At 43.5% G+C, this 144,179-nt stretch overlaps 1 protein-coding gene, 1 long non-coding RNA gene and 2 other non-coding genes across 10 annotated transcripts; 2 read left to right on the forward strand and 2 right to left on the reverse strand.

Annotated features, from left to right (window-relative positions):
* Positions 1-33,400: 33,400 nt before the first annotated feature.
* Positions 33,401-51,039, forward strand: LOC131587253 (uncharacterized). The gene is made up of 3 exons (XR_009279328.1): positions 33,401-33,520; positions 44,650-44,751; positions 50,113-51,039. It is a non-coding gene; the product is annotated as an uncharacterized LOC131587253 (long non-coding RNA).
* Positions 51,040-51,117: 78 nt separating this feature from the next.
* Positions 51,118-79,094, reverse strand: WNT11 (Wnt family member 11). Of its 7 annotated transcripts, none has more exons than XM_058829748.1 (8): positions 78,667-78,759; positions 76,152-76,238; positions 75,379-75,600; positions 66,014-66,249; positions 65,327-65,440; positions 65,163-65,242; positions 63,406-63,698; positions 51,118-53,122 (listed from the first exon to the last, which is right to left on the reverse strand). In XM_058829748.1, exons 3-8 carry the CDS (start codon positions 75,459-75,461, stop codon positions 52,948-52,950), a joined length of 981 nt encoding a protein of 326 aa, XP_058685731.1. In that variant the 5' UTR covers positions 75,462-75,600; positions 76,152-76,238; positions 78,667-78,759; the 3' UTR covers positions 51,118-52,947. The 7 variants fall into 7 exon arrangements, with proteins under 7 accessions (XP_058685731.1, XP_058685727.1, XP_058685724.1 ...); XM_058829747.1 differs by adding an exon at positions 55,096-55,217 and having other exon boundaries at positions 52,944-53,122; positions 65,163-65,440; positions 78,667-78,768; XM_058829744.1 differs by having other exon boundaries at positions 65,163-65,440; positions 78,748-79,094.
* A 21,162-nt stretch (positions 79,095-100,256) lies between these two features.
* Positions 100,257-100,328, forward strand: TRNAP-AGG (transfer RNA proline (anticodon AGG)). The gene has a single exon. It is a non-coding gene; the product is annotated as a tRNA-Pro (tRNA).
* A 238-nt stretch (positions 100,329-100,566) lies between these two features.
* TRNAP-UGG (transfer RNA proline (anticodon UGG)) lies at positions 100,567-100,638 on the reverse strand. The gene has a single exon. It is a non-coding gene; the product is annotated as a tRNA-Pro (tRNA).
* Between the last annotated feature and the right edge of the window lie 43,541 nt (positions 100,639-144,179).

The raw sequence follows: 144,179 nt of genomic DNA on the forward strand, positions 1-144,179 counted from the left end.
ATAACTTATTGTAGCTGGTTTGCAGGGATAATAGCAAAAAGAAATTCAACTCTTTTATATCCTTTTGCAGCATGAGGTCCCGTGCCAGACCTTTGCAAAGCACTTTTCTCAAGCTGTAGTGAGGATTTCACCTGGGGTGATGTGCAGGAGTCAGCTGGAGGGAAAACGGCAAAAAGTACCACTGTGGAGCTGTAATGTGGCATCTCAGGAGTTCACAGTCCATTCCTTCAGCACGTCCTGCTTGTGAAACTTCTGTTTATCATCCCATGTTAGTCCCAAATTGGTAATGCTCAGCTAGAGGCATTTTTGGCTGCTCCTTGACTTGTAGTAGAGGGGTCACTGGCTTGTTGTACTGCTATCTGGAGCTGGGACAGGGGACATCTCAGACCATCTCACCTTCTCTCTACCATGGAATGTAGCCCATAGGGCTAGCAGAACTTTAATCACTTGGGTCCTCCTGAACCTGAATGCCTTTAGGTTATCATTTAGGTCCCAGACCTACTCCACCTGAAAATAACCTGCCCGAGCATTACCTCCTTGTCTTTGGTCCTCAAGGACACAGTAGTGCCCGCCTTCTCTCCTGGCTAGATGCATGGTTGTGCTGACTTTGCTATTCATCAGTGTTAATTTATATCTCTAGCACTAAATCCTGGCAATTAACAATGAAAGTTCTTCCAACTGATTTGAGTGAAGAAATAAATAGAAGAAAAATATAGAGAAATAAGGGCTACCAAGAAACCACTTAGAGTTTGACAGAGTAGTTCTCAAGGACTGATGAGGCCACATCTTGAATCTCCTCTTCACTTTTGGATCCCTCACAACAAGAAAGACACTGGGTGCTGGAGGGTGTCCAGGGAAGGAAATGGAGCTGGGGAAGGCTCTGAGCACAAATCTGATGATGAGTAGCTGGGGGAGGTCTCAGCCTGGAGAAAAGGAGGCTCAGGGGGAACCTTCTCATTCTTTACAACTCCCTGACAGAAGGGTGCAGCCCGGTGGGTATTGGTCTGTTCTCCCAGGTAACAAGTGTTTTGAAAAGAGGAAATGGTTTCAAGTTGTGCCAGAAGAGATTTGAATTGACTATTAGGAAATATTTCTTCACTGAAAGCGTTATCTAGCCCTGGCACAGTTTGCTCACAGTGGTGGATTCCCATCCCTGGCAAGATTTAAAAGCAGTGTAGATCTAGCACTTGGGGATATGAGTTCATGTGCCACTTGGTTTGTTTGGACCCAATGATCTTAGAGGGCTTTTCCAAACTAAAATAATCTATGTTTCTATGATAAAAGTTTATTTAACTTTCAAAACTAAACAAAACTAGTCCAAAATTATTCACAGTCCAAGGTGTGCTGGTAGAAAGGGACTTCTGCAGGTCTCCCATACAAACAAAAAGCAGCATAATCTATTGCCTGTTTTATTTGCCCCTACAGAAAATTGTTAGGCTTTACCCATCCCTCTAGCTATTCCTTCAGAAGCTGGAGGTTGCTTTTAAATATTCTCCTTAAGGAAGCACAACACCTAGGCTCATCTTGTAGGTCTTGCAAGTGCCTGACCACCTTGTTAACTTCACAGAGCTTAGTGGTTTTTAATCTCACCTGGAAGGATGGTGGGCCAAGAGAGGGGCAATGCAAGGAAACCAGGAAGAGTCTTCCCTCACAGGAATGCTAGTCCAGCTTTGGGGCCTCAAGGAATTTGCACATCTCTGAAAATATGTTGGTAAGTGCAAGACCAGATTTACTGGGTAGACTGAGAAAATCCATCATCTTTTACTTCTTAGCACTGCTCCATCTATCACATACAAAATACTACAAGATGAGGAGCCAGACTGCTGCCGTATTTTATATTACAGCTCCCCAAAGCCCTGAAGCACTTGAGTCCAAACTGGGAGGTATCTCAGGCTGTTCTTTGGCAATGGAATGTAACATACACCATGCAGTTTGTTCTGCCTTTCCATTACAAGCCTCTTTTAAGTTCCCAGTGACTTAGCCACACTTCAGCAGTTCAGCTTGACATTTACTATGCCTTGGGATGTTTTTGTGGTGTGAAATTTTCACAAAACCATGGCTAGTGAACCTTAAGTGGCTTTGGCAATGTTTTTTGGTTTGTTTTTTTATTTTTTTTAAAATTCACACGGTCAGATTCTCGGCTGATGTCTGCAGTTCACAACTGCTATGTACCCAGCCAGCTGCTGCTGCTATGTAGGCAAATTGCAAACTCTGCAGAAGCCATTATGTTTTCATGATACTACTAATTCTCATTTAGGCATAAGCCCTTTTCCTTCTTTCTGAGTTAAGGTTTTCCTGGGCCATGGCTGCAGGGAGCTCAGGTCCATGGAGTGTGATGCAAAGCCTGAGAGCCAAGAAGCATGATTGCACCAGTGTCTGACACAAGTGTGACACAAATAGTGCCAAGATACTGCTGACACTTGGAGGTTTCTTCCTGATGCTCCACAGATGTTTCAGTGGTAGTGAGGTGTTTCATCAGAATGACTTCTGCACAAGTGCATCAAGTGCTTTACTTTTAGTGCATTGTTTTCCAATTTTCATTTATACTGTCTTCCTTTTTCTCCACAAATTTTGTACCATCTTTACCCTAGGCATAGTTTCTCAGTTCAGGTGCCATGAATTTCCTAGCTCATTGCAAGGCAAGATCTGACAACACATCCCAACAGCACCATGATGCATGGTGTGGCTGGCATGTTGGAAGGAAGGGATGCCTTCCAGAGGGGCTTTGACAGGCTGGAGAGGTGGGCCTGTCCAAACCTCATGATACTCAAAAATGCCAAGTGAAAGGTCCTGCACAGAGGCTGGGGCAATCCCAAGCACAAGTTTAGGCTGGACAGAGAATGGATCAACAATAGTTGTTGGAGACAACTCCTGTGGAGAAAGACTTGGGGGTGTTTATGTATGAAAAGCTCAATGTGACTCAGAAAAGCACACTCGCAGCCCAGAAAGCCAACCACATCCTCAGCTACTTCAAAAGAGGTGTGACCAGTGGGCCAAGGGAGGTGTATCTGTGCTGTGACTCTGCTCTTCGGTGACTTTATGATGCTTGTATCTCCCAGCTGGAACACTGTGTGCAGCTTGGGGCACCCAGCATGTGAAAGATGTGAATCTGTTTGAACAAGTCCAGAGAATGGTCACTCAGTGATCACAGAACTGGAGCACCTCTCCTATGAAGACAGGCTGGGAGAGTTGGAACTTTTCAGTCTGGAGAAGAGACTGTAGAGACCCTGCCAGTGCCTAAAGGAGGCTTACAAGAAGGGTGGAGAGGGACTTTTCACAAAGTCATGTAATGATGAGACTAGGGAGAATGGCATTAAGATTAAGGAGGATAAGTTTAAATTCAATATAGGGAAGAAATTCTTCCTATGACAGTGCTGAGGCCCTGGCACAGGTTGCCCAAAGAAGCTGTGGCTGCCCCACCCCTGGAAGTGTTCAATAGCAGGCTGGATGGAGTTCTGATCAACCCGGGCTAGTGGAAGGTGTGCCTGCCCACGGCATAGGATTGAAACAAGATGTTTTTTAAGGTCACTTCCAGCCCAAACCATTCTATGATTTTATGATTCTGTGAGCTGGCTCATTAGCAAGACCCCAGACTTCCACACAGCTCCCCTGATGCTAGGATTAGGACCTGGGCAAAAGAAATGTCTAAATTACGGTGTCAGCTAACTTCCCAGTTTGCCTTTCTCAGGCAGCCTTTTCTTTACTTTTGTTCCCCCCCATCACACCAAATGAGATATTTCCCCTGTGGTTTGTGCAGCCAAAAAAACATTTATCTTCTTTTCAAATAGCTGTATGTCATCTGTTAAAAATAATCATGTCAAGGCCTGTGGAAGGCTTGAAAAATGTGCTAATATTAAGCTGACTTCCATACTAAAATCTCCATATCCCATGAAAGGTCAGTCAGTTCAGTTCATGTGCTACAGGAAAGATAACAGCATTAATGACTGGATCTGGTAAAGAATTAACTGCAGTCAATTAAGTTTCTGAGGCAGCCATGGGGTCAGGGTTGTAATATGTTAATTACTCACGTAAGGTAATCATCCAGCTAAACCCTCCTCACTGAGTGGTTATATCAGTGTGGTGTATGTCATAGAACTGTGAACTCAAAAGTAATCACATTTCTGTTGCCTTTGGTGGCTTCTTGTTTTTCACAACTCACCCTAAGGCTGAGCAAGTTGGGCTGGGGAATTCTGTCTGTTGGGGGTATTTTTGGAATAAGTTAGTGATGAAGCAGTGATTGAGAGATCTCAACTGATGTCCCTCATGGAGGGGCTGAGCTCTTCTTATGTTCATGAAGGTGACTCATTTTTGTCTCCTAAGTGTTCTGGTTGCAACTTGGGATATGGCCAGATATAATTTAGGAAATTTTTACATATTCATAGTTTGCCCATGCAGGTCTCTCTTGGTGCCTCTGTGTCCTAACAGCTTTTTCCATCTCTTACCTGCTTGTGGGGTCTCTGGGGCTGCCTCTTGCATTGTGTTAGAGTCTCAGAGTCCCAGCTGCAGGCAACTGTTCCTATGGGTCCTGCTCATGGAGGAAATGCTCTGGAAGAGTCTGAGTAACAGGGAACCTCTCCTCATCCCATCTGCATTACAAAGCAGAGACTTGCAATCTCTCCCAGCTTCCCCTCTGTCCTGGGGTGACTTTATGATGCTTGTATCCCCAAATGCCTTGTTTATGTTACATATTAAGTTCTTCACCTTTAAGACTGGCTCTGAGGGTGAAGGGCAGGAAGAAGAAGCCGCAGTTTGTGTTGAGAAAGAGCCCTCACTGCCCCACATCCTGCTCCTGGACTGTGGTGTCTGCAGCACAGACAGACACTGGGACAGAGTTCTCCTTTGCTTTTAGTTAGTTTTTAGCTAGCTGAGGCAGAGGAGTTCCCTGGACTTTTTTTTTCCCCCTTTCCTTGGATCTGTTCAAGCCTGCTCTGGACTGAACACCCAGCCAAACCCCGGGAGCTCAGGCCTGTGGCCCACCGGGGCCTGGGCCTTGGCACTTTCCAGCACTGGAGGGACTGATAAAAACCTGAGCGAGCCGAGCTACACCACATGAAAAGGACTTTTTCTGGATTTGCCATCTCATTGAACAGCTCATTGAATAAAACAGAGAGGTTTTATTGTTTAATATTATTCAATTTCTGTTAAATAAACAGTTTTTTCCACTTTTCTCCAAGGAAATCCTTTTTCCTGAGCCAGTTGGGGGAGGGGGCACTTGAATTTGCTTTCCTGGGGGGACCCCCATTTGGAGGTTCTCTCCCAAATTTGTCCTAAACCAGGACACCCTCCTTTCTCTTTTATGTCAGAGGAATCCACCATTCATCCCCCTATGCAGTGACCCAAAGAGAGATGAACCAGCTTCCCCTGTTTTCAGGTTGCCCGGTGCTTTCTGGGATCAGTGACCATACAAACACATCCCTGCCTCTGGAGATGGCTTGGGCACCTGGCCCTGCTGCTGGCAGCACCATACAAGCCATCATTGTGAGTGCTTGTTACTGATGCTCAGGGCTGTCAAGATAAGGTTCAGCCATCCGAAGGACTGTCTGCTTCAAGTACCAGACCCACCTGAAAAGTCTCCCCAAGATTTTGGAGGATTTACAGTGGAACACATAGATGCATTCATTGGCTTAGAAAATGAAGCTGTGCCATGGCCAGAGCATTCTCTAGTTTTGATCCTGGCTTAGATGTTGTTATACTGCTTCAGTGTGCAATTTTACTGGTGACTCAATATTAAAACTTTTTCCAATAGCAAAGTGCATCAGTATGTCAGGCATTGGGAGACCTGACACCTCCATCATCACATGATGCCAAATCAAGTAATTCAGATAATGTTTGAAAGGTCTTCAAGAGCTCTCTCAGCTTTCTCTTTGGTCTTCACGTTGCCTCAAAGTGATTTTTGTTTGAGGGTTTGGCTGTGGTGTTTGTGTCTGCTAAATGCAGAAGAGCTCTTCTAGAGGGTGACTATCCACTGTGGACACCTCCAGGTCTGAGAGATAAGTGGAGAGGGCCACAGAACACCACTAGCCAAAAGTAACTAAATGCTCAAAACATAAACTCTCAGGGCGGAAAAATGAAGGGATCTTTCATTATCTCAGACTACCTTCAGGCAGCTCTATTTCTATGCACCTGCTTTTCTAGCCCCTTTTCCAAATGTCCTAGTTTGAAAGAGGCTTTTAAAAGCAGGATATATTTTCTACCTGTACAAAACACTGAGCAGACCCATCAAACAGATAATTGCTAAAGGAAAGGGGTAACTTTTCAATGAGTAGAAGAGGGCCTGTTGATAAGTATGAAGGATGGGCACACTGATTTGCACTTGTAATCTTGCAGTGTGCCCTGAGTTTGCTCATCTGCCTGTTGTCCTCTCAGTGTCTGGTCTCAAAAACAGGTACCATAGTTTCTGTGGTGAGTATGTGCTTGCATGACAAGCCTCTGCTACCTGCAGCAAGAACCTGAGTTGTTTTATTCCAGAAGTTTGCTCAGTACTGCCATTATGAGGCTTAAAGTTTTCAGTCGCTCATATCGTAGGAATTGAATTGCACTGAATTATCTGTTGCATGTCCTGGCTGCACTGGATATTTCAGGGCCAGTCTCAAACTCTCCTATAATCTTCTAAAGCAAAATCCAGCCTGGCCAATCATCCTTTCCATGCAGCAGTCTCTGGGCTGCAGCTAGACCCTTGTGCAACATTCACCCCCCTGGCTTTGGGAGGAGGAGCTGCCTGTGCATCTCTGTAGTTCTTGTGGACCATGCCTCCTGGAGGAGGTGCCCATATCTATTCCAGTCCCTCTGAGCAGTTAGTAGTGCAATGGGCTTTGGTGTATGTCATGTTGGCAGCTTGACTACAGGTCCTTGCTCTGGAGTTCATTAAACTGCAAGGATGAGAAAGAAAAACTGCTTGGAGAAGGCAAGAGATACAAATGTGTGTCTCATCCTCAAATTCCTGCTAAATAAAACTCCGAAACAATACAGAGTTTTGTGGTTTCTATCAAAAAATCCATAATCATAGATACCACAAGAAAGGGATTTAGTCCTTTTGGAATTCATATTTTTTTCCCCTAGCAACATCTAGATACTTCAAAGTCAGATGCTTACTAGTGATCACAGCACCCATCTATTTAATAAATATTTCTAGAAAGGTATTTAGTCTTGATTTAGGATTCAACACATCTATAAATAAGCCATCCAAAGAGTTCTTTATGCTTCTTGTGAAAAGATAAACATGTCTTACCACCCTTCTTGACTTACCTGGTCTCTGGTTCCTGTTATGACATCTGGTAGCACTTCTGATGGTTTTGCAACCTCCACTGAAACCTAATGAGGACACAAAGGTATTTGCTGGTTCTTATAATTCACTGAACGCAGAAGAAACATAGAAGAATAAGTGATTTGGGGTTCTTCTTTACACTGAAACTTTATCCAGCCTGATTGGAAGCTGGAATTGCACCTAAAATGTGCAACCCAGACCATGGTTGGACTAGAGAGCTATGAAGTCCTGCAGTGGGCCAGACTGGGTGAAAGTTTATTTGAAAACAGTTCTTTTCCAGGATGGTCAGAAGGGGACCTGTGGTCCTGGCAGGTTGTGATCCTGCAGCAGGAGATGCTAAGCATCAATCCCTTTATTTTAAAAGAACAACTCAGTGCTTCATGTGGGCATGAGCCCTGCAATACTATTGTTTTACAGAGACTCCATTACTTGACACTGTTTTGGGCTATTGAAATCCAGGTTGATTGTTGGAGCTTGGTGAGACCTCTCAGATTGTTTATTCTCCACTGCACACAGCTGTGGTGGATGGACTGTGTTGAGGGGAAGCACTGTGAGATTTCCTCCACTTCTGTCTTCCATGCACTGCAAGTTGGGGCACCCAAGTCCTGCCTGCCCTAAAGCACAATCACAAGCATGGCTGATGGTGCAGAGAGGGACTTTTCTAGATCTCCAGCTCTTGGATTTTGGTCGTGGGGAGGAGAAATATCTTGCTATTGTCCTACCTGCATCAGGGTTTCATCTCTGGTCACTGAGCTACAAAGTAGGTGCCAAATTGGTGTCTCCAGAAGTGGTGCCTTCTGAGCCCATGACATCCTGATCTAGATCTGAGTTCATGTGTACATGGATCACATCCCTGCAGTTAAGACTCCCAAAGTTATTTTTGCTGATTAGCACTCAAGACACATGAAACCTTTTATAAACTCTCTGGACACATGCAACCACTTATAAACACTGATAAGTAGGGGGAAAAACCAAAACAAAATTGCAACTTAAAGAGTAATGAGAAAAGCTGTGCTCTGAGTTTGATGGAGTTTAGTTCTTTTTAGAGGAGTGGGCAAATGTGCCCATGTCTAGTCAGCAAGAAAACGTAAAAAACCAGCACAAGTAAACATGTAGCAGGTTAATTAATCTGCTGTGGGTTAACCACCACAGAAGAAGGTAACCATGTCACCAGAGAGGCTATTGCAAGATTGCTGTGCAGTAATGCTCTCCTTTATTCCCCCAGACTCTGCTTCTCCTCCCTGGGGATTCATGCTATGGAGAGACTCCGGGATCTACCTGGAAACCTGCTAAATCCCTCTCAGAGGAGCCTGACTGCTTGCAGGCCCTTTCTGCCTGAGCTAGACATTTAACACTAACCAGAGAAGTGCTCTTGATACTTGGTGGGACACAGCTTTTACACTCTCTCACTTCTGATCTACAGCGGCGCATTTGTCCTCACTGTGGGAACATTTGTTGCCATCAAAATTCCTCTATCAGTGCAGAAAGGGCTGGAAGCATCTCTATTGCACATGCACAATGCCGCAGAAACCAGCTGATGTTGCATTTTCTGCCAAGCTCATAATCCATTGCAGCTAATTTGAGTTGAAGGGAATTAGTGATGCAGAGTCAGGCACGTCACGCTGCAGTTGGGAAGGCTCTCTGTCTTTCTTGGAAAAATGTAGCATACAGAAAATCACACTCTGAAAAACCAGTGTCCATAAAGGAGACAGAGGAGTCCTGCAACTTTATTCAAATAAAGTGAGCAAGTCCAGCGGGGCACATGCCCGTGGGGTTTTCTCTCTCCAGGTTTCAGAGGTCACATCCTCCTTTTATACTGAACTCCCGGTCGCATCTTACCCTCTTTCTTTCCCCATTGGCTGAGGTACTAAGAAGGTACAGACTTCCCAAACCATCTACCACATATCTCCCCCATCCTTGAACCTTTTATTTTACCCCAAAGTTCAGAAAGTCAGGCTTGGGTAGACCCCCTTGTCAGTATCGGGAACTAAGTCTGAAAAAAACCTGCTGCTTAAAGTTAGTAAAACCCATTTCAAAGATGTTAACACCCATACCCTCACCCATGGAGCTGTTCATAAAGATATTATCACATATCTTTGCTCCCATGAGGATCATGGATCACTGAATACTTTGGGTTAGTAGGGACATTTAAAGGCCATCTAGTCACACCTGCCTGAGAAGGACCAATCTGATTTTTATTTATGCGTCAATGTGTATTACACCTGAGGTGAAAAATTACTATAGGGGCTGTACACATGCTGGGAGCCCTGTCCCTGGCGAGACTTTGCCTGGCAACCAGTTAGGTGAAAGAAAATATTCACGATTGGTCTGCAAGCGACCCCCTCTCCTAAACCACTCCTCCTTACCAGTGGGACATAACCCCGGATGCCCAGGAAAAAATTCCCGGGAAATCAGTCTATGGGAGGAGCTTTAGCACATAAAAGCAATTAACCCCTTAACCGCTCCACAAACCCCGGGCATTTTACTTTGGATTTCTTGCAGGGAGCGGGGACTTGCCTTGAGTCACCTTGGCCCCTCTTCCCCCCCTGCCTTTTTCTCCCTGCACTCCTGTTTCCCTGTCCGCCTGTCTGTCTGTCCTGTCTCGCTGCTTCCCCAGGCAGCTCCACCCCACGGCAGCCCAGTGCTCCACTGTTTCCCCTGCCCTGGCAGCCTGCAGCAGCTCCACGAGTGCTCCCAGTGCCACAGCAGCCTGTTCCTCGGCACCGGGAGAGACTCGCAGCCGCTGCTGTTCGCAAATTGCGCCCAGCTCTGCACGGCAGCCCCGCAGGCTCATCGCAGTTTGCAGCACACACTCTCCATCTGCCGGGCTGGTGCTAGCAGGGAGCCCGGGGAACAGCGGCAGCGATCTGTCCCGGCTTTCTCTTTCTCTCTCTGCCTCTCTTTTCCCCTCTTTGCTCCCTTTTCTCTCTTCCCTTCAGTAGGAACACTTATCTTTTTTTATCGATAAGCAGTCCTCAGATATAACAAGTCGTACCTGTGCTTTATTTTCTTCCGAAAAAGCTACCAAAAAGAATCCCCCCTGACTTCCATTTACAGCGGGATGGGGCAACCCCCATTGATGAGCAGGGATAACCAGGTTGCTCCAAGCCCCATACAAACTGGCCTTGAACACCTCCAGGGATGGGGTATCCACAGCTTCCCTGGGTGATCTGTGCCAGGGCAGGGATGGGGGGGGTATCCACAGCTTCCCTGGGTGATCTGTGCCAGGACCTCACGACCCTCACACTAAAGAACTTTTTCCTAATATCCAGTCTAAACCTATTCTTTCATTGTGAACCCATTCCCCCTTGTTCTGACATAGAGGCTTTTGTAAAGAGTTTTGCCTTGTCTTTCCTGTAAGTTCCTGTCGTGGTTTGACACTGGCCCAATGCCACACACCCATGAAAGTTGCTTGCAAAGCTACTGATTCTCTTGGCAATACAGCAGTGTGAACTTGCTGCCCCTGCTTTAATTCTATTCCCAGAAAATTTATTTGTATTTTTCATTAGTAAATCTCTGTCAGGTCTTTCCTGGGTTCCCTGTAGTGCATCTAACAGCAGCACTGCAATTCAGCATCCAGTTTGTGCTAAAAGAAAACTTAGTAAAAACTTTGTCCGACAAAAAAAACCCCGAATAAACTTCTTCCACCTCATCTTGCCAGAACTGAAAGTCTCCTAATACTTCTTTAGGCACGAGAAATCTGGTATATAATATTTGAATCTCACCTACTGGAAAGGAGGAGGCAGGGAGGCACATTAGCTTTGACATTGTTTCTTGTCCACGTTTTTGCTTTTATTCTGCAGAGAACTCCCTGTGGGCAGAAGGACCCACCCAGCCCCCACACTCTGGCAGCAAATTATTAGAAGAATTAAGTGTAATGAAAACTGTTGTAAACTGTTTGCTGACGATTACACCATGATGGAGGTTGTGCCTTCTCCCCAAAGGAGTATGATGAGATATCTGACATGCAGTCTTGTTTGTCCTGTTCAGTCAGGAACAGATCTGAGGGCAGCTAATAAATTTTTCTGCATCAGATTAAATTGCCAAACCTGTCCTCTCCCTGCTCCCTGCCCTCACTCCCTCCCCAGATCAGTTAGGTACATCAAGCTAAATAAATGCATGGCAAAGTTATTTTGAATGATTGACAATCAAGATGGAACAGCATCTTTTTCATCAATGTTCTCCCAGGAAATAAAGATTAATTCCCCCACTTCATATTTTAACTTAGCTTATCATAGTGTCTTGGTTTGAAAGACAGGAGTCTGCTAAGGAAGGCATAAGCCTCCCTTGAAATGGAAAATGTAAACCCTCTCCATCTGAATTATTATAATTTTGAAATTAAGGGGCTCTCAGAAAAAAGATACGGGAATAGGAATAAGAGTTCTTTACTAGGAAAATGAAAATAAAAATCCAGTAGTACCAAAAAACCACTGACAGAGTCAGAATACAACCTGACACCCTGTTGATCAGGATGTTGGCAGCAGTCAATTAAATGGTGGCTGCAGTTCTCCTGGAGTGACAGATGTGGTTCTGTTGAAGCAATGATCCTGTAGAAAGGTGTAGTTTTCCTCTGAAGGCCCATTGGTGGTGTAGCTGGGTCTGGTCTCTCTGGGAATCCAGTGGAGAAAGGCTGCCTCTGGTGTTCTGAGTCTCAGATTATATCCAGGTAGGAATGCTTGGCTCCTCCCCCTGGGTGGAGCATCTCACAATGGGATGATGTAATTTTATCAGTCATGCAGTGAGACTCAATGGCCCGCTAAGAAATATCTCCCTGCAGAGAGGGTGGGTCGTGGAAGATATAAAGAACACTGCCCCACTTGGTTTTAATCCACGGTAATAGAATACTGACTTTTGGTTGTATCTTGCATTGCAACCTAAGACATAATCACTTGTAATAGCAATCAAATGTTTTTCATTTGTTGGATTTTAGAGGCAACTGGGGGAACAGTTTCTGGATTGAAGGCTCATCAAGTCTAATTTTAAATTTGTGTCGGGGGTAATTTCCGTTTTATGTTGCATTTCTGATGAGCAGTTGTATTGGTTTTGCATGGCCTGGTTTTTGGTAGTGGGGGCTGTCCACAGAGATATCTTCTGTGAGAAGCTGCTAGAAGCTTCCACCATGTCTGGCAGAGCCAAGCCCTGAGGCTCTGAAGATGGACATGCTGCTGGCCAAGCCGGGGCCAATTAGAGATGATTGGTAATGCCTCTGTGATGACATATTTAAGAAGAAAATCAAAACAAAGGGGGGCACACCTAGTTTTTTCTTCTAGTCAGAGAAGAGAAGGAGGTGAGAATATGTGAGGAAAAACAACATGGAGACACCAAAGTCAATGGAGAAGGAGGGAGAGGAGGTGCTCCAGGCACTGGAGCCTGACACAATTTGATAGGAAAATTACAATAAAGGTGATAGTACAGAAATACTGTCCTAAACTGTTGGTCAGGGGTGGTGGTCACAGTCCGATTAAGCAGTGGTTGCAGTGCTGTTGAAATGATGGTTGTGGTTTTCTTGAAAGTGGTGGTCCTGTGGAAATTCAGGTTCCCCTTTGGATGTCCAGTGATAGTGGTGTCCCAAGTCCCTCAAGATTATATGTGGTCAGGTTCAGGTGTTATGTCCTCCAGTGCAGGGAGTTGCATAGTGGAATGGTGTAATTCTATGAATAATAGAATATTTTTGGCGTCCTTGAAGCTGTGAGTTTGTGATAGCTCATTAGCAGGGACAACTTCCTTCAGAATGGGTGTAACTGTTGGTATCACAGCTGGGTCATTGTGAGGATGAGGAAACACTGCCTTGCAGGGTTTGGATGTGCAGCTGGGTTGCTGCTGCAAATGACCCACCATTAACAGTTCGCCAGGAATAAATAGTTTGGTTATACCCATACTGGCACTCTTTCTCCTAAATTTTTAACAAAAAAAATTATCACTGCAGAGTGGGCTAAAGTCAGGGAGGAGGCTGACCTGTCAGACTCCAACCCATAAATTTCAGTAGTTCTTAATTTAATTGTCATAACAATAAAAAAGGGTTTGGAGCAGAATGTCTCTCAACTGCAACAACATCTGGCATGTTTGTGTCCTGGTGGAGGATTGGCAGCCATACCCCATACAGGACAAGTAAGATCATGGCTGAACATAGGAGGGGAGTTTTTTTCTTAAGGCCTGAGCAGAGAATGTTGAATGGTAGCATAATCCAGTGATAAGTTTCCACTACCTTACCCTCTGGCAAGTCACACATGGTACTAAAGACAGCTGAGGGGAGAATAATCAAATCTCAGGAATGCATCTGGAGGGCCACAGAGGAGCCTAAATGCCTTAATGAAAATTTAAGCTTGAAACTTTTTTTTCCAAGACTTGTGTTTTGAAGTTTTTGGGGAAGCTGAGTAATGATAGTGAAGTGCCCCTGGGTTCTCTGCTTTCAGTGTAGGCTCAGAGAAGACACCAGGATAAATGCAGGAATAATCTTTTCTAGTTAGTGGAGGGGATTTTGGACCTAAGCTATTGCAAAACTACAGGTACAAGAGTTACATGGCTCCAGTGAAATACCCTTCATGAAGCAGAGGGGTTTTCTGGGCAAGATCATTCCTGCACACTTCAAGCAGGAAAAAAAGGTTTGGCATTGCACTGGAGTGGATTATGAATACGTACGGTGAGAAGGACAGGTGGAAAGGAAAAGCTGAGACTAGGAGCATCTTTATCTGTCACAGCTGTTTTAGATGATCTATTCATGTCCACTGTTCTTACTGAAGCTGGAGTTTTCCTGGGGCATTTTGGACACTGAAAGTCAGAAAAGAAAAGGGGCATTGTCTATGTAAAATCTCAAAGAACAGGACCTCAACTTTTTTATCTACTCCAAAAAAATAACACTGCTAAGGCTGTAGCAGAGCAGTTCTCCCTGGGAGCTGATGTCATCACTTCACTGTTGTACTTGTGTATTTGTTCAAGGAAAAAACACTCCCTATTGTAACACTTTTTGTATTTTTTTGACATCCAAACAAGCTCAATGGGGGTTCACCCTTCTGACTTTGGAGTAGGAAGCATCAGCTAAAGGTAAGCCATCAAAAAACCTCACTGCTATAGACAGCAAACAAGCAATCCCCCCACCACTTGCTTTTCACTTGCTAGATACGATTTACTGGAAATCTTGCTGTGCTGTATGGAGTTTGTTGCAGGATGGACAATGTGTTAAATAACAAAAAATCCACAAATCATAAAGAGGTGCCGGATAATCTGTATTTTTTTAAGCAGCAGATTTATGGAAAGTGCTCCTTGTCCTGGTACCCAGACCCTGCTGTTGCAGACAGCAGCATTACCAAGGGCTTGGAGAGCTGAAGTGTGAGCAGACTCTCAACAGGGGATGGGACATTTCAGGTATTTATTGGCCAAACTTGCATGGCCAAATTCACAAAGATGTTTCTGTGTCTGACTTCTTGTTTAGGCACCTTATTTCTTGCTCATTTCAATATCAAGTACAGCACTGAAACAAAAGCTCTGCATTGACACCTGTAAATCTGGGAGCTGCTGACTGCGGCAGAGAAGTGAGGAGTTTTATAGTGGAGCTAACAAGCTGGGCAGAGACCAGCCACCACACTGCAACTCTGTGGCTCTCCATGACCATCGATTTATAGTTAATTTCCCTACCTGCTGTGGTGCTGAAATGATAAGGACTGAACAAATCACCAGGCAGATATGGGTAAAGATGGATTGTGCTGACAGAGGACTCCATTCTGCTGTCCTCTTTCTCCAGCAATGTGATATAGTACATGTGCTGTTGCATCCACTTGAAGCCAGATCTGTTAATATAACATTGCAAGGGTAAGCTTGCACCTCATGACATGGTGTTCCTGGTGTTTGGCTAATTGCCTCCAGTTTCAGGTTGACAGTGACCAAACTCCTACAGAACTCCAAGTGTTGCTGTGGGTCTGAGCTCACCTCTACCATATCTGAGCTATGCATCAGAGTAAACCCCTGGATGACCACAAGCCTTTTTCCAACCTCGCTTGTCCCAGAATCACAGCTTTCTAATGGCCTTAGGCCAAGCTCTCAGCTGGGTCAAATGGGTACAGCCTTGACCTACAAAGGGCTGTGGCTCTCCCAGCAGCAGGGGTTGTGTGATCATTGCTGATTTAAACAAAATTCAGTTGCAAAGATGCAGCAGTGTAAAACAGATGCAAAGAAGTAAATGAATTTTACAGATGAAATTTGTAAAATACAAGACAAAACAAAACAAAAATAAAAAAAAACACAAAACAACAAACCCAAACCTGCGTGAAAAGCATTGAGCTATATGATGTCCTCATATGCAAAAAAATACCTTGTAATACACAACTCGGTGTGTGCAAAAATAACTTAAAGCCAGTTATACCTATAGGTCTGCACCTCTTTTTAGGCAGTTTTACTTCATATTTTTGCTATACAGCACCCATACCTCCACATGGTGCAACCAAATAACATATTTTTCACTTTTCTTTCTGTGACATGGCATATGATATATCCTTCTTCTGTGGACAAGGAGGTAAAAGGATACCCAAAGAACATTGCTGGCTAAAGAAAGAAGCCCAGCACAGCAACCTGCTATTGTTATTATTCAAACAGTTCCATACCACCTAAAGAAAGCACTGCATGAAGCAAGAAACCTGAAATGGTTCCAGCCAGCCCAAGCAGAGCAAGCATTTGATTCCCTCCCCAACCCTGACAGAACACATACACCAAATTGACAGTGATCCTCCCAGTCCAGCTTTGGGTTGATGACTGGGGAGAGCCTTGCATGCACTCCATGTTGAACCAGAAGGATTTTGCTTTGGGCAAACAGGAAGAGAAGTACAAATTCACCAAGCTGGAAAGAAGAAGTGAATACATGGATTTATGGGTGGAGATAATTTGTTAGGAAGAGAAGTGGTGGAGGGAATTTCAGGGGGATGAGAAGCTAGACACTGCTGGAAAGGTTTTAATGGCTAGTTTTTGAGTTATGATCTTAAGCAGCAGACAACACAGACTCTGCCCTGTTTTCTGAGCTTCTAAGATACCATGCAGGGTGAACAGAGGCTGGTTGTGTCCATCTCCAGAGGTAATCTCACTCTGCTTCCCAGAAACTGCAACCCTCATGTTGCATGTGATAACCCAAAGACACCATATAAAGCAGAATTTTCATGATAAACTGAGGAAACCTCAACCTTTTGAGATCTGTCTGGGACTTGCCATCACCACCAGACCTCAGGGAAGTCACACATCGGACACATCCATCTCTCAGCTGTGATTCTGAGTGATTAGTCTTTGCAACAGAGAACTAATTCAGTCCTCATGCTAGAGGAGGCCCTGTTTCAGTGAGTAGAAAGACACGGCAGCAATGACAAGTACCTTTGAATCCTAGCCTATCATTCTTGGATACTGAGCTCAGAGCAGCTGTCCTGTCATTCTGCAGCAAGACCTTGAACCAGAGCCATGCAGGCCAGAGAAAATAAGAGAACAAGAGAGCGGAAAATGTTTCAGTCTTTCAGTCACTGAAGCCTCAGGAGCAATATCTATCCCAATCTTCATCATGGGGGTTGATGATGAATGGTTTTATTACCAATGATAATTTAAACCATGTGCAAGGTTTATCATGTTTGTCTGCTTGACCTCATCTGTGGGAGTTCTGCTTTAAGGATGCTTTCACCATTCACCTCCAGAGTTGGGATGAGTGAAGCAGTACATGACAGAGGACTTTTCTTGTTCTCTTTCTGAAGAGCTCTCATGGATTTGGGGTACATTTCTCTCCCCTTAATTTGGCTTTATTTTTCTTCTCTTGCTTCTTAAGAAGCTGCCAGACATCTTAAACACATTTAAAAATACATGTTCTCCACTGTAATCCATTATCTAAAGTTCCCTTGTGGGCTCCACCATCAGAGACTGACAGATTGATAGGATGGTTTGCATGGGGCCCCAAGGATGGGATGGGCTGGAAACAGAATTAGTACACATCCTTTGTATTCCTACTTTTATTGAAAAGCCAGAATGGGCTGTGTCAGGTAAAGGACGTGAGCAAGATATGAAGCAATGACCTAGTTACATGGGATCAACAGATGGTGACCAGTGAGGTGAAAATTAAGGAGGGGTATAGAGGTTACTCCAAAAGAGCTTGCTGGTGGTTTTGGGCTGTTTGTGTGCAACTGGAGAATTCTGGTTTATTGAAAAGGATTCATGTTCAAGATAGGTGCAATCTGAAAGCTGAATTTTCACACAGCTTGGAGGGATTTTAATTTAGACCTGTATGCAAACCACATCTTGCATATCCAGGAGCTTAGAACAGAGAAAGGTGGTGTGTCAAGAGGTAAATGACGAAGATTCATAAAGGCAAGTTGTACTACTCGTTACCATCAGTCAGTGAAATCAAGGGGGTTCTTCCTTTACTGGGATGATTAACAGCATGGGTTTCTGGAGGAAATACACATGTACAAGTGTAAAGTATGTGTTCTATCCATGGTCTTGAGTTAAACATTTTAGTGCACAATGTGCTGTGCCTGTAAAGCTGCCGAGGGAAATGGCTATGGCTGTGTTCAGCAATGACTCACAGAGAATTTGCAAAATATCCTAAGTAACCAGACACAGCATCATCAAACCATCAAATGACTATTTTGCAGGCTGGTTCTTATAGGGGACTGCATGGTTAAGGTATGCACTTCTTTCAGAACCTTGAGTGAATATTAGTGCTTGTCTGGTGCTGGTCTTAAAATCCTGGAACAGCTTGGGTTGAAAGGGACCTTTAAAGGTCATCTAGTCCAAAAACCCTGCCATGGCAGGGACACCTTCCACTTGCTCAGACTGCTCAAAACCCCCTCCAACCTGGTCTGTTTCTGGGTAGGCTACTACCACTCTGGCCAACCTGTGCCAGTGTTTTACCACTCTCATTGTAACAAATTTCCTCCTTATATCCAGTCTGAACCTCCACTCTTTTACTTTAAAAAAATCATGCCTTGTCTTATCACAACAGTCCCTACCAAAGAGTCTGTTACCATCTTTCTTGTAAGCCCCCTTTAAGTATTGAAAGGCTGCAGTAAGGTCTCCCTGAAGCCTTCTCTTCTCCTGGCTGAATAACCCTGAATAACTCTCTCAGTCTGTCTCCATAGTAGAGGTGCTCCAGCCCTCTGATAATCTTTGTGTCCTCCTCTGGACCCTCTAACCTGTACTGAGGACCTGTTCCCTCATAATTTTTCAGTCCCCAAGGAAATGAAAAAACTCACTTCTCATCTAGACAATCTGCATATTGGGTTCCTGCAAGTCTAATTGGCACAGCAGGGAAGCAGCAGTGCTGTATCTGGGGCAGTTTAGCTCTCAGTTTCTAGCAGGAGATTGCATTTTACCCACATCATCACAGAAAAGCTTTTATTCCTGACTGCATTAGTCAAGCTCATGCTGAAGTAGCTCAGCACAGCCTCTGTGCAAGACCTGCAACCCCAGCTGAGGTGTAGAGAGCATATCTTGCAAGCCACCTCCAGCTAATAGCAAGCAGATGGAAGTCCACTGAGACCCAAACCATCAGAGCCACTTGCCTTTGGTCTGGTTTTCTAGCAGAACAGAGTGATGCTCATTCCATTTAAATCTCTCAGGTTTTGTCCAAGCAGTGAAATGTGGGAAGGAGAAGCCCACCAAAGCACTGAAGCGGGATGCTTGAGGACCTTGGTACATCTCTTGCCCAAAGTACAGGCTGCTTTTGTGACCTGAGGTAATCATTAAGTGTAGGAAGTTCCCCCATCAGTGCTCTGCACTGCCACAGTAGCTGCTGTTTCCTTACTGCACTGTGTCATTAGCAGCAGTTAGTGACTGTACAGAAGCAGCACATGGAGCAGAGCCCAAAGCAGGGTGAAGGGCAAAGAGAGAGCTATACAGAATTTTGTCTCTTCCTACTAAGTAACCATCTCTGTTGGTTTCAGCTGGGGTAGACTTAATTTTCCCAGTGGCTGCTATGGGGCTGTGCTTTGGATTTGTGCTGAACACAGAGTTGATAATATAGACATGTTTTTATTATTGCTGAGTGTAGCTTACACAGACCCAAGGCCTTTTCTCTTTTGGTGATGCTACACTGGAGAGGAGGCTGGGGTTGTGTGGGAGGGTGGGAGGAGACACAGTTGGGACAGGTAACCCAAACTGACCGATGCAGTATTCCAGACCACATGGCATAATGCTCAGAATATAAAATGGGGGGAAGAAGAAGAAGAAGAAGAAAGGGGGGGACGTTTTCAGTGATAGTGGTTATCTTCCCAACTAACTGTTATGTGTGATGGGGCCCTGCTCTCCTGTTTGCCCATGGGAAGTGGTGACTTGATGCTTTGCTTGTGTGCACATTCTTTGCTTTCCCTAATGAACAGTCTTTATTTCAACCCATAAGTTCTCTACCCTTTCAGTTTTCTACCTGATCCTGCTGATGGAGGAGTGAGTGAGTGGCTGCCTGGTGCTTAGCTGCTGGCTGGGGTGAAACCACAACAGCATCTCACAAGAGGGAAAGCTGTCATGAGAGACGGTCACATCAATAGTTTCTGCAATTCATTGTCCATCAATTTCACATATGCCTAAAAAAGAAGTTTGTCGTTCCCAGTATTCTTCAGTGCATGTTTTATAGCCTCAAGGGGTGACTGGTGGCTTTAGAGCTGAGGTGTGTGACAGCTGTGTGGCAAGCATCATTTATTTATCTTGCTGGATGTGTGCTGGGTCCATATGGGGTCAGGTTACTGCACCAAGTTCTCAGCTTCAGAGCATCTGATGTCCTTCCATGTCTCCTCAAGTTCTGAGTTCAGGGAGATGAGGGTACTTCTGTTGAGGCAGGAAGGAAGATTAGTCAGGCTTCCTTATTTTTAAGCAAGCTGAGACTGCAGGGAATTTGCTCCAAGATCCCAAGGCCCTACATGTAACCAAGCACATTTGGCTACCCCTAATGGTTCACTTATGAATTTCATAATGAGACTCTTGGGGAAAAAAAAACAAACAACAAACTAATGAAGTATGATCCCAGATAAAGAAATACTGCAATGAGAACGGGATTCAAGCCCAATGCAAGCTGTTGATCAGAGCTTTGAAGACGATGAGGTCCACAAACACAGTCCTGGGCACTGGCTAAAGATTTCTCCTATTTCCTTCATACTTAAGCATTATTTGGAAATAGAGAACATGGGCCTTTCATGCACTGCACACACACATAGTGAGAGATAATCTCTAAATGGAAAAGACATACTACAGTTGGGGGTGGGGGGGAAGGAAGAAGAGGTTTTCTTGCTCTCATCTTTGGTTACTGCCTTACATCAAGCAGTAAGTTAAGTTCTCTGGGGTCCATTAAAGTGACCTACTCAATCTCATGGCCTCTACTTTCTGGTAGAGGGCTAGACAGAGGGTTTTGATTGCATTTCCTCATCACCTCCAAAGAGCAACAAGCTGATCTAGAGATTGACTTTGCAGCCAGAGCCCAGATCTGTTCCCTGGGAAATCTCTCGTGGGTTATTTCCAACCTCTTCAACACACTCTTAGCCCTCAAGAGTCACTGCAATCCCTGCTGTGCTCAGGGGAGTAGTGATGTCAGGATGTAGGAAGGCCAGGCAAGAAAAAAATCACTTCTGGAGGGTTACAGTGCGTGTTTTTCCCCATGGGGCTATTGCAGCACACTTACATTCAGAAACATCTGAGTATGCAGGCAGCTCTGCCTGAGGGAAGTATTTCATGAGACTGGCCTGTGTTTGAGGCAGGAGGAATAAAATAAGATTGTATCAGTGTTTGGCCTTGCTGCTTCTTTACTTAGATTATGACTGTGATCCTAAGAGCAAATCCAGAAAATTTAAAGTGGGAAAAGAATAGAGAAATCATATTCCTAGCGCTAAATTATAGCCCTGGCCCCCAACAAACCCTGCCTAGCACCTTGATTTTCTTTGCCCTGGCATTGCAATGGTTAAAAAATACAGCTAAATACAAACTGCTGAAACACTACCTCTATTAGGCAGTGGCTCTCACGTGCTCAGCCCTCATCTGGATTCATCCACAACTCACCAGAGGACCCAAATAAAAGTTTATTGTCCAAAATCACTGTCAGCACACAGCACACATCACACAGAAAGTGTTGTGCATGAAATATTTGTGACACAGTTCAAAAATCTGGAGAAATGATGGGTCAAACCACTGCCAAATGACACAAAATCTGTAATAAGAATGAAAGACGTAGGAGTATGAAATAAAAGGCTCAGGTTACTTACCAACAATCAGGTTTTCCTCTGGTTGGTTCAAATTTTAGTATTGGTCCCCAGCAGGTAAAATTTGTAAAGAGGAGAGGTTCTGAATTATGAAAAAAAGGTAAAGAAGCTGAGAATGGTGTCCCAGAGACAACTGAAAGAAGTTACACTGCCCACTGCATCAAGGGCCAGGCTGTCTGACACACATTGAAGCACAGGGACTGGGCTTGTCCTCTGTGATGCTCAGCACAGAAGCAAAGTTCATACATAGGAGCACATCTCTGGAGAGGCCCTTTTGTGGTTCATGGAAAGAAAGAGGACTTTTCAGAAGGAGTGGGCTGAGATGCCCTCTGGCATTGTCTTTGTTGGGTCAAGGGTGCTCCTGACTTTAGTTAGCTATTGAGCTTGTGAAAAATTAAATTGAAAATCCACATCTAAATTGAGAGACTAAAGGAGAAGTCTAGGTAGAGCAGAGGAGATGGAAATGGTCACTGAGTGGCTGGAGGAGGACAGGGTCCTAAGTGGAATGATAGAACAGAATTCAAGGCAGGAAAAGAATGTGGCTGGGGAGTGAAGGAGACAGGAGGCAATGCTCCTTTAGTGAATTCCTGGATAAAGAGGAGAACAGTTCTTCACAGCCATCTCCAGCTGCCCAAATCTCTAGACTGTGAACCCTTGTGCTCCCATGAGAACTCTACCTAGAGCTGTGAGAGTAGGAAAAGTTTCTAGAACAGATAGAAACCGTTCTAGAGCAGATAGAAAATTTACCAGATACCAACAGGACGTCAACAAAAACATTGAAAAAAAACCAGACAGAGAGATGCTACTAGCTGGAAATACAGAAATTGGCTAGTTGCATGGGACAGAGGGCTCAGGCAGAAATGCTGCTGAATCCCAGCACCCAGATTTTTGGGAACACATGTGCTCTCAAGAACACACCAGAAAGTTAAGAGGCACCTCTTGCTGGCCAAATGCAATCAAGGATATTTGAAGTCTGGTGAGCAGATGTTATTACACAAGCAAGGAAATGATGGCCAAGCAACAAACAGAGGCAACCAGAATATACAGCATCCCCAGGAGATTTTTGAAGGAACCAGGAAAGGACCTTTTCATAACAAGCCACACAAACTATTACATCATTGCAGACAAGTGTCCAGACGGCAAGGTGGTAGGTGAACCGTCAGATGAAACACAAGAAAGCAAAGGAACATTTCAGCAGGCACCTTGTTCGACTTAAAGTAAATTTGCATGACTTACCCAAGAAGAGAAATCCTGTCCCAGCATGTTGCCCTCCAAGCATGGCCAAAGAGCAAAGCTGAACCAGTGGTTTTATTTGCTAAGTTTGTGCTGAAGAAGGCAAAGACAGAGCATGGTGAGTCATTCTCTGGGGAAAAATACTCTTATTGAGGGGCAGCATGACTCCAATCCAAGCATCAGAGTCCAAATACTTGCACAGCTTGAAGGTACCAAAGAGAGTGAAGGAAAGTACAAGATGGGAAGGAAGAGAGCCAAAACCCAGAGTTTACCTTTCTTGCAAGCCAGAGACCTTGTAGAATATAATTTTGGGATCTTTTCCAGGACCAGACTAGTTTCTTGGAACAAAACATGAATGTGTAAGAGACTTCCATATACTGACATGTAAAAGGCATATAAGAAAGCAGTTCTTTGAAGAGCAAGTATATTTGCATGTTGCACATATAAGCTTCAGATACAGATATAAGAGATTACAGAACTGCTGAGACTTGACCAGAGGGGCAGAGAAGGAAAGATGGGCCATGAGCTAGCAGCAGAAAAATAAATGTATGGAAAACATGCCCACAAGAAAGATGTTCTGGAGAGTTTCCTGTTCTAGAAGCAAAGGTCAGTCCCAGCTCACTTTAAGAAATTCATGAAAATAGTCAAGGTCTTTGCATCAAAGGGTGAAATTTCTGGTCTAGCTCACTGCTAGACCTTACCTTTCTTTTCATACTCTGTGAGCAAACTATGGGCCCTACATTACCTATACATTCAATAGCTAAACTACAGACTAGGCAGAGACAGAGAAACCTCTCTGACCTTGACATTTAGTCATGTAATACTTCAAAAGTAGTAAATATTTGGCTGATCTTCCTCCAAAAGTTGTTGCTGTAAACAGTGTATTACATAAAAAGAGATGATAAAGGGAGCATGGTGAAATGTGATGTATGAAGCTTATTACTATCATGTATTTGTTTTTTCCTGTTTTCCTCTTGACAAAAATAAAACAAAACAAAACAAAAAACCTCCAAACCTAAAACCACATGGAAAAGGAGACTTAACCAAAGGTAACATCTGCCCAGGGGAATGTAACATGATAGCATACTTCAAGCAGTTTTGGGAATGGAGGGACCTCTAATTGTTGGAAATGGTCAAATAGGAAGGATGGCAATGGAAAATGAAAGGATTAGGTCTGACTATTGAAACTCCTTGTTTATACTTGAACTCTGACATCTGGTATAGCAGATTTGCTGGAGGGTAAGTGAAGAGGGTTATGGTACAAAAGAAGAGGAAAAATGTATAGGCTGGGAGTAATTTATTGCTTGTGTTTTAAGATTAAGGAGATTTGACAGATTCCTTCCTTGTTCCAAGTGCAGGATTTTTGGAGGCTGGTGTAGAAAAATAATCCAACTCTCTGTCTGTTTTTTGTGTATGCATCTATTTTCCTGACTGTCAGTCATGGTCTTTAGATCTAAATACCATTTCCTTATTCAGCTGGAGGATGAGGTGCACAGGAAAGCGATCATCTGCAAGGCACTGAAAGCTGCATGGCACTGAAAAAAAAATCCCTTTCCCTTCCAATCTATTAGACTGATGGGCCAGAAGGGATATTAAATCCATCATCCTGGCTGTGTGTGTTTAGTGGTAATGGAACATGAAACACATTTGGGTCCCATCTGTTGGGAAATTCAGATGAAAGTTTCCCTTCAGGATGTCTCATTTTCACAAACACCAAAAGCCTGCATGGAGAGAGGACTAGAAGGAACTGTGCTGTTACTTGGTGTGAGGATCACACAGCTAGAATTTGGCTCCATTAATAAACACTGTGTTCAGAAAATCCTCCTCTATAGGACTGTGTATACTCTACCAGGAAAGTGAAGAAGCAAAGGTCTGCAAACCCATGAATGATGATTTTTCACGCTCATTTAAGATGCTTTGGTTTTCACAGGGTACAAAGTGTAAGTTTCAAGCTCTGAAATTTGATGCACCTTCAATCAGCAATGTTTTTTTCTCTCCAGTTTGGCTCTACTCATTTAATTAAGTCCACATAATGCAGACATCTTGAACCTAAAACCAGTCTTCTGAAAATAACCTTCTTATTTCAGACAGACAATATATGCCAAAGGGCAGCAGCACTGATGAAGCCCTGGTCACACAGCAAATAGTTGCAACACCTGTTTTGACTTCAGTGAACAAGGAATGAAACTGTTTCCTACCTGGTGCTAATTTACTAATTCCAGGCAAACCTGTATTCCTTAGTCATCTTGCTCTCCTTGTTGTTTTTATCTAGCTGGACTTTACAAAGCAGGGCTTCCTGTGATGCTTTTTAGGCATTGCTCATTCTTGACAGGTAGGAGGGACTGTCCCTGCCAGTCCTGTGCACAGTAGTCCCCAAATCATCTTGAACAACAACGATGTGACATTTCAACACTTACTTTGTGCAACTCCATTGAGAGAAATATTCTGAAACATTATCTGGTACAAAAGATCCATTCAGTTCTGGTTTTGATAAAACTCGTGGGCTTTAGCCCATAAATTTCATGTTTTCCAAAGCCAGGGGTCCTCCAAGAGGACATGGGAAATGCACATAATGCCCAACGTTAACTTACACACAATGCTGACATGGGCAAAAATTAAGTTACTCCTTTGTTGTCCATTTCTGTCCCTGTTAATATTTAAAACAATACCTCTAGGAGCTCCTAGCTGGGAGAAGTTTGTGGTGGTCACATGCAGAGGTCTGCAGATGGTCTGTAGTCCCAGCCGATATGAAGCAGAGAGGTTGAATTGCTGCCTGTGGAGCTACACCCTGATCTAGTTCTGCTTGAACAGTTTCTGCTATCACCTCTGGACAGTTTTCTTCCAGTCTCAGGCATAAAAATCATATTTCATAACAGGCATTTTGTAAAAGCCTATTTAAAACTTTTATTTTTAAGCACCTTGGCTAGGAGCTGCCAGAAAGGCAGTCACTGGAAAGCAAACTCATCATACACTGTATTTGTCCATTGTCTGGACAGAACATCACCACTAAAATAGAGTTGTTTCCATCTCCTTATCATCTAGGATGGTGTCAAGACCAGCTTGGTATTCCAAAGATTCCGGCTCAACATCTCATCTTCTCACTCACTTCAAGGGTGACCTTGGCCAAAGTGCTTCATCTCCACTCCCTTTCTGGGACCATAATAGTAAAATCAAGAGCTGATGTTACAAAGTACTCAACATCTTGAGTGAATATCTCAGACATGCATCTGCTAGAGTGAGTTCAAAGGAGGCTGAAGAAATGGTCTGAGAGCTGGGACCTTTCTGCTCTGGAGACAGGCTGGGAGAGCTGGGGGTGTTCATCCTGGAGAAGACAAACCTCCAGGGAGACACTAGAGTCCCTGTCAGTGCCTGAAGGAGCTCCAGGAGAGCTGGAGAGAGACTTTGAACAGGGACTTGGAGGGACAGGACAATGAGTAACAGCTGGTGACATTCTGAGTGTTTCTGGAGCTGGGACAGGGATTAAACTGATGCCTGCACTTAAGGTTGAGACCTAAATTCTACCCTGCCAGTTGCTGTTGGCCTCTTTTTTGGTCATTTCCTTGATCTGCAAGGTTTCCCTTCCCTTACTTGAAAGAAAAGAAATAACTACAGTGTGGAAAAATACAAAGGGTCTGAGGAGCACCCTTCCCAGAGCCAGTGTGATGCCAGCACTGCTGCATCTGCTGACATGACTCTATTTGCTTGAATGTTCATGCTGGACTCTGTGGCTCCTCTCCCTTCATTTCTAAAAAAGTCCTGGCTTGTCCAGAGCTGTTGGTGAAAGCATTAACTGTAACCATATTAGGACAGGGGTCTGACTGAAGCCAGCAATGACACAGCTGGGTGATGACACCCTGTCTTCTGTGACAAAAGCTCCTTCCCTCATTTCAGGTAACAATGGTGGGGTTTTTATTTATGAATAAGCAAGTTTCCAGAGGACAAGGAGAAATGAAATCAGCTTAGGCTCAGCTCTTTGGGGACACAGAAATTCATGCTAAATGGGATCCATTCCACAACTGTTAGTGTAAATTTAACAGTTTCTGGTTTAAGGGCCTGGAGATGTATATGCTTGTCAAATACTAATAATTTTAAGTCATGACCCTTGTGTAACTTGGGTAAGCCTAGTCCAAACCCTTAAATGTTTCAGAATCATTCAAGGCTTGATCTGACATCCACTAATTGGAGTGGCCTTTCTGGCAGACTAAATATTAGCAGATTCCCTTTCCCTGATAGTGCAGGCAAGTGCTGGAGTCTCAGCACTGACATTATCCTGGCACAGTGTCCTGGGTATTACCCCCAGGGAAGGTGATACTGGATTTGGGCATTATCTGGATTAGATTACCATCAGATGTTCTGGCATCTGTCCCATTCTTCCTTTCTGCTATTCCATTTTCCCATTATCCTTAAGTTTTTTCAAACAAAAGGAATATTTTTTAGCAGCATCAGGTTTTGAGGGAGACTGAGCTTGTCAGGAGTAACAAATTTTTCAAGGCAATGCTGTGCTTGTTAACCTTTTCAGGGCTACTGCTTTTCCCAGAGAGAGGTCATTGTGACTTAACTGTGGCAAAGACTCCAGGGTGACACAGCTGCCAGCCACAGCTTTGGGTTGAGGTGGACAACTCCATGAGAAGGTGCTGCTGGAATCACAGAGATGTAGTTAGACTCAAAATAATTGCTTAATTCCCCATTTTGCTATAGCTTGCCTTTATAGATTCCACTGTCTCAGCTCCCTGGATGAAAACCAGAATGAATCCATCCTTTTCCCCCCTTTTCATCTACACTTCTTACTGCATATCTATGAGTTTTTCCCTAAGTAATAACATAGGAAAGGCTGCACTGGGTTATCCTCTCCTGTCTCTGAGAAGATGTAGGAACTCATGGCAAAAATGATAAAGCGTGAATATAGCAAAAACTTCAGTGTTGCCCTCATTTTGTTCCAGGACCTTAAAAGACAATTTTCTATCCTCCTTCCATTGCTGGAATTTTTTACTGAGGCAGTAGACTCAACATCTGAGGAAATGGCAGTGACACATGGTGTGACTTTCAGGTTATCCTTGCAGAGCCAGCAGTTGGACTTCAATGATCCTTGTGAGTCCCAGCTCAGGGAGATTCTATGACTGTATTCTGGGTGCTCCTGTAAGAAGTGTAATGGAGAATCCCAAAGGTACCTTCATGTCAGCAGCCAGATGGGTCGATTGCTTTCACCTCCTTTCAAGCCAGACATACATCATAGCTGGTTGTGGATCTCTTTCTCACCACTCCAGTATTTTCCAAAACTGTGTCTGAGCTATTTCATGGGTTGCTGCAGGCAAAATACAAATGTACAGTATTACTGACAATCCCAGAAACAATGTGAGATGACTTGATTTCCATTTTCTCTATCAGCTTAAGAAGTGCACTTCTGCTTCTGGCATTTATTCAGAGACATTAAGAGTGGCAGAAACTGTGGAACTCCTAATTTGAACTCGAGCATACTGCAGAACAGATGCTTTCACCACAAAACTGGACTGAGCCCAGTGATGTGGCTTTGCTTAAAGTATTTTTTCCTGACGGCACCCTAATGATTGCCCAACACTTTAACCATTCCTAAATTAACAGATTGCCCTAGGCTGTCAACCTCTCCCTTCAATTTACAAGGCTCACTTGCTCATAACCAATGGTTTTTTGGCTTCAGCTCCTAGCTGTTGGCTCTTGCCTTTTTTTTTTTTTTTTTTTTTAAAGAGTAAAGCTCTTTATTATCCCCTTGTGTTGGGCTAATATGTGTAGCTCTTGCCGGAAATGTGGAAGCAGTTTTGTCCTCTGAACTTACGACAGATCTTACCCCATATCATGCTCAATTAAGAGTTCCATAATCAGAAAAATGGGGTAGGCTTGAACCAGCACAGCCCAGAATTTGTGAGAAGAGATTGGTTTTTTTCCCCAAAGCTCTTACCTGTCGCCCTGAAAATTAAACCTTCTGATTTTGTTTTCATAGTTTCTAGCCACTTTCCCAGGAAAGTAACTATAAACATAGATGTTTATACATTCTTTCTAAGAAATGTCTTTTGATGGATGTTTCTCACAACCAGTGTGATTGGGAAAGTGGTAACCTAACTATCCAATCCCTGGTCATTGTCGAGAATCTATAAATACTGGAGTCACAAAAATAAAAGTCTTCTTTTTCCCTATCATACATTGAACCGTGTCTGTGTGAATCATTCCGTGTCCTACAGCAACACTTACCCAGCAATGAACTCAGTCAGTTTCTTCTTTCAGTTTCCTTCTTTCTCAGGAGTCAATAGTAAAAATTCAGGATTTCTGCTCATGAACATATTACAACATGTACCTAAGGAAGACTCTTAAGTGTTTTATCAGAACAATGGGTGCTTAAGCAAGTCTTCAAGTACTCTCTTCTGAAGGCAGTAAGACTGAGGCAAGGTTAAATCCCTTCTGTATCAGACTAATGCTACCCTTTACACACTAAACACTGCAGTGAGAGAAAACAAGCCTATAGCTTCTCTGCTGTGAGGTCATAGAATCATTGAATGATTTGGGTTGGCAGAGACCTTAAAGATCACCTTGCCATGGGTAGAGACACTTTCCACCAGATTACTTCAAGCCCTGTCTAACCTGGCCTTGACTATTTCCAGGGGTGGGGCATACACAGCTTCTCTCGGCAACCTGTCCCAGGGCCTCACCACCCTCACAGGGGGAAGAATTTCTTCCCAATATCCTATCTTACCCTGCCCTCTGTCAATTTGAAGCCATGCCTCCTTGTCATGTCGCTGCTTGTCCTTGTAAAAAGTCCCTCTCCAGCTCTCTTGTAGCTCCCTTTTGGGTCTCAATTCTTCTCCTCACTCTGTGCTTTAATGACATTCCAGATAACCTGGCAGTTTTGTCAATGGCCAAACAGGGGTAGGAGATGTTTACAATTGGGTTTCTGAGCACCAAAAGCCCCACAGCTCCACCTCACATATTGTTTGGCATCCTTGTAGTGGGGATACTTCTGCTATCCTTTTAACCATCCTCCCTCTCAGATGAACCTCCAGTGTTGTCCAAAGTCTACTGAAGTGAAACATGTTTTTTTATCAACTTCAACAGGCTTCAGCTCAGGCTTCCAGTATATGTGTCTCTCACTTCCAAACACAGCTACCCCAAACACAGTTCAGAGACAGTGTGTCTGAAAGCTTCTGGCACCCATGTCCTGCAGCAAAAGCTCTTTGGCTCTGAGCCATGTAGCCAAGGACTTAATATCCTGAGTACAGGTCATCATCTGGCTGAATGAGTGTCTTAATCCAAACTGCCAGCATCAGCACCTTGTCTGTATGCAGCTTTAACCCTGGTCAGTGCAGCAATGTGGCTGTGCTGGTCGGGACTGATGCTGCAATGGGGATGAGTTTTCTGGGGTGTCAACCTACAGCTCTGCACCCCCTTCTCTCCTGTCATACACACACAGAAACACATATGTGTATGCAGAGCCATGTGCATTTCCTGGCTTTGTTTCAACAAGCAGAAAATAAAAAGTGGGAACCTCTGGTATAATCTGCAGGGAGAGGATTCCTGACTTAATAAGTCTACAATATCTAATTCACCTCCCTGTACTCAGCAGCAAGCATGATTCCCTCATTGCCTCTAAAAAAAAGCAATAAAAAGAAAAAAAAATTGAAATAGAAAATTCCTGAACCATTTTTTTAATTGTAACTTTTTCATTTTTCTTCTAACATCTGTAAGTGGGGATACTTCTACACTTTTAAAATTAAAACAATCCAGACAAACAATATGTTGAGCTCTGTCCTGCTTCCTGCTGTGATTATTCCTAATGTTTGGTCTCAGATCAGAGGCAGCAGCAATCTCTATAAATATGACAGCAAAACAGAGAGCTCTTTCCAACAGAAATGCCTCCTGAATCATGTCAGGAATTTATGAGGCTGAGTACAAGCCAAGACTTAAATATGTTCTGGATCAAATGGCATTGCATAGGTGGCTCTGATCAACTTTGCAGTGGTGGGATGAAGATGGAATCCTCCAGATGGAGGACTGGAAGGATATTTATTTATTTAAAAAAAATAATAAATTAAAGCTGAGAGTGACAAGAAAAGGCATTGGTATTTTAAAACTCAGGCTCTGCCAGACAGAGCCAGCAAGTAAAAAGCTTTAACAAGCCTAGATTTTACTGCATCTTGTGTGTGTGTGAGTGCATGTGTACTATTCTTACTGCTAAACCTCTCTAGACCACTTCATGCCTGGCAGATAGGAAGAAGCAATACCCATACTGCAACATTTTCCCCTCCAAATTGCATTGTCCTGGGGATATGTTTGCCAGTCTGGTGTCTGCTGTCATTACAGACCGTTTGGACAAAGTTTCCTCCAGTGGGTTTTGTTTAGTGTCTGCCTCCCATCGAGTGTTAAGTAAAATATTTTGCCCATCTGAGACCACATCAGGTTAGAGAGAATTCTCAGGGCCACATCAGCTCTCTACACCTCAATAAACAAAATGAGGGAAGGAGAACTGTGAGGAAGTGGGCTGGCATGTGGTCTCCACTCACCAGCTCAGAAGGTGCAGCACTGAGAAATACTGGAAGTTGCAAAAGACACAACAACTGTATTTTCTTTTACTGCACTTGCATTTTCCTGAATCATGAGATAATCAGTGCTGCGTGTCACAGATCTCACTTGTGCACCAGTCCAGACAGACCAAAGCTTTCTTTAATAAGCAAATTGAATACAGAGTGATTGCACAGTCATAGATAAGGATTTTCCAGGGGTGAACTCTTGATTCAGATTTTTTGGGCAGGGACACCTGTGCTGAGTTTGCCTGGGGCTGAGTTAATTTTCATCACAGTAGCACGAACTATGCTTTAGATTTGTCCTGCAAACAGTCCTGATAACACAGGGATGTTTTCATTATTGCCAAGAAGGATTTAGACAGAATCAAGGCCTTTTCTTCTCACTCCACCACTGAGAAGACTGGGGGTGCACAGGGAACTGGGAGGGGACATAGCCTGGACAGCTGACCCTAACTGACCCATATGTCCCAGACCATATGGCATCATCCTCAGGGTATAAAGCTGGGGGAAGAAAAAGGAAATGGCAGAAGTGCCACAAAAATTATCAGGGGGGTAAAACACCTCTCCTATGGAGACAGGCTGAGGGAGGGTCGAGGGGAGAGGAGAAGGAAGGAGAGGAGGGAGTGGGAGAGGGAAGGCAAGGTGAGGCAAGGTGAGGCAGCTCCAGGGAGACCTGAGAGCCTCTGCCAGTGCCTAAAGGGGCTCTGAGAGCTGGAGCCTCAGCTCCAGCTCAGCTTTGGACAAAGGCCTGGAGTGACAGGACAAGGGGGAATGGCTTCCCACTGACAGAGGGCAGGGTTAGAAGGGATATTATTATCTCAATCCATTCGTTTCCTCACTTTTACCTTTACATTTCAATCTCCTATCCCACTGGCTCTGTGGTGCTTGCTTGCTGAGTGACACTAAACCACAACACAAGTTTTGGAGCCAGACTCCATGACCTTTGAAGGGCCTGTGACATTCCCAAAGGCCCTGTTTAACATTTGGTAAAGACACCACTCTGAGATGTCAAACCCAAAAGGGAAATATCTTATGTTGATCAAGGCACCACCTTTGCATGCACAGGGAGTACAGGGGTCATGGAAAACCCATGTCCTCTGTGAATTCTTGGAACAATTTAATGATTGTCATGACAAACTAGCATGTGGTGCAGCACCAACTAAGCTGTGTCTACAGCCAATGGAAGGAGAGGGCAATTGCAAGAGGACAGTTTATCCACCATGGACAAATAGAGAAGATGAGGTATTAGGCGAACGTGGAGAACATTTTGTCTATATGCCAGTGCTTAGAAGCAATGCCTGTCTTTGGCTTCTCACTTATATGCCATCTCAGGGATGTGATATAAACTATTTTTCACACTGTCCATGCTGTTTATAATACATATGATGAGGTGAACTTGAAAGAAAAAAGAAGATATCTCTTAATAAATAAATGAGGATATCCTACAGAGCCACAAGGAAGTACATGTTTAACAGAGGGAGATAAGCAGCAAAATAACCAACCAACCAACCAAAAAAACCCACAAAATAACCAACAACGACAAAAAAACAACAACAAAAAAGGGAATATTTATTAAAATAGCTCTTATCCTAAGGCTAAAATTTCCTTCAGCTTCATCAGGAATTCCAGAGAATGAAATGTAGATCTGGTAATTTTATATTTGAATACAATAGAACTGTACCCTAGACTTGCCTGTGTCAGAAACCAGGATGATATTTCAAAGGAAAGAGTCCTTGCTTTTTAAAATACTTTTCAAACAATTGTTTCTGACAATAGCTGGGTAGGACACAAACTGTGTGTATAGGGTCTAATTTAGTCGGTTTTTGATCATTACTTTTGTAAGGACGAGGTTCTGAGTAAAGTGACTCCCCCCACCTTGTGCAGATTTAATTTCATTCTCCTGCAAAGGCAGATGAAGTCAGTTTAAGGGCAAGATGTTGGCCCAGCTCACACCTACACAGCCTGCAGGGCTGTGCCATATGCTCACATTTTCTCCATCCCCTCTGCATATCAGGGGCTGCCAATATTTAGACTTGGCTCTCCTTCACTGATTTGTAAGTGAAACCCTCATCTGTGTGACCCCTGACTTTTGCCTCAAACCTTACAACTTGTATATCATTACTGAGTTCCGGTCCCATCATTCCTGGGCCTCCTTTGGACTTTTCTGTCAGCTTCACTGGAAGTGGAGTTCCCATCTTTTTCCAATATTCTTCCACCCAGCTCTGTAATTCCTGGAACCAGTCCATAACACATAATATTCCTCTTCATGCTTCTGCCAGGTAAGCCTTTATTAGTTTTGGTCTGCGAGTCAGATCATTGTCTGGATTGTTGTGTGACTAAGCCCCGGACAATAACAAGATCCTGTGCACTCAAAATTTGGCTTCAAATGTTGCAGCTTAAATGCAACAGCTTTTGTCACCTTTGACAGCTTTTTATTGCTGTTTCCTTCAATGCTGGTTAATATTAGCATAATAAAGTTTTTTTGATGCTCGAATGCAGTCTTGTCTTTGGAAACAAGTCCTGGGACTATTGAGAATGCCTCTTAATATGAAAGAAATACCTGAATTTCCTTAATTTGTGCAGGAATTTCCCTTTCGGTAGCCTGGCTGGCCTTGATTGAAAAATAGCTAAAAGAAACTCTCTGCCCTGTTTTTTGCTCTTTTCTCTTCATGCTTCAGAGGTCAAGATTGTATAAGCTGCAGGTCTGCTAAAATGGAGGAAAATCTGATAATCACTGTAAAGGCACAATAGAAGATGCAGCTGGATTTTTGTAGGGGAAGCAGCTGTGGGATCTGTTTTGAATGGGTAAGATTTGGGGAAATTCCTAAAGGCTGGGAATATGAGTGGCATTTCTCATGTGCAACATACCTGGCAGATAGAGCATGCACTTCAATATTTGTTATAGTAATAACACATGGCCTCCAAGAGCAGAACACTGTACAGAAAGCAGACATTCAGGGGCTCGTAAGCCTGCTGGCATACATTTTGGATGCTAGTTCAAATCCAGCCTGGTTTGTCAGCAGTGAAAACCTGCCATCAACTCACTACCTAGAGTCAGTAAGGAGACATGTCCATTTTATAAAAGCCAGAGTTGCCCTGTGGGTTCTCCCTGTCAGTAGAGAGATGGGGGCTGAAGGAGCTGCTTTCTTCAGGCTCACTGCAAGAGAGGCTTTTCCTCTTTCACATTATTTCTGAAGACATAGAAAGTCTCACATATTGTTTGACTGACACACGCCAGTCTGACCCTTGCAGATGAACTCAGCTGGGAAGCAGCCTTGTTTTCCCTGTCTCACCAGGGATCTCCAGAGACACCTCCTGCAAGGATGTGTGAAGATAAAACATAGGTGCAGCTGTCCTCTTTGAGGTGGACCAGATGCAAGTTTTAGGAGTCTTGTACCAACACTTGCAGAAATGGGACAGCAGTGTCCTTGTAATCCCAGGGGTGAAAAGAAGAGGTTCATGAAGCAGAACTGGAGATGACTGGGAGATGAGTTGTTAGCTTTCACATCTCCACAGGCTGGCTCTTCCAGGCAAGAGCATTACATCAAAAGATGCAAATTGATCAAGTCATTGATCAGTCATTGATCAGCCTGGATTGCTTTTCCAGTAGTAAGTTTTCAGTCGTTAGCTCCTTGTAGCAGGCAGAGCCTAAAGTGTATCCATTGCCTGAGGCTCCTACCACCTGCCTCTTGCTTCACAGTCAAGTCACTCATCTTCCTGTAGACTACATCCAGGCTGTTGAACTGATTTAGATAACAAGCACTGTGGCAGAAGGTCCATTCACATATATAATAGGATATCCGTGCTCATGCTGCATGGGGCCTAGAGGTTTGCTATAAAACCTGCAGCAATGTCAAGCTATACCTAGAATGTGAAACTTGTGCATTCTGGTTTAAAGACAAGCCAGGTTTCCTTTCTTGAAGAGCAGTCCACATCTACTGCCCCTTTGTGGAGGCGAAACTCACCATTTGTGAATAGTTTGATGCTGGGGTTCAAAGTCACCACCCAATTGTGGGAGCCTATATGACATTGCCACACGTTGGCTGAGGTCTAGGAACTATCCCAGTGCATACTCTCATGGAAGACCAGCAGAAGTTGGGCACTTCTGCACAGTAAGCTGGATTGCTGTGAATGACCTCACATTTGGCTGCCATGGTGTACCCTGCATTTGATAACCCTATTATACAACTTTGTTGTGCTGGGGACTTAACTCGGGGTATTTGTGGAGATTTGTCTGGTTTTGAGCTTTGCCATGTGTCTCACCAAAGCAAGATTTCTTGGAGCCACAATTTTCATCACATAAAAGGGAAGTGGGAAGTTGGATGAATATACATCTCACAAACTATTTCCAGTGTCTTTACTGGCAGAAGTCTTTCTTTCCTTCTAAGGACATGGTTCCCCTCGATCTGCAATAATTTCTTCTCTAGTGCTAAAGCAAAAAGGGTTGTGTTTCTATTTGCCTTGAAGTCCTGTTGTGCGGTCTGGTTTTCATTGTTACACTCAGCTCAGGGTTGCCAGCAGACTGCCTGGTTCACAGCACATGGCATTTGGCATTTAGCCTCCTCCAAGTTCCTGTGTCATGCCTCAAGGTCCTAGTTCATAGTAATTATTGAAGGAGGAGTGGTGGGAGATTCAGTTCAATGTGTCTGAAATATTTAGTGGTCTTTGCTACAGCCTGCCACAGTCATGTTTTTATAACAAGAAATTGCAGGTAGGTGTTATGAGCTCTGAGATGTGGCATAAAGACTTGTGGGGGTATTTGAAGATGCAAAGCTTGCCAGGACAGAATTGAAGGACTGTGCAGGCCAAGTGGGAACCAAAATTGGTATGGTCTCATCAGCAACACCTACTCTATTAAATAGAGCTGATCAGGGCTGATTCACTGGCCCTGAGGCCTAGTGCCACAGCATCACTTGTGTCCAAACACCTCAGCTCTTCTCTGCCTGAGAGCATGGTTTGGGAGTGAGCTAACAGCAAAGCTGCTCGGACAGCTAGTGCTCCAAGACCTGAGCCTGCACCCTGGAACCTCTATTCCTCAGCAGTAAAGATACTCTCTAAATTCCAGGAATGAGTTCAGGGATATTTAAGCCAATTCCTCTATGGCTTAGAAGCAGCAAGGACCTGCTAAGGGGACTGCTAAGGACTTTGGATTGTCTTATAATATTTGATCTGAAACTTAATGATTGCCCAGCTCTCCTTCATCAAACACAAGAGCAGAAGTATTGTCCACATTCAAGTATGAGGACACTCCAGAAGAGAAGACCATCACTTCTTCTGATAACCCTTTCCACAGTCAATTCACACAGACCATACTATTATTAAACAAGGCTATAATTAAAAAGTGTAATTTCACATGGGAGCATCAGACTCAGAACTTCCCAGACAATGAGAAAACATTCACTGATCTCCTGCCACTAAAACAAAGTGGTCCCACATTTTTGGAGGTGTCTGTTCCTCATTCCTGTTATATCTGAATGATCCTCAAGCAGATAGGAAAGCAAAATGTTATCTTGAAGGTAGGAAATAAAAGGGAAATACACATTAAATGTCATAGGAAAATGTCACATTAATAATCTGTTTCTGATTTTAAGTAAATCCTGTCCACACCACTGACAAAGGTCACTTTGTTGAAGAAACTCAAATTTTGTACCATGTAACTCAATAGTTTTAAACAACATCATAGCATATCAGTTATATCTTCTCAGCATCTTCCTTCCTATGCTATGCAAAAGTTGGCTAATACATCCCAAATGTTCCAGCTGTTTTATGATGAAATACACATTAGCCTGGCTAGCTATCACTCAGAAAAAAGGCTTGTTAGGCAGCTCTTCACCATTAATTACTTTTGCTCAGATATTAAACAGCCTCATCCACCTAGATCATAAAATGTCTTCCCAGTCCTGCAGATTGTTAAACTGTATGCCTGCAGACATTTACTGTCACATCTGGAAAATCTGTGCTGTCATAATGACTTCAATACAGATTTCATCAGAAGACACATGGAAATTAAACTGGATTCACCCAATCCCTTACAAGCCATTTCACACTAAGCACATAAGAGCTGATTCCCCCTGTTTCAGGGTCTGCACAAGTGGTGGAGCTCCACTCTGTTTGCATGTGAGTCTCAAGGAGTTGGATCAAGCTGCCAGGCCAGAGTAATGCAATTTTCCCTATTCCAGCAATTCTGTCCCTGACTCTGGCTCTCCACATTTTGAATTCCTGAATGTCCCTGGGACTGCAGTGGACAATTCCTTCTCTGATATTTGCTAGCATGATGAATTCATATTTGCTTCTCTAGAAGGAAAGAAACACCAGGCCTGACTGTGACTTAACAAGTGATTTAGGTCAAGACACAGTTCCAGTGTTTGTTTTAGTGCTAATAAGGACTTGGCACTCCCTAGTTATCACAAAATCACAGAATGGTTTGGGTTGGGAGGCACCTTAAAGATCACCTTCCAACATTCCTGCAATGGGAACACCTTCTACTAGACCAGGTTGCTCTATGCCCTGTCCAGCTTGTCCTCAAACACAACCAGGCATGGAACAGCCACAGCTTCTCTGGGCAACTTGTGCCAGGGCCTCACCACCCTCACAGGGAAAAATTTCTTCTCAATGAAGATAGACAGGTTTTCACTCCCAAGTTTGATTTTAAGCCAGGAAGGACAAGAGTCCTTTTCATGAAAATTTAAAAACTGAGAAAGAAGTACAAAGTTTAAAAATGCCTTTAATGCTCCTCCTTATGTTACATCATTACTGGAAGCCCACTGGACCTGAGACCTTTCTGGCTTGAAAACCAAGCAGATGACATTTTAAAATACAGCCTCAAGAAACAATCAGTGACTTTATTCCCTTCTTTTCCATGATTGTTCCACTTAGTTTTCTCCATGGTTTCCAATCCTCTGCCTTCCAGACCACCTTGAAACTTACTACCTACCTTTTTGTGCACACAAAGGACCCAGAGTTCCCACTCATTTCTACAACTAGGTCACAGTCAACTACATATGCTTATCAAAACCCCACACAGGCTGTGCAAGGAACTCTGCCTTGAGCCAATTGACACTCCTGATTCCCTTTGCAGGTCCTTCCCCAGGGATGCAAAGCAGTGATGAAGTGGTGCCAGTGCCCCCACACACACTTTCTTTGCAGGCCAGGCAGTCTGCAGGCTGTGAACTGGGCTAAGAAGAGATCTACAACTTTTAATATTCCTTCTCCTGGCAGGGAGCTTGGCCAGATCTTAGAGAAGAGGGCCCATTTCTCCAAACCGCTCTAGAAAGGCTCTCTACAACATCTGCTTGCCAGTGAGGAAGAAAACCACAGAACAAAGATCCCATCTGTTTTCTGTTTTGATGTGAAGACAGAAAAGCCAGTTGATTTTTCATTTCCCCAGATGCTTGAGGAGCTCAACTCCTCACTCTCCTATCCACGGAGCAGGAATGGAGGGTGCTAGAAACTGGCAAGGTTTGGTGGTGCCATGAAGGTCTTGCAGACTGATTCACCGCCTCCTGCTTAGTTTCTCAAGACAGATAGGCCTCTACTTCCCCTGCAGATTTCTTCTTGTGAAATCTGAACTTCTCCATGTACTCAGGGGTGGGGCTAAGACCTCCTCCTGAGGCCACAGACCCCTGTGGCCCAGGTGATCCTCATGCAGTGAAACTCTCAGAAGTTTCTTCTTGAAAGCACAGCTCCCAAAGTTAGCTGAGCTGCCGAGACAAGGAAACTAACCACTTCTGATGCATTTTTTGGTCCATCCCTGGTCCTCGTTATGTGTTCCTCTCTCTGAACAGCATATAAAGGGATTTCATAAAGGAGGAACAAGCACAATAGAGGTGCAGATGTTTCCTGAGGAGGAGTAAAAGGAGAGACCTGCAACCTGTGTGCTGTTTGACTTCAGGCCACAGCTATAACAGGATATCCCTCTTCTGCCTCTGTTATACATCCTTGAGGATTATAAGAGTGATAGCTATGTGAAAATGAGAGGATGTCTGGGAAGGACATTCAGGAGGGATGAAGAGACATCTGTTTCAGTACAAGAACCTTCTCTTGTAGAGGAGGACTAAGGGACAACATATAAAGCTGTTGCGAGACGGGTTCAGGACACACAAAGTAGCTGTGTCTTTAACCAGCATCTGTTAGGATATAAGGAGGTGACAGGAACCCAAGGGAAGAATTTCAGGAAAGAAAAATCCATACCATTTCAGGAAAGAGAAATCAAAGTGTTACGAAATGCTTTAAGTTTTCAAGGCTACATCTGTATTAAAGAGTCAGCTAGAGCCAGAGCAATGTCTCCAGCTGTGTTCTATGACCACATAGACTGCTTAAATCTTAGCTTACTCCTCATCGTGGCTCAGCATTTGTGAGTTTCAGACTATCCAGGCATGGTCAAACTAGCAAAGGGCAACGATCATTGACAAAATTCATTAGGGGTGAAGTAATCTGGGTGATAAAGCCCATCTGGTTGCAAGTTCTGCTGTGCCACTTGCCATGGGCAGCCAGTAACCCAGCCTGTTTCCAGGTTTATTTACTAGTAAAAGGCAGCCAAAGATGCCAGGTATCTCAGGGCTATGCACAGGCACTGGAGTTTAAAACAGAAGTGTGATTTCCAACACGTGTCACTCTCTTTGGCAGTGCCTGTTGGCTGGACTGAGACAGTCCCCTGTGAAACACTTCAGGCTGCTGTTGATGCTGGGATGCCAATGGTCCTCACTTAGGCATGCCTATCTGGCCTTGCTCCATCTGCTTGCAGGTCTCCTGTATCTCAAGGAGACAACTCTCTCTTTTGCTGAATCTATGGAGTTTTCAAAACAAGTACAATAGAAGATGGTACCCAAAGGAACATGGCACTCGTGACAGGAACACAGTGTCCCATTAGTACCTCACATCTTCCATGACAAACAGACCTGTTTTAATAGAAACAGTTTGTCTGATGGGATTTCTGCAAGTGAGAATAATATGGTCCATCTGGTAGCTCCAGAGCTGGGATTTAAGCCCAGCAGCTTGGTCAAAGTCCAAACAGAAAGTTCAGATGTAGCTGGGACACCATATCTAAAGGATATTGTGATTTTCCACTCTCAAGCACTCTTCTGAAATCCTGGTTGCAACCAAGCACAAAGGACAGCAGGAAAACTAATTGGTGTTCCAGAGAAATGCCTTTCTTTGGCTTTCTATGCCCATATATTTAGCATGTTCCAAAGGTGACTTAGCCAGAATATTCTGAGTTTATCAGGTCCAAGATTTTGGGATTATTATCACTAAATTAATTCAAATAATGAAGTTAATTCATCTAGCTCCACAAGGAATGAAATTACTTTGCTTTTTTCTTCTAAGTATCCCAAATATAATTGATCATTTAGTAGACTAATGCTGAACTTCTCTGGCAGTGTGCTACCTTAATCACAGAAGATCTGGGCTATTTTACACACGGATGAAACATGTCCCTGATGCCAATTTCTAAAGGGAATCCAGGATGAGCTATCTCAATGACAGAGCTAGTATATCAAGGCTGATAGGATGATGTCCACCTTGGATGTTCCTGAAACCTCAACTTACTGACAAAGTTTGCTGGACATGGAGAAAAGGCAGCATCTGAAAGGATGGAGGTTGGACAAACATTCCACATTCATGAAGATGGAAGAAAAATGTTAAAAAATACTCGTACCCTTAGCAAATTAGGGTCCAAAATGCAGTTCTGCTGACTTATGACCTCTCCTACAGCTCCTGGCTCTGAGACACAAATTCTGGCCAACTTTGTTGGGAGATTTAGGATATTGGCACTCCCAAGAGTTCAGTCTTTTCCTAGCCCTCTGCCAGGCCTAAGCTTACCCTAAGTGAGGAGCAGAAAGTTCTCATGGGTTCTCAGATGCTCCTAATCAGAGATACATATATTGATTCTCACTCCTTGAATTCATTTTTCCCATGGACTGATCCATCAGTCTTGTGAGGAAAAAAAATACCCCCAAATGCTCCATCCTATTTTCCTTCATACTATACTGTCCTTCCCATCCTTTCATATTCTGGTTGAACACCTATTTCCACCTTCTTACCACCTGAGTATCCAGCCTGTAGGCTGCATCCATCACAGTTCCAGGTGCCTCTGGAGGCCCCTTAGATCCCTGTAAAGCACTGTGGGCTCCAGTGGGCCTTCCAGCTGTCAATGCCTTGTATGGGATATTCAGTGCCTCAGTTTGGCCATGATTTAGGAGGGAACTCAGCCCATTATCACTCAGCTCCCATCTCTTCTACAGAGACAGGTCCATCTTCACTTTTTTAATTGTGCAAACAATGTGGGAAAATAAAGGATAGGGGAAAAGCAAAAAAAAAAACAAACAAAAAACCCAACAGAAAACCCCCAAAACCTATCAGGGCAAAAAATACAAATGTATTTTCACAAAATGTACTTCTAGCTAATATAATACACAATCCAATGCTCTTTACAAGACAGGCCCTAAAAAATTTTCTACCAAGTACCAGACTTGCTATGTTCAGCTGTTATAAGTCATTGCTTCTGACTTACCCTGGGAGACAGGTCACAACTGCCTAATTAAATAGCTTGTCTTTGAGCAGAAAGCTAGACTTTATAGAAGTGTAACTGTGAATTACTTTATATAGCCATTTGAGGGAAAGAGAGAATGCAAGAAAAAATAAAGCCAGGAAAAGCGAGAGAGAGCAGAAGAAAGAAAATGTAAGAAAGTAAGGAAAGACAGAAAGAAAAAGTGAGAGAAACTCATTAATATATTTTGAGAGTTCAGTTCCTTTCATTGTGAAAGAATGAGAAAATTTGGAAAGCCCAGACTAAATAACTCACAATGATAACGGGGCGATACCAAGAGCAGTAAAATTAATTTATTGGGCTGAATTTATCTGATTCCAGGGAAAGTGAGTACTGCTGAATGGAGCTCTGACTATGCCTGTGCCTGACAAGACACACAGTTCAGATGCAAAATTACGTTAAGCAGATGTAGCCCATTAAGAAGCTGAGCTTGCAAATGTACTTTATCCTGTCAAGGCAAATCCTAGTTGAAAACTCAAAAAACCTTTAAAAAAAACCCTGAAAACTGCATTATGTTCTATTTTGGGCTTTATTGCTTTGATCTTTTTTGTGTCAGTCATAGTTACAGGGTGATGATAAATATAAACCCACCTCCTCTGTATTTCTAACATAACTCCATTACCTACACTCAGCTATAACAGAGAAAAGCCCCTTAACATAAAACCCAGCAGAACCAGTCCTGGGTTCAATTATCACACAGAATTGGGTGAGGTTGGCCAGATCTCAGAGGTAAACTGGCTAAAACACAAATCATATGTTCCTACTCCAGCCTGGGCTAAAATGTAGAGTGGCAGAGGAAGCACAACTAGTTCATCCCTTCCTTGCATCCATCCATTATGGAGACAGTGCTGGGTTAGCCCATGTGTGGGGTCTCCAAGGTGAGATGATTCTCACTCTAGGTGCCTCTCTGCATAAGAGCTCCTGAAAATATGGGGGGTATGGTGCAGAAGGAGAAAATGGATGGAATTCAAGATGTGTGGAGTAACATTTGGTTGTGCTAAAAGATGGTGTGAATATTTTTTAATAAAAATGTTGGTGATTTCCCACACCAAATTTCTTTATATCTAGCCTATTTATACATCTATAACATCAGTCATAGAACTGGGGAAAAAACACTTGTTCTGGATTAAACCAAGCCAAAATATACATCATGGGATTCTCACTACTAAATTTGGGTGTCTAAAAGGCACTTTGGAGTATATCAACCCCTCACAGCTGGGTGGTGGTGGGTGGTGTGTTTGCCTTTGGAGTGTATAATGATTCTTTGTGATTCCTTTATTCTCATGTATTTCATCCAGTACACACACCACTGACAGAAATGTTCAGAAACACCAGCAAGATATCAAAAGGAAAGAAGGTCAATCTCATTAGACTGGCTAGGATCATTTTAAGGAGAAAAAGCATAATGTTGAAAGAATGGTCAGTGTCTTTCTATGCAGGAAGATCTCTGAGTTTATCTAAATCTCCTGAAGGTAAGCTTGAGCACTTAGGCTATTAACCAGATGATATAGAGTAATGGAAAATATTTTGCAAGGAGAAATCATCTGCCAGCAATTCAGTGGTCATGTAAAACACAGTCACTGTATGGCATTCATTTTGTTCTTTGAAGTTTCTTTGCTTATGCTTTATTATCTTAAAATACCCTCCTTAATGGTTGGGAGAGAAAAAAAGTTAGTTTGTACCAGTGCAATTATTAATATGAATTAAGTTCAGGGGCCTTGAGTCTGACATTTGATTGCAAATGTGAAATGGACAGTGTGTTTGAATGATTTGATTTTCTTTACAAACTCCATGAAAAGTAACTTTTTTAGTTTCCTTGCAATTTCGTGCAAATCCCAAGATGAAAATCTCCCCTCTAATGGAGAGAAAAGAAAAAAGTCTAACCAGCTGAATTCACATGTTTACAATGTTTGATTCCATTCATTGAGTTTCACTGTTTTATTTGGAAGTGTCTTTAAGCAATTTATGTAACATAATAGACACCAGTTGTAATAATTTTGGGCATGGGAGTTATATAGACTCATTCTCTGATGCTAATAGTCCAGCTACACTTAATAACTAATTAGCTTGGTTTATAACAAAATCAAACACCAAAACAAAAGCACCCCTATGACAAGCATCAGGCTAAGGATAAGCCCTACCTGATTTCCAACATCTGCTCAAAGGATATCTACATGAAAAGGGTCGCACTAACTCCCAGTTGACATAATTCATCTTATCCCAATCCCCTCTTTGGAGGCATTCCAGATTTCTACGCTCTGAAAATATCTTTATTGCAGAGAGCTGAGAACAGCTTGCTCCAAAACCTGCCCAGTGAATTCCTGCTGGGGGAGTTCATTCAACAATTTGTGACTTTATACTGAGGTCCTTGTTTAACTCAGAAGCCCCTCTTGGTGACTCGGGGTTGTAAGATCTGGAGGTCAGACCAGGACTATGGGTGCCAATGGCATTCATGAAGCAGAATGAGCCTGATGGCTTTGCACAGCTAACTTTTGAGTGTCATCCAGTTTGTTGGTCCATGGTAGACCTGGAAGAGCCTTTGGGATCAGTGCTGTGAAGGGAAAAAACTGTCCTCAAGTCCTTGCATCACCAGATGCAGGGGTGCAATTGATTTGCTTAAATGTCAGTACTACTTGAAATGCTGATGGTTGTCCCTTGGATGTTCCTCTTCCAGCTCTGGTGGGCAGAGAATTCTCAAGAGGATAAGGTCACTCTGAAGTGCCTCAAATGACATCAGATGCTTCACTGCAAATTGCTGAGAGGGATTTTCCATCCAGTGGAGGAAAAAAATGTGTGTGGGACTCAGGGCAAGCTGGGGAGTTATTGATGTCTTAAATCAGGCCATTTTTTGATTCTTTGCAGGTGTAATCTCAACAATTTTATGTCATACCCGAGAGCTGCTTCTCAAGTGTGGATGCACAGGGAGCTGCTTGCTGTCATCTCCTACTTCCTGCAAAAGCAAAGGTAATTCCAGCTCACACCCCCCACAGCTCACACGCTGCTGGCAGCAAGGGAGGAAGCACCTGCAGAGAAGAGCACTGAAGTGGGGTTTTAATCTGTCTGAGCTATATGAGGAGCAGAAGCAGAAGTTTCAGGCTCTCAGGGGCTGATCTGTTTCCCAAGGGAAAGTCTTTCAGGCAAACTTTTCTCTCTCAAGGAGTGTTGTGTAAATAAGATTTTAGTTCTCAAAACAATGACACAGATGTTCTGAGAGTGTTTTTCTCTTGTCCCACCAATAGGATAAGGGAGGCGTTGTTCCTTGTACCAATCAGGTCATCCTGTATTGAAACACCTTATAATAAGGGTTGAAAACCCCAAAATAAAGGCTTTTCACCTCCTGAAAATAAACTTTGTCTGCCTGTGATAAGAATCCTTGCTTCATACTTTGTGTCCACTAGTGACAATGGATCTCACCACCCTGGGGGTATTTGACTGACACTGGCACAGGTTGCCCAGAGAAACTCTGGCTGCCCCATCCCTGTAAGCGTTCAAGGACAGGTTGGATGGGATTGGAGCAACCTGTTCTAGTGGAAGATGTTCCTGCCCATGGCAGAGGATTGGAATGAGATGAGCTTTAAGGTCCCTTCCAACCCAAACCATTCTATGATTTTAAATATGCCTACCAGTTGGTTTCCTTTGATGATAACACAGTTGCTGTTATTAATGGCTTTCATAATGAGACAGATTATAGCATCTTATCCTAAATTTCAAACTATTTTAGGATCATTTTTAACTTGAAATTTAGGATGAGAAACAATGGAGAAGGAAGGATGCCTCTTAGAATAATGGATCTTAAATCTCTCTTTCCTCTGAAATACAGCATGAATTTTGAGAAAGCAGCCAACCCTCAAGGATGTGGAAATTATGCTGTCACACACCCCATAGCTTCAAACAATCACAGGATTGTGAGCACCCAACTTTACCTGGATTAATTTTCATAGTTCTACCTTTGTTCCAGTTCATCATTCACTGTCACAATATTGTCACAGTACAGCTGGTCTGGACTGGACAAAGTAAATTTGGCCATGACACAAATCCAGTTTGGCTGGCCTGGTTCATGCCTGAACATGTCCCTGAATAAGTTACAGGGGACCCTCAGCCATCCCCATTCGGGCTGAGAAGTAAGCACATCACTGGCCAGAGATCTGGGCAGAGAGAGATCCCAGCCAATAGCTATCCCAGCCCAGGAGTTTTGAATCGAGTATAAAAGTGCACTCTGTATAATAAATGAGGCTGTTTTGTCTGAGAATCAAGAGGACTCGAGTCGTGGATTTCTGTCTCCCCAGCCACAATCAGCACATTACACATGGTGACCCCGTGTGAAGACAAAGACACAGCCTTTCCCACGAGCAAAGCCATGGGGGAGACAGGGACAGAGCGAGAAGAGCCTGTCCAAAACAGTGAAAAGCTGGAAAAAACAGTCGAGAAGAGCCTGATCTCTAGTGAAAAGCTGGAAAAAACAGAAATGAGAAGAGCCCAAACTGCAGCAAAAAGCTGAAACAAGAGGCATGCAGACAAAGCTGTCTAAAAGACACAGTGCAGAGAGCTGTTTGCAGTGAAAAATCACTCAAAATCTGGAATATTTTTGGACTTAGCCTTAAAAATATAAGAAAATACTCATCAGAGCCATGGGAGCCTGGATATCAACTCAACCACCTCCAGTTTTGAAGGTATGGTCGCTTTTTTTACAAGAATGGGACTTAGAATATGATAAAGATGCATTATTAGCTTTAATAACGTGGGCAAAAAACCACAGATTGGATGCAACCAAAGAGGCTGCCCTTGTTATAAATACATGGGAATGAACTGGACAATTTATACTTCAGGCAGCCTCAAGGGGAGACAAAAACACTATAAAAATTTTAAAGCCCTGGAGATTTATTTTTGACTTAATGAGACACATAAATTCTGGACTGCAAAATGAAAGCAGAGCTCAGGAGGGGACAGAGGGAGATTGGGACACACTTCCAAGCCCATGGGCGGAGTAGCACCACCAAACAGCTGCCCTGAATGCTCCTCTTGCACTGGGACTGCCTTTTTGCCAGCTGTTTCCCACAGCCTCACCATGCCAGAGAGCACAGGCAGCTGGAGGTGCCCTGGCAGGTGGACAGACTGTGGCAGGTGGCAATGAGCTGATTTGGATTTGTGTTATGGTCAGATTCGCTTTGTCCAGGCCAGCTGTACTGTGACAATGCTGCGACAATTCAGCACCACTGAGCAACGCTCCAGACTTCATCCCGGACAGAGCAAATTAGAAAATCTGAAAGAAACATGGGTCTCTATTTTAAAAAGTCCATTTGTCCACAGTTATCACTTACAGAGATCTATTGATAACTGGCATTTATAAGATCTGATTATCCAAGGTTTTTAGTGCTTTGGCCCTAATTCAGGAAGACACTTATTCACACCTTTAGCCTTAGCGTGTGAGCTGTCCCTCTTTGAGTTGTTCCTGTGTCATGCCAGGAGTGGGTAAACTTCACAGAGTAAGTCAAACAATGAAAATATTTAGGTCTGAAGCTCGTCCTTACATCGACAGCAGCACAAGAGTTCTGGTGCTGTGTTATGGATCTGGTGGCTCTCTCCTAAGCTCTGTGGTCCTGGCAGCATGTCCCTTTATATCCCAGCTCCTGCAGTTGTGCAGTTACACAATATCCTCTTCTGCCTCAAGAGAAATTTCAAGCCCATATGGCTCTGGTAAATACCCTGAAAAATTCCACTTAGAAGAGGAAAAAAAATAAATTTTTCAGAAAGGATCTTTAAAATTTAAAACTAATTTAAGTTACAATGCAGACAAAATACTTTCCACTCATTCTTAACAAAAGAGGAAGTAAGAACAATTCACAATGTATTCTGTTGTTACTATTTTATTGTTATTGTTGCTCTCACAATTAGAAAACACAGCTAATGCTTCCATGTACAGAGGGTAATTTGTGCTTTAGATGAATAAACTATAGCTCTTCTGAGATATTTAATCAATCTAACTGATGAAACTGGTCCTGAGAGGAAAACAAAACAAAACATGTTGCACATGTTAAAGACATTAATCTCAGGTGGATTTTAAGTTTCCTGTTCTTTCTCCCCTCTCTCAAATCTTGTTATCTGCTCCATCTCCTCTGCAGAGGAGAAAGTCATGCTGTGATAGCTCTGATCTGCTCTTGGGAACAAAACAATGATGTTTCACAACCCCGTCTGATGCAGGGAAAGACAAATCTTTTGTAGGGGGTGGAGGTCTAACAACAATCAATCCCAGGCCTGAATTTTCCTCTTGTTCCCCATATTCCCAAGGACCTCCAGAGCCTCCTCCCAGCACCTTCCCCAAACAGGTAGCCCAGAGCTGGGCAGCACAAGTCTGTCTCACTTGGAGGAAGATAATGGTTGTCTACAGGGATTTGTCTTCTAGCAGGAAGAGGAATGGTCCCTCAGGGACTCTTTTATCACTTTCCTGACAGAGACACTGATAATTGTATTCAGATTTTTTTTCTTCTTCCCTCACTCCCCTCACCGAGGGCTTTTCTAACTGCATGTGAAATATTGTGGGCTGCCTGCTTAAGTATAATTAAGATTCCTTCTATTTTTGTAGAATAAAATACACAATCAGATGGGAGGTTTTTTATAATGAATGGCATTTGCCTACCTTATGGAGAAACCTAAATGATTTTAAAACTGGAAGGAGTAAGGATGGGGGGAATTAATCAAAAATTACAAAGCCAGCCAGATGCATACAGGGTCTAAAACCTCAGATTTGAAAATAGCATTAAGTCCAAACTGTTTTATTAAATCATAGATATTTTTTTCAAATTAATAAATGCTAGAAGGCCACCAGCATAATACCCTTCAGGATAGCTTGTCTGCTTCCATCAGGGGTAATAGTGTAAGGCTGTGAAATAATACAGGCTGTTTGTGGGAATAAATCAGATGTATTTTGCAGGCTAGTGTAAATCAACAGTACAGTGTAGTACGACATGGAGCTGGGCCAAATTGTATCAGCTGTTTAGATGTGGTAAGACATGCTATAAGAAGAGAACTACAGCATCACCTGACAAGGACATTCACAGTAATTAAAGTAATTTTCTGCAGTGGCTGGAGGATCTCTGTTTCAGACCAAAGCCTTGAAAACTGCTTGCTGAAGGCCTGAGAAAGGGAAGTAGGGATGGATTTTCCTTGCAAAGCTGGTTTGTGACAAATGTTCTCCCAAATATCTTTCACACTTCACATGCACAAAAAATTATAGAATAATAGAATGTTTTGGATTGGAATGGACCTTGAATATCATCCAGTTCCAGCCCCCTGCCATGGGCAGGGACACGTTCCTCTAGACTGCAAAAATAACTTGGCCATTCTGGTTTGGATCCCTGTTGTATCAATAATTTAAATTGAGAGATGTGACACTTTTCACTTCTGGCCTCCCTGCACTTTTCTGCTGATGCAAGGAGTGAAGCAGAGACAGGTTGCAAGGAGAAAGATTCACCAAGAGTGGGTCCACCACTATGGCCCTGTGTTACAGGTACTCTCTTTATTCCTAGTTTTTATTAAAAGGAAAGGAAAGCAGAAAGCACTATCTACTGCTCATAGAAAGATATTTTCTGAAAAAAGTTTGGAAGTACCAGAGCATCCAGAGGGAGATCATAGAGTCACAGAATGGTTTGGGGTGGAAGGGACCTTAGAAGCTCATCTCGTTCCACCCCTCTGCCATGGGCAGGGACACTTCTATTGGACCAGGTTGCTCCAAGCCCCATCCAACCTGTCCTTGGACAGGGAAAAATTTCTTCCTAACATCTAATCTAAACCTACTTTATTTAATCTTAAAGCCACCAAACTGATGAGATGACCCTAGTTTGCTGGATTAAGCAGGCCTGTGTAACAAGGGAGGCTGCATTTTATCAGGCCTTGCCCTGTGCATGACTCTCACCTTAGGAAGGCACCCTGGGCACAGTGTGCAGTGCACACAGGTGTGCAGCTACTCCACAGGAAAAAAGGGCCCTGAAATTTAGAAGCAATGGCAAAAGCAGTGTAACACTGTTAATTTGTAGACTAACAGCCTAAGACGTGGGCTGGGGCCACACAGACTCTTTTCTCAAAGAAGTGAAGTTCAGATGAAGCCCATGATGGATTGTCTGGAGAAGCCAGCAGAGATTTTGAACATGGATACCCCAAACTGCAAAACTCCAAACAATTCAGCCATTTCAGGTCAGCATCTTCAGTAACAGACATCTGTGGCATGAGATGACAAAGTGTGAGTTACCACCATGGCTCAAGTTCTGCTGTGGGCTCATTTCCCACCTGATGGACCTCCAGATGCCTAATTGGTGTACTCACTTCTTTTAGTTCCAGGTGATGATTTCTTCTGACATGAGAAAGCCAGTCAAGGATCACAGATCTGACATGAGAGGAGTGAAATGCAGGTGAAAACAGTTATGTATAGACCTTTTCTTCCTTTTTACTGTTTTTTCACCAAGCAGAAAGACCCGTGACATCAGCAAGGGAGCAAGAAAAAGAGTCATTACAGAACAGCATTGAAATGCTCAAATATTTCTTCAGTCAGAACATCCGTGCCTTGTTGGCTTCATCAGAAACTGGAAATAAAAATTAAATTCCTTAAAAGAATGAGAGTAGATGGTTTCTTTACATATCAAATGAAGCCAAATTCTGGCATTGGAGAGAAGTGGGATTTGTGCCACTAGCCTGTCTGCATGTCAGCCCAAAGACACCCACCACTCATCACACCACACTGCAGAGACGTTTTAGTCCATCAGCTTTTATGGGGTGACAATAACACAAACCACTGACAAACCATGAAAGGTCTTTTTTTGCCTGTTCATGACTGGGGGAGGGAAGGAGACAAGGAGACCAAATCCATTACAGCAAAGCAAAGTAGCTGAAGTGAACAAAATACCTCTAATTTTGCTCTTATAGCACACGATGCTTTTCTCCTCCAGCTCCCCAGGGCTGCTCACAGACATGTCAGAGGCAGTTTCCCCCTAGGGAGTGCCTGAGTGGGGAAAAAAGAGGATTTGGACAAAGATTGCAGTGTTACTGACATATTCTCCATAAGAAAGTGACAGAGTCCCTCTACATTTGTGTTGGAGTGAGTTTTTGGCTGCTTCCAGCATTTTGCATGGGGTTGGGGTGCCCAAGAATGATCTGAAAGACATCAGAAGCTCTGCTGCCTTCTGTTCCTGGAGCAGCATCCTTCTCCAACATCACCTTTCATAATCAGTGCACAGGGCTGGATGACCACTAAAAGAAACAAAACAAAAATCCCCCTCGCCCAACCCCAAACCAGCCAAACAAAACAAAACAAACCCATAATAACAAAAACCCAAACAAACAAACAAACAGACCAACCAACAAACAAAACCAAACAAAACAACAAACAAACAAAACAAACAAAAAAGCAAATAAGGGAGCCTAGGTTATATTAAAACCTCCCCTGCACAGCAACTCCTTTCTGTGTGCAGGAGCCAAAAGCCAACCACCCATAACATGAGAGGTATGAGTCATGTTTATTATTAAGCTCCTCAGGGGCACTAGGAAATGTGGTGTTAGGGCATGGGTTGGACTCGATGACCTTGGAGGTCTCTTGCAACCTAGTCATTCTGTCGAATTCTGTTGTTGATTTCTGTTCAATTCTTTTGAAATTTTACCAATGAGAGTGATTGCTGATAAAAAAAAAACCTAAAACATCAATGGTGACTCTTCTTTTTTCCAAGTGCTCTGTTTCATTATCTTGACTGTATCTTGGCTAATTCTGCTCAAAATTAAGAGGCTTGGGAGGCAGGGAATAAAGAAACTTATCTATCCTATGCCAGTGAGTGCCTCAAACCATGCTCTTTTCCCATCCTTGGGAGGAAAATCAGAGTTGCTTTCCAAGTAGAAGAGTGAAAAATAATCTAATATTTTGCTGTTGCACCAGTAACTTCAGCATGTATTTCATACTATTGCCCATGCTTGTTTATAACAGAAGGATATATTTATGTAGGAAGTAAAGCAGATGAAAGCATAAGATATAAACATTTCTGTATATCTGCTTACAAAAGAAAATATGTACAGCCACAGACAGAGGTTCTCTGCAGTGTCAGGGAAGGGCCACATGAAAGACTGACACACTTCCACTCCTTCCTGCTGGGAATACCTACTGACTCCCTACATCCAGGAGTGCTCCACCCTCTGCAGTTTCCTGAGGTTGGACCAATAATTTTGTGAGGGAAAAAGCCAGTGGCATATTTCCCCAAGGACTTGATGGGTCAATGTGGAAGAATGTCAGTGACTAAGGGTATCACACCCAAAGGGCAAAGAGATAGAGAGCAGGAGCTTGCTTTTTTTCTTTACTTCCCCACTGGACTTGGACTTCACTTTGTTGTTTTATCCTGCTGGCTCCACTGCTGCTTTGTGGACCCCATAAAGTCCTTCTCAGCCTGCCCTACTCTCACTGCCTCCAAGATTCCAGGGGATTTTTTTCATGGCTGAATTTTGTCCAGCCTGGACAAATCAAGGACATATTCTTCATTATATGAATATGACTTCATATTCATATGACTTCAGCAATAAGTTCAAAGTCGCAGACTTGTGTAAAAGACAGATTAAAATTAGCTGCTCATTTCACGGGATTGACCTGAAGTCTTTCCACTTTTATCACTCAGAGTGGATGATTCCCTGCTAAAAAATAAGTCTTTGGCAACAAAGGCAGTTATTTCTGAAAAGTTGTAGCATTTTCCCTTCTGGGATGGTCCTAATGGAGACCCAGTACCTGTGCTAGAAGGCATAGGCAGGTGTGAGCCTTAGTTACTGTGAAACAAATGCTGCTTTTTTTCCCCCAGGGAAAGTTCCTATATTTTTTTCTCCGAATACTAAGGCACTTGATGGCTGAACATCATTGGCAAACATAGGAAATACTTTGGAAGAAGATACCATCCCAAATGAGGTTTTATCTTCTCAGAGAGCATTTTATTGGTGGGGGGGAAACATTTGTGGGTTTGTGGCTTTTTAGGAGATATTTTACATTCTTATTTTTACCGGTATGATTGTTGCTTTTCCTCCTACCATCTCTCCTCAAGTCTGTGTCTTTAAAAGATAAATGATGTTTAGTCAAGAAAATGTTTTCTTTGAATAGTGCTGGGGTGTCGCTGCTGTCTCAGCTCCCAGGTGGGCAGAGGAGGGTTTTCATTTGCACACATATCTCTCAACAGTCCTCTCACACTTTTTACAGGTCACGTAGCAGCACCAGTGATATTTGCAGTGGCAACGCTCCACCACTTTGTCCATGTAGGGGTTGTAGCCTCTGCCACAGCACATCAAGTCGCAGCTGTCACTCCCATTGGAAGTCTTGTTGCATTGTCTGGAAGAAGGAAAATGCTATGAGTGAGTGCAGATTCCTGCAGGGATTCCCAAACCACTGCCGTGTGGTGTTGCTGGGCCTGACAGCTCTGCAAGGCACTGGGTGAAGCCAGCACAGTGACCACCCAGCCAACAGCCCCCTACGCCTGCGAGGGTGGCAGAGAAAGTGCTGGGCTGCAATCACATCCAAAATAACATTAAACTCCTGTTCTGACTCTCAGTTTGGGGCTGGCACCATCCAGACTGCCTGTCAGCTGCGCCAGGCCTCTCCCATGTGAGCAGACAAGCAAAGCCATAGGGATACCTCCACAACAAGAACTAATCATTCCAAGCAATCTGTGTTCCCAGGCAAGCTCCAAAGCTGTCTGAAAGGAGCTGGAAGAAGATGACACCCTAAAGAACAAACACAGGTATTTGTCCACCACTGCCTAGCCTGAAAAGGGCAAAGGAGGAGCTCTACAACCAGATAGTGTTTGAACAGACTCCATGCCAAAGATCCCAGGCTGGGAAAAAGCCTGAGCAGGCTGTTACAGCCACTATGCAGCACTGATCCTATCAGGGAAATCACAATCAGTACTAGCAGGGCTGAACTGTGCACCTTTTCCCCTTTGATTTTCTCCCAACACAGCAAGAGCAGCTGGGTGGTTGGCCCCAAAACACCCTTAGTACTGACCCAGGAACAGGAAGCGTGGCAAGAATACAGGGTAGTATGACAAGTCACCAAATATCACACAGACTTTCACTGCTCGTTTTGCTTCTGCTTTTAATTAAAGCCAGACTCAGTGGGATAAATCAGTTGTTGTGTTGGATTCAATCATTTTATCTGCTTGCCAGTGAATAGCTTGAGGTGTTCAGAAGAAGCTCCTGAATTGAGGAATCTATTTCATTGATCCATTGATTACCATTTCACATCTGTCCTCAAAAACCATCTATCCCTTTTCCTAAAATATTCACTGGACATGAAAGTGCACCAGACATTGAATTTTGGATGAGATGAACCATGTCCTTGAGACACCATTTCTCCACAGACTGTAAAGACAACCCAGGATGGAAGTGCTCACATTTGGTGAGATGCATGCACTTTCTTGGTGTGTTTCCAACACCATGGGTCTGTGAATTTGATAGAGTTTTGATACTACTGTAAGAAAGGTTGATGACATATCTCCTAAATATTTTTCTGTGTGGCTATTTTGTGTCTATTTTGAACAGAAACACTCTAAGGCTCCTTTGGGGCATGAAGAGGAGAGAGGAGCATAACTTGGACCCTTGAGCTAAGCAACTGTGAATAGATGAAAACAATTCCATGAGAATTATAGGAATTGCTCATGAGGTAGTACTTTAGGAGAAGTTATGGGATTAGTGAAGTGTTGAGATTTTGTTCTCGCTCTTTAAGTTTTTCTGCCTCCTGTTTGTTACTTTGATTTGCATTCCTCTCCAGGTACAGTGTTTAAAGCCCCCCGCAACTAGCTTGCATTCAGGAGTGTGTGTAAATATTTACAAACCTTTGAAAGCCTCTACTGAATCTGAAGTGCGCAGCCACACTGAATGTGTTTGCCAAATGCTGAACCAAATGCCTTGTTAGTGCCCCTGTGAGCTGTGGCACCTCCACAAGAAACCCCCAAATGACTCTTCTTAAATGTATTAGTAAATGCATTAAGTATTCAGAGCAAGGGTTCAAATACAGGTGTGTTGACATTAGAAGAGGGGAGGGTATTTGTCAACCTTACTCAGCTTTGCTAGTGGATGGAAATTTTGCTTCCTGGAGGTTCACCTAGGGAAGATGGGGAATCTGCAGAAGTGTGGTGAGGGATTTGCAGTGCATCCATTTCATTTCATGCTGGGAGCTCACTAAAACGAAAGGAATACGGGTCCACTCTGACTCCAGCTCTCCACTGAGGACATTCACTCCCCAAACATACAAAGCACACAACAGTGATATTTACCCCATTCAAATAGAACACAAAACTCTTCTACCTGCTGTATTGGGACCTGGGGTTCTCTCTTTCTCTCCATCCACTCCTGTGGTTTGCCCAAAAAAAAAAAAAAAGTCTAGTAGGAGATATGCCTTCCCATATACCTTCCCCATTGCCCACAGCCTGGAACAAAGAAAGGAAAAAAGAAAAATCTTATTAAATAAATCCTCAAGCTTCCCTCAGTTTGGTATTAGGAAATGGGGACATTCAGAATGGGTGGGTTGAATAGCCAAAACAAAGTTTTGACCCCAGCATAAACATATATGGGCTTCTAGAAAACTTTCCTGACAATGACACTAAGCAGAGGTTTCGTTTTCTGTTTTAAAGCATAGGCCTGGATATGAATTAAATTCATTTTTCATTAAACAAGATGAAGCAGGTAGTTTCTCAGGCAGTGGGGGAAGACAAGGAACTCCTAAGACCAGAGTTTACCCACAGAAGCTGCCCTGAACATCAGCTTTAAGAGCCTACAGCTGTGGTCTCACCAGGCTCCCCACTGATGGGTTAAGTTCCATCTCATTTGTTTTGGGCCTGGTCCAGCACAATTCCAGCAACTCAGAGAAATGCCCTCTTCCTCAGCCTCAGAGAGAAAACATGAAGGCAGGAGATTGCATCGTAACACAACACTGTAACCTCTAGGAGAACTTGGAAGACTGTTGAGAAAATATGCTTCGGCCATAATCCTAGCCAAAATTCTGGCTCAAGAACAGGCTTTCACATTGTCACAGTTCTTTTTTCTTCTTTAAGAGGGAAAAGGTCAGCAGCGTTGGCTGGACAAATCCCACTCAATATGCCTGTCCAAAATCCCCCCCTTTCCAGCCCTCACTTGCAGAAGCACTGCAGTACACCATACAGCCTCATCATGGGGGTGACTCCCCAGCAGAGGTTGTGAAGGGCACTCCACAACTTCTAAGAGTCTTCCTCCAGATGGAGAGTGGGAATTTTAATTTTAAAAGCTAGGGGGAGATCATAGAATTATTTTGATTGGAAAAGACCTCTAAGATTGATGAATTCCAACTTAGCAATGTCACACAACTTCATTGTGAATCCCTATTTACTCTGTCCCATCAGCAGATAGAGGGATACATAATTTTTTTGGTTGCGCAGCTGACATCTGGGATCCAAATTGAGGTCAACTCTGTACTGTCATCCACAATTATGACATATGATGACAGGAACAAGATACCCACTGGAACCCCACTCCATCAGTCCTATTGATAAGGACTTTTTATGAGGACATAAAAAAAGTCATTCTGGAGCACAGCAACTGCCTTTCTGGCCCAGTGCATCTCCCAGTGGATGAGGGAGATGCTGTTACAGGTGTAACCATAAATCTGAGCCCTTTCTGTAGTCCTTTTTCTCATACACCACCAGCACCTGGGCTGTTGCATTAGGGATGATAGAAGGGATATTCCTTCCTTGACATCTCGTCCCCTTGGCTGCGTGATTCCCTCGGCCCTTTCTGACCATCTGCTGTCATGAACTCCAGCTGTCCCAAATCCCAGAACACCGTACTGCTGTCTAATGTTTTTTTTTCCCTTTTAAATCAAATTCATATTTATTTCTTTGGTGCCCCTTGCTCTAGTAATGTCAAGTTATGCAGCAGTATATAAAAGAAAGAAAGAGAAAAAATAATTCTAATCCCTCAGGAGATATATAACACAATGGACATTCCTAAGAATACATCAAGGTCACAGCTTCATATAAGATTTTGAGGGCAGAATGTTATCTACTTTTAAATTGCATTCTCATCCACAAGGAATGACTGGAGTCTGATGCTAAACAACTATACAAGAAAGAGTTAGCAATAGCATATGTCAGTGAGAAGATGTCAAGAGACATCCTGGAACTAGCCTGTATTTTCATTAATGAGGAGTTGAGAGTGAGCATAAAAATTTGGGTATAATGCTAGGGAAGAAGGAGTTGAGGACATTTTGTGACAGTGGATTAAAGTGCAAAGTAAGCAACACACTTTGAGAAAGATCTAGCTAAATGTGGGAATGTTCCCAGTGGAGCCAGAGGAGCAGTCCAGACCGTAGAAAACAATGAAGGCACTAATTTAGAGAAGTATGCTAAAAGAGGTGTCTTCCCCTCTAGAAAAGATTATTGCTACAGGGAGAGAAAAAAAATGTTCTTTATACACCAAGGAAAGAGGACAAGAAATTATTTGGGTTTTTTAGATTTTAGATTATGTTTAGTTTAAATTTCAATTAAGAAAAGCCTAACACTGAGGATAGTAAAACCCTGGAACAGGTTTTTTAGGGAAAGTGCTTTTAAGAGCAGAGTAGAGAAACATCTTCAGTAACAGCCTAGGTGGTGTCAGGTCAGTCTTGCTCCTGAAAAGATCAAGGTCCATGGAAAATCATTCCCAGACCAAATTTTCTCTAACTCAAATGCCATTTGGTTGCAGAGGGACTAAATATATTTAAGAGGGCTAGATTCATTATCCATTGCAATTTTACCATGTGAAATTATTCTTTCACAAATAAATTTTTTATTCACAAACCTGTTCAGGAAACTTTATGATCTAATTCAGGTTTCTCAAAGTAGAAAGAACTCAGTCTTCCCCACACATTAACTAATAAGAAGAAAAAGCACAGCTGGCCTAATTACTGACATGGGCACCAACTGCAAGCATGTTGCACTGGGAAAGAAGAATAACACCTAAATAAGGTGGAAGGAACAGAAAGGTAATGTTTTTCTGACTTTCATAAAATCACAGAACAGTTTGGGCTGGAAGGAATCTTTAAAGGCCATCTAGTCCACCTGCCCCCCTGCTATGTACAAGGACATCTTTAGCTAGAGCAGGTTTCCTGCAGTTCTTCTGTGACACTCATAAAAGCATTATTTGCTGTCTCTTATTCAGAATTTGTCAGATCTCATCCAAAAAAGGGTAGCATATTTGATAACTGTTCCAAAAAACAACTATCATTGAACTCATTATAACTTACTCAAAGCTTATCTTACCCTGTGCCCTCACTAACAGAAACTAAAAGAAGCCGTAACAAAAAGCAAACATCAAATGCTGTTGTCTATCCATAACTACTACTCTTCCCCAGCTACATATGAGTGCTTCTGCTAAAAAATTTCATTGCCTACATAAACAAAGAATCACAGAGTGGTTTTGGTTGTAAAGGAACCTTGGAGATCATAGCATTATAGAATAGAACCATTAAGGTCAGGAAAAACCTCCCAGATCATGAAGTCCAACCCTGGACTCAATACCACCAAGTCCACTGAACCATATCACAAAGTGCCATGTTCACTTTTTTTAAACACTTCCAGGGCTGGTGACTTCCCTAGGCAGCCTGTTTCAATGCTTAAAGGATCTATCACTGAAGAAAATCTTTTTAATCTCAAACCTGAACCTCCCTCAGCGCAACTGGAAGCCATTTCCTTTTGTCCTATCACTGGTTTCCTGGGAGAAGAGACCAGCCATGGCCTGATTACAATCTCTTTTCAGGGAGCTGTAGAGTGTGATAAGGTCTCCCCTGAGCCTCCTCTTCTCCAGACTCAACAATGCCTGTGCTCTCAGCCACTCCTCATAGGACTTATATTTCAGACCCCTCAAACAGCCCTTCTCTGGACACACTCCAGCACTTCCATGTCTGCCTTGGAGTAAGGGGAGCAACACTAACATAGTACTCAAGGTACAGCCTCACCAGTGCTCAGTACAGGGGGAAAATGTAGTAAAAGACCAGCCTGTTCCAACCCCCATGCCATGAGTAGGGACACTTGCCACTGGTTGTCCCAAGCCCCATCCAGTATAGCCTGGAACACTTCCAGGGATGGGGCAGTCACAACTTCTCTAAACAACCTGTTCCAGTGAGCACCCTCACAGAGAAGAATTTCTTCCCAATATCCTATCTAACCCTGTTCTCTGGCAGTGGAAAGCCATTGCCCCTTGTCCTGTCCCTCCAGGCCCTAGTCCAAAGTTGCTCTCCAGCTCTCTTTAGGCACTGGAAGGGCCTTTAATGTCTCCCCAGGCTTCTCTTCCACAGGCTGAACAATCTCCACACTATCACACAATACAAAGCATATTTTTGGGGTAGCAGGAAAGAAGTGGTACCAAGGGCTGCCACTGAGCACTGAAAACTGAGCAGCAGATGCATGCTCATCCAACTTCATGCATGTTCATATCCAAGAAAGCATACCAGCCTAAGACATTTGTGACTAATATTTTATATTGCAGTAAAGAAAGGATATGTGAGCAAGGAGCAGCCACCAGAGTGGCACACAAACATTCCTCAGTGAGTCAACTGAGGAGTGACTGATCAACCCAGCTAAGCTGCAGCACATTGTTTGTTGCAAAACTTCTTTTTAGGCTGCCGATTTCTGCAGCATAAGAGAGCTCATTCCCACATTCAAAAATTATTCCAAAACTGCTCTGGGAAAGATCAGTAATAAACAGCTCTGTTATCTCTGCAAAGCTTCAGGGCCTGGATGCTTTTGCCTGCATGGCAGAATTTCCCTTTCATTGGATTCATTAAGGAGTCTTAAACAGCCTTTGAAACATGATACATTGCACCCTACTTATAAAGGGATTCATTTTTTTGCTTCTTTTCTCACAAAAGAGATCTCAATTTTATAATCTGCCATTATTTTTCATTACTCAAAGCTGGCAGTGATTTTTTCAGGCAGGAGCAACTGAACTACTTTGTTAAAAGATGAAAAAGTACTTTTGTCCAAGAAATCTCTAAGAAGGGGAAGATTTACATTTTTTCCCAGTGGTTGATTTGTTGTATTGAAAGTTTTACTTGCAACTTCACAGATCAGCTTCTTTAGACTTTTCTCCAGACCATTTTTAATTTGTTATGAAAGTGTGATGGTGGTATATAAGCACATAGAGTTTGGCTGGAGTCAATGTGACAGTAAGTCTTGTTTGCAGGAGAATTGGGTACCAGTTGCAAAAATCAGCTCCTTAATCAGCTTTTCAAAGAGGCCTCAAACTTCAGGTTTGAGTTTAGTTCCCTGACCTTGAAATCTGGATATACCCTGAGCGCTTGGAGGCATAGAGATTTCCAAACCATTTCTAAATCTCAACAAGCTAAGAAACTTCGAAGTGTCTTAGAAAATGTTTCGGGCTTGTTCTGAAGAAGGCTTTGAAATACTTTCAGGAAAGAGCTCTAAAAGGCTTCTGAGTAACCAGGGGCTCATTTTCTGAGTGGATTTTCATATGGTTCATCTACAAATAATTCTCTTTCCTGCCTGAAAAACACACAATAAGTCTACATAATATGATCCCCCACATTAGAGGGGTCATCAATTAGATTATCCCTTCCACCCACCTGGCAGTGCAGGATTGTTTTCTACAGCATACAGTGAAATCCAACACATCCAAGGTGTTGCAACTTAACCATCAACCTCTATCCTGTTTCCATTAGCATGCTATGAACAAGAACCAGACCTTGGGAAGAGGGAGGAGGAAAAGGCCTTTCCCTGGATATGCTGCAAAACTGCTCATTTTTTGTCACAAAAATGCTTCAATATGAATATTTTAATCAAGCAACAAGAAAAGGGAGCATTAATGGCATATTACCCCCTCCAAATCCAATCCCTCTGGAGGCAGAAAGCAGGGCTGGAAAATACTGAAGATGACCAGATCAAAGTCTCCTAGGTTGTGGACATAGGGGACTGCACTGTAACAGCCTAGGCATGGATTGACCTCTGCACCCAGAAAAAGGCCAGAAAGGAAATGGAAAGGTGGTTGAAGAGAGAGTAGACCAAATGAGGGACCACAACAAAAAAAAAAACAAAAACACAAACTTTTTGACTTCATTGCCATGACTGGCCTTAAAAACCATACTACTTGGAAACAGTGGGAACTACATCCAGAAAATTTTGATGTGCCTAAAGATAAAATGTTCAAATGCCTCCAGGACATGACCCATTAAATAAAAACAGGTTTGAGCTATTCCCATGTGAGCATTTTTACATCTTTCTAGAGTAAATATGAACCACATTTTGCCATGCCCTTTCTCTAAGAGCATTCCTTTTGTGCTCCTTCTACCTTATCCCTGTCATTAGGCATTATTTCTGCAGCTCTGTGGCAGGCTGGAACAGTCACCACATTTAATATGCATTTAGGCACTCTCTTCATGAGAGAAAATTTGCAAAGAGAAAAAGGCATCCATGGGAGGAGGAGGCTAGGGAAGATCCCCTCCCTTTCCCTGCTCCCCCCAGGAAACGTGAACAAATCTTCAAACACACTGTGTTTTACATTTATTTCCTCTAGTAATTTAGTTCAGGAAAGGAGTTGCTATGGCTTGTATTACACATGCCAAGACACCAGGCACCTTCTCAAGAGGCTGCAGATGGACTGCATGGACAAGCCCAACTACACATGACCTTAAAACCTGGTCTGAGTGATGCCTGAATCTCAGTACAGGACTATCTCACCCTCCTCCCCTCCCATGGCCATCACCCTCTCGCACATCTGAGAATGAGGAGTATTTCTTGTCAAGTTCCTTTTGAAAGTCATCCCCCTCCTGCCTTAATATCCTGGTCTTCTAAATCCTCACTCAAGCTCACTTCCTGTGGACCCTTGGCTGGCAGGTTCACAACCATGGCTGTCATCCAGCTTGGGATAAACAGATGCCTGCAATACACATTTTCCTTTCCTCAGAAGGAAAAAAAAAATCCAGGACCTTAACATGTTTTTCATCCCTAGATGGGATAAAAAGTAAAAATCTGCTGTGAAATAAGATTAGATGAAGAAGTCACACCTCCCTGTCCCTTGAAAGGATTTCAGCTCATGAAATTTGCCAGTTTTACTTGGCAAATCTGTAATGAATTCAACTTTGTTTTGACACAACCCGTTCATTTAATGCAATTCCTATAAAACTAATTTCCAAATAATCTTCACCAATTTTTTCCTTGCAAAACAGAAGACACAACAAAGAGGTATTTTTCAAGGCACAAATATGTCAAAATCCATACAAATCCACAGAAACTTCACTTCCACTCAGATGACATTCACAAACCAGTTTCAATACAAGCTTTTTCCCTGCTATTCTCAATGACTCATAAATATCTTCACTTGATAATTAATGCTCCACTGGCAGTAAAGGTAAGTCTGGTGTTCCCACCACAGAGATGTCAGATAAGTGCTGTTGTAAAGCAGTCCAGCCACTGATGTCAGAGGATACACAACATTAACTGTCATATAACATCAGGGGACAAAAAAGACAGTCTTGCCTCACTCAGCTGTCTTATCCACTGATCAGCTCCACCAGTTAAATGCTGAAGCAGAATCATTTAGGCTGTAAAAGCCCTCTAAAATCATCAAGTCCACCAGCAGTGCCAAGCCCACCATTAACCCATGTCTAGCTGCCACATCCCCACATGCATATATTATTTATCTTGTCTGCATTTGGGTCATTTCATTTCAGCAAATGAAAGGCCAGGCACACACTCCTTGCAACTTGACTGAGCTGCCACCATGAGATAACAAAAGAGCAAAAAAGAATTATGAGAGCTATCTAAGGAAAGGTAAGCCAGAAAGACAGCAACTAAAGAGAGAGGTTGAAATCCAGCCATTGCAGCCACCTAACAAAAGTTAGGAAAATTCTGGAAACACACACTTTTTTGTCTGTTGATGGGTCAGCTCTAGAGTTATCAGATGGGCCTGCCCACCTAGAGATGCTCAGATTGTTGAAATGTTTAATTAGTTTGTCTTGGAGGAAATTAAACAGACAGTAGGAAGAGAAAGGCACATCTGTCTGCTGTGAAAGGGGACAGTATGCTGCCCAGTGGAGGCTGTCCTTGATCATAATGACCTTAAATCCCTAATATTAATGCAATAAAGAAATTTCTCTGCAGAGTCATAAGCAATACAAACACACTTGGACCTTTACTATGCAGTGGAAGAAAAAAATTAAATATCATCTTTATAGTGTTGGGTTTTTTTTTTTTAAGACAATCTAGGAATGCTGGTTCTAACTGGGTTAACATTTGCCTGCTTAGGAGAGCCTTAGAATAACAACTCTTCTAATCAGCAGTGACTGCAAGAAATGACTGAGACTCAGCACAGTATAAAGCAGCTACTTGATCCTTACAAGTTCCCGTGGAGGTGAGCTGCCCAGGGAATTTTGAAATGTATCTTGTGACTGATTGTGTAATGGAAAATGTGCCAGCAAGCCCTGTTTGTCCACAGCCATCATTAACAGGATTAGGCATTGATAAACCATATTGTATGTTAGAGATGTGCTTTACCTGCATGTATATGTCACCCTTATTCATACATGTTCCCCTCTGGCCCTTTTCTCTTTGGCATCAGAGTACAGTGAGCACCCACTGCAGAAGTTCTCACCTGTCCTGGGTCCCATGTGACCCCACTTTTTCATTCTTCATGCAGAAATCAGGTGAGCTCTGCAGATAAATCAGCTCTGTCTCCTTAACTGGTCTGATATCAATATCCTTTGGCACGAGGTATTTGCGTGTGCCCATGGGCCGGTGAACAACCTTAGTGGCAGATAAATATTTGGTTTTGAGGTCCAGTGCAATGTCTTGCAGTTCTTGAAGGCCTTTCCAACAGGTCTTGATAGAGCATGACCCAGAAACTCCATGGCACTTACATTTCATTTCAAGAGAGGCTTTCAAGACCTGCAAAAAGGAATGCAGGAGTTAGGAAATGCCCTTCCCTTACTGCCAGACATCCCACTAGCTTCCTAATGAAGGTAATTCCTTAGCAGGAACTGCTATAGAAGAGTACTGCTGTTCTCGTTTCTGCACAAGCAGTTTAGAGTCACTACTTTGCAAAGCGAATGAGATCCTGCAGCACTTTGGTGATCACTATCCGTCCAGGACTACTTTCACAAGTGCTCCTTTGCAGCCACAAGACAGAAGAGTATTTTGAATTTTGATCAGCTATCTATATTGGGCTGCATTTCCACCCTCTAAATTCCTATGGAGATGAATATCAAAGCATTCCATAAATAGACAGTTAACATCAATTTCAATCTCCAGCAGCTCTGGGCTTTGGTAAGAGAGATATCATGGCTTTATTGAATTCAGTGCACTCTCACCCTGCCTTTCTGCTGGTTATGGGGCCAAAATAGCCTTTTACTTTGATTCTGTACTATTCTCATTTCTATGGAACATGGCAGGATGGCAGGAAGGGCTGAATGCACCAGCCATGGCAACTCAAGGTCCCAAACAAAAATTTTCCCGTTGCAATTGAAACAAAAACTCAAGACATTACAAAAATAAAATAAAAATTTTAAAAAACCCCAAACCCCAAGCAAACAAACCCAATAGTGTGGGAATAGCAGAAAAAAAAAAAAAAAGAGCCAGGGAGGGAAAGTTCAGCATGGCTGTGTTCTGAAAAAGTGGACTCAGACTGTAGCTACACAGCAATCTCCCAATGAGCTCAGCATGCTCCAAGTTTGTCTGCAGAGGCAGCCCTGGAAGGACCAAGCTGTGCAGTAGGAGCAGTCTGTGGAACCACTGGAGCCCCAGAGATGGGTGCAGGGGTCAGTTTTATATCCCCCCGCAATCCGTTTCTTCAGCTGCGTGGAGGGCTGCTATAGGGATTTGCACATCAGTGCACACCAGGCACTGCACATGGTAAATATTATCCCTCCACTGGATGCAAGCTGTTAAAAGCAGCTTATGCCAGATATGAGAATAATTGCTAGCATAGCAGTTTAAAAAGGAAAATTATCCCCCCTCCTGGCTGTAGGGATGGCTGTAGGCAACTTCTGCTGGATGCATCTGGCAGATGATAATCCTCCACATTTACACAACATTTTGCCTGCCCAATGCCCTTGGCAGAGCATGATGGGACCCATCCCCACCACACCTCCTGGGGTAGGCAAGCCGGAGTCAACTTTGGCTGTGCAACAGGTGGCAATGAGGCATCTCACCCATGGTTAAACAGGGCTGATAATAGCATTTGGGACTCCCTGAGTCACAGGGTGAGTTGTACAGACACCATTCTCAGCACACCAAAGGAGTTCAGAGCAATCTGGGAGAAACCTGCTCCCTTCACTAGAAGAAGATAGAGACACTGAACCTCACTGAGTGACCAACACTACACAAGTACAATAACTCTTGTGGATTTGTTACCTGTCTCCCTACTTCACTGTTGTGCAGATGCATCAGTTTATTGGCTTGTGATCCTGATTTTTTCATCTTCATGGGAGCATCTGAAAATTTGGACCCCATGATAAGACCATAGTTGAGGTTGTCTGCACATCCTCCCCATCGATACCCAGGTCCAGGTGTCTCACCTGGGATGGGACCGCAGGAACAGCCAGGGAGGTCCCCGGTGGTGCAGGCTCTGGCAATGGTGTGGCTGATGGCAGCAGCAGACAGGGCATACACAAATGCTGACTCCCTTGTGCCTGGAAGAGAAAAGAACTCCAGCTCAGCTTCCTGGGCCAGATAAACATTCCCCCAAAAAATACTCACAAAGTCTGTGTCCCACAGAGCAGCCAACACACCAGCTCTCTGGAGCTGAGAAGTCCCATGGCACCACTAACTAGTGGAGCAAATCTCCTAAGTGAACTCTTCAACATAAGACAACATCCCAGTGGACAAGGAGTCACATGGATTTAGGCATCTTGTTCACTGTGGTGTGATTTGCTCTTAGAGCATGTGGATAAGCCCTTCCATGGAATCTCCTGCCTCCTTTTGCTCCTGTGCTCATCCCATGACTCCCAGTGGGATGAGCAGACCAGAATGGTGGTCTGCTTTGTAAGAGCTGTGGCAAACCAGGTCTTGGACCCAAGAGCCTCTAGACATGACTGGCACTGTGGTGATGAATGTGGTCTCAGAGAACAGGACAAGTGAGCTTTGTAGTCCCTCCATGGCCTCCCAGGAACAAGACCATTTCTATCTCCAGCACACACATACACACACACATACACAGGCTGACTACTGACTCCAGTCCCAAGAGAGCCAGCTGTGCTGTTTACCTCTCTCTAAGTCCAGCAAGTAGTTAGGAGCCAGCTCTATTGAAGAGCAGTTCCACCGCATGTCTGAAAAAGTTTTACGGCAGGTTTTTATCACTTCTCGTGCTGCCTGAATAATGGTCTGCATTAGCTCCAGGTTGCTGCGGCACAGCTGCACCTGAGAAACCACCAGGCCTTCAAGCTGCTTGCAGTGCTGGGTTTGATTCAGGGCCAAAACCAAAGGAGTCTTGGACAGAGCTCTGAGGAGACAAGCACATGCAAAAAACCATTAAAACACAGTTTAGTCACCTATGTCCAACTGATTTAATTAAAGCTTTCTGTAAACAGGTGCCTAGATAAAGCTGTTGAGAAAAATGAGCAACTATGAAGAGTGATTTATCTCATATAAAGTAGGTATTTAAGGTAGGTGGGAAGAAACACCATTTAGCAGTGTGTGCAATTCTGTCCATTACTGAGGGGAGTCTGCACAAAGCTCCAGGGGCATATGTCAAGTTCAACAGGATAAATCCTATGGGGAATGTTGTTTGCTGAAGAATCAAGAGCACAGACCTCTCAACAGAGTAAAAAATGGCCCATCAGTTCCATGATAAAAGAAATCTGGATCCTCCAAGACTGTGGCATTTGGGAAAAAAAGCAACATTGGTGTTATCATTACTTTGCATTCAGCATCTGTCTCACACACTCTCAAAGGATTATGCTAAATGTCATGTAATTAATTATGGAGAAAATCCCCTGTGAGGCCTAGGGAAAAGTCACCAAATTTGCAAACATATGCTTTCACTTAGAGTTAATGCCAAGGGCCTCCACTGATTCAACCACTGTTGCACACAGATAAGTCTGTTTCTCTAGTCTCCAAAAACCACAGTGCAAAAGCTCAGTGGGATAATGTGCAGAAAGAGTAGCAAAATCAAATCCAGGAAGGGATCCATGAATACCAGCACATATGTTACCATGGGAGAGAAGAAGAACATCCCACAGTGGTGGCTCTTCTACTGTCCAATTGCCAACTTTTCCAGGACAAAAAAAGAACAAATGCTGATATGCATCTTATAGGGCTGTACCCTTCTTCCTGAGCACCCACAAAGATCAGCAGAAGCCTGGTGTGTAACTCTTTGTATCTTTATGGCTTTCTTAGGGTAGTCAAAAAAGTTATTTATTCCCATAAAACAACTTTCTAGCTGGCTGCATCAATAATCTGATGGCATCTGATCATGACAACACAACTTCAACACATATTTACACATTTTTAACACATTTTCCTTCTCTCCTTCATCCCAAGTCGTCTTGGGTAGTTCGGTTTATTAGCAAACACATTTTGGGGTGCATTTCACTTTATTACTGTAGCATCCACATTCTTCAGAAGTTAAATGAGATGCAAAGAGAGCTAAAATTGAGCCCTTAACCAAAACTGGAGGTATTAAATCCTTGCTGGGGATGAATAGGCCTACACTGACAAATTCCTGGGTGACTGGAGTTTGGCATTTCTGGCACTAGATAATCAGTGGCAAACTTGGAAGGGAAACTACCACTCTGCTAGCTATATATACTTCATACCCGTATTTAAGAGGTGTGTTAAACATACTGCAAGCAGAAGGCATTGCCAGTGAATGTCAAGGGAAAGGAAAAAGTGGTGGATTTGGCAGTGTTAAGTTATTGGTTGGACTGAAAGATCATAGAGGTATTTTCCAACCTAAATGATTCTATGATTTAATCATCAGAAATTCTGCCCTGCAGTTCCTCTCGGTCCCATACACACTGGTGCTCACATGCACATGGTGCTCCCTGTTTGGAGAGGGGCCCCTCCAGAAGGCAATTCATCCTGCCTTAGATGTGAACCTGAGCTGGTGGATAAAAAACTTGTTGGTGATATACTGTGTGTTCCAGTATCTCAGAGAGATCCTTGAAGATGTCCTTGAAAGTGAGACATGAGTCTCTGAATAGTATGATTGTCACCTGACTGCAAACCTCTGCAGTGCAGACCTCACAGCAGTCCTTCGGGATTCTTCTTAAGTTCATGGAAAGCAAAAAGCCACATCTAGGCAGTAGTTAGCCCTTTGTGCTTTTGAGACCTATAGTAAGATACCATCATGACTTAGAAGCGCTTATTTTCTGCTCTGTGTAGGAAACACAGACACTGAGCAGGAGCACAGATATCTGAATGGTATAAGCACAGAGCTGAATGAGATATATCCAACCCCTAGCACTTGACACCAGGAATCTGTGAAAACTTATCCCAGAAAGCCTATCAGCAACTCCCAGGAATGAGCTGAAACACAAATCAGGCAAGAAGCCAAAGCAGCTCATCAGTAATAGAATATAAATGATAAATACTCCAGCACAGCATGTCCCAGCAGCAAGGGAAGCAGGCAGGGTGTGGCAGGAGCAGAGAGAGAATTTCACAGCCTGAGCTTCAGGCAAATGAGGAACATTCCAAGTCTCCGAGAGAGGCTGTACTATGAGGCAGCGGCTCAGTTTTCTAATCAGGTGTGTAAGGTGGCACTTGAGAGGCCTGGGAATGTTTTAGCTGGCCCTGAAGTAGGATTCATGTATCTCCCTAGGCCTACATCACATTTTCTGATCCTTCATAGAGGTCTTCAGCCTCTTTAAACAAACTGGAAGGCTACATTGAGGTACCTCTATCTCACTGTTAAAGACAAGTCATGAACAGCACAATTAATCACCTACAGGTAGCAATGAAAGCAGAATTCAGACCAAAACTCATCCTCAGTGTGAAAAATCCGGATGTGATACAATGAGACTGTATTATTATAGGTGGCTTGAAGTGATCACCATTAGAGAACCAGATTTATAATGCAACAAGAAAACCATTTACTTCATGGAAGAGGGAAAATACCTTCAGATTGGTAAGAACTCAGTAAATGGCAGCAACAGCTATTTCTTACAGAATGAGCAGAGCTCCAGGATGCCTACTCAGAATAAAACTGCAGGATGCAGGAAGGTGTCTTCTGAGCATCTCCCAGGCTTGAACTTCATGTTTTTGCTTATGAGAACATATAATTGGGAACATCTCCAAGCATCAGGAGGAAAAATTAAAAGGCAATGGAGACAGAAAACTCAGTTACTGGAGTCACTTGCTGAGACTGAAAAGTGCATTTATAAATCACAGATCAGGAATGTGAAGAGATCTAGTAGGTCATCTAGTCCATGCCCTGACCACTTAGGTTTGCCCAGTCTCTGTCCTACATTTAGGAAAATCTTCTCCACTCTATGTCACTCTAAGTCCTCCCTGTGGAAATGCACCACCCTTCTCTGCTTCCTAAATTCTGGCAGCATCAGGGGATGGATATCCACTGCCTGCAATGACATTATTGGGAAACAATGTCCATTTTTGGAAAGAAAAAACACTCCCCAGGAGAGGGTGGTCCATGGTAGGATTTTGTGGTGGGTCTCTGGCCTACTTCACCCAGTCTCCACTGATCACCAGCACTGAGAGGGAAACTGGAGCCAATGGGGCATAGCCAGCCTGAAAATCCAGCCCTCAAGGGCATAATTAGAAGAACATCCGTCATTCATCAACCTGGGAAAAAAAATCCCTAACAAACATTTTTCTGTAGACTCATACCCTTCATCTGAAAAGGGGATTTTGCCACCTTTCACCCTGGAAATGTTTTTCAGTGTTTCCTCCTGATAACACTGTGCTCTTCTCACTTAATTCTCCTGCCCCATCTCTCATTCTCCAGACAACCAAGGGGTAGTTGTTTCAGGGTTTTTAAAAATATACATATTTGATCCATCCCTTTAAGTATACAGGGCCTAAACCAAACATCTCCTGATCTATATATAACACAGAAGGTCTTTCAATTGAAATTCTGGATACTGACAGAAAACCGTGATCATAATTACAGAGGAAATATGCATAGATGGATCATGACATTTGTTTATTCTTTTCATTATCTCAGGCAGTTATTAAATTAATTTAAAAACGTGAATGCTCTGCAGTGTTAGGTTCTTTGAGAGGTATGGGCCCATTCCTGTATGTCTGGGCCCCATGAGAGGACTATTTTTTGGAACTGCAGGTTAGGAAGAAGCACCTTCAGATATCAATGAAAGTCATATATTATTTGGTTTACAAGGTACCCTGTGAGTAGGACACTGCTTCTGGTCAAGCCAAAGGGAGTAAAACTCCTTCAACTGAGCAGCAAAGCATTGGTGTCCTTTAAAACACCCTTGAATAATCTTCTCTCTGGAGGCATCTCCCCACCTTCCCCTGTGTGACATGATCTGAGAAAGTCTCACAAAGGGACTGATGGTGAAACCGTGAACTTCTGCTCCAAATTACCAGCCTTGCTTTCTGAAAAGGAATTGGTTTTAATGTCTGTTCCTAAACTCCTTAATATTGCAGGGATGTGGGTGACACAAAAAAATTTAGACAAAATTATGTGGCTGTGGAGAGTGAAGTGAGTGGTAAATGTTAATAGAGGCAGAGATTGAGGGTTCTTTTTGTATTTTATCTCATTGAAGATTTTTAGTCTGCAGGAGCCTCATTTTTCAGGTTTTCATCTGGAAAATACTTTCAGGGGTGTTACAATAACCTTGTCTAAGCTTCTGGTAGTCAGAGGCAGCCCATGCCCCTGCCACCCTGCCCTGCCTCAGTTCCAGTCTGGTGACCACAAGTCCTGGGAAAGATACCACATCCCCTGGTAAATGTTTCCCCTGGTTCTGCAAGGCCATTTGAAAAAGAGGAGTAGGATTTATGTGGTTAAAAAAAAAAAAAAAAAAAAAAAAAAAAGAAAGAAGAGGAAGAAGGAGAGAAGCATGTGTGGGGGGAAACCAACCCTGAACTAAAAGCTTAAAATAAGAGCTGTTTTCAGATATGGTGCCAAATTCAGTGCTGGCAGTAGTGGGCACAAGGCCATTGACTTCAAGCCCAAGCTTGACTGAAGTCAATGCCAGCAGTGAGCTGGCTCACTGAGTGCCAAGGAAGGCCATGGATCGTTGTCAACTTTCCCTGAGCTGCCTATGGAGTGAAGAACAAACTTCAAAAATGTGATACCTCCCCTTTCCTCACCCCCAGCCTACTCCCCTCTTGCCATCACCATCCTGCAGTTCTTTCACAGCAGCTCATCTAGCAGTCCCTTGCCAGGCAGACAGTCTCCTCACAGGCGCCCGTGTCTCCACATCCCAGCTTCCTCCCACTACTGACTGAATGAGCTGCCAGGAAGCACAAAAACCTTTCCATCTTCTCCCCTGCTTTTTGCTGGCTGCAGGAGGACTGCTCAAGGTTGGTGAGCTGGGGGACATCATGTGCTCATCAAAAGTGTGCTTAATCTACCTTTTGCTTCTGAAGGGCTGCAATAACCATAGGAATTGTGCAGAAGTAGCTGGGAATGGGGTTCAGCTGGGGCACATGAGCACAGCTCCAGAGCTTCAGCTTCAGAGCACATGAGACATGATTGGGTCACCACAATAGGGACAGGCAGAGACTTCCCAAAGTGACCAGCTCCACCTGAAAATGAAAATGGGTATTCCTATGCCATCACTTGCTTTCCTGGGCACATTCTGCAAGCCATGAAAAGAGGGAAGGGAAGGGAAGGGAAGGGAAGGGAAGGGAAGGGAAGGGAAGGGAAGGGAAGGGAAGGGAAGGGAAGGGAAGGGAAGGGAAGGGAAGGGAAGGGAAGGGAAGGGAAGGGAAGGGAAGGGAAGGGAAGGGAAGGGAAGGGAAGGGAAGGGAAGGGAAGGGAAGGGAAGGGAAGGGAAGGGAAGGGAAGGGAAGGGAAGGGAAGGGAAGGGAAGGGAAGGGAAGGGAAGGGAAGGGAAGGGAAGGGAAGGGAAGGGAAGGGAAGGGAAGGGAAGGGAAAAGGTAGAAAAAAAGAAAGAAGAAAATAAATTCCCCACATTGAAGGGGATAATCAATACAGAGGGACAGAGGAGAAGTCAGCCCCTGTGGAGGAAGAAGTGCCTCAGAAGCTACTCTGTGCCTGGACATCCCAACATCTGCAGACCTCTGGGGCATGCACATCTGGCTGCAGCTCCCTCTAGTGCTCATCTGCTTTTCAGCTCTGCCCAAACATGTTTCTCCAGCACCTGCTTGGTCAAACCCAAACTCTCATGGGAAAGCTAAATGAATTAATTGCAAAAGCAGATGGGGAAGGTGATAGAATTGCTAGATGCATTTGCCCTAAGACATAGCTCATGAAAACCAATGGCTGCCTCACCCTCCCAGCCACTGTGACAAAACAACACTGAGCACCACAAAATGATGTAGCCTCCCCACACACCTGCTTTGCTCTAAGGATGGGAAAGTGTTTGCAAAAATAAGACACAGGGTTTCATATAGATTGATGAGAAAGGCTGCATCTCCACAACAATCCTGATCCAGCAAAGATCTGGAACCATACTCCTTTACACCTTTACACCTCAGTAGCTCTCTGGAGCTCAGATGAAAGAGCACAAGGTATGAAATTTCTTCAGCAAGAGAAATGTACACAAGAGCAAGAGCATGCATACAAGATACTGAATGCCCACACACATGCATGCTGGATGTTTGGTGGGTCCCAGCATTAACTTCCAACAGTTGGGGATCTGGACCACAGAACTCATAAAAATAAGCCAAGTAAAATAAATAATTCTTTTTGTTACCTTCTCCCTGCTTTTACTAATTTTCAGGGCATATTTGTGTTACTGAGAATTCCTAAATGGCTGAAAATTGTGTTTTTCTTCTTCCCTTCCCCCTGCAATTACATCACACACTGAATCAAAATTAAATTACCTATCACCTTTCACCTTTCAATCCCTCATCTCCAAGCCAGTGAAACCCACCTCCTTATCTCTCCCTTCCCCTCCCAAATCCTCTTTGAAGCTAGCCTCTGGCACCATGCCTACAAAAATGACGCAGGGGGCAGACCGCTGAGAAAAGCCCACAATTGAAAACATCACATAGCACTTTCCACCTTCATCCCATCGTTTTTCCTCATGTCTCTGTTCATGAGAGAGAGAAGGAAGGAGCAGATTTCAATTGTATGGCACCCAGAATATGAGTCCAGGGCTGGGATAAGCAGGTCTGAGGTATTACCCGATATTTGGTACTCTGTTTGCCAAGAATTTACCCATGCAATTGCTAAGGACAGTCCCTGAGCCCCAAGGAAAAAGAAGGACAGGGAGTGGGAAAAAAATTAGCCTGTGTTTCCATAGGCAAATAAGAGGGGAAATGAGGAGAAACAGCAAATGAAAGAAAAAAACAAACAATTTTGTGAAATTCCAGCTGCCAGCATCCCAGTTGCAAAGTGCTGTGGACAGGGAGCACAGGTCTCTGCCAACTTTTAAACAGGTGTGGGGGGAGCTCAGCGGTGCATCTGGATGCCATTCATGCTTCAAATACCACTTCAATCCGAGCTTTCATCTTTCCCACTCACTTTTTGATAGGGGGGATATGTCTGCTGGGAAGGGGAGGAGCAGCAGCTGTGGTGTCTTGCCTCCAAGTGCTTCTCCCCCCACTCATCCCCAAAAGCAACCCTTATAGCTTAATCACTTAGCAGCCAAAAGGCTGCTTTTGACAGCAAGCCTATTAGGGACCTTGCCTTGCCTCCCAGCATTTTTACATGTCTATGGCTTCTCACCATACTATCAGGTTCCCTCTGGAGCTCACCTCACCCCTGCCCTGTGGAAGAACCCAAGCCCCTCACTCAGGATTAAGCACCTTGCCTAAGTGGGACACCAATGCCAAGCATATGGGCAAGTCCCTCCAGTCAGTCGTGGTTCTGCACATAAAAGTCCTGCTGAATCAGGGTGCCACAAAACAGCTTTATTTCCGTGCTGCATAGAAATAAACACTGCAAAGGAGTCCCATGGACATGTTGCTAAATTTCCTATAGAAAGGAGATGCCTGCCTTTCCTGGTGCCATATGGGCAGAGCTGAAGGCCTAAATACTGGAGAAAGCTGGTGGAAAGAAACAGCTGGGCTGTAATTGAGCTCTGCTGACTACTACAAGGTGTAAAGCCAAGGCACTGAAGAGCAAACCAGATCTTTCCTCTACTTCCAAGATGGTCCTCTACTCTCCAAGATGGAGACAGCAAATAAAAGATTATGGAATGATCTGGATTGGAAGGAAACTTAAAAATCATAGTTCCTACCTTCCTGCCATAGGAAAGCATGCCACCTTGAAAGATGCCCTAAAGTAGATGACTGTTCCTCTCACCTGTGTGCATTTAAACAGTCTATGGAGAGATTCACTATGCTTCACTTTATGGATATAAAAGGTAGATGTGTAGTATCTAGCAGCTCCCTGCAGTAAACAGCATCGCCAGAGGCTATCACTTAATGTTCCTGTTGGATGTCTCTGTTTGGAGAAGATGAATCTGGAAGATTCTCTCTTCCCTGACCGGATGATGGGCAGTAAAAACACTGGCTCCAATAGGATAGTTTAATTTGCAGATATCCAAATTTAAGCCTTTATAACAGATGGCATGAGTAGAGTTTCAACTGACAATGACTGGAACAGCAGAAGGGGAATTAGACATAGCATGAAGTCTGTGGCAGAAGGAGCAACAAAACAGGAACCTCCTGTCCAAGTTTCACCACCTAACCCAAACACCATTGCTTTAATGCTCTACAGAGTCTTCCTGGCACTGTATATTATTGTGCCTTTTCTTCTACCAAAGATGCTTGTTTGAGGCAAACCCATATTCCCTTATTTATTTTGTGCCCAGCCCCAAACCCAAGAAGAAAAGACAGATCAAGGGCATGAAACCAGACTGGCGTTGGAGTGGCCTGTTTATTTTGTAGCATGCAACTAACTGATTGCTTGCTTAAGCAAGGAAATGAGAGTGATATTTTCACTTTGCAGTGACATTACTTCCAAGGAAACTCAATCCCGACTTGACCACAGTCCCTGGTATTTCTTCACCCTCCTCCCCCCTCCTCACCTCATTTTTTACACCCTTCACAAAACCCAAAGGTTAAAAGGTCCACAAAAAACCCATGTTATCTGTCAAGCATCCCCTGTGGTTGGAGATGGGCAGCATTATCTCAGCCATTCCTACTCCTCTCAGTTCCTACTCAGCACAACCAGTGGTCCTGGTGGGAGAGTTTCCCAGCATAACAAGAGCTAATGCTAGAAACTTCATTAAGTGGCTCATGTGAGCATTCAAGTGTGTGCCTTTCCCTTGGTATCAATGAGGAGGAAAAAAATGGGTCTAAATCATGCATATTTTAGAAAGAAGATGGAGACATTGTTAACATAAGCCCTTAGTACACACACTTGAAATCAATCAATGCCTGGAGAACTGTAGTGCTTACTTCTCTTTAAACAGCCTTACAGTATGCCTCAAGCAGCAGTTGTACAAACAGGTAAGAGACCAGCAATTCCTACAAAAACATTAAAAATGCAGAGATAGAGCCAGGTACTTACATCCATTTTATCCCATAGCACAGCCCTGTCTGCAGAATCCACAACAGAAAACCAGCTAAGAAAAATCGCAGACTTGGCTTCATTTTCTCCACTTTCTCCTGCTAGCCAAAGGAAACCAGCTTCTCCAAAGAATTTTTTTTTTTAAAAAAGGAGTTTTCTTAATATTTTGTCCAATGTATTTTCCTTTAGTTTGGGTATTGCTTGTTCTTGGAGATGAATAACCTGAAAGGAGAGAGAGAAAAAGCCCAAGCTATGGTTAACTCTGAAGTTTAGCGAGTCACTGAGAGAGAGAAATCTATTATCCAAATTGCAAAGGAGTGGTTTATGAATCATGAAAAGGTTTGGATTATCTCTTCTCAGTCCCCTCCTTGCCAAGCCTTGATACAACCTTTTGAGTCAATACACAGACAAACCGTATGGGTTGAATTACACGGAGTTATGGTCTGATTGTGTGTTTCCCTGTTGTATTTAACCCTGCACATGGCAAGACGTCATTCGGTGCTCCGCTTTAGTATTGTTTTTTTTTTTCTTCCCTTTTCCAAACAGTTTGTGCAACTGCTCAGGAAGAAGAAGAAGAAAAAAATATATATCTTTAGACTAAAGATCTTCAGCTATTCATCTCTCCCTTTCCTCTCTCCAGATTTCTTTTTCCTCTCTCTTTTTCTGCAGAGAAGACAAATAATAAAAACTGCATTTCCTTACTTAATGCAGATGCCCTTTCCCTGCAGATGTTTCTCTCTGATCTGTTACAATAAATGTGTTTTGCTCTTTACCTTTTGCTTTTCTTCTCACTTCATTAACTCTGCCTCTCACTTCTTCCAAGTCCTTGGCACCTGCAACTCACGGAAAAGGTTGCAACTCTGTAAACATAAAATCCCTTTTTTGTCTCCAGGGAGCAGCCTGGAGGAGACAAAAAAAGCTCTCAGGGATCCCCCCACACCTCTTTTCTTTTTGTTGATTTTTTCCTTCTATAGGCCAAACAGATAAACAAACCAGGTGCAGGACTTAAATCCTTAGAGGGGTCCTCTCTGTCTCCAGGGCATGGCTTGCTTATTTTAGCAGAGGTATTAATAGCAGTAAATGGGTTTCCCTTCAGTTATTCACTTCAGACACTGCTCTGGGCTGCTTTTTGCGGTCTTTGCAGTGGTTTCCCATCCCATGAGAAAGACAATAGCAAAATAAACAGAAAAACCTGCCCACCACATTGCATCTCTGGAGCCTCACAACTCATCACACAGCAGACTGACACAAGCAAACTGTAACTGTGCATCCCCCCACATCAACCCCTCAAAGGCGTTTAGGAAGGGAATGGTTGGAGCAGCCAGCTTCACTTCGGGAAACCTCTTACCCTGGAAAAAGGGTATCCTACCTGATTCCCAGCTCTGGATTTGCCCAACTGCAGCTTTCTGCCTAAATATCCCCATTTGGGGAGCAATTGAGGGGAATGAATATTTCTGACTGCTTTCTCTGCCATCTGCAGCGTATTTTTCTATCCAGTGTGCTTTTTGGCTATCTCAACCCCAGCGCCTGTTGTGAAGGGTTACTAGAGAAGTGCTGTTACTACTAAGAATTTTAATGACCTCTAGGGGTGAGTTCCTGGCTCTCTTGAAGTCCAAGACAAAACTGACTGCCTACAAGGGAGGCAGTATTTCATTGCCATGGATTGTTTTTCTTTAATGCCCGCTTGGATTTGGGTTTGATGCTTCCCTTGAAGGCAGTGCTCTCATAAGCGTCCAGGCTTCTTGTTGCAGAGTATTTTTGTATCTCTTAATCTTTGGGAGCCCTTTTCTTCCCACTGCTCTACAAGCACGCTGGAAACCTTCAGCGCTTAATTCTGCCCATGCCTTTCAGTGTCTATTTAGGTATTTCAGACCCCTTCAGTGAACTGCTGAACAACACGAGGACTGGGTGTAAAATGGTCTAAAACACTCTCACTACACCTGACCAGCCAACACAATTCCCTACTTTCCCCCTCTGCCTTGAAAAAGTCACAGTTTGGGGTTTTTTTCAACCCCTGGAGAGGAAGAGAAGTTATCTAATTCCCCCATACGTACCCAAAGAACTTCAATTTGCAGTTTGCATGCAATTGCACCCCTTTTATTTGGAGAGGCAATAATGCCTTTTCCCACTCAGTCCAGCTCATCACAGATTACATTTGCAAGAGCAATTTGCAAGGGGTCAGGGGGGACACACTTGGGGGCAGATGGGATGTTTACAGCTCTGGTGAACTCTGGGTCACTGATCAAACCAACAGCAAGTGGCCCGTGGACTCCTAAAAACAGGAGCTGTTTTTAACTCAAAGCTCTCTTTTCTCTTCACCTCATGGCTCTGGCACACAGAAAACACTCCCATCAGACACCTCTAAGACTCTGGACTCAGGAATTGGAACAGGCAATTTTAACTGTACATAAACCCGTGAGTATCCAGCTCACATTTTTACATTTTTCCCATCCAGGAAACAAAGACATCCACCTGACTCTGCTGCCAGCCTGCAGCTCCCTCCAGAAGCACAGTAGCCTGGTTTAGGGGTAGCATATCCCCAGATGACCTGCAGTGAGGACGGGGAGCACAGAAAAGGAATAGAGGGTGGTGGAGCTGATTCCAGCTGCCGGGTCACCACTCCCTTGCTGCCTTCTGGTTCCCCCTTCTCCCCTGCAGCCCCTGGACGTCCCCCCTACCCTGCAGCCTCCCGGACTCCTCTCTGCTCTGCAGCTCCTTGCATTGTCTTGCACATTTACAGCTTCAAGTCCCCCACCTGAATTCAGCCCCTGCGTCTTCAGTCTCCCAACTCTTGGGTGTCTCCTCTTCCCTGCAGCTCACCGGGCACGGGTCTCTCCACCCTCTGGGTCTCCCTCTCCCCTAGGTCCTCCCCTCTCTCCTGCACTCATACTTCCCCCCGCTGGGTCTCAGGTCTCAATTCAGCCTCCGAGTCTCCTCCTTCCTTGCATTCCCCCGGGTATCCCCTCTCCCTTGCAGTCTCCAAGCCTCCCCTCTTCCGTGCATTCCCTCAGTTCTCCCTGCCCCATGCATCCACCCCGGTCTCCCTTTTCCTTGCAGTTCTCCGGGTCTCCCCTCTTCCTTACATACTCCAAGTCTCCCTTCTCCCTTGCAGTGTCCAAGCCTCCTCTCTCCCTGGCATCTCCTCCGTCTGCTTTGCAGCCTCTAAGAATCCTTTCTCCGTCGAACCCCTCGGCGTCTTCCTCCTCCCGTGCATCCTCCGGGATGCATCCCCTCTCCTTGGAATTCTTCCCACGCCTCGCAAACCCCTGTTCACGGCCAGCCCCGCACCTTCGGCTTTTCGAGGGGCTCCGCTGTCCCCTTCCCACCTCTCTCGGCAGTGGCTCACATTCCCTGGCGGTCTCCGCTTACCTCCGCCCGGGCCGGGCTGCGCAGGGACCGGAGCCGCTCTGGCGGGGCGGCCCCCGGAGTCGCCTTATATGCGGCCCCCTCGGCTTTGATATGCGGAGTGATGTCAGCTCGGATTAGCATAACAAAAGGCTCCGCGCCCCGCGGATGCCTCCGCGGGCAGGGCCGGGACCCCGCGGGGCTCCGTGCATCCCCCCGCCCGCGCCCCATCCCGGCACAGCCCCCCGGCAGCGGGGCCGGGCGAGCGGGGGAGGGATCGCATCCCCGCGGCCCCCGGGGATGGCGGGGACCCGCCGGAACTCCAGGGTGTTGTTCTAATCAGCGGCTAATGATTAGCCACAAAAATAGCGAGTTGGTGTTTTTGCCGGCACGTGGGCGCTCCCCGGGGCGCTCGGAGCTGAGTGACCGCGGCCCGGGAAAGGGACAAGGACACTTGTCACCCTCGGGGCTGTCAGGGACATCTGGTTCTCCTGCGAGGGTAGGGAACCACTGCCCGGGGTAGTCCTGGCCCGTGTGGTGCCTCACCACATCCTGCAGGTTCCACAACCTCTTCTCTGATCGTCTGTAATCGGCGGAAGGAGCAGATGTTGAGGTCTGGTTTTTGCTTTCAGGTCGGTTTCGGGGTTGGAGGCTTGGTGATTGCCTGCTAGCGAAAGAGACAAAGGAAGGAAAATATAAAAAGAACAAAAGGAAAGAAGGGGGGGAAAAGGAAAGGCAGCAAACGGAAAAGGAGAAGAGAAAAAGAAGGAAAGGAAAAAACAAACACGTATAAGAAAAGAGGAAAAGTTAAAAAAAAATTTAAAAAGAGAAAGAAAAATGGGAAAAGCAAATAAAATTAAAAATTTAAAAGAAAATAGGAAAGAAATAAGAAAAGAGAAAGGGGGGGGAAAGAAAAACAGAGAAGAGAAAATCAAAATAATAAAAGCAAAATGAAAAAATTAAAAAAAAAGGTTAATGAAAAGGAAAAATGAAAATTATAAAAAAAGAAAGGAAAAATGAAAGGGAAAAAAATGAAAAAAAAAAGAAAAACAGCAAAAGAAAAACGACAAATGTACAACTGGCTTCTGAAGATAAGGCCTCATGAGTCTGAATTTAAGACATCTGTCAGCTATGGACTCTGAAAAAATGGATGTTAGTTGCAAAAGTACTTGTGTAATTATTTTCATTTGGTTTAATTGTGGGTTTCAGGTGAAAGGAAAGAAGATAATAAATGCTTTAGTCCCTGGATCAAGAGACTCAAAACAGTTTCCTTGCAGTCCATTTTTAGGACAGCTATTACATAGGATAATTTCTTTTTTTATGTCTGTGTCCCTGTGCTGATTGCATTCATATAAACAAGTCACAAAAGGTCCTGTGTGAATGGCAAAGAACCCTGTATAAACAATCCCAAATTCCCAAAGCCACTATATTATTTGTATAAGACTCAGTTTTGCCAGCAGCTTTGAACAGTATATCCATTTTTCTTTGTGTGACAGTCGCCCAGAAGTACTCAAACTGCTCCAAACTTCCATTTCCCTGGCCCTTCTCCCATCCACTGACCCCCAAAAATGTGTACCTGTGGGGAGGACGTTTTGTCAGTGCTCTCCAAGGAGGACTTATTTACATGGGGAAATTGCCTGGTATATCTATTGCAGTCTGACTTGCCGTGTGAATGCTCTGATTTCTGTATAAATAGCCTTTTTCAAAATTACCTTAAAGGGCAGTAGGGAAAATGCAGTTGTTATTAGTCAAAAGGAATAGAAGTAGTAAGTTGTGGCAGTTGTGATACTCATGATTATGCAGTAGGCACCTGCCTAGCTCAGAACTGTGCAAACAACACAGCTAGATGGGTCCTACCACAGGATCTTCACGGGCTTGATATTGCTGCTGAGAGGTGACTGGCCTTAATAGGTGCTGAGAGGTGATGGTGTGGAGGAGGAATATGGAAAGAAGGAGATGGTTCCAATCTGTGTGGTTTTCTTCAGTGCTAACAGTTTGTTAAGGCAGAATCATGGAATCATTAAGATTAGAAAATCCCTGTAAGATCACTGAGTCCAGGACTGCCAGGGCCACCGCTATACCATGTCTGACATGTGGAGGAATCATTAAAAAAATGGCAATGGACTACAAGTATCTGTTTATTGCAGTGTCCATGGGAGCTGCTTGTCCATGTGTTCATCAGGACAGGACATAGGAGATATGAGTGAAAAGGTGGGGCAAAAAGTAAGAAACCAAAAGGATGCATACATAAAGGATATAGGATAAATATGCTCTGCACTATCCACATGCATACAGGGAATTATTCAGGAAGAGCCTTGGGAAGTTTAAAACCATTCTAAACCTTTAATCTGAGAAACTTTTGTGCACACTCAAGCCCCCAGGCTTGATAGGCGAAACTATTTCACATATTTAAATAGTCTTTATGTGACATGTTGTGTTCTAAGTGTTTTGATGAATCAGGGAAGTCTGCTGTTGAATTGTTGCAGTTTTTTGTCTCCTGCTCCTCATGCACACATTGACATGTGGGTCTAGTGGCAAAACAAGGCTGCTTTTGGAGATAGGGAGCTGCCAAGGTGTGCATGTGAGGGTTTATTTCACAGGACCTGTGAAATAAATTTATTTCACAGTAACCTAAATCTAAAAGTTTAGCAGTCATTACCTTTCCTACTGCTTCTGTGGGTCAAAACTATTGCCATTTTCATCAGCAGGAGACAATGATTCACCATTTTTCATGGGATTTTCCTAAAACAGGACTGGTTGCCACAAGTGTGGCAATTAACAAACCAGAGCTGGGGCTTTCCACTGGCATTTAAGCCCTGGAAGCAAGTGGATATTGAGCAAACAACCCTCTTTGGCTTTGCAGACTGCAAAGAAGGATTTTATATCCATCCATTAATAGGAGAGGCAGCTGGATGAGATTTTCTGGATTGCATTTCCTAATTGACCTAGTTATTAGACTTAAACATTTGGAAAATCATCTTGGCTAATCTTCACAAATACGTTTGGGGTGCTGTAAGAAATTCATTATCATGTCAGAAAGATAACTGAACTGGAAAATAAGGCTTTGTTGTCACCTGTTGCACCAGGTAACCTCCAAAATGTGAAGACCTCTCCAAATGTACCAGCAAGTCCTTGCAGGATTTACTAAAAGTGTCTATGGATTTGGGACACAGAATCACAGAATCGTTGAGGTTGGAAAAGCCCTACAAGATCACCAAGTTCAAGCATTCCCCCAGCACTGCCAAGCCCACCACTAACCCATGTCCCCAAGTGCCACAGCTTTTAAATCCCTCCAGGGACTAGAACTCCAACACTGCCTTGGGCAGCCTGTGCCAGGGCTAAACAACCCTTCGGGGGAAGAAATTTCTTGTAATATCCAACCTTAACCTCCCATGGTGAAACTTTATTCTATTTTTCTCATCTAATTGCTTGATACCTCAGAGAAAAGACTGACCCCCACCTACTTACAGTGTCTTTTCAGGCAGTTGTGGAGAGTGATAAGGTCTCCCCTGAGCCTTAAAAGACTGCCATCAGTCTTAAAAGCTACCATGGACAGCACGGGTGAGACTCTGCACCCAGACTTCAGCTACACCTGTCCCTGACTTCAAATGTAACTCAGCAGGCATGACTCTCACTCAAGAAGGAGTCCTGCAATCCCTTATAAAAGTCCTAAATCTGTTGCAGATCTTCCTAGACTTTCACTGTATAAACCATAACTCTGCCATTGAAAGCAAGATACCACATAGGTGCTGAGCTCAACTGTATTTCAACCAGCCACACAGACACAAAAAAGGCATGTTCTGTTACTAATGCCCTGGGACTACCCATGCACCCATAAGTAGCATTTCATTTATCATTTGTTTTATGTGTGTAATCTCCTCACTTTTGCTTCTTCCATCCCTGCCACTGGAGAAGACCCTGCATGGATGACTCAGGATAACCTTATACATCTGCAGATCCAGGACCCAACTGTAAACTCTGTTGGACCAGAGGCCCATGCTCCTTCATTTAAAAAATCTCTACAGCAGTGTGCCAAGTCATGGCACTCTCCAAATATTTAGTAATATGATAAAATTATGGGTATTTTGTGGTTTTTATTGGATACAGTTTTATAAGTGAGTTTCAAGATGCTGTGTGCTATGAATGAGCTACAGAAGTTATCATACTCCCAAAGGGGTTAGAGTAGCATTTCACCCAGCCTTAGTGCATGTTTGTCATGTGGGAGCCAAAGGAGCCATGTATAAACGCTCCCAATAAAATTTTTAAAAATTATTTAGCTGGGACCAATGGCTGGTAGGTGTCAGAGCGTGTGACAGGATGCCATTCCTACATTTTAAACAAGTATTCTGGCCATCTTGAGGCACGGGCTCCAACTGCAAATACAAATAAGTTTGACCTAGCAGCCATTAACTGTCCCAAAGAACAACTGGAATGGAAAACTAATCTCCATTACCCACACTCTGCATCAGGAAACATGTCTCTTAAATCCCCCAAGCCCTGCATTTACTTTAGTGAGTGTTTTTTTGGTGAGAAATGATGTATAATAATAAATTACAGCTCAGTGACAAGGTTTGTGCCCTTGACTCTATTTATTTACTAGTTTAAGCAGATACAAGTTTTTCACTGGTTTCCTAAGTTTTAATTTCAAGCATTGATAGGGATATTTTTTTTTTAAAGGCTCTGCCACCTACTAAAAATAAGATGAATTATTACCATATGAATTTTGAATAGTCACCCACATACTTTATTTTCTGATAGGGAAAACAAGCAAAGACTCTTTGATGCTAAAATAATTTGCAAAATGCTGAAGAGCAGGAGCATATATGAAAAAATAAGGACTTAGAAAGTGAAGTTTTTCCCAATTAAATCCAGAACATAACTGAGGATTCATTCCTTTGGACTGTTCATAGCAAGTATTGATACTTCTGAGGGTCAGATACATTGGTACAAGACTAATCTGTACAGCATACAGGGAGAAGTGCCACATCTCTGGGAAGAGGACAATAACTTCTAATACATTATATTTTTTTTTTTTTTTTTTTTACATGAGGTTGTTCTGAAGCCAGGCAGTGGGTTAATAAAAGAATACACTTTGGAATGGACCCAGCAAGGACTGGGATGCCAAGGAATATCCCTGCAGATGTAGAGGAGAGATGTGTGAGCATCTAGCACAGGCTTACTTCATCATGCACGGAGGGGATGCAGCTCTGGCTGTGCCTCAGCAATGCCTGGCAGCTCTAAAGTAAATAACACAAAGGTTTCTGTCCCAAGATGTCGCAGTCAGAGGGAGGCAAAAGCTCTGTGGCTCTTCTTGTAGTGCCCAAACCCTACAGACAGAGGCCAGATCCTACAGAGGCCACATGCAAACTGCCTTGTACCTATAACATGGACAATCTTTACAAGGGGATGAGGCCACTCTTTGTCCTTCCTCTGGCATACAAGGCCACCTCTGTAATCAGCAAGATTACAGTAACCTGAGATTTCTCTTCCACCAGACATCTTGCAGAAAATTATGGCATTTTCTAGGGTGAAATGCAAGCCTGAAGAGTTATTCTGCCTTTATTTTCCTCCCACCCTTAAATAGCAGACATTTTTATGCACTAGCACCCCAATTACCTGCTTGTAAAGGTGTAGCCACAATCCATTTTCCCTAAATTTCAGTGGGTTTTGTCTTCCTCACCTTATCTTTAATATCACCAGTCATTACCTATGCTGTAGGAGTGCCCAGTCCATGCCCAGTCCAAGCCACAGCAGTGACCACTGCACCAGCCCGGCTCCCATCACCAGCCAGAGAAAAATCAAAACAGTTTCTCGACTTTTGTGCCATTTGTCTGGAGACCATGTAAGCCTGACCTTTCAACTTTGGGGCTGACCAGAAAAGGCTTCTCTTCCAGACCAAGGGTCCCACACCTATTTCAACACTGCCTTTTAAAGGCTAATAAAAACCAGATGTTAACTCCTTTCTCCAAAGCTGAATGCTCTCTTCAGGGTGGAGGAGTGCTTTTCCTTACCTAAAGAAGTCCAGTAACCCTTCCTTTGCAGCAGTGCTGGAGCTGGAGTCCTCCTTGCAGGGGGGCTTAGCTGTGAGTGGATAACTAACAGCAGATTTGAAAGAGTGGAAAGAGTGGATAGAATGACACCAACTGAAAAGGATAAAATGCCTAAATAGTCTTTTTAGAATAGGAGAAATAATGTAAAATGTTCAAGGGGGTGCCTTTCATTATGGTCCCTGCTTTGCAGCTGCTGTCTGAGAGTAGAAACACCTCATCATATGCAAGATATTTGTTAGACATGCGTGTTTCTGCCCAATTTTATTCTAGTCTCTGATCCCAACATTTATTCATCTGTGATGTGAAGCAGGGAGCAGGAGAAAGCTGTGCCAGGTTTTGCTCTGAGTCATGGGTCTTGGGACAATCTCATGAAAGGCAGCATGAGGGCCAGGTTATCCAAAGGGCTTTTGGAGAGGTTTTCAGATGATTGACTTCCAAAAAAGAGGGTGGACTTTTTGCAGGGCTTAAGGCAGCCATCCCTGCTACTTTATCTCCTAAGTAGATATTCCAATGCTTCCAACGCTTCAAAAATAAGATTTCTGTAGCCTAAGTGGAAGCTGAACATCTCTGCAAACCCATCTGTGACCAAAGGGGCTGAACATTTCTGAAGATTCAGACACAAATCTCCCTACTGAAAGGACATTCTTCCAGGTAACAAACAATAGAACAAGAGGAAATGGACTCAGATTGTGCCAGAGGAAGTTTAGATTAGGGACTAGGAAAAACTTCTTCGTCAAAATGGATGCCAAGCCCCAGAACAGCCTTCCCAGGGCAGTGGTGGAGTCCCCAACCCTGGAGGGATTTAACAGATGTGTGGATGTGGCACTTGGGGACATGAGTTAGTGGTGAGCTTGACAGTGCTGGGACAATGGCTGGACTTCATAATTTTACAGATCTTTTTCCAACCCAAATGATTCAGCGGTTCTGTGGTTTTATGACACATTTTTAGACTAGGCAAAGCAAAGCAAGACTGAGATGGGCCATGGGTCACCTTAGTTAGTTGCAGTCCACAGCCTTGAACAGAGAATGTACAACCTCCAGACTGGGGAAGGATCTCAAAGCAACCTGCAGTGCTCCAGCTCAGCCAAGTATTTCTCTTTGCAACTGTGAAAAAAGCTTCTTTTTGCTGGGAATTTAGTACAGCAAGGAGATTAATGGCATGACTACCTTATGACCTAGCTTGACAAGAGCTGGCAAGGTAGCAGAGAAGGTAGCAAAGAAGGTACAATTATTTGAAACTCAGACTGGAACAATTTAGACAAGGAAAACTTCTCCCAAATATACCCTGGGCTATGTAATCATAAACCATAGACAACACCAGACTTCTATGTTTTTACCTGAAATCTTCTTTGCTTTTCACAGGAGTCAATTTATAAATCTGTCTCACTCAATCCTTTGCTGACTTGGAAACATAAATTTTGAAGCAAATCAAAAAAGTAGGGTCTACTTTTCAAGCATCCATGTCCTACTTAGTCCCTGTTAATACTCTAAGTGCCATTTTCTCCCCAATGGGACACAACTGTGGATACCCAGAGTTCCTCATCTGCTTGCACTGCTGGGAGACCAGTACACAAAAATTTGGTCTCTGATTTACGTAGGCATTCTTTAAGACATGCTTAAGACATTCTTGAGATATCCAGCCTGAGTGATCTTCCTTTTCAATTGGTTTCATTAAAGAATGACCTTTAAGGGGATGCTATGAAAACCTTTCATCCTTTCCTAGAATCACCCAGGCTTGTTTGTTATGCTCTTATCCTAAACCGCCAGGAACATACCTGAAATTAATTCTTTTTGTTGACAGCAGTGATTTTTTTTTTCCCCTGAGTGATTTCTCCATAATTCTGATGTGATTTCTCTCTGATTCAGCCTTACAGTTCTGTTAGGTCTTCTGTTCATATACAAACAGTAGGTAAACCTAAGCATGACAAACAGGTTTTGGTTTGTCTTCCATACTGGGGTATGCTCATCATAAAAACATTGTGGAATAGGTGCTGAGCAAAGTATGGCACTTTTAAGGTTGTAATATGGATTCATGGCCTGATTCAGCACTGAGTTACTTGAATTTTATTTCAGAGCGACTTCAAGGATTAATTACAGGCTGGAACAAAAGCTTAGGCAGGCATTTTTCCTTTTGCTGCCTGGTATCATCACTCTGGAAAAAAAAAAAAGGCTGTTACATATCACCTATTCACTTAATTGTATGGTATCTACAGAACAAATATTCATGAAGATATTTTAAGTGAGGAACTCTGTGGGGTAAATGTCCATGAAGCTTGTTCTCTCCTCAGCCAAATTCAAGGTGTATTTGAAAGTTATGTGTTACTTTCTTCATGGAGTCAAGTGTTTGCCAGCTTGAGTACAGGAAGTTCATTAAGATGAAATATGGGGAAAAGAAATGGGGTCTTGTTTGAGCCACCTTATTTGGTCATATCCTCACAGCCACCAGTGCTGATAGACATGGAAGCTGAGCTGCAATGTGGGATGGACACAAAAGCCTGAAGACAGCACACAAAATTGTCTCTTCTGATCCCATGTGCATCCCTTGTCCTCACCAGCCCTGTGAGCTGAGTTAAGCAGAAGTCTAGATGTCTCATGGGGATATGCCTGACAGGGGGTGGTCATACTGGCATGACTTAGCTGGGGTTATAATGCTGCTTCATCAGCTCACAGAGGCTTTGGGACATGAGTCCTACAGAAGACATCCCATCCCACCTGCCTAACATTCTGTTTCCCTAGAAGTGGAGATTGTTAGAATAAGAAATAATACAAACAGCATACCACCTACAGAGTAAATGATTTCTTGAAAATATCTGATCTAAATCTACTCTCTTTCAGTTTAAAAGAGTTTTTCCTTCTCCTATCACTATCCGCCCATGTTAAAAATCACTCTTCAAATCTTTTTTATGTCCTCTTTAAGTACAAAAAGACAACAATGAGGTGTCCTCAGAGCTTTTTCTTCTTCAAGCTGAACACTCACAGCTCTTCCAGACTGTCTCCAGAACAGAGGGACTGCAGCCCCTGGAGCATCTTCACAGCCTTGTCTCGACTCACTCCAGCAGCTTTGCATACTTCTGATGTTGGGGTCACTAGATCTGGAAGCAGCTCTGCAGGTGGGGTCTCACCAGAGCCAAGCAGAAGGGCAGAATTACATCCCTTGAAATATTGGTAAATAGTATTTAAGCATGTACACAAAGGCATCAGGCCTCTGTGAATTGTTCCAATCTGCTGGACTGGTACAGCTGCCTGATCCCACAGAGCCACAGCCAGCGCCTGGGTGTGCATATGCTCTAACAGCCACTGCTGGGAAGGACCACCCTGCCCATAAACCCAAGAAGTTTACATGTCAACCCAAAGGGTGCATTCACACAGGCTGAGGGATCTAGGCTGTAAACATTTTGGGATATATTCCCTGTCCCTCACCAGAATGGACATCTAACCCAATGCTTTCTTCTTGTCTTTCAGTTTCTGAATCTAGTCCCTGATTGGCTCAGGGGAAAAGTTCTACTAAAATCAACAGGACATGACCAGTCAGTTGTGAAAAGCCACAGCCTTGATAAACTGCAATAATTCATATTCACTGAGGAGCTACTTCTCCTTCTCATTGCTCTTTATCCCTCCCACAGCTGTGATAACAGTAAGATTTTTGCTGCAAGAACAACACAGAACTTGCTAGTTCTGTGTGAAAACGTAACAGCTTTACTGACGGATCCTAATACTATGTGGGATAGCTCCTTTATTTTTACACTTTTTAAACTTCCCTGTTCTTCTGTTTTCTGCTCTTTTTTCCTTCAGCACTAAAAGCACTTGCAATGTTCTTTGGTTGTTGTTTCATTTTCTTTCTTGTTTTGGTGGTTTGTTGATTGTTTTTTTTTAAAGTGGAGAAGGTGAGCCAGGGAAGGAGCATATAAAAGCACATTAAGGCAGACACTGGAATGGCAAGCCAGAAATTTTACTGCTGGCATAGATATATATGGCAGAAAGCACCTCTGAGTAAACAATAATTAACAAAATAAAAAATTAAAAAAATAATAAAAATAATAATGAACTAAAAATAATAAAATAATAAAAACATCAGAAATCTTTCTTTCATTCAACCAGGACAAAAAAAGTAAAATTTTGGCAAGAAATAATCTGAGAAAGTGCCTGAAAAGCTGGAAGTAGGTTCTGTAACACAGAAGAGCCAAAAATATGTTTGGCCACAAACAGCATGTGATGCACTGCAAAATGCTTCAAGAGGAGATATTTAAAGGGTGGGATGATTGGCATAGAGAGGAAAAGGGGGGGAGGCATTGCTGTGGGAGGAATATCTTTAGCCTTCAAACAACAGCCACTAAAACATCCCTGCTCTGCCTCCCCAGAGTTGACAAGGGTTGAAAGTTTTGTGCAGGACGGCTTTTGAGAGATAATATAATCCCATTTAAAATTATTTTTAACTGTCCCTTTATAGTGTGAAGGAAAAGGCCAAAGATAGGACCTGATTCAGGGATGCCAGTAAGCTTTGGATTAATGGGGTTTGGATTGGACCCACAGTGTAAGAGGCAATGTTCCAATCTAGCCATAAATTAAGTGATTTCCATTAACATTTATATTTCCTTTAATTTATTAAACCAAGAAAGTCAGCAGAGGCCCATAGGTCTCAGTATTAAGAATGAACTGGCCAAGACAGCAGCAGATAAAACTTGCACCAGTGTAAATCAAAGCTTCCATAAGTCATACCATACTCAAGAAACCGTGGGTAAGTAAGGCAATAAAATGTGACCATTTTTGCTTTATTGTCTCATTCTCAGCTCTTACTTTCTGCTGGAGCCAAACATAATTTCTCCTTTGCCTTTTTAAGAGGTCCTGGAGACAATGGACCAAACTTATTTCAAACCCAGGGTATAGTGTGGCAGTTCAGGAGCTGGGATTTGCAAAAAACTCACAAATGTTTTGCTTTCCTTTATGGCCAGATAATAACAAAGATGAAATCTAGAAGCTTTACTACTACAACTACTAAAAGCTACTACTACTTTTCTTACTTACTGTTGGAAAAGGCTGCACCTCCACCTTATTAGACCCACATTATGAAAAATTATTGAAGTCCAGCGTTGTTTTGCCCTATATGATTTGAGTTTTCCCACATATTTCCACAGCTGACCATCCTGGAAATGGATGTGCTTAATTTTTCCCATCTCAGGGTGCAAAGAGTCATGGTGAGCCGTGCAGAGATTCAGCATCTCACCTTCCCTAGCACAGGGCGGCAGAGACACAGTGGATGTGGTTTTCACCAGGGTGAATATTTAATCTTTGAAACTTCATCTTGGCAAGCAGCCCTTTTCCCATCCAGTCATGGAACCCACTTCCTCAGGCTTTTTAGGCGTACCAAGTGCACCTTCCCTTCCCTTCCCTTCCCTTCCCTTCCCTTCCCTTCCCTTCCCTTCCCTTCCCTTCCCTTCCCTTCCCTTCCCTTCCCTTCCCTTCCCTTCCCTTCCCTTCCCTTCCCTTCCCTTCCCTTCCCTTCCCTTCCCTTCCCTTCCCTTCCCTTCCCTTCCCTTCCCTTCCCTTCCCTTCCCTTCCCTTCCCTTCCCTTCCCTTCCCTTCCCTTCCCTTCCCTTCCCTTCCCTTCCCTTCCCTTCCCTTCCCTTCCCTTCCCTTCCCTTCCCTTCCCTTCCCATTTAAGAATCCAGCAAGTGAGCTTTTCTTCCATGGATGTTGCTGCTTCTCTTTGATGGTCTGTAGGTCACCCATGGCACTCATGCAGCTCTGCCTGTAAAAGTTGATGGTGTAGACATGTTCAGGCTCCAAAGAACACAACAGATGGGTCAGTACTTAGGATGCTACAGGGGACTCCTAGGAAAGCATCCAAACACCGATCCATCCCCAATTCAGTTTGGAGAAAAGGATGTTCCCTCCTAGACCTGCTTATCTCTCCCCTTTGCCTGGAACGGAAGGGGTGGAAGAGAAGGAGAAAGCACACTTCATTGAAGCAATGCAGCACAAAACCTGGATACGTGTTCTCATCTGGCAAGCAAGCGTAACAGCACTTCCCTAGCCTGTGGGGACACAGTGAGAGGTCATTAAAGACTTTTGCAATGAGCAGATACTTCAGCCATGAATGTCCTCCTGAGAGATTAAAATTGATGGGATGAGGTATCACGACTGTACAAAACTCTAATCTATCAAAGCAATAATCTATGGAAGAAAGACACTTTACAACACAGTTACACAGCAGATGGTAAGTGACTTATGATGTATTCCACCAATTGTACACAGGAAAACAGTATTAATAAAATATGCTGACATGACAGATTAATAGTTTAGAACTGCAATCCAGGAGAGCTTAGGCTCTTAGAGCTTATCCTTCCTCTGGGGTTCTTAACAAGAAGAAATTAAATAAATATTACAAACTGAAGATTAAGTACAAGTAATATTAAAGCAAGGCTTTGGTCTGCATGGAGACTGTGAAACTGGTATTGTGGGACTCAATGTTTATTGTGCTAGAGTGATACCACTATAATACTGCACTGTTTATAGATAAAGCACGGCTTCTGCTTCTCATGCTGCCAACCCATCCCCGGACCTGAGAAATCAGATGTGCTCCTCTGGCTGTGGCACCACCTCTGGAAGCATCATGGACCAATCCTTGTCATCCTTTGCATATCCTTTTGATCACTCCTATCCTGAAAAAAACCCTAAAAAAATTACCAAAAGGGTGGTGGGTATTGTGTTTGGTTTTTTTGTTTTAAATTTTTTGAAGTGAAACATAAAATCTTATTGGAGCTTATCACTGCTAAATAATTTGTTGCAAGGCACATGATTTCACCCCATGTCCATATTCCTCTCTTTAACTTTCCTGTTTGGATTCCAACAGAACCTGGATGGAGATAAAGCAACAGGGGTTATTCACACCAGACAATTTAAAGCACTTAAGAGTAATTGTCTAAGATGGTTTGGAACTTCCATAGTCAGTGGAAGGAGAGAAGAGGCTCCAAAGGGCAATTGGGAGCCCTGGAGCTGAGGTCAGAACTGGCACTTTGGTTGGAAGCTGCTGTGCTTTAGGTGATGGTTGGTCCCATCCAACCCTAACCATGAAACCTTGCCCACAAAAGTTTTGATTTGCCTCACCCTTCTCCAGCATTCAAGGAAGTGGATGCTTAATTCAGTTGGCTCTGCTTCCTCTAAAGGTGATGGACAGTGCAGTCCCTACAAAACCACTGCTCTGCAGGGGTCTGGAATAAGCTTTTCCCATTTCAGACTAGCATAATCACCAGCACTGCAAGAGAATTCTAGAAATTTGGATCTCTGTTTTGGAAAAAGCAAAACAGAAAAGGAAGAAAGGAAGGAAAAAGAGTAGGGGAAAAATGAGAAGGAAGAAAGAAAAGATGAAAAGAGAGAGGGAGAGTGAGAGGGAGAGGGAAAGGAAGAAGGAAAGCACGAAGAAAACTACCTTTGTTCTTTGTTACATGAAATTTAAAACATCGCGCTACTAGCAATATATTGGCCACATTACACAAAGACAGTAAGATCCAGCTCGCTCATAATTCCACCAATAAAGATCATGATTTGTCTGTAAAAATTAAGGCAGTCACTGAACCATAATCTAGATTTCCTGCTTGGAGTAGAATTGTAAAATATGATGACCAAATTTGGTGCAAAATGGAGCAAATGTGCAAGCTAAGCCAAGCAAAAGTATACTCCTCCTCTTGCTGCTGTTATATGAAGCCAGACAGGACCAGGTCCTTCATCACAACACCCCAAACCACCTAAAGCCATTGTGAAGAGAAATCCCATTTTTTAAGCTGTATGGAAAGTCTTCGCTCATTATTTTATCTATAACTTTTTTGGCAACTTAGAAAGAGGCACAGAGGGGTTTGACTGAAAATTGATGACACAATCTCTCCCTGCTCTTAGCATTTTGGCATGCAGCACAAAAGCATTTCTGAAATCCCTCCAGTACCTAGAACTGTACCTGGACTCTTTTTAGGACTAGTATTAAAAGTGTATGGTAGGCTAGAGGCAGGTCTACTCAGAGGAGTGAATATCAAATGAGTTCCCCAGCTTTCTATCAGTGAACAATAAAAGGTCAAAAGTATTTGCCTCTGGTGAGAAAAAGATGTTGAGAAAGTATCTTCAACTTAATTTCAAACTAGTTTGTTTGGTGTTTTCTCAAAGAGCCTTAAGAATGTTGGCAATCTCCTAAGCATGACTACAGGTTTTGTTTAGTCAGTTCCTAACCCCACCACTGAGCCCTGGTCTTCCAGGAACACATGCCAAATAAAATGCCTGAAAAAAAAAATGCATGTGGTCTTTATTTAGAAGTCTTAAGGCTATCCAGATCATAAATTTGTTTTGGGGTGTATGGCAACATTTATTTACTCTAAATTTATTGTTTTCTTTGCGGAAGCTTTTCAGCCAAGTTAGAAAACCAGAAAATGCTGATCGTAGAAAGTCCGTAACATACCTTTAAGTAATAGCTGAGGTACTCACCAAAACTTATCCTCAGAAAAAAATATATAAGAGAAATTAATTCAAACATCCTGAATTGGTCCCACATCTTGGGAAGTTGAGGAGGGGGGTTGTAGGAGGTGGGGTGGATCCTGCCCCTCTGCTCCACTCAGGTGAGACCCCACCTTCAGATCTGCCTCAAGCTCTGGGGTCCCCTATGGTGATGAAACAACAGGCCGTAGAAGCCTCACAGACAAAATTCTAACTTCAGCTGACATAAGCCATGAGAAATCTAACAGCTCTTTGCGAGAACAGAGTCCTGCAATGGTGAAAAGCAGCTTGTTTTCCTTGAGAAAGAGCTCTAGGACTGGGAAAAACAACCTGCTTTCCCTGAGAAAGAACTCTAAGACTGAGACAAACAGTAGCCACCTGTATATGTTGTTTCAAACTGTCAGATAGAAAAATTAAAACAGTATCTCAAAACAAACTTTTTCCTGCACGTACAGACTTGGGGATTGAGTGACCAATCGCTATGGGGTAAGAGCTTGTTACTGACCAGTGGGGGATAGACACAAGAAATTTTGTAAAACTCTGTATAAAGGGGTGCAGGAATAAACCTGTATCTTCTCTTGTTCCATGAAAAGTGTGTCTCTTCTTCCTTTAATGAGGTCAACAGTGACTGTCCCCAGCATCAGAAGGCCATGAAGCTGTTGAGGAGAGTCCAGAGGAGGCCACAGAGATGCTCTGAGGTCTGGAGACAGACTGGGAGAGCTGGGGGTGCTCTTCCTGGAGAAAAGAAGGCTCCAGGGAAATGTAATTGTGGCCTTCCAGTAACTGAAGAGTGCCTGCAAGAAAGATGGAGAGAAGCTATTTACAAGGGCCTGGAAGGACAGGATAAGGGGAAATGCCTCACTGACAGAGCGTGAGGTTAGATGGGATATTGGAGAGAAATTCTTAGCCATGAGGGTGTTGAGACCCTTGCACAGATTGCCCAGAGAAGCTGTGTCAGCCCCATCCCTGAAAGTGTTCCAGGCAAGGTTGGACATGTCTTAGAGAAACCTGGGCTAGTGGAAGGTGCCCGGCCCATGTCAGGGTGTGGAACTGGATGACCTTTAAAGTCCCTTCCAACCCAAATCATCTCTTACTCTATGATTTGTATCAATGAAGATTACCAGGGGAACAGTAATGTCATTATTAGAGGGTTGCAAACAAAAAAGCAAAACTCTGGGCAAACAAAGAACACCTGGATTTGGGATTTTAGATGGAGATGAGGCTCTTCTGAGTGCCAGAAAAGGAGCAGAGCAAGGTACCCCATCCCAAGTAAACAGCTTGTGGCCTCACTCTGGCTGCAGTGGTGAAGCTGCTTCTGTGAAGCTTTGGGATGAGGTTTGCTTTCAAGTTTTAAATTTCATTTGAACCTCAAAGTGGCATCAAAAGTCAAAGAACATGGGCCTGTGGGGCAGAGCTCTTCATGGTCTTTACCATCACATTTCTCTAAGGGAGGGATCTGCATCTGCATTCATGTTGCAGTTCACAACAAACCTAAATGAAAGACCTACTCCAGGTGAGCACCAATCGACGTGAGCACCGCTCCAGGTCAGCACATGCTCACCAAGACTGGGCCACAGGACCAGGCTATAACTAATAATAAAAAAAAAAAAAAAGCTGCCTGAACTATGAACAGCGAGTCATCAGCACTTTTTCACTCTGCATAGCCTGGTGGTGTGGATATAGCCAGACACCAAAAAGCTGTGGTTAATGTTGGTGTATGGGTGAAGGCCATGTAAAGAGACACAGAAGCTCCCAGCAGCTGAATTCTTAGCTATGCCTATGCTACCAAATAACAAAGTCTAGTGAGGGTCCCTGACTCTGAGACCAAGGGGTACTGACCATTGCTACATTGCTCAGGGCTGTCCCTGTCTTGAGCACAACCCTCTAGAGAGCACATGGCTTCTCCCAGCTCAGGTGTTGCCCCTCTGGCCCTAAGACAATAGAACTGTTTTGTGTGTTTTAGCCAAGCCTAAACTGTCTGCAATAATATGTGGGGTGTGCTCACTGGAGTGGTGTTTTTTAGCAGGAAACCAATGTTTGAGGGTGTGAAGCCTGTTGGGATAGTGCATGGGATCAGCAAGGCTGAAATAGGGTCAGACTGATATGACTGCCCATGAGGACTCTTGAGTAAATGCACTTCAGGGTGGTTATGTGGCAGGGGAGTGAACAATCAGGATGGTCTCAAGCTCATCTTCTGGTGTTCTCCTGGTCAGCAGTGCAAGACAAACTCTTTTTGCTGTGTCAGCCATGAAGACTCCAGGTTCATCCCATGTATTATGTGCAGGTGAAAGAAGCATTGTCCCTTTTGCACCTTGCACATACAGCTTTTCCTCCTTGCTCCCAACCTTTAAGAAACTGCAATGTGGCAAATCCAGGCCTGGGGAAAGACTTTGAAGGAAAACCCACATCACTACTCCACTCATCAAATTCCTCATCCCTTTGAACGTGAACCACAACAAAACCAACATTAAAACAAAGGGGAAACTAAATTAGCACCCTTAGTGAGTGCACCAGAGTGAGTGCATCAGAGACATCTGACCAAATGCAGTCATCATCATGTCCCCTTGTGTTTGAACTAGTCATGTCTAGCTTACCTTGAAGTCAACATAGAAAGAGGGACATTGACACACATTTTCTGTGACATGCAGCGTTGAGAGAAGATGGATTAACTGCTCTCCAAGAAATTCTCCAAACCAAAGACATCTGATTGCTGATGCAGGTGAGAAGAAGAAGTTCCCAGAAGGAACTGAGAACCCTTTCATGTACTACATTGCCTCAACTACTAGCACCTAAAAACAACTCTTAGGCACCCAAGACATTCCATTAAATGGATGAAGGTGGGTTGGGTGAGCCTGTGGAGTACATGCAGAAGTAGGGACTGCTGGACTCAAGATGCAGTGAAGGACATTCAGCAACAATGGAAAAATGCAGAGTTAAACCAACATCTCTATGCAAAGGAGAATGCAAAGGAGAAGCAAAAGCTTTCCAACATCAAGGATCAACAAACAAGCCATAGGAAGAAAAGATGTGGCAACTGCACTATGTAAGTAGAAAGAATAATACACTGCTTTCCTGTTGGCAGGAGTCATATATTTCTCTTTCTGGGCATGAGTGAAAGGCAGGTACCACAACTCCAGCATCCACCTCGCCATGCACAGCTGGTTGGGAAATCCCAATCTCTTGGCAAAGGCATTTTTGTAGCTACGATGGCTCACAGAAAGGCAACTGACCCTGCTGAAACCTACTCTGAACCTCTGAAAAATGAGCACTGGCTGCAAGGGTGAGATGCTTTGGAACTCATGTTCGCAGGATCCAGCCCCAGGAGCAGGGCAAAATTCAACAAAAGGCACATAATTAACTTCAGATGTACCTGTCAGGATGTCACAGACACAGTCCTGGAGAAGAGCAGCATATTGTTTGTTTCTCATAATGTAGCAATTATCTTGTTGTAAGAGGGGCTCTCTCCAGTGCTCCCTCGCTGCCTCTTCTTTTCCTTCCACATTCATTCACACATTATTTAACTTTGGACTTGGACACAGCAGGTAAAAACATTTAACAGCTTGGCTGCTTGCTCAGACAGAGCTGAGAAAGGGAGGGGAGGAGGAGGTGGCAATTTTTTGCTTTAAATTTTCAATGTTTCTGTGCTACATTTTTCTAAGGGAGGGGCGAAAGAGAAGGGAAGGGGAGGGGGGAGCGGGAAATGGCATTCCACAAAGACAGAGTCACATTTTCCAGGATTATAACACACTCTCTGCTGTCCCCAGCCTTCACTGTGAGATGCATTCCTGCTCCAGAGTAGAGAAAAGGTCAGTGGTAAAAATTTCACAGGAACTCCATCATTGTCCTCATGGGATATGTTCATCAGGAGGAGAGAGTCAGGCGTCTCGCTCTGTCGACAGAAATCCACATCACAAAACATATTATTGGGGGAAGGTGGGGAAGGGAGACCCATGGCCAGATAGAGCCTATGACTTCATTTTGCTGGATTATTTCCCCCTGGCTTGCTGGATACCTGTGGAGCCAGAGGGGATGGACAGATGGATGTTTTGCTGAGGAAATGATAAAGGCAGGAGAGAGAAAACAAGGTGGATGTGATTTAAAGTCCTGGAAAACTCTCTGCCCCAGGAGAAAATTAACTTTTAGTTTATATGAAGGAAGGTATTACTCTGTGACACTGCCAATTATGGATCTACCTGAGCTTGCCCAAAGCAATTGTAGAAGCCAGGGCAACGTAACAGCATTGGCCCCAGTAGTAGTCACTAAAGAGGGGAAGATTTTTAATGTGGAGTAAAGTTCATCACTGCAATAATAACTCAATCTCCTGGATTGCAAAGTGGTTGAGCTTTGCTAGGAAGCATACATGGATGTGGAGCAAGGGGTTGATATGGAGAAACACGAAGCATATCTTCTCCAAGAGAGGTTGTTGGTGCTGATGAAAATGCCTCTCCCTGTTTAAACTGATGTACTAAAGGGAATTCCTCTGAGATAATGGCCTGAGAGGATTGTTTGTAGAAAGTAAAATTATCAAAATCAATGTGAAAACTGATTGTGTTTCTCTTTTGTTACACATGCACAAATATAGACATGCCAAATGCAAGATCTACCCTTCAAACAGCATCCCTGCATGCAGGAAGGCAGCAAGTTCCAAGAGTCTCCAAATAGTGTGGTTTGTCACTTTTTTTTCCTCCAAACTCAAAACAAAGGCTTGACTGTGCTTGAGAAAAGGACCAAGTGCTGGGAACTTGCACTGGGATTCCATGTCCAGAAGACTTTGAAGCATATTTGAGTTTTAAAATGCTGCTTCTGGAATAGAGGAATTTTTCTGGCATTAAGTTGCCATTTGGTTTTGTTTTGTCTTCTTTTATGAAAGAGCCACCAACCTCAATCCCAAACTCGCTTTTAGCTTCTTTTTCATGTGGCTGAACCCTCCCCACCTTCCCCAAGCTATGTTATGCTGCTCACATCAAACAAGCTATTCCCTGTAGGTCTGGGCTGTAACATCCCACCAGCTACGAGACCACATATGAGGCATCAATATTTACCTGACACTGTTTACCCAGGCAGCATGTCCATAATGAAGTTACCTGAAGTGAGAAGGCCTTGTTCTCCTCCCTCTGATGTTTCCTCTTTTTTCTGTGCATTTCAGAGCATGTATGGCAGAGCAGTATGTGGTCAACCCCAGTATCCACAAAGGATGAGAGCTGAAGGGACGGAGCCAGCTTTGAGCAGAAGGACTTGGGGGTGATGGGGGATGAGACATTCAACATGTCCCAGCTGTGTGTGCTGGCACCTAGAACTCCCCGTGTGCTGGGCTGATCCCCCAGCATTGGCAGCAGGGGAGAGGGGATTTTGCCCCCCTGCTCTGTTCATGTGAGACCCCACCTGCAGAGCTGCCTCCAACTCTGGGGTCCAACATCAGAAGGACATGGAGCTGCTGGAGAGTCCACGGGAGGCCACAGAGATGCTCTCAGGGCTGGAGCACCTCTGCTCGGAGACAGACTGGGAGAGCTGGGGGGTGTTCAGCTTGCAGAAGAAAGACCTTATTGTCTTGGGAATACCTTAGAGTCCCTGTCAGTGCCCCCCTAAAGGGGCTGCAAGAGATCTGGAGAGGGCCTTTGGACAAGGGCCTGGAGGGACAGGACAAGGGACAATGTCTTTCCGCTGCTAGAGGGTAGGGTTAGATGGGATATTGGGCAGAAATTTTTAGCTGTGAGGGTGTTAAGGCCCTGGCAGAGGTTTCCCAAGAAAGCTGTGTCAGCCCCATGCCTGAAAGTGTTCTAGGCCAGGTTGGGCATGTCTTGGAGCAACCTGGTCTAGTGGAAGTTGTTACTGTCCGTGGCAAGGGGTTGGACTACATTACTTCTTAAAGTTCTGTTCCAACAGAAATCATTTTATGGTTTGATTGCATACAGCAGTGTCTTTGAATGCTCCTGTGTTTGCATGAATTGCTTTCTCTAAGGAAAATGCCTCAACTTTAATTTCTCTTAAAGCTCACACCCTACAGAGTTGTTGAAATTTCCAACAAATATCCAAATTATCATAATTTTGCATTTACTGGGGTTTCATTCTACTCTTCTAACCATCAGTAGTAAAATCCTTGAACCCAGATGCTATATGCACATTGAAAAAAGTTTATGGTGGATGAAAACTCTCTGAGAGATCAATACCAAGCACTCATTTTCCATGCATCCCTATGAATTTTGCCATATGTCTGGCACAGGCATCATGCAGGTTTGCATGCTTTCCTCCAAACAAAGACATCCCCCCCCCCCCCCCCCCGAGAAAAATCAAAGGAAATTTCAGTTGCTCTGGATGTCCAAAAAGGCTGGAGGACACTGGGAATAGGGCAGCAAGTTTTGCCCTTGTGGATCACCTAAGGGCCCACTGGGTGTGCCCAGGCTGCAGCAGCCCCAGCGGTGAGTGCCCGCAGGGCTGGGTGCAGGGGAAGATGTCTGCAGAGGAGGGTGCCAGGGTAGCAAGTGGCTGGAGGGAAATGCGAGGTGAGGCCATGGCAGAGCCCGTGGGTGCAGAGGTGCAAGCACAGCGATCAGGTGTTTGTAGGGAGAGTGCCTGGGTGAGTGCAAAGGGCCCAGGGAGCTGCTGTGTGCAGCTGGCTGCGAAGCGAGCTGTGACAGTACAATTCCTGAGCAAGAGGGTACATGCAATGGGCGCAGGGAGGTGTGAGGGCAGAAAGGACTTGTAGAAGTGGGTGCAAGCAGAAGTGAATGCAGGGGTGAGTGCTAAACGGGAAAAATGCTCGCAGAAGTAGGTGTGAGTGCAGAAAAGAGTCTGCAGAAGTGGATGCAAGGTATGGAAGAGGCTCGGTAGCTGCCGGGGCGCGTACGAGGAGTTAAAAAGGCTGCATGGCAGGTGACATCACGGCGGGATGGCTCTGGCCTGAGGCTGCCAGGGGAGCTCCGGCACAGAGCGCACGCGCAAGCCCTGCCCATAGCACAGTGACGTCATCCTGCCGGGATAGACTGCGGGCGAGTATATGTCCCAGTAGCTGGCTCGTTGGTCTAGGGGTATGATTCTCGCTTAGGGTGCGAGAGGTCCCGGGTTCAAATCCCGGACGAGCCCATTTTGGATTTGTTTACCCCTCGCCGTGCACAAGCATATCGGGGGAGTGGTTTATATTTTTCCCAGCCTCACCGCGATTTGCCACTTCAGACATAGGCCTTCTCCCTGGAAAACGAAAGTACACCTGGGGGAGTGTGCATGGGAAGGGAATACGGAGAGCGGGGGCGAGTGGGAAAGCAAAAGAGAGAGGAGAGGAATTTTAAACAGGAAAAAGGAAGGGGGAAAAAAAAGAAAAAAAGGGCTCGTCCGGGATTTGAACCCGGGACCTCTCGGACCCAAACCGAGAATCATACCCCTAGACCAACGAGCCGCCTGGTAGTAAGCCTCTCGAAAGACCTTCATCTGAATAGCCTGGGCGGGGCCGCGGACGAAGAGGCGTTTCGTGTGTCTCTCTGCATTCAAAATCGCAGAATCCCAGATTCTAGAGAGACTTTCCACTAGACCTGGCTGCTCCGAGCCTCAGACTGGCACAGCTTCCTTGGGAAACCTCTGCCAGGGCTTTAACACCCTCACAGCTAAAAATTTCTGCTCAATATCCCATCTAACCCTACCCTCTGGCAGCAGAAAGACATTGTCCCTTGTCCTGTCCCTCCAGGCCCTTGTCCAAAGGCCCTCTCCAGATCTCTTGCAGCCCCTTTAGGGGGGCACTGACAGGGACTCTAAGGTATTCCCAAGACAATAAGGTCTTTCTTCTGCAAGCTGAACACCCCCCAGCTCTCCCAGTCTGTCTCCGAGCAGAGGTGCTCCAGCCCTGAGAGCATCTCTGTGGCCTCCTGTGGACTCTCCAGCAGCTCCATGTCCTTCTGATGTTGGACCCCAGAGTTGGAGGCAGCTCTGCAGGTGGGCAAAGCAGTGGAATCCCTTCCCTCAAGCCACTGGCCACATCATATTTGCACAGGATCTGGAAAAGACAGGAACTATTTTCATCATATTCTGGGAGGAAAACGAAGGAGGGAAACTCCTCAAGAGCTTGTTTTAATAGTATTTTGCATGGAAAACAATGTACATATTTTTCTTTGCCAAGGCTGTTTCTCAAGCTATTCTGGAATAGGCATCTCTTTCCAGAAAATTGAATTTTACAGATGTCAAATCCTCCCAAATTATTTGCCTTGTTTCCCTGCACTGCAGGAAACAATCTTGCATTGTCTGAAGGCCAAACAGAACTGCCACCTATCCGTACTTGCTGCTATTCATGCAGTGCCAGCAGCAGATAAGATAAAGGGATTTTTAGTCTTGTTACAACTAAAAACAAAACATGCCACCAGCTATCGTTTAGGCACTTATCTGGTTCCATGGAGTCAGGCCCTGCTCCTGTAAGGACTTGCCTGTGTGTTAGGCTTGTGTACAAGAAGCAGCCCAACTGCAACAGGCTGGAGAGGTTAATATAATTTTGTAGTTAGAATATAAATTAACAATCCAGCTTTGGGATTTTTTTTTTTCCATAATATTCTCATAAGATGGAGAAGCAGTGAATGCTCCATTTTCTAACATGAATCCTGTGCTGCACCGACTAAACATCTCATGCAGCTCCAGATATGCTCAGCAGCCAAGCCTCTAACTCCGTCCTCAGGTTCAGGGAGGGTCTTGCCATGCTGTGGTCCACAAGATAGCTGTAAACTGCTCTGTGGTGAATGCATGGCTCTGCCAATGGCAATGTTCCCCAACAACAGGAGTACTACAGGTTCCCAGGGTACTACAACTGAGTGTTGTTATCTTAGAATTGGAGACTCCTAAGATGGAGATGCTGGAATAAGTCCAGAGGAGGCCAAAAAGATGCTTTGAGGGATGGAGCTCCTCTGCTCTGGACATTTGGGGTTCAGCCTGAGGAAGAGTAGGTTCTGAGGAGAACTGAGAGCCCCTTCAAGTGCTTAACAGGGCTCCAAGAGAGCTGGAGAGGGACTTTGGATGTGTGACTGGTGTTCCATAACAAGTACTTAAAGGTGGTCAATTTAAAGTAGAAATATGAGAGAAGATTACAATATTAATTAGATCTAATGAAGAAGTTTTTTACAATAAGGGTGGTAATTATCTGACACAGGTTTCCCAGAGAAACTGTGTCTGTCCCATCTCTGAAAGTGTTCCAGGCCAGGTTGAGCATGTCTTGGAGCAACCTGGTCTAGTGGAAGGGGTCACTGCCCACGGCAGGGGGACTGGAACAAGACGAACTTTAAAGTTCCCTTCCAACCTTCCAACTATTCTATGATTTCCAGCAAGACTTGGTGTTCAAAACCCTCATATGGACTGTGGTGATTCCCTGTCATGGTTTCACTTGGTGTCTTCTCAGCATCCACTGGATTCCAATGGCAGAGCCCTTTCAGCCTGCAGCACTGCCCCAAGGGACACCACAGGGAGCTTGATGCTCCAAGGGGAGGGTGAGGCTGGCAAACAGAGCGCTGGCATGCAGTACAAAGTCACCTTGTGCACCAGCAGTGAGCCAAGCAGAGCCTGCTCAGAAGGTCCTTGGTTTTACTCATTAAATGCTCTGGCAGGGAAGAAAGAGCCAGCCACAGCAGGTCAGGAGGTTCCCTTTAAAAGACAGCACTATGTATAACAAATGAAGCTGTTTGAGGTTAGCAATCAGGTCCCTTTTTATGTGTGTTTGTTTTCATATACAGTGGTGAGACACAGTCCTTGTGGGGTCCTACTTTCCTGCTGGAACAAGCTGTCAGCTACAGATCAGACAGCAGAGGAGGAATAGCTGCAATCCTGTATTTGTTTGCTTTAAAAAGCCACTTAAAATTAGTTCAGTGAATATAGTCTTGAATATATTGCTCTAAAAATTAATCAATCAGGCTATGTGCAAGGAAATTTGATAATAGAAACCAGCTCCCTTCACAGCATGCTAGAATCCCATCTCATTTAAATGGGGGGACATCATCTCTCCCACGGTGTCTCTGGTTTTTCACCACTGGAAGGAGAAAAAAACCTGGACTGATGAGGTCTCAGAATTCAAAATTATAAAGTATGTTATCTTCACACTTGTGACTTCAGTGGCATGTGAAAAGGATTGATGCAGAAGAAAAGGCCACCAGGTCAGTCCACAAAGCTCTCTACCATGAAACAGTGACCAGGGAGAATCTCCAGTGTGCCCAACACTTCAGCTCAGGTACTGCCCAGTATCATGAAGCTGGGGAAAGGTCTAGAGCACAAGTCTGATGATAAACAGCTGAGGAAATTGCTGTGTTCAGACTGGAGAAAAGGAGGCTCAGGGGGAACCTTCTGCTCTCTACACCTCCCTGAAAGAAGATTATGATGAAGTGGGAGTTGGTCTCTTCCATAGCAAGTGACAGGACAAAAAGAAAAGTCCTCAAGTTACCCCAGGGGAGGTTTAGGATGGATATTGGGAAAAATTCTTTCCCAAGAGGGCTCTCAAGCCCCAGAACAGGCTGCTCAAGGCAGTGGTGGAGTCCTAATCTCTGGAGGAATGTAAAGGCCATGTACATGTAGCACTGGTGGACATGGGTTAGTGGTGGACCTTGCAGTACTGGGGGAATGGTTGGGCTCAATGGTCTTAGAGGTATTTTTCAACCTAAATGATTCTCTGATTTGGTAAAGCCATAGAGCAATTTTATTGCTCTTGGCAGCAACCTGTCTGTCCTGGAATGGTGCAGAGGAAACATAGAGGTTCAGTGGACTCTCCATGGACATGCCAAGTGATGGGATGAAAGGTATTGGCCCAAAATGTAACATGGGAAATTGCAATTAGTTATCTGAGTCTTCCAAGGAATTAAGTTTTCTGAGGTATCCCATTTATTTCTAAAGAGCATTTGACATTGCATTTTATCCAAGCACCCAATGAGGCTACAGAGAGTGTTGGAAGTTGGCAGTCTGTATTCACTGACACAGAGGAGCAACCAACCTAAATGAGGGATGTACTTTTGAATAGTAGCTCTGCTGGGACTTCTTCTGAACCCATGGAAAAAAGATGGACCTCTACAATGAAGCATGACTAACTTACTGAAAGTTTCACCAGTGACCAGAGAGATCCTAGAGCAGACACAGTCCAAACCAAGCAAGCCTCATGTCCTTTAGAATGTCCTGGGTTATAGTGCTGAGACTGCTAAATAAGCAGGTCAGGTTGGCCCCAAGGCTCCTACAAACTGATATGACTTTGTGTCGTCCTGAGAATTAAACCTTCTAATCTTGTTTTCATAGTTTCTAGCCACTTTCCCAGGAAAGTAACTATAAACATAGATGTTTATACATTCCATTAAAGAAATGTCTTTTGATGGACGTTTCTCACGACCAGTGTGGTTGGGAAGGTGGTAACCTAACTATCCAATCCCTGGTCGTCGTTGAGAATCTATAAATACAGAAACTACAGAATAAATTGCTCTCTTTTTCCTATCACACATTGAGCTGTGTCTGTGTGAATCATTTCATGCCCAACACCGACAACTTTGTATGATTGAAAGTCATTTATCGTGTAGTGTCTTTGCTTTCACAGAAGCTGCTGGGAATGAAAGACAAAAATATCAGTTCCTGGAAACCTGACATTTGAATGTGGACCAGGAGCATTTTACAAATGCCTCTTGGGTTGACACTGAAATTTTATCTTGCCCTTTAGAGCTTACCAAAGCTTGAGGACAGCTTCTTCCATGGGAAAACTCCAGTTCTCCATCCAACAGGGAAACATTTTCACAAGTGAAAAGGCATTTCCTATGCCTGGAGACTGCATGCAGTTTTGGTGCATACTCAGCTTTTACAAGCCAGCTTGGTACAACTACAATGGCAAAAACCAGCCTTAGACACCTCCCCCTTAATGAATTTCATGGTCAACTGCTTTTAACCTGCTCTATTGCTCTGTCTGTTTTACTTGTTATCTGTTGTCTCACTGCTAATCTATCATTCTAGTGCTTTGTGTACGATCTCTTATTCTGTTGCTTGCTGAGGTAATTTTCTCATTCCATGATCAAGATATTGCTCTCCTTGTTTTCTGGAGTGTTTTTTTAAATGATGATCTACCACTTTTATAAATCATATGCTGGATTTCCAGACACTCAGCAGCCTACCTAAAGCTGTGGTTTCCATCACATGGCCAGATATACATGTGCTGTTGATCTGATACATCCAGGATGAGTTAGGCTAATGCTCATTAGTGGTGTAAATATTTCTTATATGAAGATCCTGGACAAGTAGATGCTGTTTTGGGAAGTTCTAGCTATCCTATCACAGTGTGGGAGTTGAAGAATGAGAGAATAAGTGTTTCCCATTGTCTCATGGAACCACACTCCCTGCTGTTTTGAAGGTAAGCCCAGAGGTAGAATCCCCACAAAATACCTTTGAGAGATTTCAAGTCAGAGCTACAACTTAATAGGAAAATTACAATAAAGGCAGTAGAAACACTGTCTTAAATCAAGAAAGTCAGAATGCAACCTGACACCCTGTTGGTTTGGGTGCCAGGAGCAGACCAGTTAAATGGTGGCTGCAGTCCCATTGGAGGATGGATACAATCCTGTCAAAGCAGTGATCCTGTGAAAAGGTCTCATCTTTCTCTGGAGGTCCACTGGTGGCTGTTAAGAGCTCTTGTCCTCTGGGTTATCAGTGGTGGTATTGTGGTGTCTCAAGCCCCAAATTATATACAGGTGGGACTGTTTGGTACAGGAATTTCACAATGAGGTAATGTAATTCTATGAGTCATTCTGGAGAGTCCTTGATGGTCCGTTAGCAGAGATGGGCCCCTCAGAGTGGTGGCTGCTTCCCCAGAGGGAGTTGCCAAGGCTGAGTCATGGAGAAGATAAAGAAACACTGCTCCACCCATTTTAACAGCTCATCAAAAGATGTAGTTGGTGGTATCGTGTAGATGGTGGTAGATACTTTGGTTACACCTTACGCTGTAACCCAAGACACCCCCACACTCCAACATTTGGGTCTCCAAACCTTTGACTCCATGATGACCGACAGCTACCCTTGGAGCAGCCAGCCCAGACAGCACCCTGGCTGACAGAGGACTTGTGGAGGCTAACCATGTCAGGGAGTGCAGGTCTGATTAATGACAGAGTACAAGATCTGAAGGATGAGGAAAGTACATTCATACTGCTCTGTGTAAATCATACTTAGTTTTTCATCAGTAGACAGAGGCTGTGGGGAGGAGGACTGGGAAACACAGAGGTTCAGTGACATTCCCCAAGCTGAAGAGTGTTGCAGGATAGAAATTTCCAAACCTGCAGACCAATCACTTGTCACTGGGGTCCCAATTTAATTAGCTATAGTGTGTTTTTATTTAAGAAAGACAGTGCATTACATTTGCTTGTAATTCATGGATACCACCCCACTGTGTGCAGACAGAGATCAAAGAGTTGGCTCCTTCTCTCAGCTGTGCTGCTAGAAAAGGTTTCTTTTCTTGCCTTAAATTTGAGAACATCAACAGTATCTAAAACATTTGGCAAATTATTTCTTTTTCACTTGAAAGCAGACTCCCTTCAAATAATTTCCTCCTTCTTTTGTGCAGATTTCCACACTCTGAAAGCTCCATGCAGAGACCAAAGAAATAAATCTGATCCCAAGCATTCAGCCCCACTGCTCATTTTGCAGATCCATGTTTTGCAAGAGATAATTTTCATGTGCAAACAGCAGCCTGCTCACAAAAGTTGTCAAAATACAAATAATTTCTGAAATCACTGGCCACCAAATCCCTGTATAAACTTGGAGTGATTGAACCTGGGTTATGATAACAATGTGAATGTGCATGATGCCCTATGTAGTATCTGGATGGGTTCTGTTGACACATTGTCAGATCTTGGGTATTTTGCTTCCCAGACTTGTTTGATCACCATTCCCTTCACTAGTGGCCTGAACATAATTGGGTTGTTTTTTCTGACTTTAGGGATTGTGATCATGTTCAATAAAGGGATGCTCAGGAAAAAATCAGATTCATGACTAATAGAAACTCTCACTAAACTCATTTAGTACTTGGGCAATGTTAACTCCAGGAAGGAGACCAGATTGGTTGGTGGATGAGATTTTTTACAGTGAGCACCCAATCTGATGGTTCCCTCTAGTGCTGCTCTCTTCAAGTTTCCCTTCTCTGTCGTCTTCTGTCTTCTGTGACTCTTTGATACCCAGCAGTGATGGCACTGGGAGGCAGAGGGCAGGTCAATATTTGAGTGGCTTTTCAAGAGGGTAATTTTTGCAGTGTTCCCAAAATATATTCCCTAACCAGGAGATTCTGTGGAGGAAAACCCCCAACTGAAGGGGTAAGGTAGATGGGTTGGGTCTCACCACCTGATCAGATAAGTAGGGAGGGAGGTGACAGCCTTGGGGCATCATGTCCTTGCTCTCAAGACATCCCAGCAGCCACTTGATGTTCATTCAAATGGGTGGGAGACAGGTTGAAGGGCCCTCTATTCTCCAAAGTGTCCTTGCTCTGCTATTATCACATTTAGGGTGAGCAGAAATCAGATATCCTATCCCCAAATTAATGTAATTATCCAAGGATGTGCCTCCACACTGATGTCAGCTGGGGACCTGCAGAGCAATAGTGATGGAGAGAGCACGGGCTGGTCTGTGGAATAGCTCAGTGCACATCTTCCCATACCTTAGAGAGAGCTCTGCTCTTTCTGATTAAGGAGCATGATTTTAGGGCCTCCTATTACTTCACACCTACCATATGTTAAGGGCATGGATGTGGGCAGTATGATATCCTGCAGTTTTACACCCTTGCCTCTGTGACTTGCTCCTGTGTCCACCCATTTTTGTTTTTATAGTACCCAACAGAAGCTGGATAAACCACCCTTGTGTCCATACTCATGCATGCACATACAAAAAGGTTTATAGGTTTGGCAGAAAAGATCCAACATGATACATTGCACAGCCTCTGAGAATGGCATATTGTGACAGCTACAGCAGGTCTGTAGCTGCGCAGGTAAATTGGCCATGACACCAACCCAACCAGCCTAGTTCATTAGAGGAGTAAACAAGTCCCCAGGTAAGGTAATAATAGTTTGGATTCAAATTCAAACAGGAGACTCCAGCCAATCCCATTCAATGACAGATCCATACATATCATTGGCCAGTGAGCTGGCCAGTGCTAAGAGCTAAGAATCACATATGTAAGCACGGGAAATTTGAAGCCCCTATGAAGGAGGCACCAAACAATAAACTTTGGCTGTTGTTGTGTCATCTTCAGTGTGTTCAGTAGTTTGCCTGTCTCCAGCATCAGCAACAGCATATGAACTGTCCTGGATGTATCACAGAGAAAAGTATTTTTATTTCAAAATACAAGTGTTTTTGTGTTTCAGCACTGCACAAACTGATGCCTCAGGTAAGAAGCATGGCATTAGTAGAGTATTTTTGCTGGTGAGGTGCCTTTATCGTGATATAAGTCCCAGATATTAGCACAAATAATTACAAGGGGAAAAAATTATGCTAATCCTGTGTATCAGCAATGTCTAACCCTGACAAGCATAAATACTAATGTGAACACTTTGTAGTTACCTGGTAACCACAAAAAAGCACACATAGAAAATGTAATTACAGGGGCTCCATAAACTCATCTTAAATTATCACCTATAGCCAGGCACGTATCATTAGATAGTAGACTTTCTCTTAGATCAGAATCTCATGTTCCTCATTTCTAATTTGAAATAATTATCTCCTATTGCAAAACGATGAAATCTAAATGGAGTTACATAAATCCTACTTCACAACTCAGTTAAAAAACGTGATTACAGGTCTGGAGGCAGATGGAGATATTACTAGGAAGGGATGATGGCAGAAGCCTACAGGAAGCAGTAGATGCTCTCCAGTGGTCATTCATAGGGGAACATATAGGAACAGAATTTCCATTGTTATGAACTTCAGAGTATTTGGTGCAAAGAGGAGGAGAGAGATCAGATTCCTATTTTTAAGTGCTTTGGAGGTTTCTATAAGGGGTCAGTTTCCATTGTTGAGTTTTAAATATTGTCTAGGTTCACTGGGAACAATATACATTTTCACTGCTTTTCCTTTTGAGTCCTCTCCTCTTGTGAGGAGGTTCATGCCCTTGGCCCAACCACTTCTTTTGCTTCCATGTTGGAGGGGGTGGGATGAGTTGAGATGTGTTGGAGATGTCATTTTAGACGCTTATCCCAACAAAAGCCACAGGAGATGTAGAGAGATGTCCTAGAAGTACTCTGAAAGGAAAGCAGGTGCTGCATGAACCTGGGTCATTTTAGGAAAGTCAATCTGTCAGGTGAACTGTGAAAATGTCCTCAGTGAAGGGCCCCTTTTGCCCAGCAGGACACTGTTGGGATGATGACAGGTGCAGCATCCCTGGGGTGGCTCAGCCACATCTGATGAGCCAAAGTATCAGTGAGCCCTAATGTATGCACACACCAATCTCTCACAGAAAAAATTAGGTGTTCTTACCAGGCTGGATGGGTTTGGAAAAAAATATACTCTTCTCCAAACCCCAGAGAGAAGGTGTTAAAGTCACAGGCAGCAGCTGTAAGGGGCTGGGAGGGATCAGGGACTCACATAACAGCAGAGGCAAATATATATCCTGCTGCATGCACCCAGGAACACAAATAATTATTCCTACAGGGAACACATGCTGTGGCAGAAGCCATCATGAAATAACTTCAGAAACACAGGGATGTATTTGTAAACAGTCTTAGTCCAGAAAAACTAAAATCAGGGACAGACAGGCACTGATCCTTAGTTCCTGATAGTTACCAAGGGAGTGTTGAGTGATGGCTCTGCTCCAAATGCCTACCCATTTTCTGCCCTTGGTTTTGTTGCTCCATCCCAAATTGCTTGCTCCTAAAGGGAGCAGGCAGCAGAAAAATGCCTTCTCTCTAAGGCATTTGTCGTTCTGTGATAAATCATTCTTAGAGCCCCTCCCAGTGCCTAAAGGGCTCCAAGACAGCTGGAGAGGGCCTTTGGACAAGGGCCTGGAGGGACAGGACAAGGGGCAGTGGCTTCCTACTGCCAGAGGGTAGGGTTAGATGGGATATTGGGCAGAAATTCTTGGCTGTTGAGGGTGTTGAGGCCCTGGCACAGGTTTCCCAGAGAAGCTGTGGCTGCCCTGTGCCTGGAAGTGTTCAAGGGCAGATTGGACCAGGCTTGCAGCAACCAGGTCTAGTGGAAGGTGTCCCTGCTCATAGCAGGGGGTGGAATGAGATGATCTTTAAGGCCCCTTCCAAACCAAACGGGGAATTTATTCTGGGAATCTATGATTCTGTGATCCATGTTTTGGGTGAAAATTAGAAGTGAGAACATATCTTTCTGCTTTGAAAGAATGGCCTTTTATTTTGTTAGTTTCTACTTCCTGAAACCTGAACATGCAAACACACACAAAAATGCACCAGAAAAAAAAATAACCTATCCCCTCAAAAAAGATTGAGTTCAAGAGAACCACCCAATTAAATTTGGAATCCAACTTTTAAGAGTCCTTAGTGTACATTTTTTTGTGTGTGTGTGAAACAAATGCTTGCCCCATGAAAAATGATACAAAAAAAAAAGGTCAAAATGTTCCTTTCCATGAAGGTGCAGACACACAGACCCTGGACATTGTCTGAATGTGCCTGCTTAGTTTTAACTCGTGATTATGCTGAAGTCAGGACTCTGAAAGTTTTCATTTCAGTGAAAACTACACTTCCTCTGGTTGTGAAAATAAAAGTTTCCACTAAGACTTTAGGATTACTCAATTTATCATGCTGGGACCAAATTATAAATACAATTTATGTATAAGAAATCTCCTTGAAATTTCAGTTATATTTGATATATATGTTTTCTATTCCTTATCAAGTTTGGTTTTGAACCGAATTCTTCCATTTTTATTCATAATTTAGTAGTTGGAGTCTTTCTTATTGCATGCTTCAGATCTGATCCCTTTCTTTCAAACTAATGCAGGTTTCTCTGAGGAAAAAAAAAAGAGAAGACAAGGCTCATTTTAAGAGAAGCAGTTCTTTTTCAATAACTCTCCATCTGGTATGTGATCTGTGATCATACCTCCATGTCATTATGCTTGTAATGTTTATTGGAAAAATCAATCTTTAACTTTAAGACTTCACACAGGAAATATTAAAGTAAATTAGGACCCTCTACATCCATTTTCCAATTTCCTTTCAGCCTCAGAGTACCTACTTTTCATTAAAATAATCAAGATTTTTTTTTTCCCCGAAGCCCTTCCATCTTTGTATAATTGACAAAATTTCCTGGAAATACAATTTTCCCAACCACCTTCCTTATTATCTCCAGCCCATATTAGCAGCTAAGCAGTTATTGACATTCCCTTTCACTATTGTAGTAAGACTTCATGAAGCTGATGCAGAATTTATATACGAATGTCAACTCATTTTGTGAAATATGTAATAGGAAAAGATCAGCTAATTTCTGGCCACCTACATTGCAGAAGGTATTGGCTGGTATAAAGTATTGTGTGTATATATACACACACAATAATTTTAAGAAACATCACATTTTCTGGGCCAGAATCCAAGGACCCAAAGTAAAAAGTAGGTAAATAATAATAAAGTAGTTTAGTCAGTTATAGCTGGATGGGGGAGCTAGATGGAAAATACCATTCTCACAGAGTTTGGGTGCATGTTAATTTCTTTCCAAATCTGATGTGAGTGGGGGTCATTAATTTTACTTTAATTTTGGTGGATGAAATTTTGCTCTTCTGGGTGCTCTCACAGAGCAATGTGAAGCTGCATCCAGGGAAGACAGGACCCTCCAGCCCCCATCAATTCCTTCTTGTGCTGAGGCTGAACATACCTCATTCATGCTGCTTCTGGGTTGGGACAGAAATACTGTGACAAACAAAATTTTAAAAAATATAATTTGCAGTGACAGTTTCTATTCTGAGCACAGACAGCCTTGTGAGATAAAGCCACTAAGACAGACCAGGGAATGAAAGGAGAAAACGCAAAGGACCCTTCAGCCTCTGGCTCTCCCTGCAGGTCTGACCCTGTGCTCCTTAAGTCTGTGCAACCTTTGCCACTCAGAGATAGAGAAACAAGGAGAAATTTATGCAATGCTAACTTTGTTTTTGCACTTTTAAGAGGAGAATGAGGCTACTTTGAAAATCCAGTCAGGCAGTTAGAGCTGTTTGCAACAGAGCTGTCTCCAGGTGGAAGGTGTTAGTGAGGAGTAAGATAATCTTGTTCATTGCTGATAGAGCTGACATTTCCTTAAGGCTTCTCATGGAACCAACTCATCTTCATTATCCCAAGAAAAAGCTGTGTTTAAAACACAACTAAGCAGTACAAGGCTGTCTTAAATGATACCAATGGGAAGCTGCAAAATGTTAAAGTTTAAAAGTAATCAGATCTGTCTTTTAAAAATCCTTCAGGTCAGTGAAGAATTGGATAATCATCTCCAGATAATGATTCTCCAAGCTCACTTTAAAATTCATCCAGCTGCCATATCAATAGGGTCAAATTGCCAAGTCAAAGTGACTGAAGTAGATCTCTCTTTTTCCCTTATGCTCAGGACTGACCATTCTATTTTTGAGATGGAGAAGTGGCATTTTCCTTCTTCTGTATCCTCTTTACATGAACTTGTGAGCACAGCTAGAATTAATGCAGGTGATTGGGTGAGCTCATGAGAAGTTTCCATGGAAGCTATGGAATTAAACCCCTTCATTCATTGATGGCATCCCTAAACCCTCACACTTTCGCTGGGAGCGTAATGAAATCAGAACAAAGTAGCAGCCTGTATGTGGAGAAGGAATTCAAGACATTAAGTGAAGGGCAGATTAAGGTTAAATGGACCTCAGATCCATGTAAATATTGTCCCACAAGAAGAAAAACTTACCTGTCCCACAGGATTTTATCTTTTCCCCCCAAGAGAACTGTAATCACCAAAACTGTACTGTTAGGCACTTAACACATGAACGACATTGTGAAATTATGGTTGGTTTAGATCATCAGATAGTCAGATCTGCTGGGTCTGCTCCAGCTCCATGTACCCCACTGTCTAAAGGGCTAGTCTGCAGGGAGCCCTTTGCACAGAAGAATTTCTTATAATGAGGATGCTGAAACACTGGCGGAGATTGCCCAGGGAGGCAGTAGATGCTCCATCCTGGGAAAAATTCAAGGCCAGGTTGGACAAAGCTCTGAGCAGCCTGGTCTAGTGAAAGACGACCCTGCTTATTGCCATGGAGTTTGGTCCAGATGGTTTTAAAATTCTCATCCAACCCAACCCATTCTATGAATCTATGATCCTAAAAGGCTAAGTAAGGATACATCTGCCCATGTCTAGGGGGAAAAAGATATTAAATTAGTAGGTCATGATGTAAAGGAAAATATTGTTGGCTTTTTTCCTTATTTCTCTTCCTCTTTCAGCTGGGTTCTACACAGCCTGTGGTTGTTCTCCACATAAAACCTACTCATAGATGCTTTCATAAAGTGTTTTCTCTCCCCCACCAGTTATTTCCAGTTGTTCAGGATATGGACTGTTCCTGGGAACACTGTGCCTGTGAGGTTATAGCTCTGGATGCATTTGACTAATGGAACACACAAATGATTCCCACCTGCAGAAATAGGATATGATAAAAGACATGCCACTTCGTCACCTGCAAACTTGTGATCCAGATATCATAGAACTCTGAAAAAGTTCTTTGCAGCTGTCAGCTGCCTTTGTCATTGCTTATACCTACAGTTTTTCTCTCACTAGCCTGGAGAACTGGGAAAATTCTAAGCTGCATCTGAACATCTTTGACTAGGCTCAAGTCACGCTGCAAATTCTGGTTCTGTTGGCAGTTCAGCCATTTGGTTTTAGGCAGGTCATTAGTTCACTTTCTGGTGTGCTGTGTTGTAACATAATCACTTTTATTTTTCAGGTCTTTTTCTTTCCTTTTTCCCTCCCCTTCCCTGTTAAGATTTTTCTTTTCCTTCTTTTTCTCTTTTCCTTTCTCTCAGGGAATTTTCTCCCATTTGTTGACTAAGAGATGGTAACAAGGATACTTAAAACAGACAAAAAAGTGGCCAAAATGGGGGGAAGGGGAAGAATTTGCTGCCACTGTGGAGTTCTATCCTGCACTGCTCTCCTTACTGACACGCGGAATAGACTCCACAACCAGCAAGGTTGTAAAGTAGGTATGTAATTCAGCACTGGACACATGGGGAGATTGCTCTACCACAAACCGTGCACACCAGGGCTAAGCAGACTCTCTGTTTATATACATTCGAGTTCATACGTATTTATGAAAGTCTATACATATTCATAACCAATGCCAGCCTTCCCCCACCTTATGTGTTAATTAGCCCTCCACAGGTCTGCGTTTGTGCACTGCCTCCTGGTGGTCTTGGGCAGGGGTCTTTGAACGAAAGTAGGGATCTGTCTCACAGTGTCCTCTGGATGACCTCTGTCTTTGCACAGACTCTCTTGGCATCCAGCTGTCCTTCAGGGCCTCTGGCCACAGTCCAAATTAAAGATCCAGTTTTTACCAGTTTTTAGGGCACCAGTCCCTATAATCAATTCTTCAAGATAGGGAAATCCTGTTGTTGCATAGCAAAGGACTACCTGTTCTGAACACACTTGATTACATAGCACACTATAGTTGCATAGACCTAGTTATAAATTTCCTATATTATTACCATGGCTGAACCTTTTGAGCCTTTGCTCCTAAGAGCAGCTGTTGAACTGGGACCTTCAAATGTGTAACAAATTGAATTTATTCCTGCTAACTAAATTGTAACTATTTGGAAAGTTATTATTAGAAGCAATCAAAAGAATCAGTGTTACAAGGCAGATGTACCCCTTTACAGGTGTTACATGTTAAAATTGAGGTACAGGATGCTGTTTGGAAGATAAGTTGTGTCCCAAGACAAAAATGGCCTTGAGATGGACAAAATTAGAACAACTTTAGGCTTAGGGCCTAAAATTCATTAAATGTAGGACTAATTAGTAGACTAACATAACATAACTCTTAGTGAGGCCATCCAGAGGACAGCGAGGATGAGTGTAAGCCTTCGTCCAAAGACCACCAAAAGAAGACTGGAGACCCCATAACAACAAGTGAGGCATGCTCCATGAGGAACGGTAACGTAAAGTCAAAAAAATCGGAAGTAGGAGGAAATGTATGGGAAACATTAATGAATGTGTATAGGCATACAGTATATAAATTTAGCTTGAAGTGCTTTGTTTGGCAAACGATGCAGGGTGGGGAACCCCCTCCATACCCTGGTCAGTTTTGTACGTGAGGTGGGGTGATAAACCCTTCCCGTACCCCAGTCTGTTTTGCTTATGCTTTAATCATACTTAATTACTGGCAAATTATATATATAAATTTTATTTTTTTTACTAAATTGTATTCTTTTATTAAATTGTATTATTTTATACCAAATTACTATTCAATTCATTAAATTGTATTAATTTTTAATTAAACTGTTATTAACTCAAGGGACCTAGTTGTCCAAATCCTAATTTCATTTATAACACATGTAATCTCACTGGGAGGGACCCTCACCATCTATGTGAGTGCCCCAGGAGAAAACCTGGTCCCCGACGCCCAACCCCCAAACCCCAGCCCCCAACCCCCTCCAGACAGAGTGTCTCCCAGCTGCTTTCTGGAGCCTGGCTGCTGCTGCCTAGTCCCACTGTTTTCTGCTGCTGCTTTAGGGTTTTTGCTACACTTTAACTTGGCACCCTGTGTCTGTCTGCCTGACCCCACAACTCCTGGCACAGCTCCTGAGTTTTTGTTGCACTTTGCTTACCACCCCCTCTGTGTTTACCTCTGCTGTTCGAGCCCACTGCTCACCTGGTTCTGCCACAGCCATCTCACCATCCAGAGTGGCACTGGGACCAGCTTCCCCCCCAGGGTGAGTTTGTAAAGGAAGCCCCTTTCCCATCCCCTCTGCCAGGCCCATCCGCCATTGTCCGCGTGCAGAGAGGTGACGGCGCTCGCACCACAGCTCCCCCTGCAGCCGTGGGGGAATCATCGCACCTGCCCTGCCCGGACGGGAGCCAGCAGCGCCCCTGCCGGCTGTGCCCGGAACTGCGCCCAAGGGAGAAGTGCCTGGCAGCCAAGAGACGGCTGTGGTTGGGATTCTGCTTCTGTTTGTTGTTGCTGCTGTTGTTGTTTATTTGCTATACCTATATAGACAAGTAAGGAACTGTTATTCCTTTCCCCATATCTTTGCCTGAAAGCCCCAGAATTTCAAAGTTACAATAATTTGGAGGGAAGGGAGTCAACATTTTCCATTCCAAGGGAGGCTCCCACCTTCCTTGGCAGGCCTATCTTTCAAACCAAGACCCCTTTCCCTTCCCTTCTCTTATTATTATGGCATCTGCTCTGTTGTGAAAAGGAGCTGGGTCTTCAGCTGATGGATGTGGTTCCACACAGCCCACATAGTCTTTTATCAAAAACATGCATTTAAAATTATATTAAATTTCTACATTTATTGTATTATAAAAATGTTAAGAAAAATGTTAAGAATGGTGTATGGCTAGTCCGAGGACTGAAAGAAATCCTGTTCGTGGGACAAAAGGAGCACTGCATGAGAAATTAAATTTTCAGAATTTGCTTCTGTTTTGTGGTACCTTAATTTCAGAAGTTACTCAGCTTGAGACAAACCATAGGAATGGGATGGGTGGGTTGAGTTCAGCATTGAATAGTGGAATCCCTTTTTAGACAAATCTCAAAAATTGGAGACATCCAATATGCCAAATTTCTCTTGAAAATATTTGTGGGGGCAGTGAGGACACAAAAACAAGCCTGCATTTCAAAGCTGAGTTCCAATTTAGAGTTCTAAATTTTGATCCATTTACTGAAGGAAGGGTGAGGAGGAGGACCTTTATTCCCAAAAGGCTGCTAGAGCTCTGACTTTGCTTGCTTTTAATATCTGGGTCTGGGGAGAGGTGACAGTGCAGGGGTAGTCCTGCTTAGATCTCTATTTGGTACCTACACGTTCTGAACCACCAGCAATGCCCACCATCCCTTTCTCAATGAAGGCTGATGTCCATTCATTGCTCTAAGGTTTTGAGCCTGCTGGAGGGGACCCAAGGAGGAAAACTTCCAGCTTGGGTTTGCAACACCCCCTTTGCTTCCCTCCACTTTCCCCACATGGCGGCAAGCTGAAAGTGAATAGGGATATAATCCCTCATTTTACATGCCTGTGGCACGATGAAAACCAAGCAGCATAGTGCCATGTCCTGGTGCCTCTCAGGAGGGATCCCGGGCATGGGAGCAATGGCTGCTGTACACGAGGCTTGATGGCTCAGCATCACCCTCCAGATTTCAATTCCTTAGCTCTCCTGATGCCAGAGTTTGAAGCACAGAAGTGTTCTGTGAGGAATGTGTTTTGGGATGAAGATTAATACCTTGTAGCCTGACAGCATAAACACTAAGAGCATGTTTGGCTTCGTCCAGTGCCAGCTCCATAGATGGATTCAGAAAGCCCCTTCACCACCCAAGGAGGCTCTTTGGTTCCCTCTGATGAGTTGAAGCTGTTCTGACCCAAAGCAGATGGAATCGGTTATTTATACCACATTATGCTTGGATGCACTCTTGACCCACTGCTCACTGGTCTCACTAGACATAAGCACTCTTGCTGGCTGATTGTTTTGGAATGACAGAGAGAACATTAGTGGAGGAGAGCCAGACAGAGGCCCTTGGAGGAAGAGCAACCAATGGGGATTTAGTGATAGGAGAAGCCTTGCTGGCCCTGTGCCAAGTGGCTGTGCCTTGAGCTCAGGTGGCAGGAAGAAAAGCCTTTGTTGGCTGAGCTGGATGGTGGCTAGTGGTGGGGTAGTCAGGAGATGCCACCCTTGTTGGGATGTCACTAAGGGGGCATTGAGAATGGTGGGGAAGCCAGGGGAAAAGGAGGGGAGCTCTGAGATGTGTTGGTCTGTGAAAATGCATGGCGGTCCTTTTCAGGGAATAAAGACAACTCAATGTGTCCAGCTTCTGCCTGGGGCTCCAAGGAGCAATGCAGAAGTATGTGCATCATTTCTTCTCCAGCTCTGCAGTAATCATTTGATTATGTTCATTTGGGTAATCCATCTTTCCCTTACCTTCACCTCTCCTGCCCTGTCGTCCTTGAGTCAGTCCAAGTTTGGAGTTTCTTGAAATGTGCCCAGAACTGAAAGAAGTGCCATGAAACTGAAAATCATCTCCTCAGCTGCATCACTCACAATTGTACCTGTGAGGCAGCTGATCACAGCAAGCAGCTGCTGTCCTGGCTGCTGAATGAGCAGAGGTGAAGGTAGATTCAGAGATAGGATATAGGGAAGGATGTTAAAGATTTGCAAGACTTCATATGATTCTTTGATAGAACAAAAATATACACTTATTTGCTCCCACTCAATTTTAACCCTTTTTTCCACTGAAACAAAGCTTCATGCTCAGAAGAGGCAGAAAAAAATTAAGTAAAAGGAGTTACATTTTCCTGGCTGCTAGCAAAACCTCTTTTCAAACTTTTCAGTTTTATTCCTTTTTTTTCCTCTTCACACTGACATACCTTTGACATTTTAGGACTGGAAGTGTATTTAATTTCTTGAGGCACTGGCAGACAATCTGAAAGCCTTTTATTCTGAGGTGCTTTTCAGGCTATGATCTGCATTGCCTCAAGCCAGAGCCAGGTTTCAGCCATGGGCCTGGCTGACATTTTACAGGGAAAGGGGCATGAGGCACCAGCTTATAGAAGCGTTTGAAGACCTGAGTGTTACGTGTTAAAATACACTACGTTTGAACTTCCTGCAGCATGCTTGCTTGGCTGAAATTCTTACCTGAGCTAATTATTGCAAACTTTGCAACACTGGACAGGCTGACTCAGGAACTTCACCAGTGAATTTCACCAGCTGTGTGTGGGTCCATAAAATGAGAAGTTAACCCATGGATCTCCTCAAGAGATGATGTCATAGACACAAAACATGACTATGGGCATGAGATAAGTCCTTGGAAGACAGATCATTAGAGATTTCTAACAGGACATATTTCAGGCATTAAGTTCCTATGCAGAAAATGGATCAAGGTTAGAATCAAATGTGTTTACGCTGTTTACATTCCCACTGAATATACTGGGTTATATGGTCACTTGCTGCAATTCAGAGTGTCCATTCTTCCTCTTCTGGAATGAAGTTGTGAAGCTATTTAACATGAGGAACTAAGGACAACTGAGAACTTTACATAATTGAATTATATGTGTTTTCCTTTGGAATGTATCTGCAGTGCAAAAGCATCTCAGTATCCCAGTAGAGACTGATGTTGCTTTGGTGCCACAAGGATAAGCCAAAGTGAACAAAAATTAGGGAGAAACAGAGGCCATAAACCTACTGAGAAAGCAAGTGGCAGAACCAGTGACTGAATCCAGCTTTCTTGGACTGATTTATCCACTTCTTGCAGGCAATAAATTGCTGATAGAGAATGACAGAGACAGCCTGATTCAGTGAGAAGTCCCTGGCTGGCCTCATTAGGATTTGAAGTACTTCTAAAGGAGAAATAAACCCTATGGGCTGCCTTATCCCAGAGCTTCAGTGGATCTGCAAGTAGTACAGGAATCATTACAGCAGAGTTTCAGGACATTTTGTCACTGCATTCTGATCACAAGTATTAATCTGACTGATATCAAGAGGCTTAATGGTGAAATGTTAGGCTTTCTTTTCAAGAGAGAAAGAAAAGGTCAAAGGATAATGACTTCAAACTACTGGAGGGCAGGGTTAGATTAGATATTGGGAAGAAATTCTTCCCTGTGAGTGTGGGCAGTCCCTAGCATAGGTTGCCCAGAGAAGTTGTGGCTGTCCCATCCCTGGAAGGCCAGGTCAGACAGGGCTTGGAGAGCACTGATCTAGAGGAAGGTGTCCCTGCCCATGGCAGAGGTTTGGAAAGAGACGGTTTTGAAGGTCCATTCCAACCAAAACCATTTTGTGATTCTATGATAAAGGCCCACTAGGGCTTCCTAGTATCTACATCTGACTTCAGAAGTGATGAATCCAGAATTTTCTTTCTGTCATGGGGTGACTTTGTGATGCTTGTATCCCCAGTTGCTTTGTTTGTGTTACATATTAAGTTCTGCACCTTTAAGACTGACTCTGAGAGTGAAAGGGGGAAAAGAAGCAGCCACAGTTTGTGTTGAAGAGCCCTCTCTTCCCTGCATCCTGCTCCTGGACTGTGTTGTCTGTGGCATGGACAGACAGCGGGACAGAACTCCCTTGGCTGTTAGTTTTTAGCTAGCTGAGGCAGGGAAGTTCCCTGGGCTGTTTTTTCCTTGGATCTCTTCAAACCTGCTCTGGACTGAGAACCCAGCCAAACCCCAGGAGCTCACACCTGTGGTCCATCGAGGCCTGGGCCTCGGCACTTTCCAGCGCTGGAGGGACTGATAAGAACCTGAGCAAGCCAAGCTACACCCCATCAAAAGGACATTTTTCCTGGATTTTCCATCTCATCGAACAGCAAGAAGTTTCATTGTTTAATATTATTCCAGTTCTGTTAAATAAACAGTTTTTTTCCACTTTAAGGAAATCTCCTTTCCTGAACCAGCTGGGGAAGGGGCTGCTTGAATTTGCTTTCTAGCAGGACCCCATTTGGAGGTTTTCTCCCAAATTTGCCCTAAACCAGGACAGTTTCTCAAACAGCATCTTTTACAATAATGATCACAGAGCATAAAAAACCCAGCAGGTGTGTCACACATGAGCAGTGCATTGTTGATTTTGAATACCCAATAAAATGCATTAGCAATAATGATTGCAATAAAGAGATACATCAGTTGGTTTAGATGCTTTTTAATTGCATGTTGGGTGTGTGAACAGTGCTTCCACAATTTGTTTTGGATGAGAAAAGCATGCTTTAGCTATTAAACTGCTTTTAATCACTATTATTTCCACATATTGGATTCCTTCCTTTCTACAATCTTCCTTCAGGTTACCAAGTTGGAGATAAATCCTCTGCCACTGTAAACCAATGTCTCCCTTTCATATCTTTGATGTAAGGTAATTTTACATCTACACAGGGTTTCCCCAGTATGTCTGTCTGACTCCATCTGAAAGTAGGCACAAAGCTCAGACCTGAGCTCAAGGTAAAGGATATGATAGCAAGATGTGGGAGGCAACAGGCATCTGCAAAGTGTCTGGATCACATAGTGACTGCAACTGAGCCTGACCATTAACTCTAAAAAACAATGCCAGGAGGTTTCCTAGCCTAAGGACTCACCTCATCTCCGTTCCCTCTTTGTTTGAAAATGCATTGAGGGTCTTGTCCCAGCTTTTATTTTTGTGCAGAAGGAAGAGTGGTTGTTTTTTTTCACTAAACACCTAACCCCATGGTCAAACTCCATATCATTTGCTTCTCTCCAGAGAGTAAACAGAGCACAAATGGGCCTGGCTCTGCCTAATAGTGTTGTGGCTGGAAGTGGCTGATTTTCTTCAAAGCTCTCCTATCTAAGTGGCCACCTTGAAAAGAAGATATTGTATAGTTGAGATGAGTGCTAGTGGAGAGCTATGCTCAGCTGCTCTCTTTCCTTTTCCTGTTAAGAAATAAAGGAATTCCTCATACCAGATCCCTTTTCTAGTCTGAGATTTTTTAAGTACAAATGTCTCCCTGCTCTAGCTTTCAGATATGAAGGAAAATCAGAGCCTCCGCCTGGGAGTAAACTTGGAAATTGCATGACATGTATTTCAGGGCCAAATTCTCCTTGAGTCATAGTCTGCTTCAGCCAAGGAGCTACTGAGAGCTCTTGTAGCAGGTCATGAAGCCAATCCCTTAACTCAGATGTGTAATTCACCAGCTGTGCTAGGCCTTGGTATAACAAGAGAAAGATATAGAGGATATAGGTTAAAGATAGACATAAAGATACAGAGGTAGAGATGAGATAGATGAGATAGAGGTAGAGATAGAGATGATATAGAGATAGAGATGATAGAGATAGAGATAGAGATAGAGGTAGAGATAGAGATAGAGATAGAGATAGAGATAGAGATAGAGATAGAGATAGAGATAGAGATAGAGATAGAGATAGAGATAGAGATAGAGATAGAGATAGAGATAGAGATAGAGATAGAGATAGAGATAGAGATAGAGATAGAGATAGAGATAGAGATAGAGATAGAGATAGATAGATAGAGATCCCCCTTTTTCTCAGAGGTCATTTAAAGTGCATGTAATCAGGGTCTTGAGCTCAGGTCAGGGACACAAAAAGTGCCCCAATAAAGAGAATTCTAGACTAAAGCTGGTCAGAAGGTAAAGAACTACTGCTGATGGGAAAGAAATTGCCAGTGGAGTTTCTCTGGCTATGTACATTGCACCTCAGCTGTAGGATTGCTTTTCCTAATAGCAATGATGGAAATAAAGGGAAGGAGAGAAGCGAAGCCAAATGTGATGCTGCCTTAGCAGTTAAGCACACTACAAACACAGCATAGTCTGTTACCACAGGATTTAGATCATTTTGGCGTCTGGGGAAAGGCTGAGGACAATCAAAAAGTGAGCTAGAGAGCAAAGCACCAGTAGAGGAAATATCTGCTAATGTAAGGGTGTGGCTGCCTAGGAAAGAGGCTCTAAGAGTTATTGCAGGAAAGCAGCCAAAGCTGTTAGCCATGATGTGCAGGTGCAGTGTTAAAAGGAGAAGGCTGCAGGGCTGGTCTGCTCTCATAAATCAGAGAAGGGAGGGGCATGGGGATTAGATCTGCAACTGCACAGTGCAAAAATGGAGTAAAATCTTTCTGTTCATTACTGATCAACATATAGACAAAATAGAGCAATATACAAGTGCAGAGTTTGAGAGCATCTGAAAGGAGAAAGAAAATGTGGGTTTTTTCATCAAGCCTTGTAGACATGGATTGGACTTGGTACAACTCCTTTGAAGCTATTATTTTAGATGGGATTGAAAATACTATTACCTTAAAATGCTTTGAGAGTCTGTGATGGAAAGGATTGCATCAATAGCTATGTGACTTATTCTAGTTGGATGCTGACATCTGAGTTTTATTCCAGATCCTCTTCACAGCAGAGGGTCTGTTCTATTTGCCCATCCATGCACTTCTATGCATGGGTGTATGCAGATAACACAGAGGGCTAACAAATTACACAGCCCATCACACTCCCTAGAAACAAGGAGCCATTTAAGAAGACCATCCAAGAGATTTGGATCTATAACACTGGGTCTCTCCACAGGCCCTGTTCCCTCTTTCTGCAGTCAGTAGAGGACATCTAGAGCAGCAATTATAAACAGGGAAATACTGAAATAATTAGCCCACTTTGCAGTCTTGCAGTAGTTGTCTCATTTGCCAGTCTGTTGTCTTTAACATTCACTGTCACATTGACCCAGCAAGAGCTGGATTCATCACCCAAGCTTCCATCATCTCCAGGGAACTATTGTTACAGATTTCTCACAATCTTTCTTAGGGATATTATACAAAGACACAACAACATGAGGGGCAAAATACTACCTTGATGTATTGCTTTGGATCTGTGATAATGATGAAACAAACAACACAGCTTTAAGGCCCTCCATTTTCACTCTATCCCTCCTTAGGTCAGAGTAATTTGCAGCACCTCTAGGGCACCCTAGCACAGGCAGAGGCTAATATTCAAAATACTTATTTCCACATAACCGAAGAGAGCTTTCATTGAAGCCAACAACATTGTCTTGGGGGATGAACATGAGAGTTAAATCACAAAACCCAGGCTTACAAGGCCATAATACCTGCTCTGTGGAATTGTACTGAAGAGCTATTTTGCTTCAAAGTTTGGTGGTTCATGGTAACTGATAACCCACAAAAATCTTTTGGCCCAAGTATTCAAGAAGTTTGAGAACCATCCTGTTGAAGAGCTGCAGCTCCCAGCACTCACAAGGACATGGACAAACATCACAGACAGAGCATCAGGCTTTTCGGCTTGGGATCTGCACTGGTCCTGCCAGATTTGGCAGCACAGTGGTGAGGGTGGTGGGTACAACTCAGAGCATGGTGAGGGGCCCATTATCAGGGGAAAAGGTGATGAATGGCAAGAAATGTTTATACAGAGAGAAAGTTAGAAGACAGCAGCAGCTGTGAAGGTTGGAAATGAAAGATGATTGATGGCATGAAAATGATGGTGTTGGTGCATTGTGGTTCTTCAGAGAGATAAAGTGTAAAAATCAGGGATTGCTTTTCCTTGCATTTCATAGTGAGTGGAATTTTGCAAATGAATGTTTCTCTCTCACCCAACAGTCAGTCCACACAGACCAGCCAACCAAAAACCATGCCCACAATGCTGTTTGTAAGCTCCTTATTTGCAACTATTCCTGGCAGCTGTGCAGTCCATTCAGCAAAGAAACCATTTTGCCAGTGGTACCTTGAGCCCCTCCCTCAAATGCTTGAAGCTTGTCACTTGCTCAGATGAAATGATAGTTGTTGTGCTGGTAGACCCACCCAGCAGCTCTCCTAGCAGAGCAGGCCTCTGCACCTTCCCCATAGGCACATCTCTTTGTGAAAGCTGGTGGGGTCACATGAGGGGTACGGTGAGAGGCAGGCAGGCGTTTTGTGGTGGCAGCCCAAAACTTTACAGCACCTTGGTCTTCACAGAAGTGCAAGGAACTTCTAGCCTCCCACACACAGAGTGATGTGGACTGTCGTGGGTTGACGGCCCTCTTTCATGCTGAAGTCAAACCTCTCCTCTCATCTCCCACACAGCCTCTTCCCTCTCACTCCCTTCTGTCTGTGTTTTGGCTGCACTCACTGTTTGTGTGACTTGCTCAGCCTGTCAAACCTTCTTTTGCCCAACACTCCCCTATGCACAACATTCATCAAGCCTCTTCCTGCTCTTTTTCAAAGCTCTCCCAAATGGTGAGAAATCTCACTAACCGAAGGAAAATCTCTAGCTCTAATAACTACATGTCATTCTCCCTTTGTTAGACAACTCCTGCTGGCATTGTCTTGCACTGTGAAGCACTCCTGTTTCTTACTAATCTGCTCTGTTCTCTGTGTTGTGTATACCATGAATTACATTTATGGTGTCATACATATATTTATGATGCCAATCACTTTTTTTTTTTTTTTTGCTAAATTTTCTAAATTATTTTGGCTGGATTGGTTGCTCAAAAATGTGTAGATGTTGGGCCACAGGCCAATGCATTCAGAAATGACAGCTGAGTTGATGTGCCTCACTTTTGGGGGTATATGTTGCCTGATTTCCAGAGGTGTTGAGGACAGTTGACAGGAGCTCACTATGCTTCACATTACTAAATCATGCGTCTTTTGCCCCAGCTCATTTCAGTACATATTTGGCATTGATTTCTTTGTGTTGTTTAGATCATGAAAAGTGGCAAAGTGACTTCTTCAGGGCTCTTTCAGTAGGTGACTTCAGCTGGGAGGTAAATCACAAAACAGTATTGTCTACACTCTAACAAGATCCCAGAGAGGTGGAAGGGTGTCCATTGCACCAGCTGGAGGTGTGAGAGGTGAATGTTTGAACAACATTTGGGCCTCGCCCTAGTTAATGACAAGAGACACTTCAGGAAACATGATTCAGTCCATCCTAAAGTACGTAAGGTGTACCAGAAGCATCTCCTATTTCTCCCCCCAACCATTCTGCACCAGCATTGCTTGCTTGAAACTGGATCAGTCTCTCACACTGATCCACTGAACAAAATATCCATGCTGGTCCAAGGAGGGAGTGGAAAGTGGGAAACTACAGCCAGAGGTGGAAAACATGTTTTGCGTTAAAGTTAGCGTCAGACAGTTTAAAGTGCCAGTGGAACTGTAGTGCTAATTTAATCCCTAAATCCCACTGCATTCCATATTTCCTCCAGGAGCTCATTTTTTGTTATTTTTGGGGGTTTGGTACACAGGGTTTTCATCAAGATATGAGATTATTAAGCAGGGAAGACCAGACAATTAATACAGATCTAGATCCCATCTACCTTAAATTTCAAGGCTGTTCAGATGTGAAGGTTCTGGTCAGACATTCATTTAATAATAGCAATGGAACATTTCATTGTGATTTAATTTTATGTTACATTGACTTTATTTCTTTGTTAATTTTATTTTAGGCACCTTGAGAAAGAAGAAGGCTTCCATATGTCTAAAAAATATAGCACAATTAGCCATAACTTGTTGACTAATGAAGTGGGATTAGAAAGTAGACTATTTCTCATGTGCACAATTGGGAGGATCCAGAACAACTTTCCAAAGAAATCAGGGCTGTGTGAGAAATTAGTATGTTTTTAGATGGAGCTGACCATTTTCAGAATTAATTTAAATAATATGATTCAGCATGATTAACATGGAACTAGACTTTTTAACACAAGAGGTCCCATTTCATTCTATGCCTCATGGTCTGGTCTCATTTGTGATCGCCTACACTCCACAAACACTTCAGAGCAGGATATTAAGAAATTCATATCCTGTCAAAATAAAATAAGCTATCTGTTCTCAAAACAAGTCTGCATCCATGTTGTATTTTCTGGTGCTCTTTCTACTTATTCCTTTTGAAACTGTGTCTTTTATGGCACAACAAAATCAGATGGTTCATTTGGGATTTTGTCTGCTGTTGTTAATTCTCCTTCAGAAGTCATCATCCACTGTGCCACTGCAAGTAGTTGCTATGGAAATGAAGATGATGTCCATAAGAAGAGTGTTAGGGATGTAGCATCAGGAGCACAGGGCTTCTTGCAGAGTCTGGAATGTTGTTTCCTGTAGGAAGTGGAGGCACAGAAAGCTCCCAGAGCCTTGTGTGTACAGGCTCAGACACAGAGATGGATACAAAGTTTGACCTAAGACCATGGAAAAGGCTTGAAGATTTGGAACAATAAAAATAAAAATAAACACAGACATGAAGCAAGAATATGAATTTATAGTTTAAGCAGAATTATGTTTTAAGCAAGTAGAAATATGCTATATGTAAGCAAAAAAAATATGTTGAGCAGAATAGTGTAAAATTTTAAAGTTTAGCAATAGAACCTGTTACAGAGTTAGTAGGAAGTTTAAGATGTAGCAATGTAGGTTTGTGTTGCGTTATATGATTGGATAAGAGAAGACACATTGCGGCAGAGCCATGTAATGCAAAGCAGTCAATGATTGGTGCAAAGTTATTAGTGAGTTTTGTAGAAGTAGTTGATTGGCTAAGAAATTTATAAAAGGCATAGTAACTAGAATTTATACAGCTTCTGATGTGATGGCGTTGAATGTAACACCTTCAATGTCTCATCCTTCCATGAGACTGATTATGCAATAAAACACCTTTTACAATGTCTCTCAGTCATCCCTGTCTCAATAATCCCAACAGTTTCCAGTCATCATTGAATTAGCAAAGATGAAAGAGACAAATTGAGAGGCAGATCCATTTACTCTAGAAACTTTTGTGCACTAAATAAAGATCTTTCAGAAGTATATTTTGGCTCCTCCTTAAATTCAGTTTGAGCCAATGGTGCTGTGAATCTGTCCAGTTAATTTCTTGTTCATTTGGTAATGAGATATTTTACATCTCAGACTCAATGAGACCTACCTATAATGAACCACACAGTGAATCAACCCTTCCTGATGGAGCTGATGCTACCACTGTCATTGTGTGCAGTTGTGCATGAGCCCAAGGAAGCCTAAGTCCAGAAAAACACTCAGCTGAACCCACATTATCCCTGTTTATCCCATCAAGCTCCAGAAACATCCTCACTAGCAGTCAGATCCATGCAGCTATTAAAAAAAGCAGCAAACGATGCTAGCTGCTGGAAAGAATAGCCATATGTCTCAACTGTCTGCTGAAGACACTTAAAGATCATTGTCTAGCACCTCAGACTACATCAAATTCATTGTCTGCCATGGTTCCTATCTTACCCATCAGCCTGGATTCCCCAAATCTGATCCTGAATTCTTGCAGATCTTCGGCTAAGACTCAGCTGAGCTCAAAGTTTGGTTTATTCTTTCCTGTCCTTGTTTTTTTTCCAGAATAACTTGAAAATCAACCCTCACTCAGGCCAAAATGTTTCTGCTCCTCTTAGGACTCATATTAGTCTCACAGGATGATTTGAATGCTTGGTTTGTTTAATGTCTGGGTTTGCTTCCTTTTTTTGTCCTGATTACAAAGATTTAATTTCTTACACCTCAATAATGGGTTCCAGATCCTTAAAAGTACTCCTTAATTTGTTTCTGCAGGCAAACAGCCTCAGATAATGTCTTATTGTGAAGTAAACTGCCTGTAGAAAAAGAATCTTAGGAGAAGGTTTTAATTTTCAAGGATTTGGTTTTGTTTTTGGTTTTTTTTCTTGAAACACTCTTAGTGTTTATGAAGGTCTATAAAGTAGCCCTGAACTTGCCAGGACAGACCCATCTCAGCATGTGTTGTCTTGTGTACTGGTGCCATAGCCTGGAGATGAGCAGAGGATATGTTTAAAAAAGACTGAGGAGGAAAACTGGACCACTGACTATGGGAAAACTCTCTGTTTTCCACGGTGACACCGTGTGTCCAGCAAGGAAAGTGTGAGATGACATCTGGATCACATGCAGCATTCATTATTTCTCATTTCTCATATATTATTAGAAATAATAATATATTATTTCTCATATATTCTCATTCATCTTCTCTCTCACCCCTCCCAACACAAAACTTTCAGGAGGGTTTACAACATCCTAATAATGCACCTATGTGCAATGGAAAAACAGCATAGAGAGAGGTGGAACACATCAGCAAATCCTGTTCTTGTTAGAAATTGCTGAAATCAAAGCATTTTAGAATCATGGAATGGTTTGGGTTGGAAGGGACCTTAGTGATCATCCAGTTCCATCCCCCTGACAAGGACAAGAGATCTTCCACTAGATCAGGTTGCTCCAAGCCCTGTCCAGCCTGGCCTTGAACACTTCCAGAGTTTATGGGGCAGCCATAACTCTGAGCAATCTTTTAGGGATGGACATTCAACTTGGATGGAATTCTTCTGAGAATGGGGTCTGAGTAAACTTTCCTACTTGCTGGGCTAGGTGAGCTTTTGGGGAATGCACACCTCAGAAATGCTTAATATCTGATCTCCAGACTCCCTCACTTTGAGGATTACACATCGCTTCCCCAGCTGACATCCCTGGGATGGTCTTTAAGATTGGCTGGCACAAAGTGCTGGCTCCAGGGCAGAGATGGACAGGGTATCCTCTGGTTGTTGGTTTGCTTTTCTGAAGCCAAGTTATAGCACTTTCCATTCCATACAAAATCAGGAGTAATATCAAATTCTGGGATAAAAAATCCTCCCCAGCAGTGAAGTAATCATTCTCTGCCTAGCTCTCACAACATATGGGCTCTGCACAGCTCAGGTAATTCCATGGAAAAAGGAATATGAGAGCATCTGATGTAGAAAAGAAGCAAGCAAGCCAGGCCATCAAAACTGACTTGATTTTCTCCCATCTGAACTGTTTTTCACCAATTAATTTCCTTAGAGATTTTGGCAATGCCCTGATCAACTAGACCAAGGCCAGGATGCAGGACCCAGTCTGATAAGGAGCAGATGCTTGTCTTTTACCAAAACATGTCAAGAAGCCAAGGGACTTCACACCCCTTTGAAGACCCTGTCCCTAAAATTTTGTTCCCAATGCAGACAGCAGGTGTGTTGAAAATAAGCAGTGAGACACAAACTCCTGCTGAAACTCCTGAACTCCTCTGCAAAGCTTGGTTCTTCTGAATCACACCTGCCTTCGTCTTTTTCCATCCTGGGACTTTGTTACCTTCTTCCTCCTTTTCACAATGATTGCCAGTGTTCAAACCACTGTGCCTATTGCAGGCTACCAAGAAGTTCCATTTCAGCATGATCTAAAGACACATCATGGCTTGACAGGAGCCACTGCATGCAATAATTTCCCAGTGCCTGCTCCAACACTGAGGTGTGAGAAGGGAGGCTGTGTATGTCCTGAAAATTCCCTGCTTATATGATAATATTTCCTGTTTCCATCCAACCATTGTCCAGGCCACCTTTTGTTATCTTGAAGCATTTCCATGCCAGCACAATTAGTTAATGAGCATGTTGAGCCTCAAGCAAAACATGTGTTTGACCCTGAAGATTTAGCGTGTTCCTTTTCAGGGGAAACAAAAACAAAGCAATGAAAAATCTGTGCAAACAGCCTCCCTTGGCAGATGTCGAGAAGGAGCAAAAATGTGGTTTCTGTGGACTGGACTGCACAGTCTTAGAGCAAAAAGAAAATACATAGGTAAATGCATTGGCAGTCATTTATTTCAGGGTAAAATATAATTTTGCACTCTGTTTGGACTCAATCTTTTTTCCAAACACCCAGATTAGCTGCTGGGCTAATGACAATGATTTCTCATAAGGAAGAGCTTGACTTAAAGAGATTCCACTCTTCAAGATGTAGCATGGCACAGAATTGCTCTTCAATTGCTTAGAAGACAAGAAAAAGTGCTGAGACAGATTTCTCTTGTCTTCAGAGGAGAGACAAGAAAATATGCCTTTAGCACTCAGAACAAAGGGTTGTTTAGCACCTACAATTTTGAACAGTTTATAGAAGAATCTTGCTAATAAATTTTGTTTCCTTTTTCATCTCAAAATGAAGAGATTTAATCAATACCTTTCATGTCTTTAGCTGGTTCATTTATTCTGCAGGCTCCAGAGGATGATTTCATGGTACCACAGAAGAGCCAAGGGAAAAGAGCACCCCAGAAACTGCTTATTCCTTGTCTGACTTGCCAACCAAAATGCCCCAGTACGTCTGGAACTCTTGAAGAAGTAATACAAATCTGTGAGGAGCAAACATCTTGCCTGATCTAGAATTATCACAATAATTTACCCTCAAAAAGTGGTTAAAAGACCATTAACAACCTTCTGCCACAGCTGTGTAGGCTGACAAACCTGGGTAAGGGGAATGTTTTTGGTCTCAGTGCAACACAGTGTTGGTTTCTGCTGGAACTAGACCTGACCTGACCTGAGTCTAGACCCCCAAGATTTTCAGGCCCAGATAACACAGCATATGCCTACAAATCATCTTTCCTCTTTCTTGAACTGCCTAAACAAGTCCAAAAATTATCCCCATGAACAGACTCATCTAAAGGATGGGTTTTTCTCAACTGAATCTCCATCCTTTAAGTTCTTCAAAATTGGACTGGACAAGAAGTCTCTAAGAAACCAAGTCTAATTAAACCTGCTCAGAGGAGAAGGCTGGACTGGATGACCTCCAAGAGTTCCAACACAAGCTCTGATTCTATGATTCTACAGAAATACAAAGCTGAAACTAGGATTTAAAGCAGCACAGCATTTCTGAGTGCTGCCTGCGGACTGCTGGCACTGAAAATCAGCAGAGGAAAGATGGATTTCTACTATTAAAACCTGATTGGGAGCTGCTTCCCTTCATATCAGGGAGTCATCACTGCCTCCCTGGTTTCTGACATCTTGGAATTCAAATTTCAAGTTTATTGTGCTGCCTCATAAGACAACAATTCATGAAAAAAGAAAAATCCGTTTGTTTATGGGGTTAACCTTTGCTTTTTACATTATTTCAGTAACTAGGAACTGACAAATTCTTTGAGAGACTCTTAACAGGAACAAAGTCTATTTTGAGAAGGCTCTCTGGCATGGCCCATAGACTGTCTGTTTCCTCAAGGATTTTCATGCTGGACCTCACAACCTCACACTCTGAACAGCCAAGGTGGTAGTATCTCTATCACTCCCAGCTTAGGTGCCAATCAGAAAAATGTTTCCTGATTTGGGGACTGGCACCATCAGTGCTCTGTGTGAGTTTTGAGAGGAACAGGGATGAAGGTAGGCCTTGTCGAAGCTGGGTTAACAACAATTGCCTTGCTACTCCCAGGACTCCGTTTCCATGCGGGGCCTAGCACCTCTGGAAATTAATCCATTAACTGGGCAAGCAGAGATTTTTCTGGCAGGACAATCTCTGTATTCATCAGCTACTTCTCCACAAAATGATGATAATACCTCACACCTTACTTCACATGGACAATCTGCTGAGATCTTTAATGCTGAAGGAGTGATTAGATGCCAGCATAAGGCATATGAGTGTTTTCAGACAGATCCCTCCTAACATGGGTGGAGATAGTAAATATTTCACCTACTATCTCTTAAATATAAACATTTGAGGCCAGCTCATGAGCTGTGCCTGCACTTTCCCAGGCAGTTGATCCATTTTAGGAAAGTATTTAATTTACAGAAATTTCCTGCAGCAGCAGGATTTATACTCAATGAAGAACAACTCTGCCCCACGTGAGAATCTCAGAAAGCATTTCTCACTAAAGATAGGAGTGCTCATCTAGGGGTCAGAGGTGGAAGAATTTGGCCAGGTGTCTGGCAGAACATGAGATGTTGCTTCATTGCTGGTGTGGTGATGAAGAGCATATCTTGTTAAAGAGAGAACCCTTTTGCCATGTTACCAGGGAGACAGAGGGGTCTCAGAGGATTGGATGATGTTCTGGATCTGCTCCATGCACATAAAACCATGATTTATTCTTCAGTTGTCTGCTGGATTCCTTATTGTATTTTCCTTATAAGGTTCAAGGACACTGTCCTTGAACCAGATGGCATTAGGGATAATGGGGCATTCAAGTAAAAACCCTGACACCTGATCATGAATTCAGTTTTCAGTTGCTTGAGCTACATCACCTGAGAGCCATTCGTGGCTGCAGTTCTTTTTCATTGTATTCTGCTGTATATAAAGGGATTAAGAGTTGCAATTTTGATGCTAATTAAAATCCTCATGTGATCAGGGGACAAAAAAGACACATAGGCATCTTCCATTCGGTCACCCTCTCTGAGCTGCAGTGCCATATCACAAGAGCACTGCTCAGGCTGGCTTCAGGATATTTGAATTTTTCATCCTTATCATGAGGAGGTTTTATTTCATAGTCTATGTCATTTCACCAGCCTCATATTGCTAAAATTCGTGGAGAGAATAAAGATGTGAAATATGACAATCTCTCAGACCCCAAACACCGGTTCCTGGAGGTCCCTGATGGTCACAGCTCCAGATTTGATGTGTTGCTTTATGTTACCTTCACAAAAGCAGGGAAAACTGCCCAAACACCTTAAACCAGACAAGATAAAGTTCCCTCAAGGACAGCACTGAGCGAAAAAGAGGCTGGATTGTGGGTCTGATCCAACTCCCATGCAGCACATGGAAAGGTTCCCACTGATGTAATCACAGCTGGATCAGGCCCAAAATGATAGGTGATTAATCATAACTATTAATTTGTTAGCACCAGCAATGGATTTGAAGATTTACAGGATATAAATACAAAACAGATCCTGCCCCAAAGAGCTCAGCAGCTGAGTTCTCTGGTTTTACAAGGAGTGGCACTCTGGGAAGCCCACATCAGGTATTCATTTAGCATGATTTTAATCTATCATTCCACACTTACATGTTGCTGGGACAGGGAAGGCATTTAATGGATGAAAGGTTAGCACTGCTGAGTCTTCTGGAGGAAGCTTAATAATGTGCAGAAGGGAGCTGGATTAGATGGGAGGACCTGCAACATGGGAAGGTGGAGATCACCGCCTGAACAGCAGAAGATAAGGGAAAAAATCCTCTCCCAGGTCTCCAGGCCAACAAGTCTCAGAGACAGGGAAGGTGGTGGGGGTAGCCTTCAGTGGTGGGGGAGAAGACCATGCAAGGCTGGACCCAAATGTGGAAGAGCAATTATAAGAGAAGAGCAGAAGTTGCAGGAAGGGAGGAGTTTATTTAAGGATAATGGCTGTAGAAGAGTGGTTGAAGATGGTTCTTTTAGAGCAAAACTAGGAAAGCACACACATGTTCATGCACATGCAATGAAAGACATAGCCCTCAATAATTTTCTTGAGTACTTCAAGTCTACTCAGCTCTCTGGCTGACTCCTCTTCTCTGCTCAAGACAGCAGCAATACCCCCAGCAATAACATAACTGCAACGTTGAAAGTTAATGAAGGTGCAGATGGAGGCAACAGGGAATGCTGGGTCACAGGATGCCTTCAGTGCCTGACCTAGATCTAGCACAATGAGATCCAGATCTCAGCTTCTGTGAATGGAGACAACACTCGATCACCCAGAGATGGAGAGGCTTTGCTGCCATCAGAACCAGATCTAGAGCTGCTGGTAATCAGCATGACTCTGCTGATCTGCTGATTTACATGGAACCATCATCTCTTTCCATCAGCTGGAGGCTCCTACGGGGCCTTTCTTTGTGGGTTAGCAGATCATGTGTCCTTTCATGTCCAGAGGACCATCAGCTGAACTGCAAACCTTCTACAAGGGTTTGCTTCACTGAACAGGAAAACAACCCATGTGTCCCTAGTTATAAGGAATTGGTCATTTAGGGTCTCAGTTTCACTGCACTGCTTTATCTGTGATAAAGCTCCTGTTGCCCACAGTGAATGCTTAATTAGGGCTTCAAATCCACACCTGGGCAATATCAGAGGAATGGCTGGATCTTTCAGAAACAAAACAAAACATTCCCCTTTTGCTCACTTCACAAATCTGCTGTCCCAGGCCCTCAGAAGGAACAGCAGCCAATGCCCACATGCTCTCAAGACTGACTCCTCTTTCATACACTCACTAAACTATGTAACATTTACACAATCCAGAAGGCTCCATCCCATAACTCCAGGCAATTCTGAAAGAAAAGGAGATAGTATCAGTGTCATAAACCCAACCTCACATCATCTGCTTTCATGCTTTAGCTACCTTAATATTTAAGATCACATATCCCAATCACTTCAGCTTGTGACTGGTTTTCAAGCCTGCAGGCTCCAGAAAGCGACATAATGGGCTGTTCAGCTGGAATTAAGGAAAATAAAACCCCTTTAGGTTCACTCACATGTATCCATTTTACTGCTCTGGTCATTCTATATTTGTTAACTCTTTTCAGGTTTATCTGAACTATTTTTGCATGGACATTTTCTCAAAGTTTTACTTTTAATTCTTAAAAACTGTCCTGAAAGTGCACACTGGAAACATCAAAGTGACATCTAATGCTATTTGAGGACTGTTAAGGCAGTTTTATGTGATGTATCAGGGGGAAAATTACCATAGTAATACAAAGCCCTGTAGTAATTTAAAAAAAAAACAAACTTAAAAACCTCTTCAAGTGCATTTGGCATTTTTAAACCCATGTGTTTCGGGAAGCAGTCATAAACACACACACTGTGCACCTCTTCAATTCTGTCTCCTTTGGGCCTTGCAGCAATGAGTGAGGGTGTTGTGTTGGTCCAGGATGCAGGAGCATGGACGGACCCAGAGGTTATCCTGACAGCTGCAGGCTGCTCCCTGATGTTCCAAGCCAGAACATCTGCTTCTGCAGCAGACTCACACCCCAGGTGCATTTGGAAGGCAGAGCAACACCTAAAGAGGTTAGCATGGTTCACTGAGCCCAGCATGCTCCTACCAAGCAAGATCTTTAGATTAGATATAAGGAATAAGGTTTTTACTATGAGTGTGGTAAAACATTGGCACAGGTTGCCCAGAGAACCTGTGGCTGCCCCATCTCTGGGAGTGTCCAAGGACAGGCTGGATGGGGCTTGGAGCAATCTGGTTTAGTGGAAAGTATCCCTGGCCATGGCAGGGGGTGGAATGCAATGACTTTTAAAAGTCCCTTCCAGCCCAAATCATTCTGTGTTTCTGTGATGATTTAAATCAACTGCTGATAAAAACAACCATTTCACTGCTGACATTGAAAAGCAGCTCCTGAGATCTGGAGCAGACAGGACAGCTAGGCAGATTCCTCATTGTCTACAGGAGACTTTGTTTGCAATGAATTTGATTCAATGCTAAGTGTCTTACCCAAATAAAAAGGATCAAAATTCAATTTATCTTGATTTACTTGTTGGAAAGAGATGCAATTTCTTTGGAGAACCTTTTACAAGGAAATTAAAGGTTGGCATTTAACACTAAACAAAACTCAGGCAGAGAGTCAAGTTTTTAAGAGGGGCCCTTTTTCTTATATATGTCCTGCTTTGTCCTGTCTCTTTTATTTTGTGACAGTAAACTTGGGCAGGATTTGGAGCACTTCTGAAGAGCTTTAAACTCTTCCTATTTTTTTTAAACCAGAGATAAAATAAGCCTAGAATTTTGAGGAATAACTGATTATCAGTGGTCTCAAGTCTGAACATCTTTTTTCCTGAGGGAAATATTTATGCAGGGACAGCTTGTGCTCTACTTCAAAATATCTGGTCTGGTCAGTCTGTGCAAAAGTTGTGCTGGATTTCTGTACAAGTTCAGTATGGAGCTAGATCTCCTCCCCTCCCCTTTTATAGATGGGAAAACTGAGGTTTAGAAATTGAACACCAAGATCCATGAGAGCATCCCAATTATAGTGAACTACTCTCCCAGATGGATGGGGTTAGTAATGGGTCATTCTCAAACCTGAGAGAAGTTTTCTTCTATGTTATATTCACACCTTAGAGAGGAGGACTTATTGATCAGGGTGTAAACCCCTTGCCTGTGATGAACAGCTTCTCAGCTCACATGTGGGTGGCTGCTGCCTGTTAGCACACACAGTTCTGAAGAAAGTGCTGAAAGGGAAGCTACCTAGTCATTTCTGGTTCCATTTATTGCATAATTTGTAATAGAATTAGAGAGAAGAATATCTCATTCCTGTTATTTAGCTCTCACTCAGCCTCTTCATTTCTCAGTGTTTCCTTTTTCTTCTTCTTCTTCAGAGTCCAGAAGAAACAAATATAGGACTTTTTAATGTTAAATGCTAAGACTAAGCTGCATTGCAAGGACAGTCTTTTGTTTGCAGAGACACCATTCCACAGCTGAGCAAGCTCTTCAATGCAGAGGCAGTCCTCAGTTTCATGTCTTACATTGTAGTGGTGGCCCAACCGGTATTCAAGCAATATTATTTAAAATCCAGTGCTAATGCACTGGGAATATCTCTGACCAGTGGCTCTTTTTCTGAATAAAAGCAAAAATGTAGTCAGTGTGTGGATGCCAATCTATACGTGTAGTGGGGGGATGAATAAGCACCAGAATGGATGCTGCTCATTCATCCAGAACACAGATCTCTAAATATGGAATGATGTCTCACCTCTCTCATAAAGGTGAAAGTTGGTTCCTGTGCTCTGCTGCTGGAGCAGAAGTGAAAAATAGTAAGTGCAGAATGTAAAATATAAGGTACTAAAGGCATTGTAAATGTGGTAGTTAAGGTATATCAGATCTGAAAGGAAGCCTCCAACCTTGTCAAGGAATTTTGTCCTTTCATCACTGTGCAGATGAAGGGCTTTTAAACCATTTGCATTGGTTTTGAATGTCTAGAATTCAGAGTTAGTCTGAACAGAACCAAATTTCATAGTAGGCACCACAGCAGGTTTGTTTTCCAATGGCTTTTCCAGGGGCCTGTCACACTAGTTTGCACAGGATAAAGGGGAGAAAACTCTGGAAACAGTTCTGTGAGCCTCTTGGTCAGATGCCAGTGCAGGAAGCTCACAGAGATTGAGTTACATCAAGGACAGGCAGAGACATGGCAACAGAATCACTGAAAAACAGAATCCTTCACATCTCTATCTGAATAAATCAGGCAAATTCTCCTTGCTCAACAACTCTGGAAGGATTCAAACCCACCTGGCTGGGGGAGATGAGGTAGGGCAGAATGCTAAGACCAAGGTCCAGCTCAAATGGTCTCACCCAGGTCCTGCAATGAGTGGTTTGAATGGTAGCTGTAGAGATTGGGCAGCAACACCTTGATTGAGATTTGGTGTTCCAACAGCATCTTTGCTTCTGTTCAACTCATCTTCCATCCCCCATGCTCCCTGAAAATGGTTTATGACACCTTTTTACCCCTTCCACATGGCACACTGGATCAAACTTTACTGAGAAATTTGGATTTGTTGGCTGCAATGCAAAGGGGGAGAAATCTCATAATAAAGCAACAGACTGTCAGGAGAATAAACCACCTTTGGTGTCTTCACAGGAGAGTGAAATGCACTGCCTCAGTGAGCAGTAGGGTTCCCATCAGTGTGTGCAATAAAGGCATTTAAAACATGAAACATTTAAAACATTAAGACTCTTCTGCAAAATTCATCTCAATATTTCTTGGAGAAAGTCAGACGGATCGTACCCGCATTTATACTGATGTCAGCATTTATTACAGCCTTTGCCCAGAGAGTTTGAGGTTTTTTCTTTCTGATGATGGGAAAGTGTCATCTGGGGTCTTTTCTGGTATTTCCTGCCTGAAAAAGGAGGAGTGAGAATCTCATAGAAGAACACACTTTCACAGCCTTAATCTTCATTGTGTTAGCTGAAGGCTTCCAAGGGAGGGGAGCAAGCTGGGTGACAGGATCAGGACACTCCTACTATGGTTACCATAAAAACACTTTTGGCAACCCTTAACAGGCAGTGAGGGAGAACACTTCAACTGGTCAGCTTTGGAACTAGATGATCTTTAAGGTCTCTTCCATTCCAAGCCATTTTATGACATTCCTCCAAGAAGATGGGAAGGTCATTTGGCTGCCCCTCCAATGGTAAGCCATGTACCCTGGGCCATGGTGAGAGGACAGCCTTACAGTTCATGTGAAAGGTAACAAGTGGCAAACAAAAATTATGTATATCAAAGACTTTTTTTCAACATGCATTTAGATTCCCTTGAATTGTCATGCAGACAATCACATCAAGCATGTTTAAAGTAGGACTACCTGGACAGTGAGCACACAGAAGAGATGGACTTATAACAAAACCTCACACTGGCCAGTCCCCAGGAAACTCTAGAGCACCCCACTACTCTTGGTAATTCTGGAGTAGGTCAGGACACAGGGACATTTACACCTGTGCCAGTGTTGCCACTAAACCCTTAACTTCAGAGGTCCAAGTCAGAAGGAACAAAAAAATCAGTTGATCATATATGAATTTGGCAGTCCAAGGAGGTGATATTCCTGGTCTTAAGTCTTCTCCCCGGAAGATAGGTATCTCACCTGTTTGGCAGGCTGAGCAGGGATGAAAGAACAGACAGGGGAGCTGGGTCACAGATATCCAGATTAGGTATAAATCACATTTTTAGTGCAACAGAGATCTCACAAGGTGTCTTGGTTTATAAGACAGGTGTCTGCTAAGGAAGGCAGGAGCCTCTCTTGGAATGGAAAATGTAACCCCTTTCCCTCCAAATTATAATTTTGAAATTATGGGGCTTTCAGGCAAAGATATGAGAATAGGAATAACAGTTCTTTACTAGCCTGTATAACAAGGTAAACGAACAACATTAATTATAACAAACAGAACGAGAAAATCAATAACAGCCTTTTCTCTGGCACACTTTCCCCTTGGGTGCAGTTTCGGGCACGGCTGGCAGGAGCCCTGGTGCTCCCGGTGGGCGGGGCAGGTGCAGTGATTCCCCCATGCCTGTAGGGGCGCTGTGGTGCGGGCTCGGGAAGTACACGGTAATGGTGGCTTGACTGAGATGGGAAGGGATGGAAGAGGAGAGGCTTTCTCTACAAACCCACAGGGGCAGCCAATCCTGGTACCTCAGCAGTTCTCTCAGAAGAAGCAAACTGAAACGGCGGGAAGGAGGAAAAAGCGCAGGGTGGTGGGTGGGATGTATCAGAAACTCCACAGCAGTAGCTGGAACTGTGGGAGGTCTTGACAGGCAGGAGGTGCAGAGCTACAGTGTAAGGAATGCTCGAGCAGTGCCGCGGAAACCGCGGGGCAGAGCAGAGGTGACCCTGCTCCCAGCAGGGCAGGGAAAGGCAAGCTCGGGATCCTGGGGTTTTCCCCTTAGGGACCCAAGCAGATGGTGAAAAAGTCCCAGTGCAACCACTGCTCTTAAGAGCAGAGCCCCATTCACGGCAGAAGAAAGGAAACAGAAGACAGAACCCTGCAGTGGTGATGGATTCTCCCGCCAACCACCGCAGCCTCCCTCCCCTCTGAATGCCAAGAGCACAGGAGAGCTAGGGGATGCACCCAACCACTATCTCCCCATCCCAATATTGTGGTATCTGTACCCTTCACGGGAAACCCCATGTAAAGAAAGAGAGTAGCCAGCTGCACCTCTCCCCTGAACTGTGGCACCTTCTTTTGTCTCTGTTAAGTATCCAGTCGTTATTGTCTTCTAGCAACACTAGAAAATTCATCAAGAGTTAAAAAACAAAAGGAGAATTGCTAAAACCCCAACACAACCTTACAAGGAAGATGCAACAAAGACTTCTGCATGATGGAATATTTCTTCATCGGCAAATTGTCTTCTGGTGCCTTACAGTTCTACTTTCCTGCTAGGGTCCAAGCACTACCAATCCTTTGACTGAAAGATGGTTCTTATGGACTATGTCTCCACTACACTCTCTCCCTAAAATGATGGGTGTACAGGGTGTGACCCTGCTGGCTCACCACACAGAGCATTCTATTCTTGTAACTAAACCTATTTGTCATATAAGCAAGCTTTGTTTTCACAGCCCCTGGATGCCTGTTCCAGGACTTTGCTGATCCAATGCTTAGGAAACTTCTTCTAATTTCCAGACTAAATTTACTTCAGGCCAATTAAAACCTACTTGTTCTTGTGCCAACACTTTTTTCTTCACTCCAATATTTATTTTTGCTTCTGGCTGTTTTAACTTTGATGTGTAACAGCACTCATTTCCCCTCTCAACTGCTTTTGTGCTGAGCTAAAAAAGCCAAGTTCTTCAGCTTCCCTTTGGATGACAAGTTCTCCATCTTCCATCCATGTTCTGGCACTTCCCTTTACCTGCTTGGTCTGGATTACTCATTCATGGACATGATCCCCCAGGCCTGGAGTAGATAATCTTATCAAACCCTCTCAGTTCCCTGAGTAGTAAATACAAAAACCCACAAAATCCTGCTCCTGAAGGTGAATATGAGGTATCATTCCTGTATTTCCGGGATTTGTGCATCTCTTGACCCAGGAGATTTCTTTCATCCATGCTGGGATCCTCTATGTGCCAGAAAATACAAAAAGCATCTCTTGGGCAGTGTTAGCTGTAGATGGTGATCTGTGGCCTCAAGGTTCATCTGGTAAATTGCAGCTATCCATCCCATGCCACAGCACATTTCCTTCTGCAAATGTTTCTTGGGTTCAGGGCAGGAGGCAAAGGCACATTAGAAGAATGCTTTGAAGTTCATTCTGTATTTTGAAAATCCAAAAAGAGAAAGAAACAAACTCTATAAGGTAACAGTTCTAATATGAGAGGACAGCTAGCTAGATTCTAAGTTATTGCCATTTAGTAATCTTCCCTCCCCTCCTCTACCTTTCCCTTCTCTTCCCTTCCCCTTCTTTTTCTTGCTATTCCTTCCCTTCCCTTTTACTTGCTTTTCTTTTTCCTTGTTTTTCTCCCTTGGAAGCCCATAAGTTCATAAACCCTCAGATTTTCCTAAAGAAGATGATGGATTTGGACAGTAAAAGTCATGACTGGAATGAAGACACTAGAAGCACAAGTGAGTTATTTTTCACATAATTAGTAGTTTAATGACATCATTACATGCCAAAGAGATATTGCCATCAGCATTCAGAACTACACCTTGTTAGATTCCTGTTCACTCTGTTTCTTGATGGCAAACAAGAAGCCAACCCCATTCTGTGCATATCTCATCTATGTGATGAAGTTCACCCACTAGTGAACTAAACTGCATTCTTTGTTTGGACAACAGTGGCACAGATGGTGAGTCACTGGCCAAGGAATATAAGGCCAGTATTTTTAATTTGGCCTGTGTCGTGGTTTCATATTGGCCAAACACCAGGTACCCATGAAAGTTGTTTGCTCACTTTCTTCTGTTATAGTTGGGCAGAGGAGTGGGAAAGAAAAGATTAATGAAGGGCTCATGAGCTGAGAAAAGGATTGGGAGGAAAAAAAATGTTCTAAGGGTAAAACAGGTTTCAAACTTAAAGCTATAAAGTAAAATTATTATTAGCAGAGTCAGAATAGGATAGTGACAAGTAAAATAAAATAAGCCTTTAAAACACCTTATTTCCCCACCCCCCCCAGCCCCTCCTTCCTTCCCACCAACAGCACTGGGAGACATGGCATGGGGGTTTTGGTTAATTTGTCACTCAAGATCTTCTTCAGTTCACTCAGGGAGAGAAGTCTTTTTTCCCTACGCTGTGGAGTCTGTCCCATGGGCAGTCATCCCAAAACTGTTGTGCTGTAGGTCATTTGTCCATGGGGTGCAGTCTTTTAAGGATAGGCTGCTCTAGTTTGGCAGCAAGGGCTCTCTCTCTCTATTTCTGGAAGGAAGGGTACCCTCTCTCTCTGTTTGGGTCTCCCACTAGATCACGGCATTCCTTGGCATCCACCTGCTCTGGCATGAGCACTTTTCCCATGGACTGCAAGTGGATCTCTGCATCCCCTGTGGACTTCATGAATTACAGGGGGACAGTTTGTTTCACCATTGTCTACACCATGGCTTGCAGAGGAGGTTCAGCTCTGATGCCTGGAGCACCTCCTCCCCCTGTTTCTTTTCCGCTAACCTCGGTGCCACCCTACTGTCTTCTCTTACATGTCCTCACTTCCTCCTCTTCTCTTGCTAGAAGAAAAACTGCTACTTGTAGGTACCATTGTCAACAAGTTCCACTCATTTAAAGATACTTGCAGGATCCTGCAGTGCCAAGAAGTTGATCTCGTTTAGGTTCCACGTTGGGGAATTGCTCATCATGCTTCCACTGCCAGTCATGCAGCCCTACCACTATCGCACAGGCAGTGGCAGCCACCGTGCCACTGGCAGTGTTTAATGCCTCTCTTCACGTGGGGCACTGGGAAGGGGAAGCTGCCACTGCTACCCCTGCCCTTCTGCTGCAGTGGGCTAGCTAGGGGTGGCCAGGCTGGCATGGTGGTGGCCACCATGGTATCTCCACACTCCACACCCCACAGCATGCGCTCTTCTGATTTTCTTCTTAAATATGTCATCACAGAGGTGTTACCAACCTCTCTGACTGGGCCAGCAGCATGTCCATCTTCAGAGCCATCAGAGATTGGCTCTGTCAGACATGGTCAAAGCTTCTAGCAGCTTCTCACAGAAGCTACTCCTGTGGCCCTTCCCCACTACCAAACAATCAGGCTGTGCCAAATCCACACAGCCTGAATTTAAACTGCTTGGGTTTTCACGGGTGGTAAGTGTCAGCACCACCTCCTAGATATATCACTGCAAGCTTGGAACTCATCTTTTCTATTGTTGTAAATGCTGAAATAACAAACACTTTCTCTGGATTTCATCTTTCAAAATCATATTGAAATAATTTTCATCTCTTAAAAATTATGGTAATATGTTGTTAGGTCCTGGCCAGAGAACACAGTTAGACAGATGCAATATTAAAATGTTGCCAATTCTTATGATCTTATCTGGACCTTTATTACATATTCTAAAAACCCCAGACTTTGGATCAAGGGATTAGATATGTATCTCAGGTTCCTCATCTTTGTTTTCCCTTTTAAGACAGGGAAGGAAAGAAAGTCTGAAAAGTTTTTAAGTCTATTCCATTGGTTCAAAAAACAAATGAAAAACTGGTTGGCAAAGAAAAGGAATTAAAAAAATTAAATTAAAGTTGGAGACTGGTAAGGAAATCTTTACTATAAATATTTAAAGAAACAAAGGCCCATAGCTGAAAGAGAAAACCAGCTTTTTTAAAAAACTCCTCTACAAGGGCAGTGAATGCCGCTATGAAAAGAATAATAAAACTCCAATATGCAATAACCAGGAGAGTTTAAAAGCAAAAATTAAAATCTACCAATTGTAGATATTTTTGGATGGAGAAAGGAAAGCTGGCACAATAAGTAGAACATCCTAATAAATCAAAATCAGAATGAATCCTAAGTACAATATTGGCTGATGGACAAACAGATGAATATAGAAAGACAGAACAGACTTAATAACATCATTGAGAAGCAATTACTGTCTTCAGAAAACATTTTTATTCCAGTTTTGGGGCAAATATATTTATTTGGTGGTGATGATTAAATACTTTACATTAAAACAGGAAAAAAAACCCACAGTGAAAGAATAACTAATGATACAAGATACATAGATATTAGGTATCTGTGTAACTGGAAGCCCAGATTTACAGAAAAACTAACCAAGGAACAATATGTGTTGTTAAGTTTGAGAAGTAATTTGCATT

The sequence above is a fragment of the Poecile atricapillus genome, chromosome 1, assembly GCF_030490865.1.
Source record: "Poecile atricapillus isolate bPoeAtr1 chromosome 1, bPoeAtr1.hap1, whole genome shotgun sequence".
Classification (NCBI taxonomy): domain Eukaryota; kingdom Metazoa; phylum Chordata; class Aves; order Passeriformes; family Paridae; genus Poecile; species Poecile atricapillus.

What these genes read in the sequence shown, in the direction of transcription:
- WNT11 (XM_058829745.1), bottom strand. Translation starts at nt 75,461, where the DNA reads ATGAAGCCAAGTCTGCGATTTTTCTTAGCTGGTTTTCTGTTGTGGATT. An exon ending in CTTGCTGGACTTAGAGAGAG is followed by an intron (nt 65,441 to 66,013) that starts GTAAACAGCACA and finishes TTTCTCTTCCAG; the next exon opens with GCACAAGGGAGTCAGCATTT. An exon ending in TCACATGGGACCCAGGACAG is followed by an intron (nt 53,123 to 63,405) that starts GTGAGAACTTCT and finishes TCCTTCTTCCAG; the next exon opens with ACAATGCAACAAGACTTCCA.